Below are 121,896 nucleotides of genomic sequence, written 5' to 3'. Positions count from 1 at the left end.
GTCAACAGCAGGGGAGAGCACAAAGAGGCCATTGTACACCTCTCCAAAAAGGCTCTTTTCTGCCGACTTCTTATTTCCCAGCTGTGTGCTGAAGGTCACTGGCTACGTCTGCACAGACCAGTGAAGTCACAAGGAGGAAAACTTGGCGGGCAAACCCAGGGGTAGGGAGGGCGGAGGTGGAGACGGAGGAGGGTGGAGTCAGAGGAGGAGGGGGCCAGGCCATTCCACACCCGGGGACAGGGCCTCCTGACCCTCCCTCAGTCAGCCCAATGGCCGGCCTTCCTGGCCGTGACCACTCCCGTGGGCTGGCTTCCCTGCACACCCACAAACAGCCAGGCCTCGGGAGTCTGCCTGCATTCCTGCGAACACTGGGTGCTGCTCCCCACTTCTCAGAAGGCAAGCTCTCTTGGAAGAGCTGGAAAGGTGGGTGCCTGGTTGAAGATCCTTTCCTTCTTTTCTGAGGGTGCTTTTTATGAGCTTGGAACTGGGGCGGGGTGTCTGGCCTCTGCTTGGAAAAGCGCTTGATCATCTTTTTGAGAGGCACTCACTGAAGGACAGAACCTGGCTGCTCCGAAAGGGAGGAGTGGGGAGGTAGAGGGAGGGGTGAGGGAGGAGGCCTTGGGAGAGAAAGGAGCTGTTGTCCTTTGCACCTGCGATGGCCTGTCCCCGCAGACTTTAGGGTTAAAAAAGAGAAACTGGAGGGAAGAAGGCAGCCTCTCTGGCTCTTGCATGTCTCCGGTGCCTGGACCTACTAGGGCCCAGCCACCTACTGGGGGAGGCATGGGTGGGAGGGCCTGGCTGGCTCAGACTCATCGTCAGGGCGCCTTCTAGGAATGAGGAACTGGAATGTTGGACGGGCCACCGTCTTCTGAGATCCAGACCCAGGAACGAGGCACAGCCTTTGGCTTCCTTGGTCCTCTGTCTCTGATAAGCTATCTTCTCTTCCAGACCAGGCACACAGCACCCCCGGCCCCTGCCCAAACCACATGGTCTTTCACAGCTCAGTCTCAGGGGGACGGTGTGCATGTGTGAGATGGGTGAGCCTGCCGCAGACTGGCTTTGTGGGGGGCGGGTAGAAGTCAAGGTTTAGAACCACAGTGTCCGGGCTGACCTAGGGTTGCAGAAGAATTTTTTCCTTTAAAGAGAAAAGAATCTCTTTTGAATGTTAAGTATTACCCAAGCATTCTCGAAATAGAAAGTTTCATTAACACACCCCAAACAATCTGGTTTTGCTCTGTTTTTAAGGAAGATTTTTCCAACTGGCAGAGCCCTCCGAGGGGCAGGACTGCTGGCAGGGGTGGGCAAGGCGATGATGATGCTGGAGAGCTCGAGGCTGAGGCCTGGGTTGGTTCCCCACTGCCGGACCCGCTCCCCGGGGCTCCAGTGGGGAACCCCATACCAGGCCCTGTCTGAGGTGGTGGTACCTTTGACATGCCCTTCTGGACTTCTCCTACCTTTCCTGCTCCTCCTTCTTGGAGTCTTTCCAAGTCTTCTCCTCTCATGGCCTCAGTAGCATCTCTCAGCAGATCATCCTGAAACTTCTATCCACATTTCCCTCTGTTTGCTAAGGGCTGCCGGATACAGGGAACTTTCTACCTAACCAGGCTCTGTGCTGTGTGCCTTCAGTTGTTCAGTGTGCTTGGGCCACACACTTCTAAATCTTGCCATCAGCTGCTTATTGATGCTGAAACCTTGGGCAAGAGGCTTACTTCTCCGTGCCTCAGTTTCCTGCTCTTTGGAAGGCGGATAAGAGTAATACCTACCCCACAGGGCTCAGGGAAGGCTTCTGTAACTCGAGACAAAGTGCTTTTAACAGTGCCTGTAGGTGTTTTTGATAAATGTTAGCCCTTCACACTGTCTCTCTGAAACCTCACAGCAAGCCTCGAAGGTCTATATTATTATCCCTATTCGCAGATAAAAACACTGAGGCTCAGAAGAGAGGTGGAGCTCAATTAGCTTTCAGTCCAGCAGTTTCTCTGCTGCTCTACACTAACAGTGAGCCCAGAACCCATTCTTTTCATTGTCATACTAGACTGCCTTTCTTTAATGGTTACAGAAGGAATAAATACCCCGCCCTGGAGTTTGCTTTTCAAGTGGCATGTGCCTTTGAAATCATGGCTGACCTGCAAACCAGTTCTATGGAGAGAGCACTGGTCTATGAGGACAGACTTTAAACTATGAAGACAACCTGCCATATAATATCTCACTGACTCTTCACCATGATCCTTGGTGACATTACCTTATCTGGTGGGGAGCTGAGACAGAGTCAGTCACTTCCCCACAATAGGTGACAAGCACACATTGGGATTGGGATCTGAGTCTGTGTCTGACTCCAAAACCCTTGTTGAGTCCCCGAGTCTCTGATGGAGCTTTAAAAAAATAGTAATCCATGCCCACTGAATCAGAATTACTTGGGTGAGGCCTGGGCATGTGACTTTTAGAGCCAGAATCCAATTTGCAGTCAACACTGAAAACCTCTCACCGGACACTGCCTCTCCCAAGTGCCAGACACATATTTCCAAATGGCTACCAAAGAGATACCTGACCTGGGCACTGACCAGCCTCTCACCCTCAGCCGGCTCAGGTTGAACTCAGCCTCTCTCCCAACTTCTCAGGGCCTCCTACCACCAGGCGTCTGCCCCGTCTTCCCTGCTGGGAACCCCATCATCACAGCTGTTCCGGCTCCCTCTCCACCCCTGCTGTAAGTGCTATTCAAGATGTCTCCCAAATCCATGTCCCTCCATCTTTGCTGCCTGCACCTTGGTGAAGACCTTCATCAGGTCCGCTTTGCACTGAGGCAACCAGGCAACTCATCTCCCTCTGGCTGTCTCTGTTTCTCCTTCTTAGTGTCTCCATCTCTTGCTAGGCTATTCCCACTCCACCTTCCCTGTTCCCTCCAACCCCAAAGACCAGCCCATAGCCTTTCCCCATCTAGGTTAATGAACTGAAAACTATCTCGTTGCCCTCTGCTTTAAAATTTCCACTGGCTCTAGACCACACATCACCCCCAGCCCAGCCTAATACCCACAGTCCTTACTTAGCACAGCAAACTTAGACCCTCAGCCCCTGAGGGTCAGCTCTAAATTCCCTTCTCCCTGGCTGCACACACCATGTTCTAGCCACACAAAACTTCCCCCAACCCCTTCCTTAAACAAACCATGCCCTTTCACAGGCTGTGAACATGTCACATTGTTCCTCTTGCCTGAAATGGGCTTCCAACCTGGCTCAGCTCAAAGACTGCTTGCTTTATAAGGCCAAGTTGAAATGTCACCTCCTCTGGGAAGCCTTCTGGGAGTTCGCACGGCAGTGTGGGTACTCCTTCCTCTGTCCCTCTCCAGCACAAGACACTTCCATCTTCAGTCACAGGGAGGGTGTTAGAATGATCTGATGACCTGTCTTTCCCTCCATGAATTCCTCATTCAACAATCACATATTAAAGGTGGCCTACAGCCAGGCGCCAGCCCAGGTGCTGGGGATGATGAGTAAAACTCAGCTTCTGTCTTCAAGTCTACTGTGCGCGCCAAAAACAGGATAGGGCACTTCAGAGAGAGGGCATCGCTGGTGCAAAGACCAAGAAGGCAGGGGCAGCTAGTCTCCGTAGGTGTGTAAGGAAGGATGTTTGGCCAGAGTGGCAGGGGATGTGGTGGGGTGATCAGGGGAGGCAGGAGGTCTGGAAGGGCCACCCTTACCCGACCTGAGGTGTTCCCCTGATTGCCCCAAGACTCCATCCATGTGATGGAGCCAGGGCTGGAAAGGACTATGATCACACTTGCGGCTCAAAAAGATCGCCATGAGTTCCCCGAGACTGTGTCAAACCCATTTTTACAACCCTAGCACCTAACCAGGTCCTGCAGTGTGACAGGGTCTGAGACGCAGGAGCTAAGGCAGGAATGCCCACAGGGCAAAGAAGCCCTTGGGGTCCAGAGTCCAGAGGCTCCCCGGTGCCAGCAACTAAGGCTCGCTCCGCCCCACCCGTGGGGTGCCCACAGGTGCCCGACTCTGGCCATGCTGGCCCCATTGCTGCTGTGTGCCTACCTGCTGCTGGCGGCACCCGCCTCGCGCGCCTGGCCTGGCGTGGACCCGGAGGAGCCCGGCTCCAGCACGGCGGAGCAGATCCGCGACATGCACGAGAAAGTGACGGCCATCTGGCAGGAGCTGACGCAGCGACAGGCGACGGCCGACGGCCCGGACGCCGCGCTCCACGCCGCCTGCCGTGTGGAGCCGTCGGCCACGCTGGATGCCGCGCAGCCACGGGTGAGCGGCCTCGTGCTCTTCCGGCAGCTGGCGCCCGGCGCCCGGCTCGAGGCCTACTTCGACCTGGAGGGCTTCCCGGTCGAGGCCAACAGCTCCAGCCGGGCCATCCACGTGCACCAGTTCGGGGACCTGAGCCAGGGCTGCGAGTCCACAGGCGCGCACTACAACCCGCTGGCCGTGCCGCATCCGCAGCACCCGGGCGACTTCGGCAACTTCGCCGTGCGCGACGGCCGCCTCTTCAAGTACCGCGGCAACCTCGCTGCCTCGCTCGCCGGCCCGCACTCCGTCGTGGGCCGCGCCGTGGTGGTGCACGCGGGCGAGGACGATCTGGGCCGCGGCAGCAACCCGGCCAGCGTGGAGAATGGCAACGCGGGCCGCCGGCTCGCCTGCTGCGTAGTGGGCTTGAGCGGGCCGCTGCCCTGGGCGCGCCTAGCGCAGGAGCACGCCGAGCGCAAGAAGCGGCGGCGGGAGAGCGAGTGCAAGACCTCCTGAGCGCGCCCCTCCATCTGCCGGGGTCACGGGGATTCCCCCCCCCCCTTGGTCCCCTACGCCCTTCCCTTCCGCGCGCGGCCCAGACCTGTCCCCTGCCTGCCACGAGTCTCTCCCTCTGCTCCCAAAGACACCCACAGGCCGGGTCCCAGGGCTGCCACGGCTGAGGTCTCCCGGGAAATCCCCCCCACCCAGACACCTCCAACCACGTATGCGGAAAGACCCCTCTGCCTCCAGGAGGCAGCCCCCGCCCTCTGATCATCTTGATCTCTAAGGTCCCGTGGAGGTGTTGAAATACCCCACCTACCCTCCCAGACACCCCCCCCCCCCCCACTCCGAGGTTCCTTCCCACCCTGAGACCCCTACTGTCATTCCAGGAGCCCTGAAATCCCTCTTTGCCCTGAGGACTCCTCCCACCCTGTAGAATCCTCAGGAGCTCTGAGACCCCTCCTGGGGTTACCCAGCCTCCCATGCCCGCCTCCCCGCCTGTCGTGCACCATGCCAGCAAATGAGCCTGCGGTTAGGCACCCCTGCCTGGTGTCCTCAGCTGTCTGTCGCTCGCCCACTGCCACCCGCAGAGAGTTGCTCCTTTGGGGGCTGTTTGGCAATCTTTGTGTTGCGCATTAAAACTCAGCAATTCAGACTTGCACTGGGGCCTTGGTTATTTATTTTGTTTGTCTGAGGCTCTGCTCCCAGGCTCAGCTACTCCTTGGAAATAGCAAAGATATTTCCCAAATTCCTGCAGGATTTCTCCTTATCCTCCTCTCTCCAAGTCTGCTGGCCCTGTATTCAGTCTCTGGTTGCCATGCCCTTCTGTGGGGCTCCGAGGATGGAGGGCACCAGGATCACTCGGGAACGTGAGAAGGGGAAAAAAAAAAAAATGACACCTTCCTGGGCCGGCATCCGAAGGAAAAGATGGACATCTATTTGCAACAAGCTTCCTGGAGATTCCCAGGCTGGAGCCACCCACCTGGCACACAGCTCATGCCACCTCACTGGGCCCGGCGTCTCCTGGCATGTGCCTGTAAGTGCAGCCCAAGGACCATTTCCCAGATGGCAGGGAAAGGGCAGTGAAGCCATCCAGTGGGCAGTTTACAGGGAGGTTAGCATTGCTGTTGGAAGTTGCTAGCCTTCTCCATGACCCAGACAAGGACAACGTTCTTCTTGATTTCAAGAAGTTGGAACCATGGAGCCCAATGATAGGCTTTGACTTGGATGTTCAGCCTCTTTTTCTGAAAGTTATAATCTATACACAGACTAGAACAGAAAGTGTTATCCACCTTTGTTTATTTTATTTTTAAAAAGATTTTATTTATTTTAGAGAGAGTGTGTACTTGAGTAGGGGGAGGGGCAGAGGGAGAAACAGAGACAGAATCCCAAGCAGACTCCACATTGAGCATGGAGCCTGATGTGGGGCTCAATCCCAGGTCCTGGAGATCATGACCTGAGCTGAAATCAAGAGTCCGTTGCTTAACTGACCCAGCCACCAGGTGCCCCTAAACACCTTCACTGATTTCATAAAAACACTCACCTCCTTGGGCAGACTCACTCTGTAGCTGTAGCTTTTCCTCCCTGTTACTCAGAGGCAGCTTCCGTTTCTCCCAGACTCTCAAGGCCATTAGTCAAATGGAATCTTAGCCAGAAACCCATCCCCAGTGGTTATTTTTGCTTCTTACTAGGACTAACTTGTTATTTAAAAATCTTTCCTTGAGCCCAAGTGACATCCAGAGAGCAAGGTTTTTGCCTGGTGGCTTTGCTCCACCAACTGGTTCTCATTGGTTTGAAGTATTAGCCAGAACTGTGCAGATCAGCCCTAAAAGGGAACTTGCAAACGGAGTCTCTAAATATCCTGATCTCACCAGATGTGCGTGCCTATCCCCACAATTAAAAGTTGTGAAAACAGGGCAGGAATCACATAGGACACTCAGTGGAGCCATAAACATCCCATGGATGGATGCCCAACACCCCATCTTCGACTCTGCTCCCGCGATTATAGGTTAATTCAGGATCATCAAGGAAGGTTTGGACTTATTTTTAGAAGGAGGCTGGTGCTAACCTTCTGTTGTAGTCCATTTGGGTTATCACAAAATATCACAGATGGAGTAGCCTATAAACAACAGAGATTTGTTTCTCACAGCTCCAAAGACTAGAAGTCCAAGATCACAGCATCAGCATAGTCGGATGAGGGCTCTCTTTGGGGTTCACAACCATGGACATTCACTGTGTCCTGACTTGGAGGAAGGGATTAGAGATCCCTCTGGAGCCTCTTCTATAAGGCTTCCCCTGTCATTACTTTGGGACCTCCCAAAGGTGTTACCCCTGTTACTATCATTTTTGTGGATTAGGATTCCAATGTATGAATCTTGGCAGGGGCCGGGAGGAGCAGGGGATACAAACTTTCACATCATAGCATCTTCTGTTCTTAGTTTCCCTTTTCACTATCTTTGCCCCCCCAAGACTAAAGAGACACCCTAGCAGACCCATTTATTTATTTTTTTAAGGTTTTTAAATTTTTTTAAGATTTTATTTATTTATTTGACAGAGAGAGAGAGAGAGATCACAAGTAGGCAGAGAGGCAGGCAGAGAGAGAGAGAGGAAGCAGGCTCCTTGCTGAGCAGAGAGCCGGATGCGGAGCTCTCTCGATCCCAGGATCCTGAGATCATGACCTGAGCCGAAGGCAGAGGCTTCACCCACTGAGCCACCCAGGCGCCCCTAGCAGACCCATTTAATTTCCTTTCTCTCCATCAAGGGGAATTGGACTGATAAACTATTCTGTGGGACTCCAGAGACAAGAAACAAAGAAAGGAAATAACAGAAGGGTCAACTACAGTTCACTGTAAAGGCAAAGGAATGCATTCAGCAGGGTGGTGGGCAGCTCAGGCTCAGGTACAAAGGACTGTTTGCAACCCTACCTCTGCCACAGACGCTGTGGGACTGGGTAAGTCCCTCCACCTCTCTGGGCTTGGGTTTTCTCATCTATAAAATAAGACCATCATATTGTTTTGAGGATGAAATCAAGTGTTATTTGTGACGGGTATATAGCATTGCCTGAAGACCTAAGTATCTAGTACATGCCCACTTAATAACAATGGCTAACGGCAGAAAAATAGTTAACCTACGAATGGAACCTTGTAAGGTAGTGAGGGTCCTGTGACTAGAAGGAGTCAAGTAAAGGAAAGGTTGCTTTCACTTAGGTTTGTAAGAAAGTTTTGGCATCTGTGAAGAGACTGGCTGCGATGAACTTTGACCCCAGGGGGTGGTCGTGGGGGGCGGGGTTGTTCTGAGAGGAAGGAAGATGGCGGGCGGTGGAGGCAGGCATCTGGTTTTGGGCACAGAACCTGATGTGTGCCACCAAACCCGCCCACTGGACCCCACTTGGCCCCTGGAGGCTATTTTTACTCCTCTCATCTTACAGATCTGTTTTGTTAATCTCCTTATATTCGCTGTTTTGACTTCCCAGCCAGCTTGCTAATCAGTTTGCCTGTTTGACTCACAGGGTTTGCATTTGTCACTGAGACTTAAACACACACTTGTTTTGATTTCTTTTTGTAAAATTAGAAGCGTTTGATGTAATGACTCTACCTAGACACAGCTGGTAAAGTGAGAATAATGCTCAAGTTTGCACAGTTTAAACACAATGTAGACAATAATTAGAAATGCTATCTTTAGATGTTTAGGATAAGCTTTTTCTCAGAATTGCAGTGAATTTTTTCCGAGTGGGGCTTTTCAGTGCGTATATATACAGAAATACTAAAAACGTAAGAAAATAGAGCAAATCAGTGAGTGCTTTGGTCAACTTGAAAGACTGCAGGAAATAAACCAACTGATTTTAGATCTGGCATTTTTGACTGAATGCATAAAATCTTTACATTCTCCATAATTTTCACGACTGCCATATGATCTAATAATTTTAGGTGACAGATTGCAACGGATAAGTTGTTAGAATGCGCTAGGAGGAACGTTCAGCCTGTATCATTGGCCTGCAGCGAGGGTGGAGAGAGAAAATGGTGCAAATAATAAAGATAATCATCGATACCAGGAAAATTACCACATGTTTATTTCAGGTAACAAAAAAAGATATAGTTATATTACATGATGATCGTAGAAACCAATAACACAGGGTCTGCAAATGAATAGAAGCTACTTCTTTCTTTAAATTAAACTACAAGATAGCAGCTGGTTTGCATTTTTTTTTAAAGCCAATTGTTTTAAATTTAATAGGCTATCACTAGCCTTGGCCAAGATCCAAAATATATTCCAGGGCTCACATAGATTCCAGAAAGTCAAACTTGTCAATATTGTACAAACTTTCCCTATTAAAAAAAAAAATCCCTCTCAGTCAAGAGGTGATCTAAAATGTAAGGTCGCGCATCTGTATCTATCATTTTAAATTGCCTTCATGCTGTATCAACTTGTTTTGTTTTTGTGAGCAATCATAATATCGAGAGACAGGTCTCTCTTATTTTTTCTGCTTCTCATTTCTAATTAGATTCACTACTCAGCTCTCTATTGCATCTCTGATTTTCAAATTTTTTCTCTGTTCAGAAAGACATGTGGAAAAAAAAGGAATATATTAAAGTAATGAGTTAAGGGGAATCTTTTGGCTTCTTGACATCCTGACTGAGCCGGGTCATGGTACCCTAAGTATTTATTAAGGAGGGAGGTTTTTCCAAATGGAGGCTTCCATTTGGAAGCCTTTCCATTCCATTTCCATTCCATTGCTTCCATGAAAGCAAAGGGCAGACAGAGAAGGTACTCAAAGAGAGGACTCTTTTTTTTGTTTTTGTTTTTGTTTTAAGATTGTGTTTATATGTGTGAGAGAGAGAGAGAGCGCGCGCACAGGCAGAGGGAGTGGGAGCAGCAGACCCCCGCTGAGCAGGGAGACCAAAGTGGTGCTTAATCCTAGGCCTCGGGACCCTAGTGTCATGACCGGAGCCGAAGGCAGACGTTTAACCGACTGAGCCACCCAGGCGCCCCGAGAGAGGACTTTTTCAAAGAGAAGTGGAATACCAAGCCATCCAAAAGCCTGCAGCAAAGCGATGGGGGCCAGGAGAGGCCCCATTTTTTGGAGGAGCAGAAAACCAAGAGGGGAGAAGGCATGCTGTAATATTAAAGAAAGAAGGAAGGTAACACCGATGAGCAGGTAGCTGGTCTTTGAAATTCCTTAAAGAAGAGATTGAACCGGGCGCCTGGGTGGCTCAGTGGGTTAAGCCACTGCCTTCGGCTCCGGTCATGATCTCAGGGTCCTGGGATCGAGTCCCGCATCGGGCTCTCTGCTTGGCAGGGAGCCTGCTTCTCTCTCTCTCTCTGACTGCCTCTCTGCCTACTTGTGATCTCTCTATGTCAAATAAATAAATAAAATCTTAAAAAAAAAAAAAAAAAGATTGAACCTCTTCTGTCACATGGTAAGTGCAAATGCTCTCATGGGACTAACACACCTGAAGATTCACCCCAACACGTGAATGACTTATGCTGGAAAGCCTTTTTAGAATCCCCTGTCTTGGTGGGTGTTGGGGATTGAGGGCACAAGAGTCACAATGATGGGAAAATGTGTTTAGTTGAATGAAGATCCTGGAGTGGCTGCTGGAAGCTTCAGCTGGGATTGAGCTGAATGCCCCAGAAGCCTCCTAGCTAGAGAGGCTTCTGGAACAGCTGTGTGAGGTGAGGAAGACGAGGGAGGGGGAGAGGAAGGTGGGCAGAGGCAGCATGGAAAGAGGAGTTAGGGATGAGAGATGCCTGGTTTAAAAAAGCCAATCCATTTCCAGGGACCTTAATTAAAAGAACGACACATGCTCATATGTAAAATTCCACACCTAAAGGCTCTCAGGTACAGAGCGGTCACCAGAAATGCAGTATGTGCAAACGAGCTTTCATTAAGAGACTGTCAGCTCTGTTTCATTTATCCAGACTGCTCTGCATTCTGCTGGCAACCAAGCTGGAAAAATAATGGAAGGACAGACACACTCGAAGAGGCAAACAAAGGTGGGAACGTCCCAGCTACCAAACAGAACAGATGATCAAGCAGCCCAGGAAGAGCCGAGACGAGATGGCATTCTTCTTAACAAACAACCACGGCCCCGCCCCCCAGCCCCAAACTCATGAGTAGCTCAATAGTCTGCCTTTTCAAGGGAAGAAAATGAAACAAAATCAGAGGTGGGGTTCAGAGACAATGCTGCTGTTGGCCTATTTAAATCTATTCTCAAATTTCCTGTACTGCTCGATTTTGTTTTGCTGTTCACCCTTTTAGAGTCTGCATGCCCAGAGACAGGCCCTCCCCAGTTCACATGTGAGGAGCCTAAACCCTTTTCTGGAATTCCATCTCCCTCGTCAGGGGTTGGTTTAGACATAAGCATGTGATAATTCTGACCATCGACATGCGACAAGAACTAGGTTTCTTACTCTTATTCATGCACATGCACACACATGCATGGACACACGTGAGAAACTTCCTTCTTGCCTTTGGACACATATGTGAGAACAGGTGACTGATGTTGGAGCTGTGGCAGCTGTTTTGGCAGCTTGAGGGAGTAGCTGATCCTGAGGTAGGCAGAGGAGAGAGATGGAAACCCAGATCCCTGATGACTTCTTGAATAAACCAGTCCCAGAATACCCTACTTCTGAGGTTCTTGTTATGTAATACAACTCATTTTCCTATCGTTTAAATCTCTTAAAGTGTGAAATGTAGCTGAGCGTGCTCAGACTGATGCAAGGCTAGCTGGTGGAACAAGGGAGAGAATGCTGTGCACTTTCATGATGACTCAAAAAGACAAAAGACAGCCATAAGTAACTATTGAAACTCCCTTTAATGTCTGTGGAACAGAGGAACCGCACTGGGCTGGAACAGCGGGGGTGGGACGGTGTCATGTGTGTGTATGGGGCATTGTCAAGGTTACTCATGTGACAGGATCAACTCATTGGCCCCAATTCCATCTAATAACAGAAAACCTTCTGAGGCAGACAGCATGCACAGTTTGGGTTTTCATTCCCTCTGACCTCCCTACCCTGAACCCCACACTCTCTGGGACTCACAATGGTTTCCCTGCCCGTGATGGAATGTTGTGGAGTTTATTATAAGTGCTGCTTTCCCAAAGGTGATGGAATGGGCCCTAAAGATGTGCACCTGGCCGACTGCGCGTCAAAACCACAGCTTCCGTGGGGAGAGATTTTTTTTCTTTTTATTATTATTGTATTAAATCTGGCTGTGATTTCCTTTGGTGGCTCTGGCAGGCTATGCAGTAGCGCTGAACATTTGCAGATAGTTAAGGCCTGGTGCCGCAGGAAAATTATTTCCGTGCCTGCTGGCTTGTGCGAACCTTGCAGCTGCAGAAGCCGCCTCCCTGGAGAGGAAGTCGAGGGGGCGGGGGTGGGGAGCCGGGAAAGGCTGAAGCACAGAGGGATGAATGGGGCTTTGGGGGCTGATGATGTGTCCAGATCCCAGCTCCTGGGTCCGGGAGCAACAGAGCACTGACCCGGGCATGCCCCTCTTCCACTATCAGGGTGATGTCTGGTGAGTGGGAAGAAAGCAGCTGGAGGCCCTCCCCGGCCCCGAGCTGGACCTTCTTGCCTACACTTCACTCTCCTTCAGGGTGAAAGAGCACAAAATTTCCACCAGCAGAGTAAGGGCAAAGATGAAATGTGGCAGGGAAGTTTCCGGGTAGGCGGGTTCGCAGGGTTCACACCTGGGAGTGTGCACACCTGCTGTACACATCTGATATTTTGGATAAATTTGCCATTTTCCCACCTCGGGAGCCTCTCCTTTCCCTCAGGAGAGCCTCTCGTAGGAGTGATTCTGGTTCTCAAGGGTGTTTTGAGCTCTGGGATATGATATCAGGCCTTTCTGGGGTAATGAACTGAGTTTTGCTCAAAGAAAGGCCTATTGTTTGATGAGTCCTCCGTTTTCTGCAGCTCTAGATGCCACCCAGAAGAGCTAATTTTATCCCTCAGGAAAGAACCAAGGAAGATTGACATCCCCTCCCTTCCTACCCTATGTCCTTGGTTCTGCAGTCCCCCGAAACAAGCTGTAATGAAGTTATTTTGTTTCCCTCTCTCTTTCCACTATTGGGCCGCGTGCTCTGTGTCTCAAGATCTGGTACCTGGCAGCGCAGGGAGGCAGCCTTAACCCACTGCAGGAGGAGTGAAGGTTTCACGTGGCACAGGAAACTGGATGGGATGGAAGGGTTTCCTGCCCCAAGTGCTTATCTTGTCCCAACCCCCCATGGCCACAAAAACCCCATAGGCAGCACATGGCGTTGAATGCAGAGAACCAATGCTCCCAGACTCTGGCTCTTATCTCAGAAATGAAAAAATCAAAATACCACTGGAGTCCCCTTCCTCCCCTCTCCTCCCTCCCATCACTCCAGGTCGATTAATCCTTCGGAATTACAGGCTAGAAAACTCAGCTCAAGCAGTCCACAAACGGGTCTCCACAGGGGCTGTGGATTTCAAACCGGAAACCCAACCTTCTGAGCCCGCTTAAGCCCTTCTCCACCTGCCAGTCGGTGGCATGACAGACATGGGCAGGGTGCCAAGAACACCCATGCTGGGAGGTCCTCCGGGGCCCTGATATGATGGAGCGGAGCCATGGGCCCTCTGGACCCATTATGCTCAATGCCACCTTTCTCTCCAGCCGCCTAACCATTACAAAGATGGGGGACCTGATTAAAAACCCCATCCATTTCATGCTCTCCCCATAATTTTGATGGACAACATTAAACGCTAATAGAAAAATGTCTTATCTCTAATAAAACAAATGCTGACAGAAAGACGGATGCCGAAAACCAGCCATATGGCTGACACGATTCTGTGCCCGGCCGTGTTCACAGCAGCGCGTCTCCGGCAGAAAGAGATGACACCGAGAAGCTTGAGGACGCGCATTTAATAAATCAAACTGGGCTGGCATCATCAGGATATTCACAGTTTGCCAGAGGACCTGTGTCTCTTCTCACTTGCAGACTTGGAAGTGTGTGAGGAGAAAGCAGCTTCCGAGAGCTGCTCGGACGCTTGATTCTTTACCGTCCCCTGCACTGTAGACATGTCACCACACGGATCTCTTTCCTCTTCAGGTTTTCACCGCGCTCCTCGTGCCACCACTCTCTGGGGTCTCTTTGCTGATCTCTGGGCTGGAGGCTTCGCCTGCCGCCTGGCTGGACTCAAAGGAGCCCAGGCAAGATTTGGGGACCTCCCCCTTGGAGGCCAGGCCTGGTGGGGTTGTCCCCGGCTCATGCCTCTGAGCCTCCCCGGGACTCGCTCTTCTGACCCCTTCTGCTTCTGCCTCTGTCAGTTTCATTCTTTCCCCTCCAAGCCTGTTTATGCCTTCTTCCTCAGACGCTACCTGGGGTGATGAAGGATGAAAGGGGTTGCAGTGGTTCCCATGGCTCTGAGTTGCTGGGGAGTGGCCGGCTGGCCTTCCAGCATCCTCCGGTGCGATCAATGACTCAGTGGCGGCCTGGCTTTCATCTCGTTCTGGCCTCTGGGCCTCCCCTGAAACAGACCCAGGACAGCATCAGACCTCTGGCGGGAAGTCAGCCCTCGCTGCCTCTCTCTTCCCAACCTCTGGCGCACGTCACAGGGGCTCAGAGACAGAAACTGCTGCTGAAGGGACCCACATTAGAAAAGAAAGCAGCCGGGGCACCTGGGTGGCTCAGTGGGTTAGGCCTCTGCCTTCAGCTCAGGTCATGATCTCAGGGTCCTGGGATCGAGCCCCACATCGGGCTCTCGGCTCAGCGGGGAGCCTGCTTCCTCCTCTCTCTCTGCCTGCCTCTCTGCTTACTCGTGATCTCTCTCTGTCAAATAAATAAATTAAAAAAAAAAGAAAAGAAAAGAAAGCAGCCACCCTGGCAACTGCGGTGTCATTCACGGAGGGAAGGGGAGCCCATGGTCATGGCCATCACCCGACCCTTCTGGGAGCCTGGTTATCTCCTGCTTCCCGCTCTAACTGTGCTTCTTCGTGCCAATTAAGCATCTAAATTGAGGACAAAGGTTCTGTACATTCTGCAGCTCAGGAAAGACCTGGGATCTTTAGTCATGAAAAGAGGTGCTGGCGGCCTTCCTGGTGGGAAAGAGAAGAACAATGTGGGAGGCATTTAGTATCCCCATCCTCCCACTCATTCTCCAACAGCACCTCATTCTTCAACGCATACTGCTGATGTTTCCTCAGTGTTGGTAAAATGTTATATGCAAAAGAAGCTTAAACTCCCCACCCCTCCTAACTAAATTGTTCTACCCAGACCTCTTCTCTGAACAGCAGACATTTCCGAGCTCGACTGCTGGGGGATGGGAGAGAATGGGGTCCTGAGAACTGGCGCCTAGCCCTGTTTTCCTACCTACTCATTGTGATCAGGAGAACCTGTCTGGCCTCCTTTCCTCAGACACAAATTGAGGGGCAGGAGTCTCTGATGTCCCTTCCAGACCTAAGCCGCGGAGGCTCTGTAGGATGGAGACCGCCTGGGGAGCAACCTCTCAGCACCCGGTTGTGTGCATTGGACCCCAGACTCTGAGGCTCCCTGAAGTCAAGATTTTCTTAGCTCTCAGGCCAGAAAGTGGTGACAAGCATGGAAGAGCCTCACAGGGCTGGTTTCAGAGGCCAGGGGCCGGGGAAACTGGGACCAGGGTAGAGACCCATCGTGATCCGGCTGGCTTCAGATACATGTAGACAGCTTCAGCCTGACAGCTGGGACTTGGGGAAGCTGAGGGAGAACTCAGGACGATCAGAAGAAGTTGACCTGTCCTGACCATGCATTTTCCTGCTTAGGACCTTTCGCCAGAGCCTAGCTGCTTCTAGGATAAATTTCAATTCCTTTCACTCAGGTCTCTGACAAGGTCCTACCCAATCTGCTCCTGCCACAGCCCGCAGCCTCGTGTCCTATGGTTCTCTCATGTCTGTGCGTCCTTCTGTCCATATGATGCTAGCTTTCGGTCTCTGCAGGCGCCTGTGGTTTCTCCCTCTTTAAGTGAATCATACCAGCCAATTCTTTTTAGGTGCTTTTCTGTGCTGGGCTCAGTGCTCAGCATTGGACACGCTGATCTTATTCTAGAATGTAAGCGGGGGCCTTGCCTGACTTGTACACAGTGCTTGGCACATTCTAAGCATTCAAGAATATTTATAAAAAGTTCCTCACTTTCCTTTTTTTCTTTTGTTGGGAGTCTAACGTACATAAAAGTGTGCCGACTGTTACATCTACAACTCACTGAATTTCACACCATGGACACACCCATGGAACCAGCAGCCAGGACAAGAAGCAAGATAATCAACCACTACAGACACTTCCCAGTCTATCTACTGGGACCCCTTCCTAGTCACTTTTCTGCCAAGAGTGACCACTAGCCTACTTCAGACACCAGAAATGAGTTTTGCCTGGTCTTTGGCATTGGCATACCAGAATTGTACTGGAAGTGCTGGTCTGTGTCTGTATCGCTTTGTATATATGAGATTGGTCCATGTTACTGTCTGTAGAGTGGGTTCATTTGAATGTGCCACGGCATTCAACAAATATTTAAGTATGGAATGGAAACAGGTAATTCACAAGGACATACAAATGGTTGGCAAACATGAGAAACGATGAGATCACTCTAACTAAAGATATCTACTGCAAAGAGATACAATTTTTCATCTACCAGACTAGCCAAAATGAAAAGGTTTGATAAAGCTCAGTGTTGCTGAAGATGTAGGGTTAACAGATGCAATCATACATTACCAAAGAGAATAAAAATGAGCAAAACTCTTTGACAGGGCATTTAGGAAATATCTACCCCAATCCTAAATACATTTACCCTTTGACTCAGTATTTTCATGATTAGGAATCAACTTATGGATATTAGCCCAAATACTTCAAGATGTATGCACCTAGAGGCTCACAATGACATTGCCTTTAAAAAGGGTTATTTATTTATTTGAGAGAGAGAGAGAGACTGTGTGAGTGGAGGGAGGTGAAGAGGAAAACAATCTTCAAGCCAACTCTCCACTGAACACAAGCCCAACATGGGGCTTGATCTCAAGACCCATGAGATCACGATTTGAGCCAAAACCAAGAGTCAGATGTTTAACTGAGTGAGCCACCCAGGTGCTCCATGACATCGTTTTTTGTGGTTTTTTTTTTTTGTTGTTGTTGTTGTTGTTTTGTTGTTGTTGTTGTTTTTTTAATAGCAGAAACCTGGAGAGAATCTACTCAGATTCTCTACTACTCAGAGTGTCCATTGACAGGGGATTCTGTATATACTTGCTGAGCTGTAAAGATTTTTTTGGTGGCATACACTAACACAGTTTTCCTCTAGCGAGCAAGCTGAGGGTCAGAGCAGAAAACAAGATGGAGGAAGGCTTTAAATTTAATTTTATACCTCTCTGTGTCATTTACATTTTCTTTTCTTTTCATTTACTTATTTTTTAAAGTAGGCTCCATGCCTAGCATGGAGCCCAATGCTGGGCTTGAACTCAAGACCCTGATTTCAGGACCTGAGCTGAGATCAAGAGTTGGACGTGTAAAGGATTGAGCCACACAGGCGCCCCTTCTGCGTCAATTACATTTTAAACATGTGTTTGTATTACTAGTTTAAAAAGATAAGATATACAACCTCCAAGATTTTTCACCAGTTACCATCTTGACTTTCCTTTTCTGCACTGAACTGTAGACCTAGGAGCCTGTATCCACTGCTTCCTGTTCCCAGTGCTGACGCACAACTCAGATCCTTCAGTCTGCTTTGTATCCTCCCTACCAGCAAGCAAGCTGCTGTCACCACCTCCAGCACTCTTTCTTCAGTCCTCTCCTGCCCCCTCTGTAGCATGTTTCTGATGGCCACATCCTCCTCTCAAACTGTCTCTCTCTTTGGTTTCCAAAACGTTGTATTCTTCTGTTTTACCTCCAGTCTAGTTCAGCCAGCATGCTGTATTAGTTTCTCATAGCTGCTGTAACAAATTACCACAAATTCCATAGCTTAAAAGAACACACATTTATTCTCTTATAGCTCTGGAGGTCAGAAGTCCAAAATGGCTTCCCCTGGGCCAGAACCGAAGTCACTTGCCCTTGGAGGCTCTAGGAGAAGATCTGTTCCCTGCCTCTTGCAGCTTCTGGTGGCTACTGGTACTCCTTGGCTTGCAACAGTATCCCCCCATGTCTGCCTGTGTGGTCACACTGCCTTTTCTGTGTGTGTCAAGTCTCCTTCTGCCTCCCTCTTACAAGGAAACATGTGCTTCCACCTGGATAATCCAGAATACTCCCTCATCTCAGAGTGGGTAAATCAATCGCACCTACAGATCCTTTCGCCCACAGAAGCTAACATTTACAGGTTCCAGGAATTAGTATCTGAAATCTCTGGGGCCATTATCAGCCTACTCTGCATGCCTTCTAGTTTCCTTTATCCATCCCAAATCTCCTTCCAGCCCCTCTGATTGCCACCCCCAACTATGTGCCATGCATTTCCCTTGTCTTCATTCATTTTCACTCACCGGCCAACTCATGACCTTAATTCCGGACCATGAGTACCGTTCTCCATTCTATATCCATGGCTCTGACCCCTTTCTGTCGGATACACACACCCGTTTCAAGCTGCCAGCTGGATTCCTCTACCTGAATGATCTGGAATTCCTCTCTCCCCCAAATCTCCACCTGTAGATGTCCTCATGCCTGCCACATCACACCTTGAAGCCACCCACACTGGTATACTTCCTACCCATCAACTGCCAAGTACCACTTATATCCCTCAGTACTACTGAACTGAATGTATCCTCTCCTCATCCATGTGTGGATCCATTCATGTGTGGAAGCCCTAATCCTCAATGTGATGATATTAGGTGGTGGGGCCTTTGGGAGATGATTCAGTTTAAATGTGGTCATGAGGGTGAAGGCCCCATGATGGGATTAGTGCCCTTTAAGAAGAGGAAGAGACACCAGAGTTCTTGTTCTCTCCCTCACTCTTTCCCCCTCTCTCTCTCTGTCTCTGTCTCTGCCAGCAAGAAAGAGGATCCTCACCAGACACTGAACCTGCCAGCATCTTGATCTTGGATATCCCAGCTTCTAGAACTGTGAGAAATAAATATTTGTTGTTCAAGACACTTTCCTGATAGTATTTTGTTATAGAAGCCTCAGCTGATTAAAACACTCATAGTTCCTTGTACCTGCCTCTTCCTCTCCTTTCCCAAGGCAGACACTCTGTAATCATGGCTTGATTTCTAAGGCTTCCCTACATAAATCACTAGGTACATTTCCCCAAAATTTCAGCTGGATTTGACTTAACATCGCCAGAGCCAATGAACAAGTAAGCGTTCGGAGAGCAAGTGCAAACCACTCCTGATAGTTCATAAACCCACATCCTGGCAGGTGATAGCTATGTGGTGACTATTTGTAAGAGTTATATGAATTTTTAAGGATTATTTATAGCATCTAGAAAGACTGGGTATTCAAAAGTGTCTACATCTAACTACATGTAGCCTAAAAATCGAAAGATCTAAAAAGTTTGAATAAAAATGCAGCTCAGAATTTCTACAACATGAAACAATATTACTCTATGTGTGTTCCATTTTAACTGTGAGATGGCACATAAAGGTATTTGTTAATAAGAATAGTATATGGGGGTGGTATATGGGGGTGCCTGGGTGGCTCAGTTAGCTAAACGTCTGCCTTCAGCTCAGGTCATGATCCTGGAGTCCTGGGATCGAGCCCCGTATCTGGCTCCCTGTTCAGTGGAGAGTCTGATTCTCCCTCTCCCTCTCCTTTTGGCCCTCCCCCTGCTCCTTCTCTCCCTCTCAAATAAATAAATTAAATGAAAGATGAAAATTAATAAAATGAAAAAATGAAATGTTAGTGAGCTTAGACGCACTGGAAGTCTGAAATGCGACTGAGATGAAGGGATGCAGGAAGAGATAGTGGTAGATGAGTGGTGGATACCTTGGCACACTGTAATCATGGGGGGCCCCGACTCAACCTTGACCACTGTCCCCACACCCCAGGCCCCACACCTCTGGTTTCTCCCATACAAATCCCACATTAAAAAAAAAAAAGCCATTTTCTTTCTCTTTTGCCTTTCTGATGTCCACAGACAAAGTCCCAGGAACTGAAGTTTGACTGATCTACCTCATACTTTCTAAAACCTGGATGTCAATACGGACAGCTATGTATTTCCAACCTAAGAACTCACGGACCTCGGGAAGTACGTACCTGAAAACGAGGTCATCACTTGTGTTTGCAATGAAATTCATGAATATATAAGTGAGTGGCTGAAGTCAGCCTGGATTTTTGAGAAAACAGCTATTTGGATTGGTCCAGCCAGGATAATGTACGTTCATACCTAACAGGTTTCTTTGCCTCTAGTCTCTAATCCAGATGGCCTGGAGAGGGACCTTGCTCAAGTTTTGCTACTCAAGGCGGGGTCTATGGAGATTGGTGGTACCATTGGTTGGGAACCTGTTAGACGTGTAGGATCTCGAGCCCTGCCCCTCACCTACTGGTTCAGAGCCTGCATTTTAACAAGATTCCAGGTGATATGGGCACACCTGAGTTGTAAGAAGCACTGTGAGCTTTAACACAAATCTGACTGTGCCTTTCCCCAGCTATAAACCCTTCAAAGGCTGCTACAGTCTTGGGATATAACCCGAGTGCTTGGCCTGACATTCAAGGCCTTCAATGACTCAACCTCCATCTGCCTGTCCACCTGACATCCCAAGCCTTGCCTTCGTATCCCTACACCTAACCCTTTGTGGCGTCCCAGCCCTGTCCTCTGAGCCTTTGCTTATGAGGTCAACGATGCTGCCATGACTATGGTTCCTGTCCATATCCAGACGGCCAACTTCAATACTACAACACTACAACACTACAAAGCCTGTTCCATGAAATCCCGACAAAAAGTAATCTCCACAGTGCCCTAATCTCCACAAGGCTGTGTCTAGAGTCCCAAGGGAACTTTGTACTTTCTTTGAACTTTTTTACCCTTAAGTTGTTACTTATGTATAATTAGCTTATAAAAGTCACCTGATGCATGATATCTTACCTGATAAACTTTGCCAATGTTCTATAGTGGGGAATCAATAAATAGCTTATTAAATGCTTGGATCTATGGACATACATATGAATACATGAGCAAATGAGTCTATTAGTACATATATGTAAATCCCATGCATCAAAAAATGAAAGCAATCCTTGAATTCATTCTAGGCTGTCCTCAGGTAGCTACCCAAAAAGTTCTTAAAAGGGCACTTCTGGGGAAAAAAAAAGATTTCTAACTCACACAAACAGCTACATCTGAGGTAGCTCAGGGAAGCAATAACATCAGTTTCATACTAACAAAAGAAAATTTTTATGGTAGTTGTACAGGAGATATGGGAAACACTGAGTCAAAATGAGCCAGTTTCCAGCACAGGGCAAGAAGCTTTATTCAAAAGGAGTAAATTATGGTCCTTTCTGCAATTAAATTTTTCAGCAATGTGAGATGAATAAACTCCTTCTGGAAATTACTCTTATGAAATTACTTCTTCCAGGACACTTAATAGTATATTCTGGTGCCCCTGAAAAATTAATTAACCTTACCTGTAACAACCTAACCCCTAAACCATTTGCGGTGTTTTTACCGTGGGTCAGGTTAATCTTCTCTACCTTAATTTACATCTAAGTGAGGGTGGTCTAAATTACACTGGGGCCTTTTGGTCGCTGGTACTTTGCCTTGTGCCATTTCTTTAGATGACATTCTGCTCATGTCCAAACACATGAATCTTTTTTAAAATGGCAAACCTCTGAGATTACCAGGGAGAACTTTGCAACCTTTTGTGGGGGGAGCGGGGTGGGGGGGGTGGGGGGGGGGGAGCAACACTGTTGCTATCCTTAGAGGTCAAGAGGTCAAAACACAGCAGCAAGTGGGGGATGGGCAAGGCTGTAGTTCTATTGTTTGGCCCTATCGGGCATTTATTTTTTTCTGAGAAAGTCTGGATTTCCAGAGCCTGGGAAACATGAAGACACAGGGGCTGGGCTCCATCTGGGATTAGATTATGGGTCAACAGCAAGATTTACCAATCCTCTCCTCCCTTTGGTTATCCAAAAGATATCTAAAAAGTATACTCAAGTCATTATCAGGAGACAAAGACACAACTGGCTTCTGCTTCTTGCTGGAAGCTTTAACTCTGAGCTTTAACTCTGTTATTCTGGAATGTTAACTCTTGAGCTGCGAGTGTGTGCGTTCTCCTTTGAGAGCAGACACAGAGCACTGCCATTCCCATAAAAGAAGGATTTTGAGCTCAGCATGGGAAAATATTATTAGAAGATAATAGTGATTATTCTGTGCTGTTTTACAAACAGAATTAGTATCATTAATACGTAATAATAACAAAACACATATCAATAATGATGAGGCAATCAGCCGATACAAATGCATTATAACACAAATAGTATGGAAAGCAGAAATATTTTCTTGAAAAGATGAAGAAAAAGTAGCTTTTTGTAGAAAGACTGTTAGTCTCCTAAAAATGTGTCACCCTCCCACTTTGGCCCAAAGGGGACATTCGTCTTCTTTTGTTAACTGATCTCTGACGGGCTTTGTCCTTCCAAGTGTGAGCTTCTTTCAGTCGGAATTAATCAGAGACCCGGCGGTGATGAGACCATCCTAGCCGCTGCCAGCCGCTCCACAAATGCTTCCTTGTTCCCACCCGCACTGGCGAAGGATGGGGTTGGAACAATGAAAGCTAATGATGGAACTCTGGAAGCTATCATTTTGAATCAGGCCATTACTTATGCTACCCTCGTGGAAATCAAGCCCGGCTTATGTTCCATTTCAGCTTAGGGGGCCCCGGGTCCACCCAGGGGCTAAACAAGCCCTGAGAAGACAGAGGGCTTCGGGTCTCCATGGATGCTGGCACGGGACGACCATCAGCCAAGGCATGTTCCAGACTGCATGAGTGGGGGAGGCACGGCATGTCACAGGCCTGGTTTGCAAAGAGCCCCATGTTGCTGGCTGGAAAGACCCAGCTGCTGGCTGGAAAGAAGACTTCCCCTCTGGTCAGTGTGAAACCCACCTGAGTCAGGTGCTCTCTCGTAAGAATTCTCCCTGCATATGCTTGGGGATCCTCTCTGTGGAAATCCCAGACCTGTCCTATTCTTACCATTCTATGTACTAGTGTGAAGGATTGAGACAAATTTCAATGCACAGCTGTACAGATGCCCAAGCAAGCCTTGCTGAGCCCACCTCAGGTCCGCAGAACTGCTCATTGGATCCCAAGACTCAGGATAAATAATACATAGTAGTTGTTTTAGTTCTAAGTTTTGGGGTGGTTTGTTACACGATGGTAGCAACTGATTCAACTAGTTAGTACAGTCTGATACAAGCACAGTTGTTAGGTCAGATAATCATCAGGTTAGAAAGACAGGATAGCAGTGTTGTGATTTTAAGTGGAAGACAGTTGGGAGCCATTAGAAATTTCTGTGCAGGGTACACACATGTTGGACAACAGTGCTCCAGAAGCTTTATCCTACAGCAGCAAGGGGAAGATGGGAATGAAGTAGGGAGAGTCTAGAAGACAGGGAAACTGGGATGGAAGCCATGCTGAGGAAGTAAAGAGGCCTGAACCAAAGCCAGAGGTGGTAGGATTGGAGGTGTGAGAAACTCTGAAGAAAGAGTGGCTACAGCCCAGATATGGATGGGGAAGGAAAACTGACAGTGATCAAGGTTGAGTCCAGATGTAGTTGGGTAGCTGAGAGAGTGACCAAAAAGGGAGGAGGCATGTAGAGTTGGCGATATCATACTTGAGAAGTCCACAGAATGTTTGGGTGGTAAAGTTTGCACTTTGGGAAATCAGGGACTGTAGCTCTGCAGATGGTACCCAGTGGGGGGAAATATTTCAAGAGTATTTTCATAGAGGTGATGGTTGCAGGTGTGACTCAGAGCAAGAGAAGATGGAGAGAAAATACGGAAACCAAGGAAAGAACCTTGGCACCTGCATGCTGCGTATATTAGTTATGTACGGCTATGCCACAAATTGTCTCAAAACTTAGCAGCTAGAGACTCAGGAGCCTGGGAGCACTTTATCTGGGAGGTTCTCACTAGTGGTCACTCATGGAACTGTCATCAAATGTTAACCAGGGCTGTTGTCATCTGTAGGCTTGACTGGGGCTGGAGAAGCTACTTCCAAGATGGTGCACCCAAATGGCTGGTGGCTAGAAGGCCTGAGTTCCAGACTGCATGAACAACATGTGGGACCTCTTGGGTATCCTCAAGACGTGGAGGCCGGCCAGCTTCCTCCAGAGAGAATGACCCAAGACAGAGAGAGCAAGAAAGACCCGATGTATCTTCTCTGACCTAACCTAGGAAGTCATATACTATTACCTGTGCTGTATTCTATTAGTCACATAGATGAAGCCTGATATGATGTGAAAAGGAATCTATAAGGGTAGGAATACCAGGAAGTGGGGATCATTTGGGGTCATATTGGAAGCTGGCAATCACATTGAGGGTAGAAAAAGAAGACAAACAAAACTTAGAAAGATGGGAGGGATAGTTTAGCTGGGGAAACAGGACTGTTGCATGGGAAGACAGCTGCCTCTCATACTTGTGGGCTCCTCTGGCACCCTAAATGGGCCTCTGAACTCCTTCAAAACACTCTGTCTCCAGATAGTGTGCTGGCAGAGGAGAAGCTTTTATTCTCTTTTCAACTGACTCCTGGACCACTTCCCTTGGGTCCAGCAGTGTGCCGAGATCTCCCTGAGGTTAGCACCATCATCTCACCAGTTTATAGACAATGGGCAAGGCAGAAGTTACTAGTCCAAAGTCTCAGAGTGAACACAATATGAGGGTGGACTATGAGCCCTTTCTCTTAACCTCCGTGTCACTGTGATGAGTACAGAGGCCTGCGTTCTTCAGCTGGAAGCTCCAAACAACACAAACCCACATAAACAACAAGACAAAATGCAACGGATGACCCCACAGTGCCCCAGAAGCTATCGGGAGAGGAAGAACTAATATCCACTGAGCCCCGGCTCTGTGCCAGGCACAGGTTAGGCAGAGACAGACAGAGAAATCAAGGTGTGCTTACCATCCTCAGAATTTGATTTGTTCTCAGTGGGCTGCTCGATGAACTTCAGCAGTGGGGATCTTGATCTCTGTATGGTGGGGAGAGCAGGGTCACTGAAAAGTATGGTGTCCTTGCCCCCTGTCATGGAAAAGGGGAAAACGGACATATTATGTCACTAGAGTAGTTGTGGTTATGTTCACCCCACACAATGGACTGGCTGTTGGGTGAAAAAGGCACTTTCTTAAATCACAGGTAACACTGTGGAAGGGCAATGGCCAGCCGGTCCCTTCTGTAGTGTGAGGACCAGGCAGTGAGGTCCAGGGCCAGTCTGTGAGTCTGTTCAGGACATGGACACCCACAAATGCCACCATGAAGGAGCAGCCTGGTGTCCTGGGCAAAAACCAAATGGCTTTGATCTGGGTGAGACTATAACAGTCATAACCACAGCAGAGGGCTGAGGAGTGTGGGCTTTGGAGCCACACTATGGGGTCTGTGTTCTGGACTCCATCTCTTGTTAGCTGGCTGACTTCAGGCAAGTCACTCAGCCTCAGAGCCCTCATCGGTAAGATGAGGAAGAACAGCACCCACCTCACTGGGAGGTGGTGGTGAAATGAACTGATTCATGTAAAGCCCTTAAGCATTTCACTAGTGCTCAATAAATGTCCTATACTGAAAGTATTATCTTGTGGTGTAGACAGCACTACCATATGCTACCTTTGATTCAATTCAAGGTAAATGACTGAGTCATAAGGTGGGTAGTACCAGGTTCCCCAAAATGTCACAGCTAAACTTGCACTTAGAACATATAGTCCCATACCAACCAAACCCTTGTATCTATTTGTATGAACTCCCCCAATGGATGGAGACGCTGAGGGAAAGAAGACCATTACAACTCTATTGTGGAGGCCTGGAAAGTTCCAGAAATCAGGAGCAGGAAGTGTAGCTCTGAAACGTGAGCATCGTGAACACAGACACATGGACACAAAACATGTGGACACAAAGGGAGTCTGTCCAGTGGTCAGGAGAACACAACAAGCAGGATTTGACCCCAGACTTCTGTCTACGAGACTTTGGGATTCCTTCGGCAGGAACCGCGGTGCCCAAAATGAAAACCCCAGGGCTGTGGGCCCAGCCTATGCTCTAGCCTTAGCCATCTAACTTTGAGAAAGACCCTTTCTTTCTTTCTTTTTTTAATAGTTTTTTTAAAAGATTTTATTTATTTATTTGACAGATAGAGATCACAAGTAGGCAGAGAGGCAGAGAGAGAGAAAGAGGAGGAAGCAGGCCCCCTGCTGAGCAGAGACACCGATGTGGGGCTCGATCCCAGGACCCTGAGATCATGACCTGAGCTGAAGGCAGAGGCTTTAACCCACTGAACCACCCAGGTGCCCCGAGAAAGACCTTTTCTAAAGCCAAGCCTCTAATCTCTAATCTAAGCTCAGATCAGGGGCCCCAAAGCTCTGTGATTTTACTTGGTTTCAGGTTCAGTGGTCAAAGAATGGCATTTCTGTAAAGACGTTCCCGCCTTTAGAGAACCAGGTGAACCTTGGACTATACCTCTGAGCCCTTGGTTTGTTCACAATACCATCTTCCCATTAGGGAGCTTCATTTCCAAGTCTAGGGGAGAGAGTTTGGCTTAGAGTAGGTGCTTAATAAATAGCTGGTAAGGATCTGAATACATGGGTGATGGATTCTTGGGGCTCCTGAAGTCATGTTGGGCACAGGTGCTCAGGGCTGCCTCCGGCAGATGGACTATGTAGTTAGCAGCAACAGCACTCTGAGTTCTGCTGAGGGTCATCCCAGAAGAACAGGCATCTGAAAGGAGTCGATCTGAAAGCTTGCCACCAGCATGACTATTGTCTCATGGGGGAAAAAACCCCCAAGTCTTCAGAGTCATAGTCTGGAGGAGTGTCCCAAAGAGAACTGTACATCTACAGGTTGGGATATTGTTAAGAGGCTCTCAGAAAGAGAGAAACACAACTGGATCTTCCTCTGTACTGTGAAGACACAATCTGGAAATGCTTTGAGGCACTAATGGTTCCTATGAACCCAGAGCAGACACCTCTTCGTAGACTTCCTTTGTTTTTCTTGACCAAGGCAACAGCTACTGCCCCCAAGTCAGGAGAGACTGCATTTTTTGAGCTGTCTTTCTCTAGCAGGTAGACTGGTTGTTCTTGCATGAAGAGGCACACTCTGCCCCTCTGTGTCCCAACCAGCCTTCCAAGTCCCTTGTGGCCTCGTGGCTGAAGAATCAGAATTACAGGAAGAGCAGGGAGCTGGCCTCAGGCAAGGGACTAAGGTGGCCTGAGGGAGGCCCTTAGCACCTCCTGCCACGAGCAATTCTCTAGGGTGCAGGGCATCCCCGGTCTCCTCCAGCCATAGAGCACCACCGTCTGTTCCATAATAGTTCCACAAAAATGTTGGAGCAACATGAAACCTCCAAGCATTAGTGAAGGAAGCCAGAGCCATGACTTGTCCTTGCCCAATCGAGGTGGGGGTTGGGAGCAGCTGAACACTTCCTGAAATTCCTGCCTAGAGATATCTAACCCAAATCTGAAAGTCAAATGGCAAGATTTGGTCATTCTTGCAAAGTGTTTGTTGAAAGATTCCAAGGCCTCCTTGGAAGCTTGTCCTATTGTTTCTAAGTCTAGATTCCATCTATGCTGATGAATGTGAGCTCTAATCTGATAGTCGGCTGTCTTGCAGTTTCATTCTGGTGCCTCGCCCTGGAGGAGGTGGCGTGGGGTGAGGTGACCCACAAAGAGTCAAGCGGCAGCCGGCAGCCGGGCAGAAAGCCGCACAGGCAGGCCCTCGCTTGCAAGGCACACAAGTGTCTGGAAACCTTCCCGATTCCCTGGGACACAGCATCCCTCCTCCCCTTCTCCCAAATGTACCAAGTACTTTCAAAATGCACATTTTCCTCCTCAGGCTGATGCTTCGAGTGGAGAAGAGAGAATTAAAATGAAAAACTCAAACAGCCAGGTTCTGCACTTGCCAGGTTTTTTTTTTTTTTCCTGGCTTTCAGTGTTTCTTTTTAGAGCAGGAGCACATCCAGGAAACCTCCTCTTGGAGCCCCCAGGCACCACTCTCCCTGCAAAGGCTGGCAAAGGGCTCAGGGACTGAGGCCGAAGTGTGGAGGGGGTGTCATTTCCTCCCAGGAGACCACGTCAGTTGCCCCCCACCCACGCGACCTTTCTCAAAGGAGCCCCATGCCTTCCCACCTCTTGGGAACTGATGAAACAGTTTGGAATATACTCTGCTCTCCAGATGATTTCTCCATGCAGACTGTGGCATTTGTCAGACTTGCCTACTTCCCAGCAAGATCACAAATTTTCCCCAACTCTATTGAACAACATCGAGAGCTACATATTTGTTGGCTGAGAGCGTGAGGAGGGAGGGGAAAAAAGACTCAAAGAATACTTACTGCACGCTCAAAGTCCAATAGCAGTTTTTGTCTCAGAGCAAGGTAGAATTCACCACTGCCCTTTGGAGTCTCAGAGGAGACTGTTCTGGCTTCTGAATCCTTCTTCTCCAGTCCCCAGCTCATCTATTCGCCCCCCCCACCCCTGCCCAATTTCTCTCTTCTCTGAACTATGGTTCCCCAGCACATGTGGAAAAACACCTGAGTTCTAATACCTACCTCTGCATCCTTTTGGTATCCTCCCATTTCCTAAACCTTTGTTTTTTCCATCTGAAATGAGGGGATTAGACTAGATCAGGGAAGGGGAAATGTTTTCTCTCACATGTCAACTCTAAACCAGGCGGAGGTTTCCTGGAAAGCCAGTGTGGATGTCTGTTCTGAGGGCCACATGTGAGGGCAGCATGCAAGAGCCATGGGATGAATTAGTAATGTCTGCCACTGGTGTGGGAATGGGTGTTTTATAATATACACCAAGGATTTACCATCCTTGAACTCTTTGCTCTCAACTCTCCCTGCAGGTCTGATGTTTGATGACTCTTCATCTTCTTCATTTACACCCCAACACCTTTATCACTCAGCACTTAATTATATATCATTCTGTACTTTCTTCTCACTGCTAGATGTGTATGCATCTTGCTTCCCTAAAGGGACTATGGATTCTTGGAGAGGGCGTGACTAGAATGCCTGATACAGAAATGAATTCAAAAAGTCGATGCTCAAAAGTGTATCAACACATTGATGGACTGATTTATTGAAGAAGACACCGATCCTTTCAGATGCTAGTAAATAAGAGTGAGCTAACAACTCTCTGAAACTACTGGGACCCAGTCCCTGCCGGGTGGCTGAAACGCTGACAAGGCTTCTACCTGGGGAGAGGAAGAGGAAGAGGAAAAATGTGGAAGAGAAAGAGGAAGAGATGGAGAAGAAGAAAGGACGAGGAGGAGATGGAGGAGGAGGAGGAGGAAGGGGAGGGGAGGGAGAGAGGAGGAAGAGAACACACTGCCCCTTGCCCCACTCTTTGGTAGGTAAAATGGTGTTCACAAAACAAAGTGTGTGTGTAAGTGGCTGATTAGATTGACACTGCAAGGGGCCCTTCGCTTAGTATTTCTCACCGTGGTTTAAAAATCATCACAAGGCAGTGCCTCGTTGAAAATCCTTCACAACAGCAGCAAAGCAATGCTCTTTCCCTTACATCAACTGTACCAGATCTGTACCACCCTTGTCCTGTACTCCCACTCTGTGTCTGCATGGAGGCCAGATACTAGAGCAAACATGGCCATGGCATAAAATCCATTTAGCAGGGTCCCTCAAAGCTCATTTTGCCATTGAATATTTACTTGGTACTAATTGAATTCTCCATTTCAATGGACTGTTCTAATCAGAAAAGTGCAATGATACATAGAGAATGCATTTCTATTTATTTACATGCAGGGATGGTATTAATGCACTGCTGATATTAGCCACAAACACAGATATTTGAAATAGAACATACTCCCGAATCCTACTGAAACATTGTAGCTCAGGCCTTCAGGCAGCAAAAAGGAGGAAAGAAAGAATTGTTAATGCATAATAGCCATTCCAGCCCGGAACAAATAACACCGGAGACGGAAAATTCTCAGCATCCTTTGACTTACTCAACTTCCATCTTTTTTTACATAAATTGTAGAAATAAAACATCGTGAAATTTCACTAAGTCATTTGGAGGGGAAAAAAAAAAATCAAAACTCCAGTCCGTGCCCAGAAATAGCAATCTGACTGCACAAATAAACTATAAATTTGTCTGACTGTGTTGAAATTCAATGCAGCCAAAGAAAGGCCTTCAAAGAAGATAAGGTTTTAACCGCATCAAAAGGTTCTTGTGCAAAATGGATCATTCAAATCCCCAGAATGGCACTTGCCACTAATTAGTTCTGTTAGGTCTTTTGACATCAAGTTCAAGGAATCTGCTAAAACTTCCAATTTATGAAATGCACTTGCAGGCAACCTAAGGTTGCCTCTTCAGATTACATTAAGGAACGTGTTGTTGTCCACGTCCCTGTGGCAATTTTCATTTCTTGAACATTACCGGGCAGCAACTGATACAATTCAAGGGTAGGGAAGGCTGGTTTGTGCAGAAAGGTTAAGTAACTAAAAATATATTATACAATGTTGCTTCCAGGGAAAGAGGAGGGGGTGGAAAAATGATAAATACAAGTTTCTGGAGAAAAAGAAAAGGGGAATAGCTGATGGGGGTCTCACAGAGGGGGTGTTTTACCAAGACAAACAGGATAAATACAGCCAATTAAAGTGAAACATCAGAGTTTCCTTGCAACGTGTACAATTGCCGGGAAAAAAAATCTCCAAAGGAAATTTTTATTTTCAAGTTGCATAAAATGGGATAGGGGAAGAGAGGAGAAGAAGGTTCTTATACTCATTTTTATATTCATTCTTAGGAATGATAGTTAAATAGAACAAATTTTTCTCAGTATATTTATTCTTAGGTATGATTCATTCATTTTTTAAGGAATGATAATTAAATAGAACAAATTTTTGTCAGTTCTTATGTTCATTTTTAGGATCGAGGAGTAAATTGAACAAAACTTTGTACATTCTTCTACTCATTTTTAGGGATGATAATTAAAATGAACAAATCCTTATAAGATACCTAGGGGTAAAAAAAAAAGCAAAACAATTTACTATATTCACAAAGGTGAAAAATAAAGCCTACACAGACATACACAATGACAATTTCTGAATTTAGGCTAGCAAAACTTCAGAGTTCCACAGATGAGAACTTGAATATTTATATGAGTTTCTCTGATTCCCTCAAAATTGATGGCTTCTGTGTTTAAAGCACTTGTAGATTTTTCAACAATGATCTTCAAATAAAAGGATATTTTAAAAGTAGAATTTTTTTGCAAATTAGGTAAAAGCTGCTTTTTTTAAAAAAGGAAAATAACTTTCATGAAGTTCTGCTTACCTGGAAGACTCCACAAACCAGAAACTTCCAGAGTTCTTAATTTTTTCTCCAGTTCAGCCACACGATTCCCTAGGATTCTGGACGGGAGAAAATGACAACAGACAAAATTAATGAGCATCCTGCCTCATCAGCTCTAGAGTGCCCTGACAGAAAATGTTTTGAGATTTAAAGTGTATGCAGAAAACACAGTGTGTATGCATGTACAAAGAATATATGTGTAAAATATATAATTATATTATACACAAACTCTGTTGAACATACATATGAAAATATAAAGTGAATGATGAAAAAAATACTAAATGTTGCCATTCAAGTGAGTCCTCTCCCTCAAAAGTGGGGAAGCTAAACAATCATTCCATTGTTGCCCAAACGTCTTAGACAATTTCTGTTTGGGAATTGCTCATTGCTAAAGATTATAATTCATTTTGAATACCCTTAGTGGTATCATACCTGATTCTTTTGAGGGTGGATCTGAGTTCTGGAAACCATGAAGTCTAACCAGTAAGACGGGTGAACGTATGTAGTAAAGTTGCTTTGAGTCAATAAAATAAGATCTGCCTTCCTCAACCTAATCTATGTCTGAGACCATATCCTTGATACCAAGCTGAATGCCCAGTTGAGGGTAGGTGTTCAATAAACATATTTGATTAAAGAAAATGCTTTCCTTTTTTCCTGGCTTGCAATTATCTATGGACAGAATGAAGAAATAGGCTTTTCAAAAGAACTTCCAGCAATTGCAGAATCACTAGAAGAATTATATTGCTTTCCAAGGTGACCATTCTGATGCACTGGGACATATAATTTCTGGAATGTGTATCTGAAAAGATTATACTATTTACTTGGGAGTCAAACTTTGTCTGAATGCATGGAAAAACATAAATGTGGGCGTGTGTTTCCCCTTTTCCACTCTACACAAAATTAAACATAGTTGGGAAATGATTTTATAGTCATCTCAAACTTGAATCACTTTCCATTGGCCTAGAAATTGAAAACCCAGTCTTTATATTATTTGGGGGATTTTCTTGGCGCTGCCATTGTTAAAATGATGTGGAAATCACCTTAATAGCAAAGTTTCAATTCCTTTCAGCAGGAGAAATCAGAATGCGAGAATTGTTCTCCTACCTCTCTTTATATCCTGAAGATAGCTGCACACACCCACATACATACAGAGGCATGAATATGTATATATCTACACATATATATATGGTTTTGGATTCATCCTTATTTTACCTGAATTGACTCGCAGCATCTTAATTAATATTCCCTTTGAGCTCCCAGAAAACTCTGACGTTACTATCTGTGTTTCTTCACCTAGGTACTTGGAGCTTTTCTTCTTTTCCTTAAGTCTTAAATTCTGCATAGTCTTTATCAATTACTTTCAATTTTCACCTTATTTGTTGGGTCTATTCTGCTTTCATGTCCCTGACCCTTCAATAAAGACCATTCTTCGTAATCTCGCTTTCAATATTTTGCTCAGACCTTCTGATCCAAGTTCCCTTTTCACCAGCTGATGGGTTTGAGATGCAATCACAGCAGAGTTCAAGCTGATGCCTGTTTTCTTAACAGATCAGATCACCTGTGAGCGGAGGCCTCTTGGAAACAAAAGATAAGGCTTAACTCTTCTGTGTGTGCTGAGGGATGCCATCAGAGCAACCTTCGAAGGCCTGGTGAAGAGACATTTGGTTGCGTTGTCCCCCACCCCCACCCCGATGACCCAGGATAACAGAGCTCTGTCTCCCGGAAATGGACTGAGGTGAATTTGCTGGTTTCCCCTATTTTGAGGGACCCTGCCTGTTGTCAGCGGTGCCTGTTCTCTTTGGCCTGACACAGGCATCTGATACAGAGCAGGAAATAGTAAAATGGACCCCATGGGAATTGTGCTAGTAGGGATAGTAGCAATAACATTATCCAGAAAACTAGCAACCACGCCACCATTACCATGAACAGCGAAACTCATCTTTCTTGAGTCCTGGCTCTGAGTCAGAGCCCATGCTGAGCAGCTACTGAGCATACATGATCTCATCTGACCTGACAAAAACCCTGTGGTGTACGCTGTATTATTACCCTTTCACAAATGTGGACCATAAGGAACACGGAGTTTAAGCAACCTGCCCAAGGGTATACAGTTTATCTCCAAGCTGTCTGTTGCCGACCCCCAGGGCACTCATCCACCCCACTCTACTCCTCCCGTTGGGAAACAGAGGCACCGAAATTAGTTAATTTGACCAGAACCACAAGCAGGACTCAGGATTTGAACCTGCAACTCCGTTTGTTGCCACAATACATGCTCTTAATCAACGCCTCACAGTGGTCCTGTAAAACAAGCATGCTTGTGTCTGGAGCAAGACCTCTTTAAAAACTGTGCATAACTGAAATGTGGATGCAGCTGAGGTGGCTTATATCACAGGGCCCAAGAGTCCTCAAAGGATAAAAAGACTCTTCCCGATGGGTTTCATGCTGAACAAATACAGCCGGTGGTCCACGGAACGTGGGGTGGTGCAGCCCAGTGAGAGAGGGCAGCAGGCATCGAGGGAGGCAGTAAACACAGGAACGTGGTCCACTGAATTCAGTTTGACCAATTCAGCACACAACTGTTGAGGGTGTAGGTATAATGAAGAGAAGCAGCCTGTGTCCCTGTATTTGAGTATTTGAGGGACTAAAAGTCTGGTGGGAAACAGATGTGGATACACACACGCGCGCACACACGTACAGAGCCTGTCAAAGGTTTGAATAATATCTCCCAATCACCTGTTCTCTAGCAGGCATTACTCTAAGCACCACACAGACAGTGTCTCCTTCACCGCTTGCAACAACTGAAGAGGGAGCTTTTAATATGCTTCATTTGTGGATGACGGAACAGAGATTCAGAAAGGTCAACTAACTTGCCCAGGGTGACGCAGCTGCTAAGTGGAGGGTCTGGAATCAAACGTGGGCCTGAAAGCACACAAGTACTTCAGAGTGGAAGTGAACCACAGAGTGGAAGTGAAGTAAACGAGGGCTGAATCCAGAGTGGTTTTGAAGGACCCAGATCATGAATGAACTTGTTGCCCTATTGAGAAGGGTGAGACTTTTCTATGTTGGCAACAAAAGTGAGATATTGGAAGGTCTGAAGCAGAGGTGTAGCAAGATGATGTTTAGGGGGGCACCTGGGTGGCTCAGTGGGTTAAAGCCTCTGCCTTCGGCTCAGGTCATGGTCTCAGGGTCCTGGGATTGAGCCCTGCATCGGGCTCTCTGCTCAGTGGGGGGCCTGCATCCTCCTCTCTCTCCGCCTGCCTCTCTGCCTACTTGTGATCTCTGTCTGTCAAATAAATAAATAAAATCTTAGGGAAAAAAATGGTGATGTTTAGGGAAAGTATTCTTTTTTTTTTTTTTTTTTTTTTTTTTTTTTTTTTTTAAAGATTTTATTTATTAATTTTGACAGAGAGATCACAAGTAGACAGAGAGGCAGACAGAGAGAGTGAGAGGGAAGCAGGCTCCCTTCAGTGCAGAGAGCCCGACGTGGGACTCGATCCCAGGACCCTGAGATCATGACCTGAGCCGAAGGCAGCGGCCTAAACCACTGAGCCACCCAGGCGCCCCGAGGGAAAGTATTCTTGAGGCAGAGTGGAGAATGGACTGGAATCAGTATGAGTAGAAGCAGCAAGACCAGTCAGAAGGGTGATGTCCAAGTCAGTGATAGTGGTGGCCTCCAACAAGCCCAGGGGGCGATGTGGGAAGTCAGCCAAATGGAGTAACAATACCGAGGTAGGTGAGGAATTTGAGGTGCCTATGGGATATCCATGGAGACAGCCAGTCACGTGATAGAAGAAAAGTCTGCGAACGCAGACGCAGAGATGGGCATGGAGGCTGGGGAGTAGATCTGCTCACCAACAGAGGGTGAGAAGTCAGAAGAACAGAACCCTAGAGTATCCCTGTCTAAGGCAAGAAAGGACTAGAAAGGCATAGCTGGACAGGGAAGAGGAGAGCCAGGCCACATGGGGCCAGGAAGCCAAGGGAAAAGAGAGACCCAGGTGGGATGTCAATAATGTTTTATTCTGGAAAGTGGTCACATTGAATGAAAAAGTCTACCTAGAAGATGTGCCTGACCCTTGAGAGAGATGTTTCAGGACAGTGGATGGGGTGAAACCCAGAATCCAAGTGACAGGGTCGGGAAAAGCAGACTTGGGGCAACCAGAAGCAGGGAATACAGATGACTCTTCAAGTAGTTTAGCAGGGAATCGAAAGAGACAGCTAGGGCAGTAGCTTGAGGCATAAACAGGTTTGAGAGAGGATTTTTTTTTTTTTTTTTTTTTTGTAGGAGGGGAGAGATTTTAAAATAAGGGTTTTTATTTAGCTATGGTTTGTTTTAGGAGGGATTTCAGCATATGTCTACCTAGCAGTCTAGGAAAATCCTCAAGATGTCAGGCCTCCAGACAGATTTTCAGTAGTAGTTTCTGATAGTAACAATGTGATAGGGGATTGGCAAAGACAGAACCAACTCGGGAGCTGGCCATCACTGTGTGTCTGTTCCTGTTCCCCAGACAACACGGGAGCAGAAATCCCTGAGGGTCCTTGGGGAGAGCCCAGTCCTCAAGACGTGACTGTGGCTCTATACTGTCCTCCCTTCCAACCCTATGTGGCCTTCTTTTGACTCTCTGCTCTGATCCATGACAGCTCATGCTGCTCTCAGTGTCTTGAACTTCTGAGCCATTTACTCTTGGCCAGAGTGGGGGAGAGCAATAAACAGTATTAGGATGGCAGGAAGGGCAGTGAAAGGTCACTATCTTCATGTACTCACCACCATCACCAGCACCGGCACCCTACCACCAGCAAAGTATTGACTGGAAAACTAAATGGGGTGTTTGGTAAAACATGATTTAAACACCTGCCTCTTCTGTTGCTGCTTTGCTACCTGTTGATAAGTCACAGATGCTCATCCCTTCTTTAGCAATAGTCAGACAATTGCCAATTCCTTGGCAATGAGTACCTCAAACAAAATGCCCATTAATTGAAAATCCTCTCAAAAAATGAAGTTCTGATGAAGTCCCAAAAGTTCATTTTCGCTTTTGTTTCCTTGGCCTTTGGAGACTTATCTTGAAAGAAGTTCCTGTGGCTGATATCGAAGAGGTTACTGCCTATGTTCTCCTCTAGGATTCTGATGGATTCCTGTCTCATGTTGAGGTTTTTCATCCATTTCGAGTTTATCTTTGTGTACGGTGTAAGAGAATGGTCGAGTTTCATTCTTCTACATAGAGCTGTCCAGTTTTCCCAGCACCATTTATTGAAGAGACTGTCTTTTTTCCATTGTATATTTTTTCCTGTTTTGTCGAAGATTATTTGACCATAGAGTTGAGGGTCCATATCTGGGCTCTCCACTCTGTTCCACTGGTCTATGTGTCTGTTTTTATGCCAGTACCACGCTGTCTTGGTGATCACAGCTTTGTAGTAAAGCTTGAAATCGGATAACGTGATGCCGCCAGTTTGGTTTTTGTTTTCAACATTTCCTTAGCAATTCGGGGTCTCTTCTGATTCCATACAAATTTTAGGATTATTTGCTCCAGCTCTTTGAAAAATACCGGTGGGATTTTGATCGGAATGGCATTAAAAGTATAGATTGCTCTAGGCAGTATAGACATTTTAACAATATTTATTCTTCCAATCCAAGAGCATGGAACGGTCTTCCATCTTTTTGTGTCTTCTTCAATTTCTTTCATGAGTGTTCTGTAGTTCCTCGAGTACAGGTCCTTTACCTCTTTGGTTAGGTTTATTCCAGGTATCTTATGGTTCTTGGTGCTATAGTAAATGGAATCGATTCTCTAATTTCCCTTTCTGTATTTTCATTGTTAGTGTATAAGAAAGCCACTGATTTCTGTACATTGACTTTGTATCCTGCCACGTTACTGTATTGCTGTATGAGTTCTAGTAGTTTGGGGGTGGAGTTTTTGGGGTTTTCCACATAAAGAATCATGTCATCTGTGAAGAGAGAGTTTGACTTCTTCCTTGCCAATTTGGATACCTTTTATTTCTCTTTGTTGTCTGATTGCCGTTGCTAGAACTTCTAATACTATGTTGAACAAGAGTGGTGAGAGTGGGCATCCTTGTCATGTTCCTGATCTCAGTGGGAAGTCTGCAAGCTTTTTCCCATTGAGGATGATATTTGCTGTGGGTCTTTCATAAATAGACTTTATGAAGTTCAGGAATGTTCCCTCTATCCCTATACTTTGAAGCATTTTCATCAGGAACGGACGCTGGATTTTGTCAAATGCTTTTTCTGCATCAGTTGAGAGGACCATGTGGTTCTTCTCTCTTCTCTTATTGATTTGTTCTATCACATTGATTGATTTGCGAATGTTGAACCAGCCTTGTAACCCAGGGATGAATCCCACCTGGTCATGGTGGATAAGGATCCTGTTTGCTTCATCAAGATCAAAAGCTTCTGCACAGCAAAGGAAACAGTCAACAAAACAAAAAGGCAACCCACGGAATGGGAGAAGATATTTGCAAATGACAGTACAGACAAAAGGTTGATATCCAGGATCTATAAAGAACTTCTCAAACTCAACACACACAAAACAGATAATCATATCAAAAAATGGGCAGAAGATATGAACAGACACTTCTCCAACGAAGACATATAAATGGCTATCAGACACACGAAAAAATGTTCATCATCACTAGCCATCAGGGAGAGTCAAATTAAAACAACATTGAGATACCACCTGACACCAGTTAGAATGGCCAAAATTAGCAAGACAGGAAACAACGTGTGTTGGAGAGGATGTGGAGAAAGGGGAACCCTCTTACACTGTTGGTGGGAATGCAAGTTAGTGCAGCCACTTTGGAGAACAATGTGGAGATTCCTGAAGAAATTAAGAATAGAGCTTCCCTATGACCCTGCAATTGCCCTGCTGGGTATTTACCCCAAAGATACAGATGTAGTGAAAAGAAGAGCCATCTGTACCCCAATGTTTATTGCAGCAATGGCTACAGTCGCCAAACTGTGGAAAGAACCAAGATGCCCTCCAACGGATGAATGGATAAGGAAGATGTGGTACATATACACAATGGAGTATTACGCCTCCATCAGAAAGGATGAATACCCAACTTTTGTAGCAACATGGACGGGACTGGAAGAGATTATGCTGAGCGAAATAAGTCAAGCAGAGAGAGTCAAGTATCATATGGTCTCACTTATTCGTGGAGCATAACAAATAACATGGAGGATCTGGGGAGATGGAGAGGAGAGGGAGTTGAGGGAAACTGGAAGGGGAAATGAACCATGAGAGACTATGGACTCTGAAAAACAACCAGAGGGTTTTGAAGGGGCGGGGGGGTGGGAGGTTGAGAAACCAGGTGGTGGGTAATAGGGAGGGCAGGTACTGCATGGAGCACTGGGTGTGATGCCAAAACAATGAACACTGTTATGCTGTAAATAAACAAATTTAAAAAAAGTTCTTCAAGATGGCTCCCATTGGACCTTCTCAAGGCGGGCTGAGTGTCCGGCAGTGGAAAGCCAGTAGGGGGAGCACAGGCTTACAGAACAGAATATCTTTATTCTCACTTAGAATGCTCCACCAACACAAAACTATTATATTATTTTAGTTACAAAAGCTTAGTTACATTGACTGAAAGTATGAAACCGAAGACCTTCTAAGTTTTAAAAATGGCACATTAGGTACTTTAGGTACGGATAGGAGGCAATTTTTAAGATCTATTTTTATGGGGGGGGGAGCAAGGTGAAGAACAGTGGGAAAAAACCATTTTTTGGTGAATACTAGCTACAATTTGTAAGAAGAAAGAAAGAAAGGAAGGAAGAGAGAAAAGACTATATTTATACCAATATATATGAGTATTTATATGTGTCTGTGGAAATGTGTTATATGTTTATTTCCATATGCATCCTTGCAAAGGGATACATAAGAAATAAGGAACAGTGTGGTTCCTTCCAGGAAGGGGAGTTGGGGGCTGAGAGATGGTGGAAGTTTAGAGACACATTGTTGTTTAACCTTTAAAATTTGAACTATGAGATGGTACGGAACTATTGAATAATAGTTACAAATGACAAGGTACATTAAAACAAAATTAAATCTTTAAAAAATAAACAAACAAACAAAAAACAAAATTAAATCTGTCAAAATGAGCAAGTCCGTTTCTCAACAGAGGATGCGCGCCCATGGAGCCTGGGGCGGGCTGGTCAGGGTAGGGTTAAGACAGGGCAGGTGCTAGGAAATCAGTGTGTCCTGAGAGGCAGGAGCGTCAGGTTGACAGTCTGGGGTTCCTGAGTTCAGCAGGCAGCAGGATTTAGCTTTAACAGTCCTGCTTTTTCCTGAAACCCATATTACACTATATGTTAATTAACTAGAATTTAAATAAAAACTTGAAACAAACATGAAAAGAAAAGTCCAGCTTTTTAGTGGGGGCTTGTGACATCATCAGAACTGTAGCTGGGGGCGTGGGGTTCAGAGAGGGCGGAGCTTGGTGGCAGAGGAGGGTGGTGGGGTCTGCGGTTGGAGGATCAATGGGAGGGTCTTCCCAAGGGAGAGGCGATAGTGGGGTGGGACCAAAGTTGAGGCGGCAGGAGCACAGGTAGACTGAAGGCCGAGGACAAGGACCTGACATATATACAGAGTCCAGGAAAACCGTAAAGAGTATCAAGGGAACAAGAAAAAGGATTAGAAGATGATTCCATCATCCATTCATTAACTCAGTATAAGGACATACAGTGGGCCCAGCACTGTCCTCCCTACTGGGAGGGAACAGCGATTCTATTCTAATGGGACGGCTTCAACCTGCATAATGTTTTGGTTTGTCGAACGTGAGTATCAGGAAGGTGGGCAGAGTCCATTAAATATTCTTCAAACCATGCTTTAAATGGCTGCATAGTAGTCTATCTTATGGATTTACTATAATCGTTTTTTAAAAAGATTTTATTTATTTATTTGACAGAGAGAGAGAGTGCGCGCGCACAAGAGAGGAAACACAAGGTGGGGGGGCGGGGAGCAGAAGAGGGAAAAGCAGACTCCCCTCTGAGCAGAGAGTCCCACGCAGGTCTGAGATCATGACATGAACTGAAGGCAGACACTTAATGACTGAGCTGGCCAGGGGTGCCTGGAGTTATATAATCTTAACCAGTCTCCAACTTAAAAACATTGGCGGGGGGCACCTGGGTAGCTTAGTTGGTTAAGCATCTGACTCTTGATTTCCACTCAGGTCATGATCTCAGGTTTGTGAAATCAAGGCCTGCATCAGGCTCTGTGCTCAGCATGAAGTCTGCTTGTGATTATTTCCCTCTGTACTCATGCACTCTCCCCCTCTCAAAATAAAATAAAATATAAACAAAAACATTTGGGTTGTTTCTGTGTTTTTTTCCCCCTGTTATAAATGAATCCATTTATGTGAACCTGAGGACATCATACTGATTTTTTTCTTTAGGATAAATTCTTAGATGCAGACCGTGTGGGTCAAAGGGTGCAAGCATTTTCAAGGGTCTTAAAACGTACTAAAGAGTGGGTGGCCCAGAGTCTAGATTCCTTGAACGTGGAGAGCTGAAGGGATATGGGGGAAAATGACAACCTAGCGGTTGGAAATGTGGGTCCTGCTCTGGGTAGTGAGGTGGGTCCAAGAGTTCTGAGAAGTGCCTGCAGAAAGTGAGAAGCAGTCACTCAGGGGGTGGGGGAGATGAAGCCCCCAGGTGGGGTAAGGAGAGCAGAAGTCCTGGTGGAGACCTGGGGTTGAAGCAAGGGGCATGGAGGGAATCGAGGGGATGAGGAGAAAGTCAGAGGAATCCAAGGAGATGAGTGCAAGATGGGAATTGGGATGCAGAGAAATCAGAAAAGAAACAGACTCAGAAAGTGGGACTTGGGGGTACTGGAGACCCTCAAAGGGAGATGGCTGTGGAATATCTGAAAAGAAGTCTCAGGAGGTGTTGAAGATGAGGTGGTCTTTCTTTCCTGGGGGTGGCTCAGATCCAGAAACCTGACGTTCCCTCCAGAAAATCCCTCAGAATCTGCATTTCAGAACCAGTGCCTCTGAGTAAATCTGACATGGGCGCTCCCAGGAACACACTTTGAGGGGGTGCTACTGAAGAGTAGCTTAGTTGGTTAAGCATCTGACTCTTGATGGCAGCATTCTTGTTCACAAAGATGCTGGGTGAGCGGAATTCAGGGGGAGCTGCAGTGCTGGGGAAAGACGATGGGAGCTCTGTGTGGTGTCTGCGTGAAGAGGCAGAAGCCAGGGTTTGGGGGCAGGAGAGGACTGGGTGGGATGAGCTGCTCACAGAGGAGCCAAGCCCAGAGGAGGGAAGATGGTGTGGACCAACAGGATGGTGGGTGGGTGTGTTTCCCAGAGCCAGGAGGGAGAGGGTGGAAGGCACTGGTTCCAGGGGAGGGTAAGTCTTGGGGTTCCTGGGAAGACGCATCTATATTTTTCAGTAAAAGAGCAGCTGAGGTTACCTGCTAAGAACAGACTAGGGTTTAGAAGACCTGAGAAGGTTTGAAAGAGCCCCAGTGGGTGCTTTATAGGGAGTCAGTGAGGACAAAGAAGGCTCATGCAGAACACTACCGGCTGCAGGGGATTCTGTCTGGATAAAACAGACCTCGTACCTATTCTGGGGAGATTTCTATTTCTTCTCCCTCCCCTGAGATGTCTCTGCATTTTAGCACCTGACTGTCTCATTCCTTGGTTAAGATTTCTTTTAAAAGAATTTTAAAAACTTCTTCTGTCAATAAATTACCCTTGTCATTCCTCTGAGATTGCCCAGACTCCCTCCACTGCTCCCTGCCTTCTTTTATATATATCTTAATCTCCTGCGCGATCTTCCCTTCACTCCCGGCTTCTCTTTTTTCTATTTTGTTTTTACAATACTCTCAATCATGTTCCAGTTGCCTCTCTCCCTGTGCCCCTCCCCCTCGCCAGGACTCTGCTTCCCTCACCCCTCCCTCTTTGCTGGAAGCCCCAGCATTTCAGAGCCTGCTCACTTCTTGCACGGCTTCATTTTGGGGCTACGTGTAGGTTTCATAAGCAGGACCAGCTACATAATTCTGGGGCCCACCGCAAAATGGAAATGCAGGCCTCCTTGTTCAAGAATGATTAAGAAACTCAAGATGGCGACCATGGAGTTCTGAACCAAGGGCAGGGCCCTTCTGAGCATGGTCACTTGTCCTCAGAGCCAGCCCTGTTCACGGTATCTGTTGCTTTAACTTATTGTTGTTCACCATTCTTTGAATACCTCCAATTTGTGTGTGTCTCTAATGGCTACTAACTTGAGTCGATATGTTTATAAGAATCAGGGAAGGGGTGCCTGGGTGGCTCAGTGGGTTAAAGCCTCTGCCTTCAGCTCAGGTCATGATCCCAGGGTCCTGGGATAGAGCCCCGCATCGGGCTCTCTGCTCAGCAGGGAGGCTGCTACCTCCTCTCTCTCTGCCTGCCTCTCTGCCTACTTGTGATCTCTCTCTGTCAAATAAATAAATAAATAAATCTTAAAAAAAAAAAAGAATCAGGGAAGACATTCTATTTTAATTGCTCCATCCCACCACTTTCTCTGCTTCTCTGGAAGAGTGACATGACACTCCCTTCTAGGCCCAGTTGCCTATGAAAGTCGATGCTTGGCCTTCCTGCTGGTCAGAACCCCCCAGTGTCATGCTGTAAGTTATGATGGCACCGAGGAGGCGCCCTCCCTGAAGGAGACCCGCAGGAGACGTATGGAGTGTCATCTGGGCAATCGTACTGCCCAAGTTGTCTGCATTCCTCAGTGAGTGGCTCCGAGTAAGTGTTCAGTCTGTAATGGCTGGTTGTATTCTCCCCCTCCCCCACTCTGGCAGATGGCTGAGATGCTGTCACATGTGGACACAACATTCTAGTTTAGGAGGTGACCTTCCAGACTTAGGTGTTCCCCTCCCCTCCTCCAAAGGCCTGCCATCCCACCTGGCTGCAACCCCCCCACTGGTAGCCAGCCTCCCACATCTCTCCCACCCACCCCCACCCAAGGGTCCAGTCACCTACTTGTTGGTCTGCCTCTGGTGCTGGATGACCATGTTTTTCTCGTGGATTGTCTCTAGCAGGGCTGTTGCCAGAGATTTCAGATCAGAAATGGACTGTGGAGTGGCTGGGAGACTGCACCCGTGATCTTCGGATAATAGATCCTGAACTGGGTGGGATACAAAGTTTACAACTCAGTCTTAAGTCCTTCTGGAACACTGCAGTGTAAACCTATGTCCGTTCTTCCTGGATAATGAAGCTGGGTTAAGTCCCGGCTTCTAAATGCTATGATTAAGTACTGAAGAATCCACTTCAGGTGTCAAAAGTAAAACAAAATAAAACTTAGTGTGAGGGTTGAGCAGAAACAAGGAAGTTCTCATGGACTTTTATCACCCATTTCTTAAAGGGATAATAATCTTTTATATTTGTCCAACATCTCCCCCTTTCGAAATGCTTTATACTAACTCATCTGAGGCCCAAAATTAAAAAAAAAAAAGATAAAATAAAACCCACCTGGGAAGTATTATTTATCCCCATGTTATGGACAGGAAAGCAAGGTGCTGATGGATTAAAAACATCTGCTGAAGGTCACACAGCCATGCAAATGGCAATGACCCTGGTCCTAAGCTCCTTGCTTTGTGGCAGAGTTTCCTACAGTGTGCTATGTTTGGTGGGCGGCAAGATCCTATGGGGCATTATTTAAAATACAAAATATATTTTGTGTCTGTATCTTTTTAGAAACCATGAGTTACCATAAAAAAGGCACCGCCTGTACTCCTATCAGACAGAAAAAAATAAATCTCTCACTACATCTCTGAACATCCTTTTCTATATGCCTATACATAGATACACAGATTCATACATTTTTCTTCTGAAATGAGAAAAAGCTCTTCTTTTTTTCAGTTAACCCAACTCCTCATCCTCAATATCTCCTAAAACATAAAATGTAAAGGCAGCTTGGGAGCCCATATGTAGATATAATTTATTTAATTCCTGCTGGACATTTATGTTAATTTCTATGGTTTTTTTTTCCCTCATAACTAATGTAGGAAGAACTTGCCTCAAGCAGTATGTTTTCAGACGTTGGTAATTATTTCTTGCTGCTCAAAGGGGATGAGTTCAAGCTTTGTCAAAGTAAGTTGCCAGAGGGTTATCCAGAAAGGTTCTAGCAGGCTTAGGGCGCGGTGTTTGAATGTGGCTGGCATTCCCCACATCAGTGATGGGACTGGGTCTCACCATTCAAAGATGTTTGGCTGTCCCAGGGTATCCAGAGCTGAACTCACATGGCTACTTCACATTTCTGGGGAGTACTGAGGTTTTCTGTTTAAAAACAATTCTAGGGTGTCCTTTTTTTATTTGAGTGGAAAAACAGAAGTTGCTTAGAAAAGTGCTTTGGTTATTAGGCCGGCTGAAGATTCAGCACTTTTTTTTTCCCTAGCCACTCCAGCTCTGATTAAGACTCCCGCATGATCGTTGCTGGTCTGCGTGGCCGACAACCTAAAACTGGGCCAGTCACCCATGTTCAACCTGAGGCTTACACTGAGATCTGAGTTCCCAAATATTAAGTGTCAGAAGCAAGCTCTCTGCTATTTATTCCCCTGGACTGTTCCTGGAAGATCATTATTTTTCATCAGAATCGACAAGGAGGAGGAACAGAATTGCAATCAATAAAAGCTTCTTTGAAAAAGGCGCATGTTCCATGATAAAATGATTTCAGCAGCTGTGAGACTTTTCTATTCTGGTCACAGAGGCCAGAAAAAGGAGAAACTCGGCAAGGTTGGAACATGGACTCAGGGATGTTAAACCGGTGATCGGAGGAGGGAAAGTGTTCTTGAAGGAAGAGCACAGGTTAAGGGACCAGATGTGAAGAGGGTCCCGTTATTAGAAAAATGTCTAATGCAGTGGTTCTCAAAGCAGGATCCCAGAACCGGCATCAGCAACACCTGGGAACTTTCTAGAAATGTGCATTCTCTGGGGCCTCACTATACCTACTAAGTCAAAAACTCTGTGTGTGTCTGTGTGTGTGTTCGGAGAGGGCTGGGGGGCAGTAATCTGTGTTTTCAAATAAGGCCTATAGCCAATGCTGATGCAGATGGAGGTTTGGGAAGGGCTGTTCTAAGAACCACCTTGGTTCCCCAACCACAAACGGAGACGTGGACCCCAAGCTCTGGCATTCTGTGGTCTGAAATCCCTCCAGAGAACAAACCCTACCTTGCTTTGCAGATAGGACTCCAGTCAGCGCACTGCTGCTAGATTTATTCTGGCCTTTTGAGTTTTTCCGTCTTTCAAGAGCGTTCTAAAGCAGCATTGGGAGAAAACACAAATCTCTATCAAAAAAGCCAAAAAAAAAAAAAAAAAGAAAGAAAGAAAGAAAAAGAAAAATACCTACTTAGAGTAGAGGCATGCTCCCATCAGGCACACAAGACCCCTTGGTAAACCCCAGATGCTGACCCAACTTTTTAAAATTCCAAATCCCTGCCAAAGAGGTATGAAATTTATGGACCTGGTAGAGAGTTTTGTTTTGTTTTGTTTTTTTTAAAGTTGGTGCCCAGCAGAATGACAGCAATTACCTTCTCCTATCTATAAAAGGCACTCAATGTGTATTCATTAAATTAAATCAAATCCGAAAGCAAGTGCTCCGTCTAATGTGTGAAGTCACTAGTTACGGAAACCCCTTCTGAATAGACATGAGATGGAGAACAGGTTTACTTTTATTTGCTGATGCCAAAAGATCACTGTTGGTCTTTGGAAGACTTCCATGGATGGACTGGGAAAAGCCCCAAATGATGAATGACGTCTGCCACGGACACAAGATAAGGAGGCACACAGGTGCCGATCAAAGTGCCATTCCTATCACAGACCCTTACACTACAACTGATATGCGCTGTGTAGCCAGTGCTTGGCACATTGAAGAACCAAATAAAGGCTGTTAAATGAATGCATACACACATTTTTTAAATGTATGTATTAATTATACAACTTTAAAAGCTGCATTCTTCTTTGGCTGTGTGTGTGTATATATAGACTGGTGTAAAGTGTGGCCCCCAACAGCATGGAAAAGGGAGAACAGTCTAGAGACTTCAGGAGAGAAAAGCTAACGTCAGAAGCCAGGAAAACGAGATGGTTCTCCCAAGCATCTAGACTGCTATAAAACTCTACCCTCAGGAAGAGAAATCAATCTATTTTCAAAGCAGAGAAACCCAGGAGATGTTTCTAATTATAACGCTCACAACGAACATCTGCAGAAATAGATATTATCAGACTAATGGAGCTGGGATGAGTCTAAACAACAGTGGGAGAATTTAAACATTCTGTCCTTTCAGTGTGACGTGAATGTTCTCGCTCAGATTGTGATTCCCCAATCTTGGTTTCTTCTTGTCGCTCGGAAACCATTTTCTTATGGATGATTATGAGACAAGCAGTGTCTGATGATGGAACATTTTCTAGAGGAGCTGATAAGAAACCTAATTCTATGTGGACCGAGGCAGTGAAGTGGCCACACCCGGATCTGGGCAGGCTCCGTGAGCCCTGTCTAGATGACATCAAGGAAAATGCTCTTGCAAAACCTATTTTTGTTGTGTTTGTTGTTTTGGGCTGAATTCTTCCTGGTTACCTCAGTGAAAGCTCTTACTTTATCTGGGAGGGCAGGCGAGCACTCACATGTCTTCGGTACATAAAAGGGAATTAACATAGAATGGCATTTAGATGTACAATCGTGAGTTGTTACCAGCATCACCACAATTCTTTACCTTATACTTGGCGACGTTTGATTTCAAGAGGTTGACCTCTTCGTGGAGTTGTTTTAATCGCTCTTGAAGGTACCTAGGAGAGAAAACATGCAATTAGGAAGTGTCTGGGCACAAAATAAAAAACATATAGGCAAGTAGGAGAAGAAAAAAAAGAAAACAACCTGCCTCCAGAGCCATTGTGTACACACAATGCCTTCTCACCACCAAAAGAGGAGAAGAAAAGTGTATCTTGGTGACCTCTTCTTAAATGGATGTAATCAAGGTCAAATATGCCCAAATCACAGAAACCCCACTTTAGAACAGCCTTCTGCAGAGATCCCCTAAGGGATATCAACACAGTTTTCACATAATTCTCATTAAGATGATTCCACTGGGAAGGCAGGCAGGAAGAGGCGACACCAGACATAACATTAAATTAGACACACGCACACATGCGCGCGCGCGCGCGCACACACACACACACACACAGAAATTTGCCTCGGGGAAAAGAAACAGCTAAGGGAATTTCTCAATTTATTTTCTTATTCTTTCCCCTCTCCTTGATATCAATACCAAGCAGCTTTCACTGGCTCCCTACGCTTCTTGCCCACCTGGGAGGTGGGGAGGGAAGGGGTAGGGGAAGGAGACAGGGGTCAGGGAGGCAAGTGTATAGGGGTGTGGTGCCTTTCTGACTTTCGAAGCTAATACGTGGCATTACTATCACCATTTTGGTGGTGGGACTTTCCTTTCATTGCAAGGCAGCTGTAACTCGGGCTGCCGAGACTGCACGGCCAGTGTCCTGCCTGAGTGCATGCCCGGGCCCGGCCACTTGCCTGTTCTCCATACAGAGGGCATCCACGTCAATGATGCGGTGCTCGTGCCCACCCAGGATGTGGTTTAGCTCCTGGTTGAGCCTCTCCACTTTGTCCTGGTAGGAAGACCGTTCTTCTTTAACGTCCTGAAGCTCGTCCACGGAGGCCTGCAGGTCATGCTCCAGAGACTCTATCTGAAAGCAAGGAAGTGTCCTTACTGAAGATGTTCTTCAGACATCATTTTAGGGCCAGAGATGGAGGCTTCTGCTTTGCTGACCGACTCTGACAGGGCGTATTCATCCCATCTGCGAGAGGAGGGAAATGAAGTCTAGGCTCTCTTCCCTGTCCCCTAACTAGGACTCTGTACCTGTTGAGATTTTGGAAATCTTTGGGAAATTTGCAAATTAAGGCCAGTTTGTCATGTATTATTCCTTCCCTGTCTATCCTGAATCGGGAGAGGGGAAGATGTTTCTTGTGTTCAGAGCAATGGCATCCCAAACTAGGGAAACAAATCTGCTGGAAGCAAGGACCACAAGAGGCAGATCAGGAACTTACAGGGCAGGGAGAACGTCAAAGCGTTCAACTCACACCCTCCTTCCGCCTCCGGCTGGCATCCTAGGCACCTTGCCCTCTCTGACAAACGAGACACAGTCCAAAGGTACAAACATATCCCCCACTCTTAACAGATGTTAGCAATAACCTGTTCCTTAGCTCTCTCCAGCTGCTGCACCAAGTCTTCACGCTCATGGGCTGCAAAATGCCGCACGCCAATTTCTTCGTCTCCGAGCCTCTGTTTGGCAATTGTCATCCTCAAGAGCTGTATTTTCCATTAGTAGGAAAAGGAAGAGAGAGAGAGAAAATATGTGTGTGTGTGTGTGTGTGTGTGTGTGTGTTAAAATGAATAGATCCAAACCAAAACCTGAGCATATTCAGCAAAAAGTTTTGGAAGGTATGACTTTTCAAGAAATACTGAGGAAAGGCATGAGACAAAGAAGTGTCTTGCCAATATCATGAATTAAAGAAAAGTTAAATATATATTGTAGTTTGCACACACATGCATATACCCTTATATCCATGCATACACAGTGTAAGTCTAATGGGAACACTGGCCTGGGTGTTTAGAAGGTGAAGATCCTTTGCAGCTCTGGCACAGTAAAGAAAAATCTCTGGGTCTCTTCTACAGTCAGCAAAGACAACAAAATGATCACACAATTTCTGGAAGTATCTAGTAAGATAGGCCTGTTGTTCCCACATCGTAGCAATGAGGCTACGTCATCAAGGGCCTTAAAAATGTCCCAACCAATGTTTCTGACAACCTGGTCTAACAGCAATCCCAGACATGCACCAGCTTTAGGAAAAAAGAAAAAATGGATTGTACTCTCATTTTCAGAAAAAGCTAAAGAACGAGAACAAACATCTAACGAGCACGGGATGGCTAGCAAAGTGTAGTGCAATCAATCAGTGGGCTAGTTTGCAGCTGTTGGAAATAAGGGTGATGAACTGTGTAATAACACAGAACATGCTTATGATAGCATGCTAAGCGGGGAACAAAAAGCAGAAGACTAACTTTCATTTGCAATAAAATTGAAATCATACAAAGAACTTGTGCACAAAAGAAAAAGTGACCCAATATACCCCAACTTTTTAAAAAAGATTTTATTTATTTGATGGACAGAGATCACAAGTAGGCAGAGAGGCAGGGAGAGAGAGAGGGGGAAGCAGGCTCCCTGCTGAGCAGAGAGCCCGATGCGGGGCTCGATCCCAAGACTCTGCGATCATGACCTGAGCCAAAGGCAGAGGCTTTAACCCAATGAGCCACCCAGGCGCCCCTACACCCAAATTTTTAAATGTGTGTGTTTTGGTGATGGTGAGATACATATGTTCTCTGTTCTGTGCTCTATGTTCTAACTTGTCGAATAAACACACATGACTTTCATAACAGACTTTCATTTATAGGTTTTTAAATGCCTACAGATAAAGTTCCAGTCTCCAAAATGTAATTTTCCAAAGGATCCCTGCAGACCTAGAGTTGCTCCAGGCTCTGGCACCTAGCTCCATGTGCAACCCCAAACCTTTGGGTAGGGTGATAATGGAAACAGTGATCCCAGAAGATCTGATGGGGCCAGAACTGTCCTTAAGTGTCTAGTTCAGTGCCAACGGGGTAGCCATGAGACTGACTTTTTCAAGTTAATGGCCCTATTTCCTGATGCTTCTTCTGAAAAGGTTGTAAGCCTTACTCCCCACATCCCTGTAGGGTGTGTGTGGATGGGCTTCGTAGGCAGACAGCCTGGAGACAGATTTTTATGACCCAGCCAGCAATGTCCGCTTGGGGCATGCTCCTCCTCCTTGGGGCATGAATCTTAAGGGGTTCGTGGCCAGCAAAGAAAATGGGTCTTCAAGTCTCTAAGGGATTTAGGGGCAGGTGAAAGGAAGAAAGTTAAAAGCCAAGATTGAATATTAACTAGATCAAGACAATAAATACCAGCAGTCACCAAGGAAAACAATGGTGTAAACAGAAGCAACTAGCATTACTTTCAAACGACAACTATTTTGGGTCCTTTACTGAAAACCACTTGATTGAATGTGACCAATATTTATTGTGCACCTACTATGTGCTAAAGCAGCACTGTATTGAGCAGACAATTCTCTGGGAAGCTGGTACAAAAGGCCAGCGGAGGACGTAGGATACTTAGGGATACAGACATTTATAGGTCTGCGCTCCATGGAACCTGATTACAGCTGATCCTCATAACTCAAGGATCCTGCAGGTATGAATTTACCTACCCGTACATCTATTTGCAATCTCAAAATCAACATTTGTGGCATTTTTGCATCATGGCCAGACATGTGCAGCTATGAACAGAGTTGCGAAGAATGTGACTCCTCCAACAGGAGCGTTTCCAGTTGAGGTAGAACAAAGCAACGGTCTACCTTCTTGTTTCGGTCCTCGTACTGCAAACAGGTGCCCCTCTCGTGGTCTGGTCATTGCCCTGTTTGTTCATGCTTTTGTGATTTTTGTTGGTGTTCTGCTGTTAAAATGCACAGCGCTGAAGCAATGTCTTGTGTTCCAGGTCATGAGGTGTCTGAGGAGAATACGCGTCAGGTGTGACTTACAGCATTATGGGCCTTGAGTTCAAAGTTCTCTGTGAACTGATTAAAAAAAAAAAATTCTGACCGGAGGCTCAGAGGAACCTAGTCTTACATTTCCCCTAGGAGCAATCTTCGGTATTTGCTGATTTGCTGTTTGCAGAGAATTTAGAGAGCAGCACTATCGTGAATGATGTGAATCACCTGTACTGGGGGGAGATGGCGTTTATGGCAGAACTGGTTAATTCAGCCAACGGCTGGGATGTGAAAACATTTTCTGCATCAGACAATTTCTTGGCTCAGAACTTTCAGAACCCAAGTGGACATGCAGATAGACAAACAGCTAACCAAATGAGAAACGTTTCTCAGATCAAAGGGTCTAGGAACAAGAGGGCTCATGCCTCTTTTAGCGTGAGGCGACAAGAGGCCTTTGACATGGCGTGGAATGGGGGTCACTTCTCCTGATATGTGAAAAGCCAGACTGACAGCCTGTTCTTGAAGTAATAAAACACTTGCTGTGGTTTTCCATGCACAGAATGCTTCACTGAACACCTAATTTAGAATCATACAATTATGTTTGCTTAACGCCAATTAATTATTAAACATGTTTATTGAGGTCTGACAGCCATATAAGAGAGTCATCTTTTATATGCCCGATGCCTGTTATGCTTCAATAAATATGTTAACAATCATTTGGTGTTTAATATGCATACAATATTGCCTATTAAATTGCAGGGCTGGACTGGTTGAAACATTTATTTTTAAAAGTGAGGCCCACACTCGTAATAGCTGGATCATTAGTTGGTCTAAAACTCAAGTGCAACCAGCTGAAGGGGCCCAAGGAGGGGGTTGCGGTAGGGATGCAGCGGGAAGAGTTCTCCCGACTTCCAGGGCAGCAGCCCCGCAGGCCCTGGAATCTGTCTTAGTTGGGGTCTGGGGTCTGGGTCCACAGTCTGCTACCTGTACAACTGTACACAGACCTGACCTTCCCCGAGCTGCAGTATCTTCCATTGAAGCAGTAACAGTATAGCTTCTGAAGGGGGGGGGTGGGGGGGCAAGCGGGTGCTATAAGCATGAACTGAGAAGGAGTGCAGGTGGTTTAAGTGAGCATTTAACTCAGGAGTTCAAAGATCGTGCTTGGCAGGAAGAGAGCGATGGAGAAGAGAGGATGAGCGAGCACAATGTTTTCAGTTGGCCACTATGCACCCCTGCTTTCAGGGTCCCAGAGAGAGGGGTGTGGGAGGGGTGGCTGCTAATACATTCAGACACAAGCACATTGTTCATATTTATCCATACTGCCCAGTTCGGGAACCTAAATGCCACATGCCCTGAACTTTACGGAGAATTTAAGGGACCATCAGGGGGAAGCAGGGCTAGACACAAGTTTTTGCCTGTCACATGCTGACTTTAGGATGTAATCCTAAGAGATGGTGGGATTTTTCTGCAATACTTAGCACAGCCCCTGGAACACAGAATGCGTGCACTGTCAGCTGCTATTACGATTCTTGTTATGACTGTCATCACTGTCATCCTCACATGTGAGTGTCCCCATACATACACCCGCCCCCCCCGCCCCCGGGAGGTCCCGTCTTTCTTCCATGCTGAAAGAAGCAGACTGGAGCCAACCTTATCCATACACTGCAGGCAATGATGCTAACGTCCCACCTTGGAAATGGTTATGAAGCAACTGCTCGGGCCACTTAATTCCCCCAAACGGGGCCATCAAACCTCCGTGGCCAACGTCCCTGTGCCAGCCTGAGAAGCAGATCATTGCCCCATAAGGCTCATGTATGCCACCAATAGATGTATTCATTTGCTGATTTAGATAGAAATAAACGTTTATGAATGAATTATGGGTGTGAGTTGTCAGCTTATGGCTGAGGAGCAGCTGCAGCTGGGATGTGGCTGAGGGACACGGCCACAAAACCATGTGGCAAAATGGCTCTTGGGTGCCCCTCCCCCACCCCGCGGATGGAGTCCAACTTCTCTGCGGAGGCCCTGTTCAAACTCTGGTCCTCCTTGGGGGCTCCCAGTCGGAATGACTCACTCCTTTCCAAGATCTCTTCTCAGCCTTCACCCCCTCAGCCCTCCACATCCTCTCCTCATCTGGTCTTTGCTTGCCTGGACCCGTCTGCCCCTGTCGATGGTGACAGGTAGCCAGGGGCAGGAACGGCTGCTATTGCCACCTTGGCAAGTCATCTAACCTTGCTGGGCCCTGGGTGTCATCGTTTTTCTGAAAATGGGGACTGTGTTAATCCATCCAGGCTGCTGAAACAGACTGCCACAGATTCAGTGGCTTCTAAACAATAAGCATTTATTTCTTGCCATTCTAGAGGCTGGAAGTGCTAAAATCGAGGTGCTAGCAGACGTGGTGTCTGCTTCCTGCTTCAGAGATGGCCACCTTCTTGCTGTGTCCTCATGTGGTAGAGGACATGACTGAGAGGTGGAGGCCTCTTTTATAAGGACACCTGTCCCATTCATGAGAGCGTCTCCTATTGACCCAATCACTGCACAAAAGCCCCACCTCCTGCTACCATCCCATGGGAGGTTAGGATACCAACATACAAATTTGTGGGGGGACACAAATATTCAGTCTATAACAGTCAGCCCCTGGCCCCCTGAAATTCATGTTCTTCTCACATACATAATATACTCATTCCATCTCGACAGCCCCCGAAGTCTTAACTCATACCAGCATTGACTCTGAAGTCCAAAGCCTCATTGAAATAGCACCTAAATCAGATATGGGTGAGACTCCAGTCATGATTGGTCCTGGGGCAAACCCCTCTGGCCATAAGCCTGTGAAACCAGACGAGCTGTGTTCTCCCACAATACAAAGGCAGGACAGGCAGAAGACATTCCCATTCCAAGAGGGATAAACAGATTAGAAGAAAGGGTTGATGGGTCCTAGGTAAGTCCAAAACAGAACAGAACAATGTTAAACCTTTAGGCTCCAGAATCATCCTCTCTGGCTTGATGTTCTGCCTTCGGACCCACCAGGGTTGACAACCTCACCCCCATGACTTGGTAATGTAACATCATAGGGCTCTCTGCTGGCCATGCAGGTCTGGGTGACCCCATCCTTTGGAACCAGGCTGTTGGGACCCCAGACTCATGCACACCAGGCCAACTGGGTGGTCTCTGATTTGTCTTCATATTCATTCTTTCATTGTTTTTAAGAACAACCCCTGGGTCGTGTCTGAGCTGGCTGGTCAGTGCTTATCTCCTTATCAAATGGTCACCTGGCCATCCCCTTGGTGGTCTCATTTGTTCTACAATACAGATAGGCTGAGGACTTCCAAATCTTTCATTCTGGGTTTTGCTTAACAACTCCATCTTCAAGTCATTTCTCTATTGTATTCTATAAGCAATCAGAAGAAACCAAGCCATGTCTCCAATACTCTCCATAGAGATCTCCTCAGCTAAATACCAAATATCATTGTTCACAAGTTCTACCCTCCATAAAACAATGGACTCAAACACAATTCCACCAAGTTTTTGACTACCGCATAACAAGGAAGGCCCTCCCGCTAGTTTCCAATATGTTCCCAGTTATTTATGGGGCCTCATCCATGGCCTTCACTGTCCATATTTCTACCAACATCCTCTTCAGGATTACTTTAGTATTCTCCAAGAAGACGTAGGCATTCTCCTCTGTTCTTCCCGAGCCCTCACCAAAATTGCCCTTGATGGTCCATTCACAGCAGTGTAGGCTTTATCTAGCACACACTTCCAAACTCTCCCAGCCCTACCCATTATCCAGTTCCAAATTCACTTCCACATTTGTTACTTGTTCTAACAGCATCTCGCTTCTTAGGACCAACTCCTGCCTTGGTCTGTTTGGGCTGCTATAACAGGACACAATAGACTGGGTGGCTTCTGATCAAGAATGCATTTCTCATAGTTCTGAGGGCAAGGAAACTCATGCTCAAGCTGCTGGCAGATTTCATCTCTGCTAAGTGCCTGCTTCGTCATTCACAGACAACCATCTTCTTGCTGTATCCGCACTTGGCAGAAGAGGCCTAAGAGCTCTCTCTGGGGTCTCTTTCATGAGGGCATTAATCCCATTCATGAAGGCTGAGCTGTTCACCTCTCTAAGGCCCCACCTCTAGATACCACTCCAGTGGGGGTTAGGTTTCAACATAAGAATTTCAGGGGGATACCTTCAGTTTGTAATAAGGATAAAAGCTATTTTGTAGGCAAGACAGCTCTGTATAGTGGCCCATCCTGTGCACTGCACAATGCCAGCTCTCGGGGGAGGGTGTCTCTATCCTCATAAAGTGCAGCTACAATGCAATGATGACTATTGATGTAACTCTCCAAAGAGCTTTAAAAGTGCAGTCCCCAGTTACAGTTGGTATGGTTACCGTTCTTAGGCAGAGACTCTATTTGTCAGGTTATGGGGAAGATCAGATGAAAGGATTACTAACAGGAAGTGGATGCTAGCCCTCCCTTCCCCCCAGTTCTGTGTTCTGCTGCAAGTAGCTCACCTAGGGAGAGGTCAGTACCAAAAGGCATTTATTAGACATTCAGCTGGCATAGTGCCATGCTTGCCGACTTAATAAACAAGGCCCTGCCTATCTTGACTTTTCCTGTTGGTTTTCTCCATATGCTCTCCAACTGCCCTCTGACCTTTTTGAAATACCCTTGATAAAACTGGACATAGTTGCTTAAAAAGGCTCCAGTTTGCAACTCTATTGTGTACACCAGAGTCCAAATTCCTGGATCTATAGGTTAATCCATGTCTAGCTTTAAACAAAAGAATTTGTCACTAAAACAACCAAACCACACCAAAAACACACAGTTGTTTTCATTGTCTTCCTCCTAAAGCTCTGGAGAGCATCACATGCACTCATTAGTGTGTATATCAATGTCTCCCGGTTAACCAGCACCCAACTTGAGCCAAACAATGTGCTCGAAGCTTTTCTGACACATCTTATCTTCAGTGGCTTTTCACTGCATTGGAACAAGTGTCAGAGTTTTTAGTTGGGTTGATGAAGCACAACATGAGGACATGAGATGCTCCCCACAAGCCTCCTGACTCCATCTCCAGCCACTTGCCTTTTTTCTGTTCTCTAGCCTGTCTGGCCTCCTTTCAATGCCTCAAACAAATTCTTGTGCCTGCTCCTGGACCTTTGCACATCCTCTTGGTCTATCCAGAACCCACTTCCTTTCTGTCTTCAGGTCTCAGATCCAATGTCACCTCTTCTGTGAAGTCCTCCCTGGATACCATCATGAGAGCCATTCACCCTGAAGTAGCTCCCACTCAGACCACCCAGCTCTACTGTCTTCATCATACCTACCAGAAATGATCTCATTCATCTCTCATGCCATCCCCACCAACAGCTCCACCATAGCCGGAACCTCCCTTATCAAGTGCTCTGGAACATCTGGTACCCACAGTGGTGTCTAGCTAACTGGAGGGGCCCTTAAATACTTTTTAAACATAGGAGAGCTCTCATTTGATGCTTCCCATGATTCCAGGAAGCAGACACTGTCATGTCCTCTACAGGAGAGACCCTCCCACCCCGGAGAGAGGCTGACACAGTCTCTGAAGCCAAGGCTCTTGCCCTTAGTCTATGCTGAGTTCATTGAGTCACAGTGTCCCCTCTCTGAAGGTTGCAATCTCTTATTGCTTACAGGGAACACAGGTTGGCTCTTCCCACACCCCAAGCCCTGGCTTCACTGCTTACACACTTGAACCCAATGAAGTCCAACAAGGTACCCTGTGACATACTGTTGTATCTCCATTCTCTGATGAGGTAAAGCAACCTGCCCACACCACAAACCTGGCAAATGGCAGGGCTGGGAGGTCCACCCTGGCAATCTAGGGTTGTGGAATTGATGTTCCATCGCCTCTCTCCACAACTACCACAGCGACCACACAACATCCCCCCAGTGGAGTATATTCTGTGTCAAGTGCTTTATGCAACATAATTTTTCATATTTAATTCTCATAAAAGGTACACTGGCCTCCCTGCTATGCCTTTATCATCCCAATCTTGTCCCTTGGTTACCTGACCACCTCCCACCTCCCCCTCTTCAAGTTTCTCAGCAAAGGGCCTGTGAGCAGATATGCCTTCCCTGACCACCTAATATAAATAGTGTTCCCCTTCTGCTCTGGTTGCACCCCATAGTACTCTAAGTCATGTTTTCACTTAGTGTTAATTATCCTCTGACATGTCATTCTGTATCTCATCAAATATAAAACTCCAGGGGTGCCTGATTGGCTCAGTCAGTTGAGTGTCTGACTCTTAATTTTGGCTCAGGTCATGATCTCGGGGTCATGGGACTGAGCCCCACCTTAGTGGGATGATCTCGGGGTCATGGGACTGAGCTTAGTGCAGAGTCTGCTTGGGATTCTCTCTCTCCCCCTCTCCCTCTGCTCCTCCCCCTGCTCATGCTCTCTAGCTCTCTCTAAAGTAAATAAATTCTTAAAACAAACAAAAAAACTCCATGAACTTTAAGACCCATCTTTATGTATGTCTAAAAGGAATAAAAATTGTCCATCGTAGCAACATAATACCATTGATTATATGTCAGAGATGTTCAAATGTGAAGACCTTCATCTCAGAATCTATGAAATAGAATATATCTGTTTAGTTGATTACTATTGATCTATCCCTACTAGAATGGAAGACCCATGAAAGCAGGGACTCCCTGTTTATTTCCCCCTCTGTAGAGCATATAGTTGGAGCCTCAATACAGCTCTGTTGAAATGATTTCCACTGAGCCGTGCACTATAAGGCAAGTACTACTGTTATCTCCACTGTGCCAAAGAGGAGAACAACTGTGACAAAGAGAAGTGAAGCAGCTGGCCCACGAGCACACAGTTAGGAAACCCCTGAATTACCGTCAGCCAGTTCAGTACACGTCAGCCTCGGAGCCACAGTCTTTATAGGGCCCCACCGACCAGCCATAAGGCGCTTCAATGTCCTTGATCTGGACCGTGATCTGGATGTGATGTGCTGTAGAAGGAGACTTGAGCCGCTATCTCTCAGAACCAGTTCTCTAGGAATCACTAAACTCTACACTTGAAACTAGTAATACACTGTATGTTAATGACATTGATTTAAAATTTTTTTTAAAAAAAGAGAGTAAACAATACTTGAAAAAACTAAAAAATAAGAAGTAAGTTACAATGCGTAGTCTCACGGGCCACCCGAGCTACGCACTCACTTGAGGTGGGACAGGCTCCAGTACAGTCTCTGAGACCCAATGTGTGCCATTCATCTGACAGTAAAACCTTAGGGAATACTGATCTGCTCCGACTGCCTGCTGAGTGATCTGAGCATTGTCTGTAGTTCACAGTCAAGATCCCAGTTAGAGCAAGATATGCTGGGGCTGGAGCAGGGCCCTTATCACTCATTTCAATTCTTTGTAATTAATTTCTATAATGCCCCAAGGTAAGAGCTTTTCATTAGAGTGCTCTCTTCATTTGGGTTTCCTACAGACTGGGACATCTCTCTGTTCCTCTGAAGCATAAAGAGGAACAGTTTACAAAGAGCTTTCTGATAACTCATTCCGGACCATTACAAACAGCCACAGTGGAGCACTCTTTTCTTTATTTAAAAAAACAAAATATACTTTAATTAGTCACCTGAATACTCCTTGGTCTGTCTTTATTGGCTCGTGGCTTTGGCTTAATTGGTTTGCTCTCTGAATCTATCCAAAAGTCCCACGTCAATAGAGGTATAGAAGGGCCCTATCGTTTTATGGTGCCAATGCCACATAAAACAGAGGTGCTTAAAGGTCATCAGCTGGTGTAACATAAAGCTCATTATTAAGGACAAAACCCTGTTTTTATGCAATATTACAAAGAGCTACATTTCAATTGGCCAGCAGGGACCCAGGAAATTCGGATGCAGGACAATGCTAGGAGATGCTGTCCACCCAAACGTCCTTGCTTTTGAATACCTTGCATTGCATTATTGTTCTTCTGCAATAAAGTCCCATAAGCTCTCACATGAAGAAAAGCAAAAGCAAGTGGACAAGAAAACCAAGTTCTGGCTGTCTCACTGGGAACATGAGTTCCTGTTCCTGGCATGCTCTGTTAGGTGCCTATTCTACAAGGGGCACACAAAATGCAAGGAAGCTTCCAGGAGCTCTGCACCAAAGGAAGCATGCTTGGTGCTGGCAAAGTCTGGGGTGGTTATAAGGAGTGCTGAGTTTGGGGGATCCAGAGGCGAGGCTTCTCACCACAATTTCTGTCTCTACTGGGAGGCATGTACCCAGTTCACTGGAAATACTTGATCAACAGGAAGGAAGACCTGAGCTTCCTGGTAGACACTTGCACAAGAGAATTCTAAGCCAATCTGGCCCCAGGTCATGCTAAGATACCAGCAACATTTACCCTTAGTGGAACACTTCCAGGGTTCCAGGCACTATGCTACACCCTTTACAAACACTGAGTACTGCACACACACACCCCCAATCATTAATTCTCCTTGTCCTACTTTCTTTTCTTCTCAGCACTAACCTCTATCTGATGATCTTGTATATTTTTAATTTCTTACTGTATCTCTCCCCAACTAGAATATAAGTTCTGTGAGAAGGGGTACGTTGTCTTTCTTATACCTTGGTGTATCCACAGCTCCTCGAACATTAAGCAGTACGTAGCAAGTCCCCATTTATGTGTGGATGAATAAATGATAAAACCTGTCAACGATTCAATATGAGATATGATCGCTCCCATTTTCCAGATGAGGAAGCTAAGGCCCGGAGAGAAAACTGACTTGCTTAAGGCCATAAAACAACTACTGGCAGAGCTATAAATCTGGGTCGAACAATTTCCAAAGTTGGACTTCTTAGACTATATTTCTCTACACCACTTAACATTGGCAAGGCTGGAGCTGGTCTTTCCTGGAGTGCCAATCTTCCCAACTCACAGCTCAGTGCTTTCATGTTGGTGGCCTCATGATTTGTTATAAATCAACGAAGCACTACCAGCCAGCCTTCCTCTTTCTGAGAGCTGGTCTACCAGCTCACCTCTGGCTATCTGACCCAAATGTGCTCTGCTGGGTTTGTTGGTGACTCTTACTAATCCTTAAATTCTCAGAGAACCCCTTCTTTCTCCTGGTCCTCTTTCCCTAAATCCACTCTTTTAATGCCCAGAAAAGGAGCAGGCAGTCCTCTAGGGCAGGAAGGAAAGCTGCATTTCTCCTACTGGGCTCTTTTTCAGACTTGAGGTCCCAGCATTGTCTGGGTCTTTCCACATAATTGGTCCTTATTCTGCACAGACTGACACCCTGAGAGCCCAGGGCAATCCACCACCCATGAAAAGGTGATCTGTGGAGTGATTTGTGGAGATATGAGTCCTCCCTTCCCCACATGCCTCCTCTTTCCTCATTAACCTTTCAGAACCATAATTATCAAGGAAACGGAGGGTGTCTGGTAAGTTTCCCTCCTCATGCCTCTCTTCTAGTTTGTACTGGGGGTTTGTGTCCACCCAAGAGCTCTGAGAAATTCTTGGGCACAATTCAGAGAGATGGCAGGTGGCGTTTGATCATGGGAACCCCCCACCCTATCCCAGCTCTCCCCCACCCTCCCAACCCCATGGGAGGGCTAAGCTGCTTGTAAGCCAGGGTGGCAACAAATTTTTCAAGAGGCTGTTTGAAAATGCTTTATGGCACGTAGGGTTACAAGGCTCTAGCTGAACAAATGGAAAAATTAGTCTACCTTAAAATATCCAAGGCAAGTAATTTCCTATCACCTTGTTTCTTAAATGTACTTAACATCTAGAATCTGGGCTTCCCAAAATATGGATAAGGGTCATCAGTTAAAATGGCAACTTGGAGATAAAAATCTTCTGCTTTAACAGTCGCTCATAAAGTGATGCCATCGGCCCTTCTGTTTGGAATGGTATGGGCTGGGGGAGGGGTAGTCCAATAACATCAGATACTAAGTGTTCTTGAATTTCACAGACTTGAGGCAGCCTATGGGCAGGACTTTTACCCTGAGTCCACCAAGGCTCAGCCTCAGACACTCTGCCCTCTCCACAAGGGCTTCCCAAGTTCTCACGCCTGGGGTTTGCTTTGGTTTTGTTTTTTTCTTAGATGAAAGTTTGCTTTTCTAGCTCATTTCTCCAAATTTCAAAACTACTTCTTGGCCTGTGAATGGAGTTACTGGTGACAACCACAGTTTATTTTCTCAGTCTGCTTATTTTCTTACATTCTTTGTCCTTTTTGTTCTCCTATTCCTCTTTCTTGAACCTTTGGCTCTTCTTTTCCTTCCCTTCATTCTCTCCATTTATTCATTCACTCATTTATTCCATTCCATTCCTTCAAATAAGATTTACTAAGTAATGTGCATGTACCAGGAACTAAGAGTGCTAATTCCCAGCAATAAAGCCCAGTCAGGAATTCTGCCTGCAAAGAGCTTACTCTTGGGGCGAGTGTGCCATACATGTGTCTAAGCAGAGGGGAAAGAGTGGAGCACTCTGGGCATGCACAGGACCTGCCCCTAAGAGTTGAAGAAGGCTACATTTGGCCTAAGACTGGAAAGATGAACCAGAGTTGGAGAGGGAAGTAAAGGGAAAGAGCGTCCCGAACAGCGCCAGTAGCCGGTGCAAAGGCCCTGAGGCATAAGACAATAAAGTTCAGCAAAGGGGCTGAAATTAGTGCTGTTGCACTGAAGCATGAGGTGATTAGTGGCAATAGACACGGCAGGAGAAATCAGTTAAGGGGCCAGATACTGGAGGGCCTACCCACCATGGCAAGGAGGTTGAACTGGATTTGGAAGGTGATAGAAACGTTGGAACAGCAAGTGACATAACGAATTAAACAATAAAAAAAAGAACAAATGAAGGATTAACCCATTCTTCACCACATACCAAGGAACAGGGGCCTCTGCGTTTCCCAAGATGCCTGGTGCCATTATCGAATGAGTCATCTGGCCCTAATGTTGACAACCGGGGGTGGGGGTGGGGGGGAGGGTGGCTATGACTCACAGGGATCTGAAAATAAATCAGCCCTATAACTATAGATGCAAATGAGAATAAATGGATTCTCTGGGGGCTCATTGCAGTTGGTCTCTTTTTGAGGAGGGGAGGCTGGATACTGAGATACGGGGCCTGCTGAACATTACAGCATCTTCCCTGTACCTTTTGATCAGCAATTTACTTCACAGACCATGAATATGAGTCACTAAATTCTAAACCTTGGGCAAGAAAACAAAGTTTGATAAATGTGTCCAGCTACTGGAATAAAGACCCAGAACGCAAACAAATCAAGAAGTTCAGACTGTGCCAACACACAAGGAGCCCCAGACCTGTGCTTAGTGTGACACGTGTATACACACACACACACACACACACTGAGTCCTGCACACACTCACACATGCATACACACATACTCACATACACACACGCCCTCCCTTTCTTTCTTTGAAGTACCAGTTGCAAATGTCGATTCCCATGTCTAAAAGGGTCAAAATTGAAAGTGACCAAAAGATGAGGCAGAAGTATATTTTGGAAAGTTGGGGAGGTGGATAGCTCATTTAAGGGGGAAAAAAGAGATAAGGAAATAAAATCAGTCAATCAAGAACCATGAATCCAAAAATCACATCTTTTCAAAATGTTCTAATACTATATAATGTTCTAATGTTTATAATGTCTAATTTCAAAATGTTCTAATACTAAATAATGGATTTATTATGTCTCAAAAATTCCTGTAGTATTTTTATGGGTTTAAGGGAAACTACTACACACATCTCATTTCATTCTCTAGAAAACCTTGAGGAAGCAACTAAGAAGGTCTGGCCTTTAATTATGAACCAAACACCTAGGTTACAGAACTTAAATCCTTGTAATGGTGCATAAAACCATACCAGAGCCCTGATTAGCTTGTCCAGTGTTAATTAAAACCCTTCTCAGGCATTCTCTCCCACCCCCTACTTCATGACCTGGAATAGTCAAGCCTAATTTTTTCCAAATATATGTAAATCCAAGGGGTTTAAAAAAAATGTAAAGACTGATTAAGTGGAGAAGAGGCTACGCAGGAAGACCTCCCAGCTGGTCCTCAGACTGAGCCTCTCAAACCAGCAGCAGAAAATCCTCTCTGATCTTTGATCATGGAAGACCTCTCAGTATAACGCAGACTCGCGCGTGCATTTTTTAAAGAGCCAGCATCTTTCAAAATGGCGCCTTCCAGGGCGCCTGGGTGGCTCAGTGGATTAAGCCGCTGCCTTCGGCTCAGGTCATGATCTCAGGGTCCTGGGATCGAGCCCCGCATCGGGCTCTCTGCTCCGCGGGGAGCCTGCTTCCTTCTCTCTCTCTATCTGCCTCTCTGCCTACTTGTGATCTCTCTCTCTGTCAAATAAATAAATAAAACCTTAAAAAAAAAATGGCGCCTTCCACGAACCAAGAACTCCCAGAAACAGTGAACATCACCATCATTTGTCAAGAAAATTTGGTAACATTTAAAAGACATTTCCCAAGAAAGGACCTCCTCCCGGCCATGGGGTTTTTTTGAGTTGAACTCCAATGGCCATCTCTGTGAAAAAAGCTGCCTCTGGCGAGGAGTTGGAAATGGATCTCTTGTGGCAAAACAGAAATTTTTTCGGGGGGGGGGGGGACAGAATTAAAACTTTGATAGTTTTTTCTTCCTTTTCTCAATTGTACTTTTGTTCACAGCTTCAGCTGGGAGAGTGAGAGCACACATTTAGTTTGGAGTTTATGAGTTCATATTTTATAATTAACGTTGCCAACAGGGGAGTTTGATTAATACCACGCAGTGGATTTTGAGCAATGTTCCATACAAATTGCCAAATTTAGCAATAAAATAAATTGGTTATGTGAACATAATTAGTAGGATGACTACTTAAAATTCAAAACTGAATGCGAATAATTCCAAATCATCTGAGCCACAAATCCATTATTTGTAGAGAAGGGGGAAAGCATAGCATTTTGGGTTTTATTTTGCCCTCAACTGCAATGTTATTCACCACCAAGCTGAATATAATGAAACTTCCACAGTGGGTTGTGGCAATATTTTGGAGCAATCCAGAAGCACGCACATACACGTGCGCACACACACAAGAGGGATGTCATAAAGAAATGCTAAACTGTGACTTTTCACTGCAAATGCAAAAATCTATAAAAAATTTCTCAGCAAATGCGGCATTACGTTTTTCTGATGTGTTCCCCATAAACCTCTAAGCGCACAATTACATGGCGGAGCTTTTCCCTTTAAATATTCACAGTACCTTATTGTCTCCCTGGACTTCTGCAAGCCTTTGCTGAAGTTCTTTAATTTCTTCTCCCAGATGTTTATTTCGGTCCTGAGAATCTCGCAGTAGTTGTGCAAGATTAGCCTGGAAATGTCAACATATTATGGAATACAATCAGAAACACGGGAGCGGATCAATGTGGGGCTTTGTTGGGCTTGCCGAGGCCGGCACCCCGGCCGAGTGGAGCCATGCAAAGCCCATTAGATAAATGCATCCACGATCGCAAGTGTGCATATCACACCACGACAACTGCCTGGTGAGGACAACAGTGCTGGTTATGAACCTCAGCACGGGGATCTCCTTTGTTTCCAGAAGGGCACATGGACAAGGAATGGAGGGGTCAGTCATATTCGACTTTTTAGTGAAGAAATGTTAAGGGCTCTGTGCTAAAAATCTTGTAAGTGGATGTAGAGTTCAATTATAAACTTGAGCCAACAATACAGGAGAAAGTTTAATTTCCTTGTTTAGATAGTTTTCTTCCCCTTCAGATAGAACTGGTTTAGTGAGCTTTTCTTTGCTACCTCAATGCTCAGAATTTTGATCACAAGATGAGTTTGCCAGAGAAGGGACAAGGAATGAGCAACAACTTCAGAAATCAGGGTCTGGAGGTAATCCAACAGTCCCGGGATGGGTTGCTCACCTCCTTATTCCCTTCTTCTGGTTCTGTGGTACCAGGACCATTCACCTGCCTGACCTGGGTTCATGACATCATCTCATCCATAGGCTGTGCCTCCTGCTCAGACCCAGATCCCTCTGGCCCATATGGCCCACTCTCTACGCACCAGCCTCCCCACCTCGAGCCAGCTCCACCACCATCACTGCCCCCTTCCCCAGAGCACGTGAGCACCTCTTAACCATGCCCCCACCCCTTCCACAGGTGCCCTGAGCTTGGAAATGACGGTCACGTGACTGCTTTTCGGCCGCGCTGTTCCCCTTTATGCTAGCTGCTGCTTGCTCTGGTTCTTGCCTTGCTTGTTGCCCTCTCCTCTAACCTCAGCGAGAAGACTGCAAGCGACAGAAAGGCAGAGATGCTGTTCCCCCTTTCCTTGGCATCCATGTCTCTTGCTTCAGGAAGGGCTTGTGTTCCAGCAAATGTTTTAAAAACCCATGATGAATAAATGAAGGAAGGAAGGAAGGAGGGACAGAAGCAAGCAAGCAATGAGAATATGGCCTGTGGGGAATCATTCAGAAATAGTTGGGAGGGGGATTTTTAAGATTATTGTGAAGATTCCCTTCATATTACAGCTGAAGAAACCCAAATGCAGAGTCATTAGGGGACTAGTGTAAGTGTAGTGGCCAAATCTCCAAGCACCTTAATGCTAACACTTCTGGGGGTGCTCCTGGCTGGCTCAGTCGGTACTTTTGACTCTTGATCTCAGAGTCATGAGTTCAAGCCCCACATTGGGCGTGGAGCCTACATTAAAAAAAAATAATTTTTTTAATGCTAATACTTTTGGGAATACTCAATGTCAGCTCCTAAAAAAGGAATGAAGGTGGAAGGATAAAAAAGTTAAGCCTTGGTTTGGCTCATCCCTGACTCTGCACTCTGTCTCATCTCCCATGTCCCATCTACTGGGGAATCAGGTTGTCTCTACCTTCAGGTTCTTCCCTATTCTGGCTGGACACCTCCCAAGTTTACTTCCTTGCTGTTGCCCAAGCATACCAGGCATGCTCCCATCCTGGTGAAGTTGCTCTATACTCTCTCATGGGAATGCTCTTCCACCAGAATACCTCTTGGCTCCCTCTCCCTTTCACCTCTTCAAGACTTTGTGCAGAAGCCACAGTCTCAACAGGGCCTACCTGGACCACTCGATCTAACACTAACTCGATCTAACACGCAATCTAACACAGCAACCTGCTCGCCTCCACCCTGATCTTCTAAGCCCCTTCCCCTACGCTATTTTTTTCCTTTGTAGCCCATGCCATCTTTTAAGATATCATGTGATTTATTTCATGGCCTACTGCTTACTACTTATTTCTTGCCTTCCTCTCTCTACAAAAATAGAAGTTCCATGAAGGGCAAGGATCTTTGTTCTCTCTATAATCTACCCCAAGCACCTAGTAGATGCTCCATAAATATTTTCTAAACAAGAGACAATATGTTGAGTCTGGAGATTGTGGTCTCAGCCTAGGGAAGAATATGGACTACGAACAGTATGTACCAACACTGAAGCCAGTGCTGGGCACAGAGTCTTGCGTGGAAACCTGACTCATCCCCACTGGCTGGATTTAACCAAGCCCTGTATTCCTCAACAATGCGATCTAATTTTCAACCTTGTATGTGCGAGGTTCGTATTTTAGAATAGATGTATTCTGATTTTCTCAGTTTTCCATTCTTATCAGATAAAATTTGGTGAAGGATGCAGAAAATTAATTCCCATCTTACACTTAAAAAAGCAAAAAACCAAGAGACACTGTGACTGACTACTTCTGGAAATTTTTAGAAATCAGATCAATTCAGCTGGATTCCAGTTCTGCCACTTACAGGGCTGGGTGACCATGGGTGAAGTCCTCGACCTCTTGAGCCTCTCCATCTGAAAATGCAGCTGACCACACATATCTCATGTGACCATATGATACTTAAATTGAATAACGAACACAGGACAACTCCCACAGTACTTGGTATACAGTAGATGCTGGTTAAAGTGTTGGTTAGCTCCTCCTGACTGTGTCCTTCCAGTGGTCCCAACTCAACCACTCAGCGAACAGTTGGGTAGACAAGGCCGAATGCCTCCTCGGACCCAATTAGCTCCTTTGTGATCCTGCCCCTTTACTGTTCCTTATTCATCCATTTGCTTATACAACAAATACTTATTGAGCACCTACCATGTGTTTTAGATTCTGGATATACAGCACTGAGCAGGACAGACAGAATACCTTGCCCTTGTACACTCCCATTTGAATAGATATTCCATTAGTTACATTATGTTGCCATAAAATAAAGAATGACCTAGTGCTTGAATGATGAGAAAAACAAAGTGTGCAAAGGGAACAAAGTGTGCCCAAGGAAAGGACCATATTTAAACCAAGATTTAAAAAAGCAGAGAGAGCTGGCATGAGCCTTGTGGATGGGAGTGGGGAAAGTTCCTGATAAGGGAAAAGGCACCCTGCTTCCCTCACTCCTAACACATCACAGGATTCTGATTCCCAATTTCTAGTTGGAGAACAGTTTAAGGCCGCAAGACCAGAAGGACAGGGACCACAGTACAAGGACAGGCCAACCCCAGGGACCAGAGTACAGTGATGATTTAGCTCTTGACTTCCCTTTCCTGGTTTGTCCCCTCTATCTGCCACTCTCCTTCCTTAGCACATGGTAGCACAAGTGGGCTGCCTCTGTTTTCCTTCCACGGAACCCCAGAACATTTCCCAGACATGAGCTCAGCTAGCATAATCCCTCCCTCACAGACCAGAGGGACTGGCCCCACGGAGGGGCGGAGAAGCAGCGTCTCAGCACCCCCTCTGCAGGAGACACAGCAAAATTCACCTTCACCGCGCCTGCCTCTTCTTAACCAGAAGGGACGTTCAGGAACAAATGCTTGTAAGAGTGACAGCGAAGGGGATCAAGAGGACACTTATCAGGACAAGCACTGAGTAATGTATAGAGTTGTGGAATCTCTATTATCCACTGGAAACTAGTATAACATTGCATGTAAACGATAATGGAATTATAATTAAATTTTAAAAAGAGTACCTGTGAAAACTTAATAAAAGACACGCCCCCCCCATATCTGCAATGTCCTTAACCTTTTCTTTTCTTTAAAAGATTGCATTTATTTATTTGAGAGAAAGAGTGAGCGACAGAGAGAGAGCAGGATCGGGGCGGGAGGGGGGGGAGAGGAGAAGCAGGCTCCCTGCTGAGCGTAAGGGCCAACGGCAAGCTTGATCCCAGGACCCTGGGATCATGACCTGAGCCACAGGCAGACACTTAACTGACTGAACCGCCCAGGTGCCCCAGTCTTTCCTCTTTGAATCAACAGTGGCTTGAGCTCCTCAGGTAGCGGGAAGACCCTGATGTTCCCTCACCAGCCTCAGGTCGTAGCTAAACCAGTACAACCTGATCCGTCAGTGGAGAAGGGCTAGTCCTCTATCTCCAACCAGGCACAGAGCAGAACTTTTGTAAAATACAATAAAAATCAATCACTAGAACAATGAATTTGGTTGCCTGGGTGGCTCAGTCAGTTTAGCATCTGCCTTTGGCTCGGGTCATGATCTCAGGGTCCTGGAATCGAGTCCCATATTGGGCTCTCTGCTCAGTGAGGAGTCTGCTTCTCCCTCTTACTCTCTTCTGTTTTTTCTTTCTCAGTAAATAAACAAAATCTTAAAAAAAAAATGAATTTAAATGGCATCAGGATAAAACCCCCGAGTGTTTGGTAGAGTCAACAGACATAAAGTCATGCTGTCAAATCATCACAGAAGTTTTCGAACACTTCCTCAATTTCTGTGTTTATCATGGACCAGAAGCGAGCCGCCTGGCTCCCGGCGTGGTCCTGGGACCTCACTTTGAAAAGCCCTGAGCTTGGAGAGCTGCCAGGTTATTTAGCTATTAGCACAGGGCGGGCACCTGGTATTCACATCACAGGCTCTAGTGCTACGGGAATCAGAGGACAAGGCTGCTTCTGGAAACAAGGATTTGCGGAGCCGGTGATGTGACTGCCGACCATTATTTACTCTGCAGCTGGCTGAACAGAATTCTACCAAAATAAAGCCAGGCATTTCCATAATAGCCACAGAATGGTGGTCCATTAGGAGCGCAGAGCCTCCATGCTGGGTTTGAGTAAATCTACCTGCGCTTTGAAACAGAGACCGCTCTTGGGTACGGTGGGGGAGGCACCCCGCTTCAAAGCGCTCAGCTGTAATTTCACATTTCCCAGGCTGGGTGACTTGTCAACACACATTTCTTTTCTATTCAGTCTTTTCAGTCCTTCCACCTCCTCAACTCCAAAACAATAACTTCGGGAACTGGAAAATGACTGCTCTGATAGGGTACCTAATTCCTTGACATATACCTTAAAGAGGAAAAAAAAAAAAAAAGAAAAGAAAAGAAAGAAAAGTAGTCCATTTCAAAGCACTCGAAATAGAGGAGAAAAGTTCACACGATTCTTTTGACCAAAAATAACACCCATGACTCACACACGCTCACTCTAACAATCCATCAAGCTAACACGTGGGGTCTGCTTATAATTTATCAGCTATGCAGGGCGTTTTGTCTCTGTGTTATTGAGAAGGACTCTATGACCATCAGTTGGCAATAGCCACACTATGTAAAGGAAATGTCAAAGAAAAAGTGGCAGACCGCCTAACCCTGGGAAGGCTTTTGCAGGGAAGGAAAACCAAACTGAGAGATCGTTTCCTCTAGATCTCTGGGGCAGGAGCTAGCATAAATAGCAAATCGTAAAAAGGTTTAAAAGATCTTTTAAATATTCAGATCTAGCCAGGGCCCACAGGAAAGGTTGACATTTTAGTTCTGATAACAGGGGAATGAATGCAGTAGCATGTATGGTAGGACCCATATACCGCAGTGACTCTTTCTAGCTGCAAGTTCATGAACATCGTGATCGGGAAGAGAGACGAGCAGGATTGGATGGGATTGTCTCTGGGACATTCGAGGCCAAAAGGATTCAGACACACCTTCATTAAGGAACAAGTCAACCCCCAGCTACCCAGTGATGTCTATAGAGATGCACTGCCAAGGCCAGCCTGTGGTGTGGGCACCATGACTCTCACGGCAATTCTCTCTGCATATAAATGAAGGCCACAAATCCTGATGGTTATTGTGGGGGCAAAGATCTGGAAGGTGTGAGAGCAGTGTGATCTCACCCCAACCTTTCGCCTTCTGGGGGGCAGACATTCTCACTAAGACAGAGAGCCACATGGGCCAAGGGAGCCGTTCATCCGGTCCCACCGCATCATAGGCTCCAGCTCTTGCCTCAACCACTGGGTTTTGATTCCCCTAAAAGTGCCATAAAATATGTCAGAACAGTTTACATTCTAGATGCAATATACTTTTTAAACTTATAAGAAGTGATGGCAGCGAGATTTAAAAAAAATCAATAATATAATCACATTTGGCAATGACAATCACAGGTAAGGACCCTTGTTTCCAATGATCAAGTAATCAACACTGGCTCACAAGGAAGGGATTTCAGGACACTAGTTATAAAAAACCACCCTGAATCCTTCGGATGGGGAGAAAGGATGCACTTTATACCATTTTTCTCCCTGAAGTAGGAAAAGTAAAGATGGATATGAAGGGGATCAGAATATGCCACTCCAAAATATTCCACTTTGCCATGAGGATATTTTGAGTTGGGCAATTGCGAATCAACAGATACAGAGAGTTCCCTTCCCTCCTCCCCATTTCTACCTAAAAGCAGGGCATAAATTTCCCTTTGTGAAGCTGTCCCAACCTCTTTCGTACCGGGAAGAAGTAAGCAGTCCATCATCAGAGAGCCATTCGGGGCACCCCAAGATCTGCACTATATAAGACTTACTAAAATAACCCTTAGCTCCCATTAATTTCCTGTACATTTTCTAGTCACTTTCCCATAGCTGATCATCCCTTGAAGCCCAAATGCTCTTTCTTTTATTAAAATGGTATATATGCCCCTGAGCCAACCACTTCTTTGAGTTTCACTTCTTCTGTGAACTCCCATACATATAAAATTGTATACTCTCCCTTCTGTCTTTTGTTAGTTAAATTTGCAGGCCCCTATGCACTGAACCTAAGAGTATAGAGTGAAAAAAACCACAAAATAAAAGAAAGTGATGAAAATTTTAAGATTAACCATCCATCCTTGCACTAGCCCAGACACCAGCAAGAGCAGAACAAGGGGTGGGCCACATATTTCCACCTGAGTCCTTAAATAATTCAGACCAGCGACCAGGCGGCAGGGGCAATACTCCAGGGGCAATCCCTCATGTCATCCTGAATCTCTGTAATTTATTAGACACATATCACTGCAGGAACCTAGCCATGGAAAACTTAGTCTACATCACAATGTAAAAATAATGTACACCAGGAAGTCCTGGTGACATAAAAGTACTTATCAAATTGCTGACCTAAAAGTACTTATCAAAAGTGGGAGGGAAAAAAGGTAAGTAAGAGCCAGAGAGACAGGTAAAACCTTGACCTATGCACTTCCTCAAGAACAGTAAGGAAAAGAGAGGGTGAGGGGGTAAGAGAGACAGAGATCAGACTCAGAAACCATGCTGCTGCATGAGGTCTTAAAAAGTTTGATGCTGTGTTGGGACACCTGAGTGGCTCATTTGGTTAAGCATCTGCCTTTAGCTCAGGCCTGATCCCAGAGTCCTGGGCTGGGGTGGAGCAGGAAATCTGCTTCTCCCTCTTCCTCTGCCCCTTCTCGCCGCTTGTGCGCACACTCTCTCTCTCTGAAATAAATAAATAAAGTCTTTTTTTAAAAAAAGTTTGATGCTGTGGACTCCTTAAAGCCATACCTTCGAGAGGGCAAAGTACTAGATTAAACGAGAATATGTTTAAAAAAATGTCTGATGAAACATCAAGTATACTTGAGCAGTGTGATTGATAGCAAATTTAATTGCAATTTTGACTCTGCTGCTTTGGTCTATGGTGAGTCCTGTGTTAATAGTAATAGACGGAGACTTGCTTTGCTGAGCAAGGGCTCCCTATTCATAGCAACTGCCAAAGTGATGACCTCTGCTACAGTGACAGTTTTCCTATTTACACAGAAACAACCACCCAGAGCTCCTGCCATACATATGTTTTGGCTGTGCAAGGAACCCTTGGCAGACTCCTCCCACCTCATAACCTCAACACATGTGCTTGTGAATGAATGCATTTCCAGGCCCATAGGCAAACACACGCCCATAGGTTTGGAAGGTTGCCGTGGACACGAATGTTTGCTTCATCTTTGCCATTATGATTCTGCATCGGCCTACTCTCAATTTCTCTAGATTCCTTGAGCCTAAACATCCCCATCTATAAATTGGGGTGGGGGGGGCACTCTCACCTTCCTCCCAAACTCCCTGAAAAGATCCACAGAGCTGACAGCAAGACCCTCCCTCTAGTACTCAGAATGAAATTACAGTCACTTCACTCGGGAGAGCTCCGCAAGCCGGGCCCGGATTTCTTCCCAGTTTCCCTGGTGGAACAGGAAAGTCGCACTGTTCAAAGAGTCGTGAAAAGAAACATCTCAAAGCACTTGAGATCTTTGAAGGAAGTTTTAGGTTGCGAGCATCAAATTCAAGATACATAGAGCCGCTCTGATTTGCAGTCCCCGGGGGACGAAAATAAGATTAGCCAAAAAGACTTTCGTACTGAAAAGTAAAAGGCTCCCTCCCATTCCACAAAGGGCCAACGCAGGCTCTATTTTCTCCAGGCTCTCACTCTGGCGCATGACACCATCCAAATAAGCCGTCACTCTTTAAGGGAAGAAAGCAAAGGCTCCCTCTTAAACCTGGAGGAATATCCCGTGATATGTCGGCTTGAGATCAAAACGGGAGAAGACAAAGATGCGTTTGATTGTTTATTCGAGGAGAAGTTGGAATGGGGAGAATGCGCTGCTGTGACCCCAAGAATCCCATCTTCTAAGAAGATTAACCCAAGATAATTCAAATTCCCTTTGTCTCCTTTGGAGGAACTGCTTGTTTAACAAAAGAAAAATATTGAAAGTGTTATTTGAGATCTTCTGGGGATCTCTCTCTGCAGTGCAAAGAAGTGCTCTGTGTATAGTTCTGCCTAGAGTATCAAGAAGACGTTTTCATTTCAATATCCCAGGAGAAGTTATTAGTGCATTGCTGTTGTCACGATTTCTTCACAGTTTCCTTAACGCATGATTTGCCATTGGAAATTGAGTTGTTTTCAAAGAGATTCTAAGTTCTAAAAGAAAGCCTCGACAGCTATATTTCTAGAACGATAATCATGAAAGTTCTGGTCTGTCCTCTGAGGAGAAGACAAAAGAGGCAAGAAGATATTTATGACCAGACCCTTAGTTGCCATGAGAAAGAACACTGGCTTTACCAGGTAAAGATTCCTAGCTGTTTCTGGCTCTCCACAACTTCGAAGCACATCAAAGTACTTCATCTCTGGACTTCCAAAATGGGTTAAGTTAAATGTTGACTATGCTTCCTCCCCACTCAGTCTAAGAGTCGAATATAGAACAAAAAAACCTGAATGAGAACAAGGAACTCCAAGTTAGCAGATCTGGATTTTAGTTCTGCTCTATGAACTGGCTGTGTGACCTTGGGCAAGTGAGGGGAAAAAAAGAAACCAGCCAACATTCATTGAGCACTCAGCAAGTCCCAGCCAATGAGCGTGATGAACACTATCATACCAGTTCCTCAGAGGAGCTTTATGAATGTATCTCATGGTTATGTTCACATAGGAGGAATGTGAACCTAAGAAAGAGTAGGCAGCTTGCCAAAGATCACCCACCAGCAGGCAGAAGGGTGAAATTCACATCGGTACGATCAGATGCCAAACCTGGGCTCTTCCGACCTGCTGTGAGCCTCAATGCTGCCTTGCGACTTTGTACAAGACCTAACCTGCCAGTGTGACTTTGGGAGACACCTGGGAGGTCACATACATACATGCATGCATATATGGTCTCAGAAAAGCACAAAGCACTACTGAGGCTGAAGATGTGGTATTGCTTCTACCTACATTTGAAAAGAACCCTCAACTACATTTGTGTTCAGCTCAAGGTGCTATGACAAAATACCATTATCTGGGGGCTTATAAACCCCAGAAGACTATTATTCAGAGTTCTCCAGGCTGACAGTCTGAGACCAGGGAGCCAATATAGTCAGGCTCTAGCGAGGACCATGCTCTGTTGTGACTCCTTGGGGCATCCTCCGGGGCGGAGAGCAGAGAAAGTGAGCTTTCTCATGACTTCTGGAAGAGCATTAATCCCGCTCATGACAGCTCCGCTTCAATGACCTCTTCTCATCCTAACTACCTTTCAGAGGCCCCACCTTCTAATACCTTCACACTGGGGGAGCATAGTTTCAATATATGAATGTTGGGGGGATACAGACATCCTGCCCATAACAATGATCATAGCAATCTCTCCCTCTGAGTTGATACATGAACAGGGAAGACTGAAGTAGAGACCACAGAAATTCCTCCTTCCCAATCAAGAAATGAGGCTGATGGGCAATGAGATGGCTCTGTGTGGTACCTTTTCCCTTTCTAACATGTGGATCTTTGGACCTCCATGTCCCATTTGTTAACATGACAGCTGGCTCTTGTTCCAGTGCTTTCTGCTTAAATCAGTGCACCTGCTTTTCAGCTGGAGGGGTAAATATTTTACCCACCATCTTGCCTTCGTGATAAACATGTAAATTAATATAGGAGACACTCGGTCAGAGTGCATGCTTCTACCTTGTTCCTGCTAAACGGAAAAGTGAAGAAAATCATTTTGCCTCTCCCTTCCAGTCCTGTCATATGTGTGTCAAAGCTGTCTGCTTCTGGCTAAATGCAAACTCTCGTTGCAACCAGGACTGAAATACTCATTGGTGCATTTTCGTCCCCACACCGAGCTAAGGAAAAAGGCATCTTAACATTCACTGCCCAAAAACCAGTCACATGTTTCTATAAATTAACTAAAAGTAAATAAAATTTTTAAAATGTATGTTGAATGAATAAAATTCTTTATATTTCCAAATCCTGGAACTATTTTTCCCCACTTATTATCAAGACATCTCTTCCATCACTAAGCCAGAATTCTCTCCCTTGCTTTGGGCTTTTGGCTCTCTCCATAGCATCAATGGCCATTACATCTGATTTATTTTAATTATTTTGTTTATTGTTTGTTCATAGCATCTCTACTAGAATTAAAGTGATTATATTATTTATCATCTAAACCAAGAGGCTCTGGGGAGTGAAAAGGAGCCCTAATACAAATTATGCCAGGACAAAATGGAGATATTCCTGGGGAAACAAAGGTGTAGTCGCCCTAACTACAATGCAAGTTCCAGAAGCTCGGGGATTTGGATCTTTTCTCAGACCTGTGTCCCCACTGTCTAAATTAGCACAGGACACCCATGAGATGCTCCATAAATAGGTACTGAGTCAATGTGGCTAAGAGCATGAGCTCTGAATGGACGGCAGGGGTTCATACTCTGGCTCCAACACCAATGAATTACGTCATTTCCCTGCGGTAATTTCCTTGACCACCATATGCTTCAATTTCCTCATCTGTCAGATGGCGACACTAATGAGAGCACCCACCTCACATGGCTGGGTGAGAACTAAATGAGCTCATCCACAGTACAATGCTGAGCACAGGGTCTGTACATGTCTAGAGTGGGCACTCCAAAAGGTTGGCTGCCATCATTACTCTTGGTCATTCCAAGGTCTTGTGAAGAAGGCCTGTGGAGCAGACAGTTAATGTCTGCCTACCCAGCACCCTTTAACATAACAACAGTAGAAGCCTTCTTGTGTCTATAGAATGCTTGGCTGTGCCTGGCCAACCCTGAGATGGGCCCCTGGCTTGAGCCTGGACTACAGGAGCTCTCACTTGGGACTGAGGAGCACCTTTTTTCTAGAGATCAAAGATGTGGAGTCACATTTCCCATTCTACAGAGAAAACAGGTTCACAGAAAGAAACGATGGCTGCTGAGTACAGAAGAGGGAGCTGGGGTAGCCAAAGCCCTGGCTGCATTTCTGCCTCCCTGCTCTCTGTTCAAATAACCCTCTGAGGTCCTATGAGCCAGGAAACCCCGCTCGGACCCCAACTACTTTAACCTTCCAAATGGAAACGAAAGGGTCCTGACAAGAGCCATAGTAGGCAGATTCAACACATTCATATATAACTGATTAAAAAAAATTTAAGGGGGATAATGTGGAGAAAGAGAGGACGAAAAATGTTTATTGGGGCTCACCTTTTGCCAGGCACCATCGGGAGGACTCTGCTGGTACCACTATGTGGTAGGTACCATATTTATTCCCATTTTATGGATGAGACTTCTAAGACTCAAACACCCAAAGGAAACTTCCCAAGGCCACACAGTTATTTACAGTGTCACTGCTGGTTTCCTAGCAGCCCTTCTATCCTCGGTGATTAATCGAAGCCAATCAACACATGGCACTCTCCTGGTGAATGTCAGTAGACCAGGAATGGGAGCATGTCCTACACTAACCCAATTAGACTGGAGAAAAGCCTTCTATTCCATGGCTGGGGGTTTTGCCTCTCCTGCTTAGGGGAACTGGCCTTAGAAGAAAGTGAAGTTCTTTATTCTATGTAAAGAAGAAGAAAGAGAAAATTCAAGAGTTCTCTATCTCTTCAAGAGAAAGCTGGTGTTGAAACTGGCACAGTGGTAGAGTGGTCAGATAAAATACGGGATGCCCTGTTCAACTTGAATTATAGATAAATAACGAATAATGTGTTGGCATAAATTTGTCCCAAATATTGCATAGGTCATACTTTGTCTTTTGCTTTTCTTTTTTTTCTTAAGTAGACTCCATGTCCTGCGTAGAGCCCAGCATGGCGCTTGAACTCAGGACCCTGAGATCATGACCTGAGCTGAGATCAAAAGGCAGATGTTTAACTGACTGAGCCACCCAGGTAGCCAAAGGGCCATACTTTTATCCTACAAAGTTTTGTCTATCTGAAACCCGAATTTCCCAACTGTCCTGTATTTTTTTTAAAAGATTTATTTATTTATTTGAGAGAGCCAGAGAGCATGTGCATGCTCATAAGGGCAGGGATTCTGCATGGAGCCAAAACACTGGCCTCCATCTCCTGGCCTGAGATCATGACCTGAGTCGACTCTTGGGTTAGATGCCTAACTGACTCTGCCCCTACCCAGGCACCCCTCAGGAGTCCTGTGTTTTATTTGCTAAGTGTGGCACAGTGGAGAGAAGGAGTACACATAATAGAGAAGTAGGATGCTCTACCTTTGAACTTCTGGTTTTGCAAAGTCATTGATTTCTTTACTGTTTAAACACTTCAGAATTTTGGTTGCCTGCACCCCAACCCATCCTATCTCATGCAGCAAGTCAGAGGTTCCAAACCAGGCAGAAGGATATAGAGCCAAAGTCACACCACTGTACAAATCCCAAAGGGACAGAAATTGAATGCTGTATTCAAATCTAGGACATGGTACTTGCTTTTTCAGAGCTATATGAATGCAGCTTGACAGACTCGCTGGAATTCTTCAGATTCTCTTTGGTCAATGTAAATTTTTTATTATAAAGTCATGGGACGTGAATTCACTTAAACTGTAAAACCCCTTCACGAATACTAACAAACATGAAAATTTCAACAAAGATGACTGTACCTAGCCACCAAAACCCACAAAAACATCAAGTAATTCCAGATTAAGGACAATTTTTAGACATTCATGATAAAATTACACCCTTGTAATTTTGTTTAGAAAAAAATCAGCTCTATAGCAAAATCTGAATTCAGATCAAACCTGGAGTGGTACAAAACAATCAAATAAAATAAGAACAGCATATAGGAATGAGTAGAACTAAATAACCAAATGGGTAACCGAAAGAAGGAGTTGCGTTGCTGTTTAAGGGTGAAAGTCCTGTGTGTGTGTGTGTGTGTGTGTGTGTGTGTGTGAGAGAGAGAGAGAGAGATACTATTTACTCAGCATCAAAAATCTCAAGGAAATGGACCCAACAAGTTTACATGTGATGTCAAGTATACCATCAATGAACAAAAACAGGATGCTGAGTTAGCCATTACAGCTATGAAGAAACAAAGCAATTCCTGTATCTTTATTTCCTAGTTTAGAAGCCCTGCTCTGAGGCAGAGGCTTCTCCATAACGTGGAACACACAGCATTAATATCACCATCATCTGGGCTTGCTTCAACCCCAAAAAAATCTGTATTTCAGGGCATGTCAGTAGAGAACAATTACATAGTTGAGGGAAGGTCTGACAGAGATACCTTTGGAAAACAACAACGTATATATGTATGTATGTATGTATGTATGTATGCAACTGGATTAAAAGAAATATGATTTATGATATTCCCGGACATAATGTTATAGAAATCTTAACTGTCCCCAAATTAATCTACAAATTTAACAAAGCCTCAATCAAAATACCAATAGGTTGGTTCATTTGTTTTGGTGGAATGAGAGGAAGGCTTGATAAAATGTTTGTATATTTTATCTGGAAACAGTAACAAAGAGGAAATACGTGAATAGCAAGGGCAAAGGGAAATAGACTAGCCCAAAGAGATGTCACAAGTATTACAAAGCCCAAACCAATAGAATAATGTGGTACAACACCAGGACTACACAGGAAGGTCCATGGAACAGAACCATATCTACAAATATATAAGAAACAGATCTACAAATATATAAGATCTACAATATCTACAAACAGATCTACAAATCTACAAATCTACAAATCTACAAATATATAACAGATCTACAAATATATAAGAATTGCTCAACGACACAAATTAAGTATCTGAAATCTGTGGGGGAAAAATGGATTCACCTATAAATGATGTGGGCTATCATTTAGTAGAAAAGAACATGCGAGTTTTGCTGGTAGGATGGTTTTAAAAGTCTGAAATGGTAGAGGCTGAATGGGAGAACAGAAGCCATCCATGAACAGTACGCTAAAGATTGACAGCCCTGAGCTCCCAACTCATGGCTCCGGACAGGATTCCCAACAAGAAAGGGAATGCTGTCAAGTGGTATGCCTTCTTCCCCCTTATTAGACCTCACTGGGTTTCCTTCCACACCATCACCTCCACAACCGCCAAATCCTCTTCTCAGTGAGCATTTCTCTACTACCTGTTCCCCACTCTGTAACACAAAAGGATTCTGGGAAGTTAAGAGAAGTTCTCTACACATTCTGGATTCCCTGACACCCCTGACACTCCAGGCATTGTAAGGCATCAGTATGAACAATCTAAGAGTTACCAAACTTCAGGAATAAGGCTTACCTGTTTCCTCTTTTCAGGGGGAAGTGATGGATCTCCATCCTACAAAGAAACAAATGTTACACTTTACTTAAAAAAAAAAAAGAGGTGTGCTTAGATTCAGGGAACTGAACAAAACTCGGAACTAAATTCAGACCCTCCCACTCCTTCCCCCTGCAATCAATAGTGTGCTGAACCAAATTCAAATATATTTTCTTAAGATTTATTTTTTAATTTGAGAGAGAGAAATACCAAGAGAAAGAGCATGAGCAGGGAGAAGAGGGAGAAGTAGGCTCCCCACTGAGCTGGGAACCCAACATGGGGCTTGATCCCAGAACCCTGGGATCATGACCTGAGCTGAAGGCAGATGCTTAACCAACTAAGCCACCCAGGCATCCCTCACATATGCTTTTTAAAAAATTAAGTATAAACTGAACCAGTTATTTTGAAAAAATCTCTAGGAAATCAGTTCCAATTAGGACCAAACCTAGATACTTTCTAAAACCATATGAACCAAGTAAATACATGAAAAAACTGGATTTATCTTTGAGCAGAGCCAAAACTGAGATAGTATTTCATTTGATTTGAGTTCAATCCCTCTTTTATTTTTTTTTAAGATTTTATTTATTTGACAGAGAGAGAGAGAGATCACAAGTAGGCAGAGAGGCAGGCAGAGAGAGAGGAGGAAGCAGGCTCCCTGCAGAGCAGAGAGCCAGATGTGGGGCTAGATCCCAGGACCCTGAGATCATGACCTGAGCCGAAGGCAGCGGCTTAATCCACTGAGCCACCCAGGCGCCCCCAATCCCTCTTTTAAATAGTTAGATCCAAAGGAATAATAGTGGATGCACACATGCTTGAGTTTACCCCATGGGCAGAACAAGTTTGGGAGGGATACGGTAGGGAAGAGGGGATAGGATATGGTCAAGATAAAAGAGTATTAACTGAGAACTTGCAGTCCTCTCAGACTTTCTGTCTTAAAAGTATTCATTTTCCCCGCCGCCACCCCTTTGGTGCCACCTGGAAATAAAAAGAACTCAGGTGACGCATAAATGCTCAGTAAACCAATACTCTTGTCTCCCATGCTGTCTGAATATAAGTCAACATTGTATGGAAACTTCCTATTCTATTTCTGCTCCAGGAGAGATCAATGACCTCAGCTCAGATGTTAGCCATCGGGTCAGCACTCAAAAACAGAGATCGTAACCTTGTGAGGAAAAAAAAAAATGGAATGCATCTAGTTCTCTGCCATTGGTACCCTCCATCTCAGTATAATCTGCAGCCTTAAAAATCTTGCCACGTGAAAACCCAGAGAGACTCTATCTAAATGCCCGGCATAAGGGAAAGATAAAAGAAATTATGGAAATCTTACTACGCAACTGTTTTTAAAAAGGAGTTAAATTTGTACGTATGGCCGAGAGAAATGACCAAAGGACTGAGTGAAAAGCAAGTGCTGGAACTATGTTTACACAGTGGGGATGAATAGAACTCTGCAATGACGGAAACGCTCAGTATCTCACCGTCCCCACACAGTGGCCATCACGGAACTCTTCTACATCCACACAGTCCCACATGGTATCCTGCAGGGATTGGGCCCATGAAATGTGCCGAGACTGAAGAACGGAGTTTTCAATTTCACTGAATTCTAATTAATTTGAAATGGAATTTAAATAATCACATGTGGCTAGTAGCTTCTGGATTAGTGCAGATTTATAATACGAATCCTCTTTAAACAGGGGTGCCTGGCTGGCTCAGTGGGTAGAGCAAGCAACCTTTGATCTCCACGTGGTGAGTTCTAGTCCCAACTACGCTGGGTGTAGAGATTACTTAAAAAAAGAAGAAGAAAAGAAAAGAAAGGTAAAAAGAAAAAGAAACAACAACAAAAAGTGATAAAAATGATAAAAAAAAAAAAAAGATGAAAAGCCCCATACAATTAAACTAAGGAGGAGGCATGTACAAACACTTGTATGAGTTTTCATAGATGCTAGAGGAGGCAGTCCGGAAGCACACACATCTGCTAGCGACTGGGGCTCGGTTGTGGAGGAAACAGGGGTGACAACTTTCACTTCTTCATTTTTCCATGTTGGAACTTTTTGAATGTGAGCCTCCCCGGCCCTTTTCTTTTCTTTTTCTTTCTTTCTTTTTTTTTTTTAAAAAGAACTGATGTGTTAAAATCCTCACTTTTTTTTTTCTTTAAAATTTTAATTCCCGCGTAACCCACTTTCTATCTTAATGAGGGCACGAGAATGTCGCCGTGACGTAACACGTACGATCAGCTCCCGGTACTTCTTCTTCAGGGACTGATGACGCTCCCGAAGCTGATTGGCCATGAGTTTGTACTGGTCCCTTTCTTGCTGGCATGTGTCCAGCTCCTTGGAGAGGATCAGCAGGGCTTCCTTTTTACTCTCCAGCTTTCTTTTACACACCAGGTACTGCAAAACAAAAAAATCCAACCAGCTGGTCAAAAAGGTCAATAGACCTCCGTTTAACACACCCCCTGTTTCATGCTTCCTGCACGGTTGGTTTTGTTTTGTGGAGTTTTCTGTTTTTAGAGAATATATACCTAGAGAGGTCAGTCAGTAAGTGATGTATGCAGTAGGTATACAATATACAGACTGCCATGGTATCTGACCTACGCCCCTCACGACAGAACCAAAACCTTGGATGTTCATGAACTTTAACAAACTGGGATAAACAGATAAAATACTTTAGCTAACATATAGGTAAAAAAGCAAATGTTTTTAAATGACATGGATAGATAGTTGGACCCAAATTTTGTTTAAAAAATATATTTAGGTAAGATTATGTAAAATTTTATTAAAATTCAATGAAATGATATACACAGAAAGATAATTCAATACAAATTTTATAAAAATATTAGTAACAACTCTTGGCCACGTGTTTTTTATAATTTTATTCTTTGTGTTTTTTTGTGTCTTCTAAATTTTCTAGAAGAAAACCATATGGCTCTACTACAATAAGTAAATACAAAAAGTGCTATTAGAAATAACTTAATTGAACTATAAATCACTGCAGAAGATTTCCCTTGTCCATTCAACCCAGCAGACATTTTCTTACCTGAGAATGTTCATTTACTAACTCCACCAAGATGTGTACAACTTCTATAACTCCAATGCAGGCACCACTACCCAAGCACCAAATGAGCTAAGTATTTTAACCACACTTCGATTACCCCCAAACGGTTGGGTATACCTAGCTGGAACTCTTCCTCAGGGGGAAAGGATTTCTTCATCCCTCCTTCTCCCCATCAGTCCATCCCCACCCTGACCATGAACCACCCTTACCTGATAATCAACCACCACACCGGCCAGTGGGAGCCAGACTAGAACTCTTTACTTTCATTGGATATACTGCACCGTCTGGCGTTATTCACGTATGTGAAATGTGGCATTAAATACCTTTTGAATTTGCCCCGTAAAAGACCAAATTCAGAGCATTCGTGAAAACAATTTATAGTTTCATTATACACTCTGACATGAGCACTTTGTCATTATGGACGCTCACACAAAGCAGAGAGAGAATCAGCGCTCCCATACCATTGGAGTCAATGCTCTTTTATGGACAAAAAGCATTACTCATATATAGTGCTTGCTTGGAACTGACTTTGTTAAGTTCAATTTCAAATAAATGAAAGGGGAGAAGAGAGTTTTGTGCATTAGCACAATTTTTTTTTCCTTAAAAAAAAAAAAGGTAATTGCTTAGCTTCAAAAACAAAGGGGAAAGAAAAGCCATTCTGAGACGGATTTGAGTTCTAAGAGAGGACACTTCCACCTTGGGTGAATCTTATTCCTGGCAGTAATGAGGTTGGAATCCTGCCTTAAAACGTCCTGGATTTTTAAGACTTTGACATCGTCTTCGTGGAGGCAAAATGTTTCTGTTGCCACTGTGATTTCTCAGGAGTAAAATCCCCGACGAGTAAATATCAGAGGAGAGTGGCTCAAAACCTAAACTGTAATGTCCTAAGGGAGGTATTGAGATTTCACAGGAAAAAAGTCCCGTTTACACACAATTTAACAGATCTGCCCTTGCGCCTTCGGTTCTTTGCCCAGGATCAGCAAGCCTCGGTTGTCAGGGCTGTTAGTATTGATGGCACAAAAACGGCCACCTTTGTCCCTTCACTTGATCAGATTCAACCCTGAGACCCCAAAGACACTGTCTTCCACCTTCGGGGAAGAAAATTCCAATTGCGTGGAGACATTGTGAGGTGCCGTAGGCAAGATTAGTCGTAACATCGGTCTCAGGAAGAGGTAAGGGCCACCCCTTATTGGCAAAGTGGAAATTCAGGTTCCCTGACCTTGAACTGCTGTCTATTAGGATCCAAGAGAGAAGCAGTTTCTCTCCCAAGTCCTGGTTCAGATAGGGCCTTGGAAGCTGTGAAGGGCTCTAATAGGCCTCCCTTCCCTCGAGTCCAGAGTACCTGGCAGAAAACAGGCACAGAAGCCTCTGTGAAGACAGTGACCTGGGATTTGCTGAGGGGCGTCCCTGCAGCTCGAGTCCCTTCAAGGCACGAAAAACAGGACCATTATACCTGCCCCAAAGGGTCTGAAAGCAAACACATTCCATAAAGAACCTAGAGCCACAGCAGCAAAAGGGCGATCTTCCGGAAGCCGCTGCTCGACTGCTCTCTCTTCCGCTTACTCTGGTCTAGAACAGCAAACGGCAACAACTGCTCTCCATGCCGTTTATTTTTATCAGGAGAACAAATCTCAGGCTGGAGTCTCACTTCTGAAGCAGCTCAAAGTGGTGCTGCCCCAAAGACGGGACGGCTTCCCCGGAGTCCCCTGACCCTGGTGTGGCAGAATCAAGAAGGAAGAAGGCTAGAGAACACTGCTCTGTGTCCCCCCGCCCCACCACAGGCCGGGGGTGCTGGTGAGACTGCGGATGCCCGGCTCCAGCTCAGAGCCACGGAGTCGGAATCTCTGGTACCGGCTCAGGCTCAGGAATCTGCATCGTTAGCCCACGGCACGGGGAATCTCACTCGGAATACACTTTGAAAACCCAGGCTCTAGAGGCCTCCTGCTTCATACTGTGTCCAGAGTTAGAACCCTAACTGCAACAGTTTGAGAGGCCAGCAGTGGCCCGTGGGGCCAGGGGCAAGGCACGGTCTCAGACCGTTCTGTGCCATGTTTTGTAGCCCAGAGGGGTTCTGACCAAAATACAAACTAGGGCTCTGTCTTCCTGCACCTGGCCAGAGAGCCCACGTCTGTTATCAAAGGAACAACATAAAACTCTGGGGGGGGGGGGGGGTGCAGAGAAGCGATATTGGGGAATGGGAAGGAATTTCTCACACTCGTTCTAAAATGGTTATCGTTTGGTCCCTGTGGTGGAAGCTGTTAAAATGACCCATTTCCTAGCCCTCCAATTGGAAACAAAGCAATGAAAAAAACGGAAGGGAAGGTAAAGGTCCTGAAGAGCCTCCTCGTTGGCAGCTTCTGAACAAGAGGCAAGTGCCCGGATCCAGCCCCAGCCTCGGGCAGGACCAAAAACTGAACAGGAAGCCAGACCAACCAAGTGACTGGGCTTGAGACATTTCAGCTCCTAAAGGAGGACAGGGTAAGTGCAGAGGACGGAGAAGGTGGACAACAGAGAATCCGCAGGCAGGGTCAGGCACCCTCCGTCCCGAAGTGGGTCTCCCGAAGAGCTAATCATGAACCGTGGGGGTCCTGGGAGAACCACAGAACAGAACACACACACTCCGCCTGGAAGATGAGAGGGGCAACCAGGGTGCCCTGAAACTTGAGGAACCCATGATTTTACCCTCACTATCCAATATCATTAGGGGTAAAGGATGTCCAGGAAAACATGGAGGGAGAGGGATGGGGCTTCAGTCCAGGAGGTAGGACTCACTTCAAGCGCCCAGAAATTGCTTCCTCTGCCCTATCTAGGACAGAGCTGGCTCAGTGGTTTCCAAAGATCACCTGTGACCATGGCAGTTTCAGAATCTCTATATAGCAGGGGTTATCAAACGCCCACTAGCTGCCGTGGGTGCTGGGCGGAGGCTGTGATCGCAATAACAATTTACGGCAGAACGAGAAAAGGCTAATGCCTGTGTGGTTAACATAAGCATCTCTTTAATATTTCCAGCTCTCCTTTCCTTCCAGGCCTATGGCAGGACTGTCCCTCCCTGTGCTTTGGAGTAAGGTAGAGGCATATAACTTGCTTTATCCCATAAAATGGACCTCTCAGGGACATGAGGTTCTCCCAGGGTGAAAGCACTTGAGAGTCTAGGTGAGAATCACTGGTCCTTCCCCTCCCCAGCTGCAACAGGTGTGGAAGCAGGTACGGCCCTGAGGATGAAATGGTCTTGACTGTGGTGTCAATACAGCAGACGACTTGCCCTGGAGAGTCCAAGGGGTCCACAGAGACCCTGACATGATCCAGAAGTAAAATTCTGTGGTGTTAAGGTATGGAGATTTGGGAGAGGTGTTTGTTACCAGGGCCCAACTTAGCCCATCCCAATTCATGGAGTCGAATCAGAGAACGAGCATAGGGAGACCAGTGAAGAGGATATTTGCCCCTGATCTGTGCTTCTGTTGAACCACCGCAAAGATGAAGATCCATTACTGCTATTATTATCACTGTGAACCGAAAACATAGTTTCTGTGACAGATGCTCTCCGTGTGTGGGTGCCTTCAATCCTCACAGTAACACCGTGAGGTCACTCTGACCTCATCGTGTACAGTGTGGAAGGGCTTATGTAATGTGCTGAGGGGCAAGCAGAGTCAGAATTTGAACCCAGATCTCTGTAGAGCCAACCCCTGGAAGCCCCAGTGCCTTAAAAACTAAGCATTCCATGAAAAAGAAAGGAAGAAAAATACCAGAACATTCATGGAGTTGCTTCCTACGTTGAGTTGGTATTCCCAGCACGAGGGAGCTAAGGAAGGGCGGTTTTGAGTTTGGCTAGTTTTTAGACCTGGAACAAATGAGTGAAACCTGTATCTCTTCACCCACTCTCCTCCACATCTCGGGGGCCTGCCTCTCTTTTCCTCAGATGAAGTCTGAAGGAAGACGGGAAAAAACAAAAGGACTCTACAAGCATCTCTCCCCTGTGCTCCTTAAGAGGGAGCCAAGTGGAAGCGATGAGTTTACTATCCACTTATAAGAAATGGGATAAACTACAGGGCATCAGAAAAGAACCAGAGAGCTATTTCCTCCAACGCGGCCAGGCTGGAACAGTCTTCTGAAAGCTATAGCTGGTCTCAGCCACCCATTCAACAAATATTTCCTAGGTGCCTTCTCTGTGTGAGGCACAGAGCCAAACACCGGTCCCCCGAAGGGATAAATGGTCCTGTTGATTTTGAAAATGAAAAACATGATACCTGGATAACAAACCTAATTTCCACAATCCCTTACGGGTTTTTCTGAATCTCCCCGGTGTTCTGAAGACCGAAAACATGTTCACATCCCATTAGTGACCTCAGTGATGTGAGGGCGTTTATGGTCTTTATGCTACTAAATGTGAATCTTTAGATATTTGCTGAAGACAAATAAATGTGTTTGATTATTGACTAAGTCACCACCCTAGAGTCTGCTGGGGCCAATACTTAACATTCTGTATGCTTATGGCATTTCCTCTCAGATTCCAATAACTCCTGCTTCTGAAACGACTTTGGGGCCCAAGGATTTTGGGTAGGGAACCCGACTTTTACTTGAAAGTCTCCCTCACCAATCCCTACGTAGTCTCGATGACATGTGTGTGATTAACACCCAGTCTTTCTCAAACAGGAATTGTCCCAAACCTAAGCGTTTATTAGATTTTGACTTCCTCATGTAGACCAGGAAAAACTAAAAGTACATTACGTGCAGTAAGCCTTCAAGTTGCCATAATGCTGTGGGTTTATTCCCATAGCCTATTTTTTTTTCTTTCGAATTAGCATCGGATGCAGGAACTGGGATAAACCTCACAGATAACCCACGTGACTGCCCAAAATCGCAAAGAACAACGTTCCTGGCTACTGGATATTTTCTAAAAGTGTTTTCCAAGTCATGGGTCATGACACCTTCATCTGGGTACTGAGATCAATTCACTTGCAACCCCTCATTTTCTTTAAAAAAAAGGAAAAAAGATGCAGCATAGAACAGAAGATAGCACCCATGCAGTTTCACCAGACTTCTCCTTTTGAACGTGGGTGTAGGAATAAACACACACACCCCTGTGTATTGTCACACATTTATTGTGGACCGTCATCTATACACCTGTTCTCTACTATTCTGTAGGAAGCCACTCCGTGCATTTACTCATTCACTGGAAAAATACGGAATGAAGCTCCCCAAGGGAGACAAGAGTGGGATGAGGGGGTGGGTTCATGGGCAGGGGAGGAAACCTACATGGAGGACTCGGTGCTTGGTGAGTTTTGAGAGATGGGGGCCATTAGGTAATGCAGATAATTAGAGCTTTGGGATGAAGGCACAGCCCTGATCAGTTCGGACCTGCCCTGCCCACCTCACTGAGCTCCAAAAGGAAGGTGCTGTGCGAAATTTGACTTTATATGCTTTTTCAAAATTAGAAGTATTATTCTTCTCGCATTTAAGGTGAACAAAACACTTTTGCAGATACTCCCTCAGTTGGATGGTCCACACTATATGACAAGTGGGACAAAAACTGTTTCTCCCATTTGACAAAGCAGCTGAGATTATCTTTCCCAGAGTCACATACCTAACTAACTACTGTCAGCTCAAACCAGGACTCATTTTTAAAAAAGATTTTAATTGTTTATATGGGAGAGAGCATGAACACATGTGCAGGCAGAGGGAGAAGGAGGCACAGACTCCCTGTTTTGCGGGGAGCCCGATGTGGGGCTTGGTCCCAGGATCCTGGGATCATGACCTGAGCTAAAGGCAGACACTTAACCAAGTGAGCCACTCAGGTGTCCCTGCCTCAAACCACGACTCGTAATACAAATTCCAGGCTCTTTTGGTCTTCGATATTGGTACCAAATACATGAGTGGCAGACCCACATATTACTTCGGAACAGGACACTCAGAGATCACTGTGCACCGAGCAGCGCATTTTACGCACAATATGTTGAGGCCCCATTTGGAAGACAGGCAGCTCTCCTGGGGCCTTTTCAAACACATTCCCTGGGGAAGGGCTGAGGCATAAGAGGCCACCCAGCCACCTGCTCAGGTGTCAGCCAACTCCGTCCCCAAGAGTTCTGGCTGGCTGTGTGCTGACGACCACACAGGGCTCAACACCAAGTGAATCACAGGCATGAGACACTTAGTTTTTCAAAGGGCACTTGCACACAGTTATGCTGGTTGTGATTCAGGCCCCGGGGCCTCTTTTCTTGGCTAACCCAAATCCTCCCCCCACCTCAGCCAGGGTTTTTGTTCATTCTGATGGCTTTTCCATCATCTCTGTGCCAATTTCACCTAAGTTGGTGTCATCACCAGCTCAGACTCTCATCTGCATTCACGCTCATCTCTAACTGGACGCCTCCATTGGAACATATGAGGGGCAGCTTGGTCTATGACCACATCGAGCCCACTCTAACCTCAGGGCCTTTGCATTGCTGTTTCTTCTACTTGGCACATTCTGGATGGCCCATTCCCAGGTTTCCTTCGGATATCTGTTGTAATGTCTCCTTCTCAGGAAGCTCGTCCCTGTCTGTCACCACCCAGAATCTCAATCTTTTCATACTGTGTTACTTTCCTTCATTGCACTTGTTACTTGACCTTGAGTTATACAACTCACTATTGGTTTATTGTCAACCTCTCTCTCTCTCCAGATCCTGGCACTAAAAACAATGCAGGGTACCTACCTGGGGCTCAATACATACATATAATGAATGAGACAATGGCATATATTTATCTTACCTGGACATCCTGTGACACATGTAGTTTTATCCCCTTTTGAGAGAGTCTCAAACTCACAGGTGGTAAAGACCTCAGGAATCCACTAAGGCAGGCCTCTAATTGCACAGATGAGGAAGCTGGGACTCAGCACGGTACACTGTGGTACACTGGCTTACACAGGGTTGGCTAGTGGGACCCAGAGTCAAAACCTAAGCTGAGGATTTCTCTCAGTCCGGTGCATTTCTCTCCACCCCCCCAAATCAAGGTACATATCCCTAGCAAGACATGAATGCCTATAAACTTAGAACGGTGCCTGGTCCTTTTTTATAGTAATAAAAATTATTAATATAATACAAGAGATAATAATAGATGATAATGTGACCTGATCATCATTCATTAATCATTACTAACTACAGCATGCTAAATGCTATAGAGAGGTACACATGGAGATCCCAGAAACACAGGGAAAGGCAGTTTGAATGATGGTTGACAGATCAGGTCGGACTGTGGGATCTGATCAGCTTCCTTACCTCCAGCTGGAAGGAGCTGCAATGCCTGCATTTGGATCTTGGCTTGACCACTCACTGGTTACGTGAGCAATTACTCAGCCCCTCCAGGCCTCAGTTTCTCTATTTGTTAAATGGGTATACTTATAGTATCTTCATAGGGCTCGTGTGAGAATTAAAGCAATTAGTATGTATAAAACATTTAAAATAGGAAGTGCCATATGCGTATTGACACTCTACTCTTTTTAAGCACTAGGAGAGGATCACAGCTCGGCAAAAAAGGGGCTCGAAGAGTTGGAGGAAGATGTGAACATTTGGAAGGGATCCCAAAGGACAGGTGGAGGGGTTCGTTTTGTTGGGGAGTAGATGAAGTTGTGACAGGTGGCGGTGATGGGAAAATAATATTCCCGGCAGGGAAACGGCCAGAGCAAAGCACAAAGGTGACACATAGGAAGACACGCTGGGCCGTCTCTGGCACCGGGGTGGGAATGACGCCTGCATCAGATAAAGCTGGAAAGAGAGACAGATGGGTGGTCAGGTCAGAAAGGGCCTGGAAGTCGTGCTGGAGAGTTCAGATTTTATTCTTCCAGCAAGCAGGAGCCCTGAGGGGCTCTGAATAGGGGAGTGACATTAAGAATCCTTTGAGGAAGACAATTGGGTCCTGATATCATGTGGCGTAAATTATCTTTGACTCTACTGCTTGGGTAAAATTGGTTGCTGAGCTCCCAGGGGGGAGGGGAAGGCAGCTGGGGACGGGGGCCTGCTTTGCAGACATACCTCTGGATCCTGCCGTTTGATCTGATCTGTCAAGCCTACAAAGAACATACTGACTTTGCTGTTTCTTAATATGGATTCTGTTATCGCCTTGTCTAATGCAATTCTGTTAGGGAGGGTGCTGCCCAGGCAACAAGAAACAGGCATGGGTCTGGCCTCAGCCTCAGCAGCTGGTATCAGAATCCTATTGACGGGCGAATGGGTTACATGGCTGCCCAACCCCCTGTCCAAGGGCTGAGCCCAGGGGGACAAGCCACAGGAAAATGCCCCCATTTTCTGGTCACTTGGGTGGGGCCAGGGGATACACACTTGATTCTCCTTAGGCTTCCATTTTTGCTCCCTAGTCAGGGTGTAATTCTGCCTGGTAAGTTTGAGTGTGGTTTAGGGGCTGGCGATATTTGCTCTCTTCCCTACCCAAGGAAAGGCGGGTTTGGCTTTGTTTTCAGTAAAGAGGAAGAAGAAAACAAATTCGTATTTTTGGAATGTCTTCTACATCCCAGGCACTGTTAGGAGTAATACTAAGGAGAAGTGGACCTTTATTTCATTACCATAGTAAGTGTTGCAGCCTCTATTCAGCGAATATTGTTACTTTCCAAATTATACTAAATGCTCGACTTGAAACATTATATTCAATCCTACAGCTACCTATGAAATAGGTTGTACAATTAGCTCCATTCTAGAGATGAGGAACTGAAGCTCAACGAGGTCAGCTTATCCTTCATGACTAAAGGAACGAGTAGCACACCCAGACTGTTCTCTGCATTGATCAATCAGGATCCTTTGGTCATTAAGCAACAGTAACTGATCCTCTCATGTAGGCATGTCCTGGAAAGACTGTGGCACACATAGAATTAGCAGGACACAGGGAGGCAGCAAGGTGACTCTGGAGTCTGAAGGCAAGATGAGGTGTCCGTGCAGGAAAGATCAGATCAGAGGCCACCAATCGATCGGGTAGAACTCCATTACATTTCAGCCTTTTTCTCTCCTCAAGGGGTTCTCCAGACGCCCAAAGCAAATCGTGTGCCAGCCTTCCCCTGGGGGAGACCAGGACACCTGTGCTCTCTCTGCAGATTGTATCCAGTGGTAATACCCTCCAAAGCGGGGTGTAGTTGGAAAGGAGAGAACAATGAATGATCACCCCATTCATCTGGGTGGATCTATTCTAGTGAGCTTATTTCTCAGCTTTGCTAAGGTCCTCCCTCCCCTTCTGGTGATTTATGAATAAAGACTGAAAAAGAAAGAGTGGGCATTTAATAACAATTCCTTTTATTTTAATGGACCCCTGAGTCTTTACTGATCATACCCAGAAACACACATACAGTGGTGAAGTTTCCAGATTGCAGTGGGGTAAACACCTACCTATTGGGGAAAGAAAAAAACCGCACACCAACTATACCCAGTAATCAGTGAAATGTGAAAAGAATAAACTTGGTAAAATATGCCCAGTTTTCGGCATGTATATTAGATATCATGAAATATTTTTATTATCCTCTCAAATATAGATTTCTTTTGAATTGCATTTCAATTATATTTTTAAAGCACAATTCACAAGTCATTTGTCGACGTTAATTCATGCCCGCACATAAGCACCATGAAGATAGCCTTGTGCTGATCATCTGAAGAGCCCAGACCCATAGTTTTCACCACTGAGTGGCTTTTATCTACCCGTTTACTGTTATCTGCAATAAAGCAAATCATAATTTGCTACAAGGAAGACCATAATAATTAAATGTCTATCTGACATACTACATTACTATTTAGATGGCTTTACGAACAGATAAATGCAGAGAGGGATGAAGGTAGCTGGGATGTCAGGAAGGGGACCTCTCCACCAAGTGACTCTCACCCTCAAACAGTGACTCATGGGTCTTGGCAATTTTTACTGATGGAATCAGGCTAGTTCTCATCAGCTGCTGCAAGAACATACCCGCCAATCCCCAAAGGCTTTGCCGCATGATAATAAACGTATGTTGCTGAAGGGTTCATGTTCAGGAATAATTTAGAAACTTCTCAATTCACAGAGTCACTCTTTTCTTAGAGGTATTTCCTCCCCTGGTCCCCCTGTATTCTGTCAAACCCTCTTCCTACCCTATCTTCCATCCTCCTCCCAGGATACCTCCTTTCTCATCCAATTTGCAGCTTCAGGTAAACAGTATTCAACAAATGACATAACTTCACCTGCGGATAAGCCACTCCCGCCATTCCCGGAACCCCTACTTTGCCCTGCCTTGTGACATCTGGCTGGGAACGTCACGATGGCCTCCTTGTCTCCCCACCTGTCTAGAGCAGGTACCAGTCCCTTTGAAAACCATAAATCAGGTCTTGCCACTCACTCATCTTTAAAACTATCTCTGTTAAAGAGACTGACAAATAGGAGCCTTTCGATTCCTGGCTGCTGTCCACCTCTGACTCTTCCTGGCTCCTCATAGCCATGTGACATTCTGGGTACACCTTAATTAGAGCATCACAGCCACCTGCCCCCCTGTCTGCTTCGTCACAGACTGAGACCTCCCTGCAGCCAAGGTCCAACTCATTCACCTTTGCATCTCCAGAGCCAAGCTCCTGACCAAGAGTGAGCGCTCAGTAAGTATTTGAGAAAAAAATGAATTTTGGTTCCTAGTAAGCTGAAATATATATTTACATACACACACACACAGACACACACACACACATATATGTAAATATATATGTTTGTAATATGTTAGTAAGCTAATCAATTATTATTTATTGTTAAGCCTAAAACTCTAAATTCCATTTCGGCATCATTTAGAAAAAGTCGTCTGTTTGCAAAAACTTGGTATGTATGGAGAGGTCACAAGATGGCTCCTATAGAATTAGCAAAATGGCATTTGCATGTCACCTCATTTTTGTTGCTGAAAATGGGCACTTCCCCACGTCACAAGGGAATAAACTTCCTTTGCCACCTTCCCTCTCTGGATGGGCTTTGAGGACTATTGCTTGGAGATACCCTGAACCTTGCCAGGCCACATTTGGACATCTATGGGGTAAGAGGCCAAGTGAGGCCAAGCCCGTGCAGATGGTCACGTCACTGAGGTCCCGCAGCCTGCAGGCACCCCGACAAGCCGTGCTGACTCGCCAGCACCTGTGCGAGCCGTCTTCGCTGGACATGACCGTGTACCCCAGTCTCCAACTATGTAGCTCCCGAGCATTTCCACAGCCCTGTTCTAAATCTCTGTTTGCCTCTGTAATTTTTAGATAACATTTCAGCAATTTCAGGTTGGTAACTTAATGATTCTAATGCCATTCTCTAAGATGACTTTTTTTTTTTTTTTTTTATGATCTTTCTCGGAGTCACCGTGGCAGTTTCCCCTCTTCGGTATTACTTTCGACAGGCAAACTTTGATTATTTGAGTGCCCCAGGGGATGTGCTGAAATTTAAGTTAAGTGAGATTTCAGGTAATTGGAAGAGTTTATAATGTGAACTATAGTAGCTGGGGGGTATGTGAAATTCACTGACAGTCTTGGTTAACTGAAGTTAGGAATAACGAAGGTTTGCCTGGATATCTATTTCAATCCTTCGCCCTGTTACTTCTCCCTTCCTCCCTCTCCCCACCTTCTGTCTCTATGCTGTCTGCATGTACTCCTTTTCTTTGCAGGCCTACAGAGATGAGGAGGAAATGCAAGGAAAAACGACTGGCTTTCCTCCTAATTGACCATAAATGGTGGAGGAAAGCCCTCTCATTTGCTGAAAATAGAGTATATTTTTAAAAATCATTGCTTGCCTAGAGTGAGTTTGCGCTGTCTGCAGTGCTGGGCTGATCCGACCTTGCCTCTGGCCACAATGCTGATGACAGGGTGTGCAATTCTGGTTCATTTCAGAGATCTGGTGTTCGGGATGGGGGGCTGATATTACCCATGCATCTGAGGCTCTCCCTTTTCTACTCAGGTTGCCAGGGGCCCGGGATACACTAGATACAGGTGACAGCCCATTTGACCAATGCTCACATATGCAATGACACATTATAACATATGACGGTCACATGTGGAATGTGATGCTAGATCCACTCAGCACTTCACTATAGGATAATAATTCAACTCAGCTGCAGAAAGCTTTTCTTGTGGGCTGGGTAGCAATAAAAAGCCAGCAAAGCATGGACAACATTTTGGACAAACTGTCATTAAAAGTTATAACATTGTTGTGGCTCATCTTCCCCTGGGCTCAAAAAGAAATCATTTAAAAAAACCCAAAACCCTAAAAATCCTACTATGGATGAGCCCCACCGACCGCTGTATATCCACCTGTATCCGCTGTATATCTAACTTCTCAGATCTGCCCCCAAATACCAGAAGGCAGAAGAGACCTCTAGCAGACCCTCCACTTTATAGATGAGGCTCAAGGAAGGCTACAACCAAGCCCAGGACTACCCTTTAACAAAAGGGAATTTGGGAGGCACCAAGACAAAGGGACCATGAATAGACACAACATGGCATCTGGGATTTAGAGTGAAATGATGTGGCTCTCATGGCCGTCACCTACGAATGGCCATGGAAAGCCACTCACCCTGCTCTGGGCTTCGGTTTTCTCTTTTATAAATGCTGTGTGACTGACCATCAACATCTTGGGATCCACTCTGTGCCCAAAGGTGATTTAGCATTTCACATATATAAATCATTCATCCTTATCACAACCCCAAAATGCAGTCATTATTCCCTTCTACGGATGAAGAAACTGAGGCTCTGGGAGATTAAAAAAAGGTCACGCAACTTGTAAGTGGCAATGGTGGGATTGAAACCCAGGCCGGTCCCATGCCCTTCTTGCCACAGTGCCCCATGCCTCCCTCAAAGAATCATACAGATTCTGTAAAACAATGCATGTGAAAAAGCACTTGAGGGACATGGGTGGCTCAGTCGGTTAAGCATCCAACTCTTATTTTGTCTCAGGTCATGATCTCAGGGTCATGAGATTGAACCCTGCCATCAGGCTCCATGCTGGATGTGGCGCCTGCTTCTGATTCTCTCCCTCTCCCTCTGCATCTGTCCCGCCCCCAATCCCCATGCACACATACACACACACTCTGTCTCTCAAAATAAATAAAATATTTTTAAAATAAAAATTAAAAAGCACTCAATATTCTAAAGGGACCAATCTTGCACATAATCACAATAAGAACTACATCGGTCCTATTCAAAGAAAGAAAACAACCTTTATTCCTAAGTGTGTCAGCAGACCTTGCCTTTCTGAAAAATGTCATCTCCCTGCTGGGATGAATAGCTCCATAAGCGGGTCAGAGTGCTCAAGATGGAGATTCGACTCAAGACAGAGAATTTGTGGGAATATTCCCTGGCTCCCATCCCTCCGACACTTGAGTCAGGTGCAGATACTCCAAAGCAAGGAGGGGTTCCATCCCTGTGTGCCCCAAAAGGCAGTCATCTGCAGACTAGAGATCTTGACATCAGACATGCAAATCCATCATCATTTTAATTATCCAAGTAAATAGAGCTCTTACCACCATCTGCTAAGATGCCAACCAGTCGTGATCATCACGGCTCCCCCCGCAGTTCTCTCTGTGTGAGAACCATGGAGTCATCATCCAAGGGGCCACTTGGGCCCACATTTCTGCTGACAGGATGAAGGCATCTGCAGCTGAAGCCTGCGGCTGGGCGCCAGTGCTGCCCTCTCTCTGCGCTAGCTCACCTTCTGAGCATGGCTCCCTTGCTCCTGCACTTGTTGTCACCACCTCTGGGCAGAACTGATGAGTGGGAAATTTCCCTCAACAAGAAGCATTGGTTCAGAACTTAACCCCGCAGCAGCAAGCTGGGTGAAGAGGCGTTCTGGAACGTGGGAGGGTGTGCAATCCCGGTGATTCAAATCACAGGAGCTTTCAGAGAACGGACTAAACTGTAAACGCTTCTTAAGGTGAGGGTTCTGTCCACGTCTGTTTCTCTGGCTGGTAATGGTGCTGATGGGTCGATTATGCCAGCAAAGGGCTCCTGTGGATGATCTGAATTTATTGTGGCTTTCAGGGAGGAGGGCAAAATTCTCATTGGCCCCACATCACCAACAAGCCACGAGCCAATATTGGAGATGATTTTCTCATTTCCCTTGACCAGGCCATTTGTCCACCACCATCACGGGTCATCAGAAAACCATTTAAATGACAATGAAATGGGTTGTTCCAGTTTAGTCTTCTGCAAGTACAGACACAAGACCTGACACTTAAAACATTCCTGAGCTGGCATGTTCTAGACCTTAACCTGGGTGGTGGTTACACAGGTGCATCCACACATCGAAAGACATCGACACTTAAAAGGAATTCCTTCGGAGAAGACATCACTGATGCAGGTAGTGTCGAGGTTTGGGCATTTCTCTTTCAGTAAGGAAATTTAGTGATAATCAGGATTGCTACAGAGAGTAGCATCAAAAGGACTGACTAAATATATGGCCAGGAGACCATTCTAAAAGGAGATGAAATTTCAGAGGCAGAAAGACCTAAAACGACATGATGGATGGCAGTGGATATCCCGAATAAGACACTGAGCTTGGGAGAAGGGGGGTCAGACTTTCCTGGATTCCAGTTCTGTCCTGCCAGTTCTAGCCGAATGACCTCAAGCAAGTTAACCCACCTCTTGCTGAGCCGAAAATGCCTTATTTGTAAATGGGGACCATGAGAGTCTCTACTTCATAGGGTTTGTGAGGTTAAAGGAGATAATGAATGAACAAGGCATTTAGTCTATAACTGGCATGTAGCTGGCACTTAGTGAGAAGTTATCTTTATCATCATCATCCTCATGATCCACAAGCATCATGTTCATGGCTATCATGAGAACTGTTGCTGTCTGTACTGTGTGGGAGGGTGCAAAGACCAGAGTAGTCAAAACAAGTTGTTGAGTAAGACCTAGCAAGCCTGATGGGCCTAGATCCCACATATGACCATGTGTGCATCAGACAAAACACTGATGGCAGACCCTCCTGCACCCCTCATTGCATGCCAGGTCCATGCTGGGCACTTGACACACATTCCCAGTGAGGCCCTATGAGGTAGGTATTACTAGGATCCCCTACATCCATGTAAGAGTGTTGGTCAATGAGAGGGAAGCAGAAGTGTCCTGGGAGACTGCTGGGAAGCTTCCTAAGAAGGAGCCCACTCTTCTTCATGTCTTCTTCTTCCTGCAAAATACTGGTCCCAGAATAGAAAGCTCTGCTCTTGGAATGGTGGATGAGAGAAACAGAAGGTGCCTGGGTCCCAGACAAACTGTAAGCCACCTTATCAGCCCTAGATGGTCTTCCTCTAAATTCACTGTACTTGAGGGAAAAATACAGATAACTCTATCTTATCCAAGCCACCGCTATTTCTGGTATTACCTTAAAATTAATCCCCCAAAATATGCCAACATGGCCAAACAATGGGTACCGAGGAAATGTGGCGCCTTTTAATGGAAGATACGTAACTGAGTTCACAATAGAGCCCTGTGTCACCACTGGCCAGTGTCACTGGGTATCTATGACACAAAAGCATAGAAGTACGACACCAAGGTTTGAATAGGGTTTAAATTAAAGGATACTTCCCTTTCAGCTCGATAATTCAAATCACACCAGCACAACACTGTAGCAACTCTGTTTGGTCACTCCCTCATTCACTCATTTGGTGAGGCCGTGGTCAAGTGGGGAAAACACAGACTTTGGGGTCAAAGAACCTGGGTTCAGATCCCACCTCTGGCATTACCAGCATATTCTCTTAGGCTTCCTCATCAACTCTCAACCATACCGATCACAGCACATGAAATGGTAACTCTAGCTGCCTCTCAAGGGGGTTGGGGGGGATAAATGAAGCACAGCAAGTGATAACATATTAAATAGTGCCCAATACCTGTGTACTTTTTCCTTCCAACATGTCCCTGGACCAAATCTTATCTGCCTGGCACATGACCAGGGCTTAATAAATGGAAACCATGTGCGAATAACTTTACTACTGTTGGTCGTAATAATGATACTGAGGGAGTCGTAGGGATCACGGTGGTGTTCCTAATAACAGTGATAGTAACATAACCGAAAGCCAAACCAAGAAAGGGTGAGAGCCAGGAATGTCTCCAAATGTGCACTGTGAATGCCTACATGATCAGAACGGAACTGGTCAGCACTGGGCAGGAGACTGTCTCTTGGGGAAGCATGGCATTTTTCTCATGAATCCTCATGACTGTTCCCAGTAATCAAAACAGCTGTTTTCCTCACTCACCGAGCAATCTTGTAATCGGAAAAGAGGCTCTCTCTAAACCCAGGTGTTTAAATTTTGTCCAATGAATTCCTCCCCTCTCTTAAAACTAATTTTTAAGAAGTTGAGGGATGGGATGAAGGAACACCCTAGAAATTGCTCTCCTGTACGGATGTTTATACGCCACAAGGTAGGATGCGAAATGTCCTTGCCGATGCACAGGATTGGTTATTAGGACATTCAGAATAACTCATGCATATTCAAAGAAACTAAGTGAGCCAGGGAAGGCACAAACTGGCCTTGCAAAAAACCATAGGCAAATCTCCAAGTCACTGTCCCTGCAGCGTGTTCAAGATCTTGAGAGAACCCTGATGTCAGACATCTGAGCGTTCTGATAATGGGAAAAAATGCAGCAAGAAATTCCACGACATAGCTTCAAATTCCAGCAAGCATATGGTTTGTCAATACGGTGGAATCCCACCCTACCATAGAGACTGTGTTGATGATGCTGATGAGTGAGGGACATGGACACTGGCACTATTTATTGCTGAGTAGGAAAAAGAACAAGTTATAAAAATAGCATCCAGTGACAGAATTCAAAATAATGGTTATGTGGGTGCGGGGACATTGAGTTGACTGGGAAAGGCATACGGAGCCTTCTGGGGAGCTGGAATGTTCTAGATCTTAACCTGGGTGGTGGTTACACGGGTGCATGCACACGCCGAAAAACATTGAGCATTCACTGTGTGCACTCACTGTATGTGTCTTAGCCTCAACACAAACGAAAAAGAAAATAAAATAAAGCACCCTGTGATATAAACTCACTTTTAGAAATAAGGACATGGAGGGCCACTGGATGGCTCTTTCAGTTAAGCATCTGACTCTTGGTTTTGGCTCAGGTCATGATCTCAGTGTCCTGAGATGGAGCTCCATGTTGGACTCTGTGCTCAGTGCGGAGTCCGCCTGAGATTCTCTCTCTCCTTCTGCTCACACACACACACTCTCTCTAAAATAAGTAAGATCTTCTAGGAAAGAAGGAAGGGAGGGAGGGAGGACAGAAAGGAAGGAAGAAGGAAGGAAAGACGGGCATGAAAAAATACCTGAGAGATTATACACCAAAATATTAACAGCAATCAGCTCTGGGTACTGGAATTATAGTTATTTCCTTTTAAACACACCTATATTTTCCACATTTGGGGAGTGTGTCAACCTACTCAGACATTTCAAGTTAAATACATCTTGACCCAAAGTTTGATCATCTCTAGGTGACACCTGCAGCCACTCACTTTTCTTCCCCACCCGCCTTTTCTTCTTCACTCCCAGACTCCAGCCGGCAAGGGTAAGGCCCCCAGTGCTGCCTGAGGAACTCTCTGTGATGGGTCAAGTAGACAGGACGAGGGTGGGGGGTGGGGAGAATAGCCCCTTGACACTATTAGATTCTCACACTGCCCCAAGCCTCTGCTCAGACAAGAAGACATTGCCTGGTGCACCTGCCTTCAGCCTCCATAACAGAGGTGACATCCCCACTGTCCTTCAGTTTTGGTCACGTCTGCAGGTGTCCCTGACACTGCTTTGGCTCAACTTCCGGCCACTACTGATGTCTGGGCAGGGATCTGGAACCAGACCCCAGAAGTCTCTATCTCAACTCCGGTTGCTGGGGCTTCTATCTCGGTCAGCTGGCATGAGTATGCAGAGGGTGTGAATCCAAGCCTTTGGGTGGGAAAAACATCTGACTTGAAGTGCAGAGACATGTCTCCACACACTCATTTCTTGCTGAGTGACCATCAGTCAGGGCTCTGCATTTCCATTTCTTCATTTATAAAAGGACACTACCCCCTGCTCATTCTAACTGGTAAGGCGATTACGAGGATAAGGGAATGGAGAGGAAGGTGATAGCTCCCTGTTGCCTTCTAGCCCCAACTTTTAGCAAAGTGCCTGAGGCTGCGTTCACCCTGTTAAATATCAGTGGAAGGCAGACAGATGTAAGGTATTCTTTTTTTCTTTTTTTTTAAGATTTAATTTATTTATTTATTTGACAGACAGAGATCACAAGTAGACAGAGAGGCAGGCAGAAAGAGAGAGTAGGCTCCCTGCTGAGCACAGATTCCCGACACGGGGCTCAATCCCAGGACCCCGGGATCATGACCTGAGCTGAAGGCAGAGGTTTTAACCCACTGAGCCACCCAGGCGCCCCAAGGTACTCTTTTTACTAATTATTTCTCGTGATGAGAAGATGACTGCAGGGACCAAAGAGGTTGCGTAACTTCTTTGCATGAAAGTCACCTGTGGGAGCCAACAACCTTGCAGCAAGATTCACATCTAGTCCCGAGCAGAGGCGGACACTGGTGAGTGTTCAGATGCGCTCAAATACAGGTCAGAACCCATTACAGAAAGTAGCTCTTCAGAACCAAATGATTTCCCACCGCGGCTTCTGCCTGACTCTTTCAAGCAATATATCTGATACAATAAAATTTCAGTTTGGGAGAAAAGAAGAGAAAGAAGGGGTGGCTGAGAGGGAGAAGGGGAGGGAGGAAATGACTTGCCATGAATTCATAAATCCCTTGGAGCTTATTAAAAGGCGATTTGACTTACTACCTTTAAAAGATCACAATCTGTATTTTGGAAGTCAGAAGGTCTGTGAGATCAGACAGATAAAAGGGGGCCTTGGGGGAAGAAACAAATGGGAATGTTGCTCTGACAAACCAAAAATGAATGTCCTTGTTTCAAATTCAGGAGTTTTTCAATTCAGGTATTCACGGAGAACCCGAGTGTTTTGGCATCTCTTTCAGATTTGTCTGCTGCGAGCAGGACATTGTGCCGGGTATAAGGGCAGATTCAAATCTGCATCAGCCCATTCTTGCTCTGAGGAACTCCAGGCCAGAGACAAAGCATATGTATATCATTCCCACCTAGGGCGGCCAGGGTCCCAGAAGGGCACCTGGATACGATGGGACCACAGACGGCCAAAGATCTTCTGGTTGGAGGTGAAGGTCATTACCACTGAGCCTCAGGAGAGGAGTGGGGAGAAGCATGAGAACCAGAGCTCCTGCCCAAGGGCCCAGCCTGAGCAAACAGCAGGTGTGTGGAAACACAGGCTCCCGGCAGAGACCCAGTGTGGCTCCACGGAACAGGGGCACAGGACACATGAAAAGGAGAAACAGAAGATATGGCGGGAACATCTGCTTTGTGAAGGTAAGTGGAGTTGGAGTCCAAGGGAGAGGCAGCAGGAACTCCAGAGACTTTTGAGCAAGGAAGGCCAGAAGCCCCGTCTGCCTTCCAGGCGCTCGACCAGGCAGAGGGGAGAGGGTGGAACGGCAAAAGGGGATGCAAGAGGCAGGAAGGCTGATGAGGGCACACCACCCTCCAGGGTGCTAGTTCTTTGTGAGTCACTGCCTGAGCACTGAAGTCCGCTCACTAACAGGCTTCTTCCGCCCCAAACAAACGAGGGAAGGAGAGTGGTCAGCAGATGGCTCTGAAGACCAGAGAGGCGTGCGAGCAGGAGGCTGGACTCAGGGAGAGCAGGGAGGACGCAAGGCCGGAGGGCAAGTGAGGGGTGCCCGCAAGAGGCCAGGGAAATGGAAGGCGCCCAGGAGGGACTGAGTCACCTGCATGTGCGCCAGGAGGTCCGGCAAAGCTGGGGACCACCAGGAAAGGAGAAAAGGTTACAGACCTGCCCCAATGGCACTCACGAGACTGCAGCAAATTAAAAAGCAAATTGGAACTGCTAGAAAGAAGAAGTTCCCTCCTTGCCACCTCTAATACCGCCTCGGTTATGGGGTCTGCAGATGGCCGAGCGGGCAAGTACGCTCACCTGTACCCCATTGACATGAATCTTCAGTGGCATCGTGCTGTCAACCAGCAGCTGACACATTGCCTCTCTCGGCAGCCGCATCTCCGAAGCCCTGGGAAGGGTTTTCCCAATGCCCCACGAGAACTGGACCACCACTCCATCAGAGATGCTGAGGACTTCCAAACACAAATCCATGTATCTTACCTCACTTTATCCCCATCTTCCGTGAGAGATACAAGGCAGATAATGGACAGATAATATCCTCACGGTAGGAAGTCCAGAGGAATTGAGGTCTTGGAGAAGTCAGGAGATTCGGTGGGGCTTGATGACTTAGGTTACCCACTGCAGCCTGAGCCCAGCAGCTGGCAGGACACCGGCCATGGGCTGAGGCCATGTGACGCTCACTCTCAGCGTCTTCAGGGCCATGATCAGGCGTGGGGAGAGGCTGGAAGGGGGGCACAGCAGCAGATGAGCAGGGCTGGCTCAATATCAGAATATCAGAAGTGGTAGCATGAACTGTGTTTCCTTCCTCCTTTCCTTCTCTATGTTCCCTTCCTTCCTCCTTTCTTTCCTTCCTTCCCCGAGTCCCTGCTAAGGCTTATGTGCCTGGAATTGTACTAGATATTGTTGGCTACCCACCTCTCTGAGGGTCCCCGTCCTTCGAAATCCTTGCCTTGTCATGACGCCAACAGTCCCCCACACCATCGTCCCAAGTCAAATATATATCCACTTCCCAGGTGAAATACACCAGGCCTAGGGGAGGTAAGAAACTCAAGTGGAGGATGTGATATTTGATCTGGGCCTCAAAGTGCATGTAGGTCGTCACTGTGGACACAAGCAAAGGCCTAGAGGTGCCTCAAGGCATGGTATGATCTGGTGTCTATCAGGAGTTCGTGGAGAGTGGGGGAAGTGGTAGCAGAAGGGGAGTTGCTGGAGGTAAGGAGGGAGCAAGGCCCCTGGAGGGCCTGGTTTTTCACTCCGAAGGCCTCGGGAGACCATCAGAGGGCTTGAGGCAAAGGAGTGGTAAATCCTTTCAGTGCTTCTAATGACAAATCCAGCTGGACAGGAAAAAAAGATCTTACAGGGTGTGGCAGATATTCTGGAAAGATTGGATAAGAACCTGGGCCGTGGTGGGATAGTGGGAGTGATGACCCAGAGCCCTGATTAAAGGCTCCTCCCTGAGCCTTTAATTAGATTGGGTTCCGCTGGGAGGAAGAATTACAGACTCTGTAGTGATGTCATTAATTGAGATGGGATGGAAGAAGGGAAGAGACACAGGAACCGCGGAAAGCAGGGGGAGGATGAATTGAGGTTAGGGCACAGGGAGTGTGAGGTGCCCAGAGAAATGTCCAACGCCCCGTGGAGGGAAGCCCAGTGTGGAGGGAAAAAAGAGTGGAGTGTCATAGACTGCAAGGTCAGGACCACAAAGGCTGAAGCCTGAAAACAGACCACAGCGTATGGCAAACAGGGGGCTTGTCCTGGATGGCCTTGGCAAGAGCATTTGCAGGAGTAAAGAAGGGGTAGAAGGTAGACATAGGTGGGCTGAGAGTGATGAAGAGGAAGAGGTACGGGTGTGCTCCTGTGTCCGGCTCAATCCTTATCCATACCACTTACATACTCTCCTTCCTAATGCATTCGGGTAATTTCTCCCCTGCTCAAAGCGTACGATCATGCCATCAGTCCCCTCGAGAGTAAATGCCACACTCAGGACCCTAGCACTCTCTATATAGCTAACAGGGCATTCAAGGTCTGTGTAACAACCACTACCCCAAGCCCCACTATGTGTTGCCAACCAGAAACCAGACTCTGGTAATTCCTAAACAAGCCTTACATTTTGCCACCTCTGCACCTTTGTTATTTCTGTTCCTTTCGCCTAGAACACCCTTCCTTTATACTTCTACTTGCTCAAATCTTGCCCAATCTTCCAGGCGCAAGAACCTTCCTCAATCCTCCAAACTAAATTAACTTCCCCTTGACCAGCAGAGCACTTACCAAAATGTATGTCACAGGGTAGTGGCCTTATCCCCATTCTCTGCCACCACTGGACTTTAAACCCCTCAAGAGCGACTGTCTGGTGTCCAAGGCCCTGCACAGAGTAGTTCTCAATCTGTGCCTGCTGTGTTGAAGACCTTCCGCTGCTATCCCCTGTCCCATTTTAAAGGCTGTCCTTTACTCCTCCATCATGCCAACCAACCAGACTAATGCAGGAACGGATCCATCCAATGTCACTAACATTCCACCTGTGTGTCAGCCATTTAATAAAGCTATAGGTGGGCAGGCATATGGAGGAATTAATTTCCAAAAGTTAGGATGTGAAATCCAAGTAGAGGTCTTGCCTATGGGCCAGAACTACATCGGTTCTGGGGTGTTATTCAGTTACCCCTCTCAGTTTCTGCTCCTCTTGAGTCATAGCGTGAAACACATTCCTATCTCCAACCTAACACAGGTGGTCACGGTCCCTTCTCTGAGGAGCTCATAACTGATGTAGGAGTTAAGATCCACACACAGAGAAGGTCCCTTCCTTCCTCTGGGAGCATTTTTATGCGGGATGAGTGGTTTGGAACCTGAGCTACATAAGGCAACAGGCTGAAGAGCTCACTTCAAGCCTGCGTGGTCATGGATGATTTTATGAGGGATGTGGGCTTCTGCTCCACCCGGAAGGACTAGTAAAAGCTATGGTCTGGGAAGAAGTAGAAGGTCCACCCAGAAGAGATCAGGATGTGAGAATAAGGTAAAGGTAAGAATGGGTCACAGATCAATGTGTCTGGAGCAGCCAATTTCTGAGGGGGGCGGTGAGACATAAAGTTAGAAAGGTCAAGGCTACTTTGAGGGTGCCTTTGAATACCAGGTAATTGGGAGCCATAGAAGGCGTCTGAGTAAGACTTAGTGAAAAGTGCTTTTCTTTCTAAGGTCACATAGCAGGCTAGTTGATAGAGGGTAGACTGGCTTGAAGAAGATCTGATATCCTGCACTTAAATGTTTGTTACAATAAAACAGCATAAGGCAATGGAGACAGAGTTGACTATTTAGCAAATTTACATAGAAAATGAAAATGGGAAGACTTCAAAATTAAAAAAAAACAAAAACAAAAAACAAAGGTTTGTGTTCCTTGGGAACCAGGTTATCTCTTCCCACTGGTACCACATTACCCTATGGGCCAGAGAGAAATGCAGACTCTCCACTAAGCCAAGTTCTTTGCCGTGAGGCACCCAAAGCCTCAGTGTGGTTTCACTAGTGGGAAACCGGGCAGTGAGTGAGAAATGTCATTCACTCTGGTCACTTTCATTCAGGGACTAGCAAAGTCCTCTTCGAATCTTCAGCCAATGTATTTTATTCAATGGTTAAAGCCACTAAATTAATTTTTTAACATAATAAGAGTATAAATTGTCAATTTTAGAAGCACATATGCGAATTTCCCTGCACAGGAGAGAACATGAATCCTATTAGTTAAAAATAGCAGTTGTGCTCACTTTCCCCCACATGCTAATTTTAATAAACTTACTCTGAAATTAGCCTGCCACTAGGAAGATAGCTGCTCATCCAAAATGTTCCCAGTAAGCACGAAGCTTGCCTTGCAAGAGGTCAAGTACTCCCGGAAACTCTGAACAATGCAGAGTTCTAAATGGAACCCATCTCTTCTCACCAGACCTGGCTACCCCAACCCCTCTGTCACACCCAGCGTCACCAACTCTCTAGGTCATCTCGGACTCCTTTGATTTCACCTTCCCAAACAGCTGACTATGAAATCCTGTCGGGGTCTTTAAAAAAAAATCTTCCTCACAGCCATTCTTTTTCCTCTATTCCTACAGATGGTATGTCTCTTATCACTTTATTTATTCAAAACATCCAAATTCATATATTCTACAGTTAACACCTACAAAGGGCAAAATATGGTGCAAAGAGCTAAGGCCACAAATTAATAACACATGGTTCCTACTCTCAAAGAGTTCAAGATCTTTTGGGTTTCGTGGAGAGATAGACAAGTTACGGGTTAATTAGAAAACCGTATGATTAATGGTATGACTTCAGTGCAAAAGGAATAAATGGGAATGTGAGTGATAACAGAAAAGACTGGGTTACTCGTCTCTCATCTTGTCTTTCCCTGATTCCTGGCAAAGTTACCAAATTTGCCTGTACATCCCCAGTGCCTGGCATAATGCCTCATAGATGTAAGAGGCTCTGCGATCATTGAGCTCAGTGGAAAGAAATCTATTCCAAATATTTTCATCAACTTGTAATCCAGCTTAAAAAGCACCCAGTGCCTCTCCATTACCAGCACACCCTCTGTCTTCCTTTTGAAGTCGTTCACCATCTGGTCCACCCTGGCTACTCCAGGCTTAATGTCTGCTATACTCCAACCCACTGGTTTCAGCCTTTACCAGAAGCATATCCTCAAAAGTCAACCACCAGCCCAGGGTTCATGCATCCTTCCTGTCTTGATCACCTATGCCCTCTTCAACCAAAGGGGAGGGACCCAGCTCAAGTTCCACTGCCTCTGAGAAGCTTTTTTCCTACTGCTCAAGCCCTACTATCTATATATGTGCTCACTGTTGGGTACTGCTTTTTCATTTAATAATAATATTATTAATACGAATAATACCTTGAAATATTAACTGATGTTCTATCTACCCACCTTGCCTCCACTTCCTATAACACTTATCCCGTTTCTTGCTACATATTCCTCTCCCTTTTTCAGAAGCCAGTCATTCTGCCTTGATGTTTCCAGAAAAGGAGCACCCAGCAAAACACAGGCAACAAAGTGATTAGCTTTTCAGTGTTGAAAGTTTGGTCCTTAAGACATCAGGGCATAGAAGAGTGTCCCCAGGAGCTTCCTCTCCCAAAGCCCCCCAAAAGACTAGTAAGATCTCCAAAGTTAAGGAAAGGACAGAATCAAGAGTGTAAGGAGGAGAGCTTGGTTATCAGGGAGTCTCTCTATTCACATGGAGTTCCGCCCAATCAGCCTGGGTTGGGAGAGCAGAGTGAAAACTAGCGGACAGGGTTGGGGAACATGGCTCATCTTGATGGAAACTCAATGAGGTGGGGACCTGGACAGGTAAGGAGTAAGGCTCTCTAGAGCAATGGCGATCTTGACTACCCAAGCCTTCCCTTTAAAAATAATTAGTTTTATGGAGCTATAATTCACACAGAGAAAGATTCCTCTTTTTTGGGTATACAGCTCTATGAATTTTAGCACACACAACTCATGTAGTCGTCAGCTTGATCGAGGCATAGAATATGTCCGTCACTCCAGAAGGTTCCCTCATGTTCCTCTGCAGTCAATCTGCTCACCACACTCTTGGGCTCTGGCAACCACCGATCTATTTCCTGCCTGTTTAGCTGTGCCTCCCCAGAAATCTCATATAAATGGAATCTTATAGTAGGTATGCTTGGCTTGAGCCTCTGGTTTCTTTCACTTGCCAATTTTTTTTTTTTTTTTTAGTATAGTTGGCACACAGTGTTACATTAACTTCAGGTGTACCAAATGTCTTGAAGATTCATTCATGTTTTTGCATGGATCAGTGATCTGTTCCATCTTAATAGTGAGCACGATTCCATCACACGCATGTGCAGCCATTTACCCACTCATCAGTTCAAGGACATGGAGACTGTTTCCATTCTCAGCAATTATAAATTAAAACTGCTATAAACATTCACATGCAGGTTTTGGTGTCGACATATGTCTTCGTTTCTCTGGGATAAACTCCTAGGGGTAGGACTGCTGCGTTGCTGAGTGGAGTGTTTGACTTGATGAGAAAAAGGATTTTCATGTCCTATTCCTTCACCGACGCATGGGGCTTCCAGCTACTCTCCAACCTCGTTAGCACTTGGTTCATTCGTTTTTTGTTTTTGTCGTTTGTTCGTTTTTTCAATTCTAATAAGTGTGTCAGGCATCTTATCATGGTTTTTAACTTATACTTCTCTAGCGATGGTAATAACGCATATCTGTTCATGGGCTTGTTTTCCATATAGATCTCTCTTTTTTTTTTTTTTAAATATTTTATTTGACAGAGAGAAATCACATCTAGGCAGAGAGGCAGGCAGAGAGAGAGGAGGAAGCAGGCTCTCCGAGGAGCAGAGAGCCCGATGCAGGGCTCGATCCCAGGACCCTGGGATCATGACCCGAGCCGAAGGCAGAGGCCTTAACCCACTGAGCCACCCAGGTGCCCCTCCATATAGATCTCTTGAGGGCAGTGTCTACTGAACTTTTCTGCCATTTTAAAAGTTAGGTTGCTTGTTTCCTTATTATTGAGTTGTGCGAGTTCTTTCTATATTCCAGATATGAGGTATGTGCTCTGTGCAAATTTTCTCCCAGCCTGTGGCTTATCTTTTCATTTTCTTAGTGGAGCTTTTCAAAGTTTTAAAATTTTGATAAGGTCCAATTTATCCTTTTTTCCTTTTATGGTTTGTATTTTTTCATGTCCTATGTACCCTTCTCACTTCTGAATCTCCTAAACTATGAAAAAAAAAATCTCAGGTGGTGATAAGAAGAACCCTCCCAAATTTAAGCACATACTGCTAAAGATTATATTCGCTAGAACACCTCCCACAGAGAGGGGAGACCACGTGACTATGCTCAGACCAAGGGGATGGGAGCAGAAGTCATCCCTCATTAAAGAAAAACCCCTAGCCCTGGACACCCCTGTCCTCTTTTTCTCCATTCTCATGGGCTGGGGCAAAAACATGGCACCAACCAGTTCTACACATACAGTTGGGGACCACCCCCAGGACCCACTGGAGTAAGAAGGTGTCCAAAAATCTGGATTCTTGAATCCGCCCTCCCTAGATGGACCACCACACTGTAACGTGAATGAGATGAGACCTATGTACCTACTTTAAAATGATCTATTTTGAGGGTAGGTATCTTGGTTACAGTGGCTTAGACTTTACTCTAACAAATCTACCCTTCCTTCTGAGGAAGTAGGACATAATCCCAAGGGTCTGGGACCCAGCCAAGTGTCATGTGGTACATCTACCCAGACAACTGCACAATAGTTTCCACAAGTTTCCCTCTGCTCAGGAGTGATTTAGGGGCCACAATAGGAACCCCTTGCCCCTAGCCTGGGCCAGACAGCGAAGTCCCCTAGGCTCAGAGCAGTGACTAAGCACTACATTGACATGAGTAGTATGAGAGGGGGACAAGGAGGGACACAACAGTGACCTCTGACCAGACACTAGCCTGAAATGAGGAGACTGTGGCCCAGCACCAGAAGCGTGCCCCCCACCACATCACCCCTGCCAAGGGTGGAGTCCTGCTCAAGCCCCCTAGGATGCAAATACAAACTCAGGGAAAGGGAGAGGCAGGACTCCAATTCAGAGCAGTTTCATTCCAGGGCAGGCGAGTGATCTGAGTTCCCAGGGAGTGACTCCTGCGGTTTTATGGAATATACTACTTAAGAGCTTCTGTTTTCTCCTCTGAACTTCAAAGTATGGGAGGCTAAGACTGAAGACAAACAGCAAGGAGAGCCAAGTGTCCTTGCGATTCGGGGATCCAGCTGTGCCCCAAACCACCCCTGCCTTGGAATTAGTAGCAGGCCAGCTGCATTGTTTTGTTAGAGTTGCTGTGCCAAATTGCCATAAACCGCAGGGCTTGAAACAACAGAAATGAACTCTCTGATACTCCTGGGGGTTAGAAGTCCAAGATTCAGGTGTCAGCAGAGCCACGTTCCATAATAACACTCTAGGGGAGGACTGTTGCTTGCCTCTTCCTAGCTTCTGGTGGTTGCCAGAAATCAAGGGCACTCCTGTTAGCTGCATAGCTCATCATGTGACCTTCTTTCTTCTATAACTTCACATGGTCTTCCCTCTGTGCATCTCTGTGTCCAAATTTTCCCCTCCTCATAAGGACACTAGTCGTTGGACTAGGAACCCACCTTAACTCAATTACGTCTTCAAAGATTCTATTTCCAAGTGAGGTTACGTTTGCAGATGTAAGGTGGGGGTTAGGATTTGAACAGATGTTTGGGGGAGCACAATTCAACCCCCAACACCAGCCAGTAAATTCTGAGCTTAACCACTTTGGGTTGGGTTTTTGATCATTTGCACCCAGAAGGAGGTAGTCAAGGTTCACCCCTCAATCTCAGTCGACTGCTGAGACCCACAGCTGTGCCATTAACCATTAGACAACTATAGATAGAATTAAATAGACTATATGTCTATTCAATCTCTCTCTTTCAAATGTTAGTGGCTCCACTCTGGGCAGAGGCCCAGGGTCATACAACGCACTCAAGGAATATGAGACTGATTGCTATCTAATTAATTAACCAACACTCAAATAGTGAAAATAGCGACACTGAACTCAGCATGGTTTATCACAGGGCAGCAGGCTGAGAGGTGGCTAGCATTTTTATTTTGGAAATAGAAAGGTATTGATTGTCTGCATGGCTGTATTTCAAGATTTCTCCCTGATTTTGAAAGATCACCTCAGGTGGCGTTAAGAACATCATTTCCTCCTCCCCAGACATTTAATTTCCAATACAGCACACCAGCCATGCTTTTTTATGCATGGCCGTGTTGACTTCGGGGCCTGAGAGGAGGCTGTAATTTCAGCTTGTTATACTAAAAATATGAAAATAAAACTCATCTCTGTAGGATCATTTTAAATGAAAACTGCTTCCTAGAGTCAAGCAAGCCGAGAAAGCAAACTGATTGAAAGCGAGCACAGAGCTCTGGGCAGGAGGGGTAATGGCGGGAGGCAGAAGCCAGGTCTTCTGCGGAAAACCAAAGGGAGCTGTCAAAAAGCCCACTCAGCTCAGGTCTGATGTCTGGTGACATCTTCCCCAGTTCCTTCGGCTGGGCTCCAAAATCACTGTGAAACACCACCGGCAACTGACCACTCTCTTCTTTGAATCCTGCTTGGCTGAGTATCAGATATCTTCTCCATGCCAGACTCAGTCCACAGCCAGCCAGCTAAACTTGAGTGGGCAGGGGAATCCCCTGGGTAGCTCAGTTTCTGAGGAAAGCAGATTTGAGGCTACATTCCTGGGCATTTTCATGCCATGGGTGTATCGGTTTCTTGTGGCTGCCATAACCAGTTATCACAAACTGGGTGGCTTAAAACAGAAATTTATTCTCTCACAGCTGTGGAGACCAGATGTCCACAGTCAAGGTGTCAGCAGAACTGATTCCTTCTGGAAGCTCTGAGGGAGAATCTGTTCCGTGCCTCTTCCAGCTTCTGGAGGCGGCTGGCAAACCTTGACATTCCGGGATTTGCACTGTACAACTCCGATCTCTACTTCCATCTTGATATGGCCTCCGTCTGTGTGTGTCTGTCTTCCCATGACCTTCTCCCTTGTATCTCTGTGTCTGAAATCTAGCCTTACTTTCTTTTATAAGGACACCATTAGATTTAGGGCCCACCCTAAATCCAGAACGATCTCATCTCATAGTCTTTAACTCGATTATATCTGCAAAGGCCCTATCTCCAATAAGTTTCCATTCACAGCTACTCAGGGGTTAGGACGTCGATACAGTGAGGAGGTGGGCACACAATAGATTTGGGGAGAGATTCTGAAACTTTCATTTTTCCCAATAATGCAGAGTGACTCTTTGTACTTTTTGCTCCCCAAATGACTGGTGCAGGTGATGTGTAGATCATACTCTAACATACACTGATTTAGTCTCTGAGGATTCAAAGCTGAATAAGACATGATTCCCTCCCTTGGGGAACCTACTGTCTAGCTGAAGATGTAGACAGATGAACCAATGATTAAAATACAAAGTACAGTCTACGTGGCTCAGTCGTTGGGCGTCTGCCTTCGGCTCAGGGCATGGTCCCAGGGTGTTGGGATCGAGCCCTGCATTGGGTTCGCTGCTTGGTGGGAGCTCTGCATCTCCCTCTCCCTCTGCTTGTGTTCCTTCTCTTGCTGTGTTTTTCCCTGTCAAATAAATAAATAAAATCCTAAAAGAAAAAAATACAAAGTATAGTCTAATGATCCCAAGAAAGTCAGACAAACCAGGGTTCAAATTCTCTAGCTCCTTAGCCTGTCTGAGCCACAGTTTCCTTATCGGTAAAATACAAAGTAATTCCTACTCTATACCGTGATGAGATTGAGGTTATATAAATGCTTAACATTGTTGAGGGACTCAAGAAATAGACATTCGCTATCATGAAAGCAGCAAGTATACCTCTTTGCTGTGTGCCTTCCACATTCTAAAGTCTTTAATGAATGTCTGTGGAAGGCAAGAAGGCCTTACCCTGAAGAAATGCAGCTGGGACAGGCAAGGCAACTCCTGAAAGACCCATTTCAGGATTTTGATTTATTCCATAAGCATTCTGGAGGCACCTGCTGTGTACGGAGCTCAGTGTGTAGGCACTTGGAACAAAGCCAAGGAAAACCCACATTGGGTTGGGGGGTGGGTAGGAACCACCAGTCCGCAATACAGTGTGGTCAGTGCAAGGCGGAGGTAAGCCCACCACGGAGAGGCACATACGAATGCAATTAAGCATTTCCTTCCTTTGGTTTTCCATCCTTTACATTCCATTCCTTAGCACTCTTTGTGTCTATTGTGTGACTCTCCCTAACTGCAGCATATGCTCCAGAAATTCCTGGAAGGCTGAAGAGGTTGTCAGTTTTCTTTGTACCGAATCCCAAGCACCATGTATCTGGCTGCTAATAGACATTCGATAAATACCGGTTGGAGTGGTGAACATTCCGCTGCCATTTCAGCCCCCAGGACTGGACTTTTATGAAGAACCACCTCTGGCATACTTGACTACTGGGTATGATTTCTGAAGGGCCAAGAGAAAAGTCCTCTAGAGGATCTGTCCCTTGACATAAAGCCTGATAGAGGAAACCCAGGTAAAACAACCTATCAGAATGCTGTCTAGTTAGGTAGGAGCTTTCAACTAGGAGACCAAGAGTAAACAAACTAAACCAGGTAGAACTTATGACATCTTATTCCTCTTCAGAAATACAATGCTTCCCACACACTGGACATTAAGTACTGTTATCAGACTGACGTGGAGCCCCAGAAAATGGCTAAAGGAGAAGGACGTTACTGGGTTTCGCTCCAACATCCCACAAGGGGAAGGAAGAGAGCAAACCACTACCCCCCACATTGTGTGCACAGGAGTCAAGTCCAAGAAACCCCAAGTTGGTCTTGGGGCAGGGGGATGGTTCTCAGGAGGGAGAGAATGGAAAATTTCAGAGGGATGCTCAGCATGGCTCGGTAAGGTGGCTAACTGCTGTCACATATGGTGGTGAGTCAGGAAGAGCCACCTACCTGTGAGAGGGACACAACAGTCCTTACTCTCACCTGGAGGAGTCTGTGGACAGCTTCTCGCACCCCAAAAAACTCAGGTGGGCTCAAGTGGGAGCGGCTTAGGAGACTACAAGTGGACCCTAGGGGTGTTTGTGACGGCGGGGGTGGGGAGGCAGGGGACCTGGTGTTTTCTGCTTCCACGGATCGAATGACTTCTGCACCTGTCTTTCACAGTCTTTGATAAGGGCTCTCCGCCTTACAAGGGGTAGGCCCACCGTACACACGTGTTGAAAGAAATGACTAAGTGCCTGCCTGAAGGCTACGGAGGACCCCGAACTCCCCCACCCGAACCTCCGCTGCAGGTAATTCCACCTGACCCGAGTGGAACCCCAGGGTCCGGATTCCCCCCCGCCCCCCGCACCCCCTTTCCGCTTCGGCACGGGCCGTCCAATCGCGAGGCTCCAGAACACTGGTGACCAGGCAAGCAGGTGGGGCTTGGCGCCTCTCCTCCCGGATGCCCGCGCTTCGCTCTCCAATCCCGGGCCAAACCCTGCCGGGGTGCGGTGGGGGGAGAGTGGGAAGGCCCCTCCCCAGAAGCTGGCACCAGATGGCGCGGAGCAAAGCGGCGCCCGGCTCACCCGGGAAGCGCGGGAGGAACGGCGCACCTGGCGGGGGCGGGGGCCGGCGCGTCCCCCGCGCGTCCCCGCGCCGCTCGGCCACCCTGGGGGGCGCGGGCTGTGGGCCGGGGCGGCTGCTCGAGCCGACCCTGTCGCCCCGGCCGGCGCCTCGGCCTCACCTCGCTCACCAGCCCCTGCCAGTCGCTCTCGGTCCCGTCGCCGTTCATGGCCTCCTCCTGCAGGCGCGGGCCGGCTTCATGGACGCCGCCCTCCTCCGCCTCCGCCTCCACCTCCGCCTCCACCGCCTCCGCCTCCGCCTCCCCCCGCCGCGCCGCCGCCGTCGCCCCGACCCGAGCCCCGTGCGGCCGGGAGAGGGCCGGGCGCCTCCGAGCCGCCGCGCCGCCGCCTGCGGCCGCCCGCGCTATTGACTCAACGTCCGCCTCCGCGGGAAGGGGAGGAGGAGCCGCGGCCGCCCCGGCCGCAGCTACAGTCCGCCAGGCCCCGGGGCTCCCCGCGCCGCCCGACCTCCAGGTCCCCGGCCTCCCGCTCCCCGACCCGCGACTGCCACGCGGGACCCAGCCCCTGACACCCCCGGTCCCCACGCGGGTCCCCTGACTCCTGCGCCCGGGCCCTGGCCCCACACCTGCCATCCCCGCCCCTGCGCCCAGCCTCGCAGGAAAGGGGCCTCAGCATTCTGGTCGCTACTGGCTCAGGGATTCCTGCTCTCCCCTGCCAGGAAGTGGGCTCCACAGGCACCTGCGTGTCCACTGCAAGAACCAAGCCCCCAAATCTAGCCACCCCTGCCCCACTTCCAGGGAGTAAGCCCCACCGGGACAGGTCAGTGGCTTTGTTCTCCAGGGAATGTCAGGTACGGGGCCGGCACATAATAATAGGAGCTGTACAAATATTTGATGGTCATGGGAATGAAGGGACCACATGTTATATATTTAACATTGTTTTTGAAGTTCCTAATGTTTACTTATATTTATTTCTCAAATTATCAGCTGTCATAAATAGAAAGCAAATGAAAAAGATTTAAAATAAAACAATACTGAATTCTAAATAGGACCCAAAGCTCTGAGTGGGATGCTGCACTCTTTCGGGGGGCGCGGGGGGGGGAACGGGGGTGTGGGGAACAGGCTGGCTTCAAACAGAGACAGTCTCCTGAGAGGAAGGGCTGAAGAGAATTGCAGAGGTCAGGGAATCTTCACAAATAAGTCATTAATATTCAAGATGGTTTCCCCAGGTCTCCTAAACTCTCATGGATCACCACCAATGTGGACTTTCCAGTCTTGCAGAAGACCTACCTGAGGGGATAAGCAGGTAGGTTAAGAGGCTATGGACCCATTTTACAGTTCTGGGAGCATCATCGCCAGCCTTTACTTATAATTTTTAGCCCCTTTTGGATCCTGGATCAACCCTGTGAGATGGGTGTTCTCTTCATGTATCCAATATGGAAACAGAGATCTGAAAAATGGAGAAACAGACCACGCTAGGACGTCTGGCCCCAGAGGATCTCTTCAGCATCTTGGATGAACTTGATGTACCACACCTGGAAGAAGGACATATCACATTTTATTGTTGGCCTTGTTTTGTCAGCCTGCAGACCGTCTATAAAATGTTAATAATTCCTTGCCCGTGCCCCAGTCTGTGTCTGTCACTTTGACTCTACTCTAGGCTCTGCCACATAACTAGCTTTAGCTAACGCAGTGTTTACAAATGTGCACGAGGGCTAATCCTTGCTTATGCTCTTGGGAACCTGTGTGCCCTACCATACAAACAAGCCCAGGATAGCTTCCTGGATGATGGACTCAAGACCAACAACCAGCCAACTGCCACATATATGAGAATGACACCAATGACCCACAGCTGCCACTGATGAGATGTTCATGCATGAGCCCAGTAGGAACCGGCAGAAGAACCATCCAGCTGAGCCTGGCCCAATTTGCAGACCCCAGATCACATGGCTAAATACATGGCTACTATGTTTGAAGCCACTAAGGTTTGGGGTGGTTTGCTATGTATCAGCAGATAACCGGCATAGATGGTGAGGCTACTGAGAAAGAGCCTGGTTGGTCAGAACTGTCCCTGGCAGCCATGAACAAGCAACAACAGCCCCTGGCATAGTGACCTTCCAGGCCTTCATCTAAAGAAGATTCTACAACAGATTCTGGCAGGCCAGAGGCTCTGAGAAGGAGCCCACCAGTCAACCAGGCAGCACAGTTATTCAGTGCCTATTGTATACAAACACTGTATACATCCTGGGAATGTTCAATAATATTGCAGACCATGGTCCCTGTCCTGGAGGGTCTGCAAGCCTTACCATTGAGGTTTTGCAAAGTAATGTTCTAGCGAATGGGAAGAAAAGAAAGAAGAGGATAGAATGCATCCTAAGGTTTCTGATTTCCTGACCATGCTGGGCCACCTAATCCATTCTCTTTTTAATCCGAGGAGTTGGAAGGTTCATTCTCTGAGTTGAATGTCTAGGGTTAACTCAGTGTCAAACACTTGTTCCTAACAGCCTGATCAACGCCTCATGCTACAAAGCAAGGGATTGTCTGCCAATATATTGCCCTCTGGCAGACCATCTGGTTTCATCCGACCTGTCGAGGATCTACACTGCAGGAAGAGCAGGCATAACCCGGTCCATCTGCCTTCCATTGCCTCCTGGTCTGTGCCTCTTCTCAGCTGGCATTCAGGTAGAAAAGCAGCCCTTCCCTTCCTGTTACCATGTACAGCTGAGGCTTTCAGGTCAGCTGCTGCTCTGGAGCCTTCCCTGGTGATTTCAGGTGGCAGGACAATCCAGAAGCAGTTGCAAGCCCAGGAACCTTCACCTAAGAGACCACATACATTTAAGACAACCCTCTGTATGACTCTGTTTCCCCTATGAGCTTTCCTTCCCTGCAGTTAGTCAACCAGTTACTGAGGTATTTAAAAATAAAAATGGGGAGGAAAATCAAAGAGCAGCGAGCTTCTACCCACCCCAGCACATGGGGAGACTTTTAATTCCATTGACATGGCCTCTGTAGTTGCCTGGGGTTTTCCTTAGAGGCTTCCATGCCCCCTCGTGCCAGCTTGAAGCTGCTTAGCTTGTGAGATGTGATTTAATCACGAACCAAGGCAATGGAGCTGCAAGCGATTCTTTTTTATCTCTTTTCATTTATGTAGCCTGACATTGAGTAATAATAATAATTAAATGCAGTTTAAGCTTTTAGGCACCTATACCAGAAGGCCTCTAGATACCTCATCAACAGCAGCCCAGGCTGACAAAAACAAAGCTAATTATATTGTGGTGAACTTTCGTCAAAGAAAAAAACTGAAACTGCTCACCAATTGCTCTTATATCTGATAAAAGCGGTACATTAAATGTTCCAACCCATAGTCCATTTGCACAGGACCAATGGAAAACCAGGAGTGTCTTAAGTCTTTTTCTTAAATTTGCCACCCAGACACTAAGTATTGAAACGTTGGCTTTCGCCTCTATTTTCACACCCCCTTAGCACTCTGAAAAATCTCCAGGGTCCCAATTTTTCCATATTGATTCATAGCCCCAGGGCCAGCTTTACTTATTTATTTATATGTACCTGTAGTGTTAGAAGAAAGTGCTTAGATGCTTTTGAGTGATGTGTCTGACTTTCAAAAGCTTGAGAGGGTTTTAGATGTGGCAACTCCAGAATAGCTTAATCTAAGACATTGAAGCAGCAGATAGATACTGATGAAAACCAAACCAAACCAACCAACCAAACAATCAAAAACCTCTGGAGAGACTGGGAATGAAAGGACGACTTGAACTTGTTGGAAACGTAGCCTCTCATCACCACATCTCCACTGACTTGCGAGATAAATTTGGCCAAGTCCCAGCAGCCCCAGACACCCAGGAAAGCCCTAAAGCTTTTGATACAACTTCTCCAGACACTATTTTCAATTCAGATTCTGGCTGCCCAAGCAAAAATGTCAATGTTCTTCTTAAAGGGAACTTAGCAAATCTCTAGTTGAGATTTTTGGCTCCGCTTTTCTCTGAACTACACAACTGGGGCAATACCCATGACCACTCCTTTCCCCCAGTCACCTTTCTCCTGTCTGAATTAGGAAATCCAGTCTGATGAGCCTGGGAAGAAAATGATCTATAATGATATGGTTCATAATGATGTATGTTATACACACACACACACACACACACACACACACATATATATATGTGTGTGTGTGTGTGTGTGTGTGTGTGTGTATAATTTAAAAAAAAAATTAACTCCATATAAGGCAAAGTCCCCAATTCTTGCTTTTGTCAAAGTAGGGACGTTTAGACAGATCCTGCCAGGAGCCCTCCCCCACCTCACCTGGTTGCTAAGTGCATTCCTTTGTTCTTGATTTTAATGAGGGGGGGGTGGTGGAGGACTGCAGAGGACTGTAGGTCCTAGCATCTATGGCATCTATGGCAGTCAGGCTTGCTACAGAGCCCTGAGACCGGAGGTCCCCTGGGCCACTGGCCTCAGTTCTGTAAAAGATAAGCCTTCTCTCTTTGCCTACCTGGGGATGCTCTGCAAAGCACTTCATCCATCATTTCCCTACCAGGGCTGGCAGCCAGACATCAGACAGACCTCGATTCTGCCCGGGGTTCCTGACTCAGAGCATCCTCTGTCTGTTTGCCTCCTGAGCTCCTGGGCCCTCTCTCTGCCACCACTAAGCCCTCCTTACCCAGCAGCAAACAATCAGTTGCTCTCTGCTGCCCCTCCTCCCCCCGGCCCCGCTGGCTGCCAATCAGCCCGGCAGCGGGGGGTGGAAGGAAGTTCCACCCCCCGCTGAACCGCCGCTGAGGTGCTCAAATGACTGAGTGGGGTTGATGATGGCCTGGCAGGTCGGGACCCGCAATTGCCATCCTGGAGGGGCGCAGGCCTGGACGTGATTGGCTGGGTCTTTCCGGGGCGGGGGGCGGGTGCAGGAGGCGGGGACCTGCCGAGGCCGAGGGGCAGATCCTGGGATGGAAGGATTCTGGGAAGGGGGACTGAGAAGTCGGCAGCGAAGGGCCTAGAGCTGGAGGAGGCAAAGAAGGAAAGGAGGGACAAGGAGAGAGGCAGGGCCCGGTGGGGCACCTGATAAGAGGCTAGAAAATCAAGAAGGTCGGGGAGAGAAGAGTGGAGGGGGGCGGGGGACGCACAGGCGCAGGGCTGGGTGGGGGAGAAAAACAACCCTGTCAGGTCTGGGAAATGGTGTGAGTCGGGGCCCCAAGGAAGGAGTTAAATGGTAAAGAGACAGGGAAAGTCGCTCTGATTATTCAGATTTGTTGTACTTATTGATAATGTATTTCATTTCTTCTGCGGTGGGGGTGGGGGGTGGGGGGGATATGATTCAGCACACATAAATGTAAATTTATGGAAATGTAAATGCGGAGAGGCTGCAGGCCCAATCTGCCAGCGGGTTGGCTGCGTGGCCCTCAGCACAGCGGAGGTTAGCTCTCTGGACTTGGGGATCCGAAAATAGAAATGGCTGACTTGGGGGCCACTGGCCTCTCCTGCAGGCCAAGAGAGGGACTGACCCTGTCGCTCTGCCAGGCTTATTTAAAAAAAAAAAAAAAAAAAAAAAAAAAAGTCTTATGATTGTCTAAAATAGGATCACCTACATTGTCCTCTGGTCTAATTTTCTCATTGGGTGGGGGGACAGTTTTTACCCAGTAGAGACAGACAGGCTTATTTTAGGGACAGGAACACCAAAAGAAGAGAACTAACATTATCTAGAAACTACTGTGTGTACAGAATTCACTAGCAAAGTGACAACAGTTTTGTTTTTTCCCTTCTGCGCTATGAAAAAGTAATGGGACTTGGGGGAGGGAAGAAAACACAAAGAAAACAATTTGATAGGGTGAAAAGGTGGCATTCCATATAAATGGCTGAAGCTGGTAAAATATTTATTGTCCATTAGGCTGTCCTTCAGAACCCTGGATGTTGATTTTTATCTTCCCCCTTCCTACGGGGTCACGACATTTATCTAATGATGTGCCTCTCCCTGTTGGGAGCAGCCTGTCCATGACCGTGACTGCAAAGTGAACCCTTCACGGTGCTCTGAGAATAGCTTCTTTGAGCCCAGCTTTCCTCTGCAAATTGCAGCCATAGTGAAACCAGAGATTCAAGACCCCAGGATGCAAGGTCGACCCAAAGGGTTTTACTGCCCCTTCATTCCCAGCAGAGGCGAATGGTACCACCACTGGTTCCTGCTTTTACACCAAAGCTGTGATTCCTTTCAGTGTCCAAACGGTCGAGGTGCTGTGGCTCCCTCGGCCGGGGACAGACGAAGAGGCATTTGCCTGCAGTCCGTGGCCACAGTCTGTGGGTGTACTTGAGCAAATGTTTCAAAGAATGGCAGTGATCGGCTCGCTTTCATTACATTTGTGGGGCAGAAACTGTCAGGCCTTGGTGACACCGATTACAATGCTTTGACCTCATTCAGTCACCAAAGGGCAGATTTTTCTTTGTTCTCTAGCAAAAACACAACTTGGCAAATAAACATGATTTCGAAAGAGAGACTGTCAACAAGGGTATTTATGAGTGTACCATGTCCCTGCTGTTCTACTGAGTAGCTTAGCTTTGGGGGAAAAGCCTCCCATTTGCCTACCTGTGACAAAACAGCTGCCACTGATAAACCCTGTTTGTTCCTGTGAGGCAGAAGAAACAATCTTTTTTTTAAAGATTTTATTTATTTGTTTATTTGAGAGAGAGAGCACGAGAGCAGGGTGAGGGGCCAAGAGAGAAGCAGACTCCCTGCTAAGCAGGGAGCCAGATGGAGGACTGGATCCCAGGACCCAGACGCTTAACTGACTGAGCGGAAGGCAGATGCTTAACCATCTAAGCCATCCAGGTGCCCAGAAAAATAATCTTAAGACAATATAAGAGCTCTTAGGAGCGTCTTCTGATAACCAGGTCAAGATGCTGTCTTCTATCCTTGAGGCTCTTAGTCTAGTGGCCAAGTTCCCCCAAGCAGCTGAACACTGCAGAAACATGGAGAAATATTCCAGAATCGGCCTCTATGGCTTTATATCATTGTCACATAGTCACCCTTTCCAGGAACTGGGAATGAATCATGAGAATTATATCCATTTGGTACACTTAAAAATGGTTAATACAGCAAATTTTATGTTCTATATATCCTACCATAATAAAAATCAGTAAAAACAAAAACAAAAAACTTTTGAAAAAACTTAAAAATGCACAAAAAAAGAAAAACCAGGTGCAATCAGAAAGCTGTGAGAGGGCAGAATTAAAGACCACAAAGACACAGAAAACATAAGTTGGCGAGTTTACTCACCACACCCCAGATCATTTGAAAAAAGAAGCAATGACTCCTTTCCAAGATGAAGGAAGTAATAGTTGTACAAAGCTTGAGAAAGGGAGCAGTGAGTGTGCGAGCTGGGGCACCTTCACACCCCCGTGATTTGGTGTTTCCTCATCTATACCACGAGCTGCTGGAGCCAGATGACCTTGAGGGTCTGCAGCTCTATGAAATTGAGCAGAATTTTACATTTGGTTGGAGCTCTGTACAAATGGTTAGTGTAGGTGCTGTTAACCACCATCCAAGAAAGATTACAACACTGTGAAGAGTTAGAAGTATGAGGAATCCTGGAGATCTGGACCCCTTAGGGAAGAAACAGAGGCCCAAAGTGATGAAACACCATGCCCAAGGTCACAGAGCCTATTAGGGACAGAGCTGTGGCCAGGGCCCAGCTTCTGATTCCCATGCTCTGGCCTCTTTCCAGTGCTTTGAAGTTGAGAATATTTGAAGTTCCCAAAGAGCAGAATTCTGGTCACCCATTGCTATGCAAAAAACTCCCTCAAACCTAGTGGCTCCAACATTGACTTATTATTGTCTTCCAGGGTTTTGTGGGTTGGTTGGGCTCAGCTGGGTCGTTCTCATGTAGAGTCTCCCCTGTGGAGGCCAGACAGAGGCTGGGCCTGTGGTTCTCTGAAGGCTCAGCTGGACCGGATGTCCAAGACAGTGCATTAACATGGATGGCAGTTGAGGCTGGCAGTCAGTGCTGCCTGCCGTCTGGGAACTCAGCTAAAGCCGGCGATTAGAACACCTACTCCTGTCTTGCCATGTCGGGATTTTTATTACATGGCTCCCAGAAGGAGCTTCTCAAGAGCAAGTGTTTCAAGGAAGAGGAAGTGTGTCTTAGTTCATTCAGGAGGCTATAACAAAATCCCATAAACTGAATAGCTTAAAAACCACAGACATTTATTTCTCACAGTTCTGGA

At 46.2% G+C, this 121,896-nt stretch overlaps 2 protein-coding genes across 3 annotated transcripts; one reads left to right on the top strand and one right to left on the bottom strand.

The window, feature by feature from the left end:
* Positions 1 to 273: 273 nt before the first annotated feature.
* Positions 274 to 5,392, top strand: SOD3 (superoxide dismutase 3). Its single transcript, XM_045989608.1, has 2 exons — positions 274 to 423; positions 3,990 to 5,392. The coding sequence occupies exon 2, from the start codon at positions 4,006 to 4,008 to the stop codon at positions 4,744 to 4,746; it is 741 nt and encodes a 246-aa protein (XP_045845564.1). The 5' UTR covers positions 274 to 423; positions 3,990 to 4,005; the 3' UTR covers positions 4,747 to 5,392.
* Positions 5,393 to 13,603: 8,211 nt separating this feature from the next.
* On the bottom strand, positions 13,604 to 114,035 carry CCDC149 (coiled-coil domain containing 149). 2 transcript variants are annotated; one of them, XM_045989589.1, is made up of 13 exons: positions 113,833 to 114,035; positions 81,048 to 81,209; positions 78,805 to 78,843; positions 63,887 to 63,994; positions 48,297 to 48,413; positions 47,618 to 47,790; positions 46,806 to 46,878; positions 45,268 to 45,352; positions 43,081 to 43,225; positions 31,102 to 31,178; positions 29,635 to 29,667; positions 24,743 to 24,859; positions 13,604 to 14,223 (listed from the first exon to the last, which is right to left on the bottom strand). In XM_045989589.1, exons 1-13 carry the CDS (start codon positions 113,878 to 113,880, stop codon positions 13,802 to 13,804), a joined length of 1,599 nt encoding a protein of 532 aa, XP_045845545.1. In that variant the 5' UTR covers positions 113,881 to 114,035; the 3' UTR covers positions 13,604 to 13,801. The 2 variants fall into 2 exon arrangements, with proteins under 2 accessions (XP_045845545.1, XP_045845555.1); XM_045989599.1 differs by lacking the exon at positions 29,635 to 29,667 and having other exon boundaries at positions 113,833 to 114,034.
* Positions 114,036 to 121,896: the final 7,861 nt, after the last annotated feature.

The sequence above is a fragment of the Meles meles genome, chromosome 2 (genome assembly GCF_922984935.1).
Source record: "Meles meles chromosome 2, mMelMel3.1 paternal haplotype, whole genome shotgun sequence".
NCBI lineage: Eukaryota > Metazoa > Chordata > Mammalia > Carnivora > Mustelidae > Meles > Meles meles.
The sequence above is the reverse complement of the archived record's forward strand: the minus strand, read 5'-3'. Positions and strand labels throughout refer to the sequence as shown.

What these genes read in the sequence shown, in the direction of transcription:
- SOD3 (XM_045989608.1), top strand. Translation starts at nt 4,006, where the DNA reads ATGCTGGCCCCATTGCTGCTGTGTGCCTACCTGCTGCTGGCGGCACCC.
- CCDC149 (XM_045989589.1), bottom strand. Translation starts at nt 113,880, where the DNA reads ATGAACGGCGACGGGACCGAGAGCGACTGGCAGGGGCTGGTGAGCGAG. An exon ending in AAGTCCAGGGAGACAATAAG is followed by an intron (nt 48,414 to 63,886) that starts GTACTGTGAATA and finishes TGGAAAATACAG; the next exon opens with CTCTTGAGGATGACAATTGC. An exon ending in CAAACGTCGCCAAGTATAAG is followed by an intron (nt 45,353 to 46,805) that starts GTAAAGAATTGT and finishes ATGCTGCTTTAG; the next exon opens with AACGCTCTTGAAAGACGGAA.